Source organism: Pinus tabuliformis, chromosome 8 (assembly GCF_031772625.1).
Source record: "Pinus tabuliformis cultivar Carrire ecotype Pingquan chromosome 8, CPIR1, whole genome shotgun sequence".
NCBI classification, from domain to species: Eukaryota; Viridiplantae; Streptophyta; class Pinopsida; order Pinales; family Pinaceae; genus Pinus; species Pinus tabuliformis.
Genome location: NC_142294.1, coordinates 136716014 through 136860192, shown reverse-complemented (window position 1 = coordinate 136860192; position 144179 = coordinate 136716014).

The following is a 144179-nucleotide window of genomic DNA, read 5'->3' as shown; positions in this document are numbered from 1 at the left end:
TCACGATATTTTATCTTCACTCTATGCTAGTTTGCATATCACGATATTTGATCCCTCTCGGGGCTTAGTAGATCTAGAGTAAAGATGGATCTATGCTAGTTTCATTCCCCCCTCTTAGGGCTTAGTAGATCTAGAGTAAAGATGGATCTATGTTGGTTTAATTCCCCCCTTTAAATAGGCTACATTCCACGTGAATACCATGGGTCAATACCATGTGCCATTTTTATTTTTATTAATACTAATATTAGGGTTAATAATGTTTTTCTGCATGGTATTAATACTAATCTAGCCCATGGTATTTGTCCCATAGTATTTTGCCCATAGGTTTCACCTAAATATAACGCATTTTTTGAGTGTTCATAAATATAAAAAAATGTTTTATTTATTTACCATACATCTCGTTTATTTATATTTTTATTAATTTACCATACCTCCTTTACAAATATGGTATTTGGCCCATAGGATTCACTTAAATAAAACCTCTTTTTTGAGCCTTCATAAATAGAAAGAGGGTTATGGACTAAATATAAAAAGAGGTTTTATTTATTTACCATACCTCTAGTTTATTTATATTTTTATTTATTTACCATACCTTTTGAGTAAGTATAAAAAGAGGTTTTATTTATTTACCGTACCTCCACTTTATTTATATTTTTATTTGTTTACACCCTTGCATGTATATATAAGGTGACTTATGGAGTCAATATAAAAAATGTTTTATTTATTTACCATACCTCTCATTTATTTATATTTTTATTAATTTACCATAACTCTTTTATAAATATGGTATTTGGCCCATAGGATTCACTTATTCTTGAAAATTACAGCGAATGGAAGGTTGTAAGTCCTAATTTCAAGGGCTAAATTTACCTTTTTTATCCTCTCCCTTAATATAAGGTGGGCTAACCTCCTTACATAATGTTTTTATAAAATAAATTTGAGGTGATTTGTTAAAATGTACTATGATACAAAATATTTGCCCACTAAAAATTTAGAACCCTTTAATTTCGCTAAGGGTGAAAATTTGCCCCTAAAAGTTTCCATGAAAGTAAAGGAAATAAAGGATCAGGTAGCTTCAACAGGAATACTTCAGGAACAGATTTCATATATGGTTTCCTACCTAGTTTTGGCATGCATGGAATATGCATGTGTGTATTTTTGTTTCTTAGTTGTTGGTGGCATGTATATTTATGGGTTGTTTACAGTGGTTTCACCCTTACCTCGTCATTTCTAGATAACCATGGTGTGATGGGATTCTTTTCAGTTGACATATGGATTTCTGAAAGGTTTTGGATTCGAGTGAGGTGGTCTCAAGAAAATACCAAGGTTTGGGGGTGGATATGCTTTCTCTGGGAAGCCCTCAACAGGTGGGTGGGGACAGGAAAATTCCTCAAGGGACGGTGAAGGAATTATAAGGCATCCTAGCTCTATTTGATTTTGTGTTCCTGGGACCAATTTAGGTGAGATCATGGTATGGTGATGGTGGAGGTGGCTTAACCTCTGGATTCCCTTGGTTGTTTATCGATGGTTTCATCCCATGAGATCCAACATTCATGCTTGAAATATGGCATGGGGGTGATTGGCTAAAAGAAAGATTTGGTTCAGCCCAATCAATGGTCGAGTGGTACGTGGAAGTCCCTAACTTGGTTGGATTTTGCATATGGTTAATAAGAGCTAAGTTCGTCTTGCTTTTGATGATTAAATGTACACATTATTATGTGGCTTAATGGTTATTCTCTCATTGTTTTTTATCTAGTTATATGCTAGTTATAAGCATGGTTAATTGACAGATCTAAGTATGGCTCTTAACAAATTTCTATTAATGAATTTCTGGATAATGAATTCAAGACCTAATTGGTGTTATGATAACTATTGTGAGAAGGCATTGTTCCTTTGTGTTTATCCTCATATAAATTTTTAGATCATTATATTCATATTTGCATTCATGGTTTGTAGGTTGCATGGTCACCATGTGTTACAGAATGTCAATACCAATTGGGAGGGGTCAGATCAATTCATGGTTCAAGTTTTGGTTTATAGGCTTTTTTTCTATGTTATTTATCATTTATGGAAGTTTCACTAAGTTTTGGGTAGAGGCTTGAGTCCTGGCCTTGAAAACGTGGCTCAGAATTTGGGGTCGCTGGCATAGAACTGATTCAAAAATTCTATATTCGCATGGAGGCAGGCTTATCAGTGCGACTGGAGGGATACAGTCTCTTGCATGCCTTGGCAAGGAAGTGGCTAAGGCTCTAGCTCAGTGAAAACGAGGGTTATCTAAGGGGTTGAAAACCTAGAGGGGTTGGGTTGCCCCTGGAGGTATTGTAGCACCTGAGGGAAGTTAGGAAGGTCTTAAGTTGTCAACTCCATTTCCTTAAGGTCATATAGGAGGTTGAGTATTATCATAGTGACCCTTAGCTCATGTTTATCCCAGGAAAACTGATGAAAGTGGGTAAATGTGGGAGGAGGCAGTTAGAAGAGGTCAAAACCATTGCAGTGACATAGGTAAAAGGAAACAAGAGAGATTTCCTGCCATCATGATAGATGGAGACATCAAATGGATCGAGCTCTATAGGCCAAAGGGAGGGCTCGGGTGATGACATGCACTTCTCTTTGAGGAGGGTTTTTTTTTTTTTTTTTTTTTTCTGAAGATGATGCATCTCCTAAGAATAGTAACTTGTTTCCCAACAGTTCAAGCCCACATTTTAAGTAGCACTTCCCCCAATCTTTCCCTGGTACTTTATCAAAACCTTGTTCAATTTCTCTCTAAGCTAGTGAAAATTACAAAGGTTCACAATGTACATAATACCTATAAGACTGGTATCCATGTTGGTAGAAATAGTAGTTGTAATTTGGGTCTCCAAGCATCATTGCAACCCTATTCACAAGGGTTCTTACTTGTCTTGTCAGTTCAACCATGTATGGTTGGAAACACGGCGAGATATTTTACTTGGTATCTTGAGTTATCTAGGAAAGGAAATGAGGATGTCGAAAACCATTGGTAATTTTGTGAGGGTATCTAGAGGGCTCATCAAACTTTGCATGCCACTAAGCTAATTTAATTCCAGACCACTCCCCAAGAAAGAGTGATGAGTTGGTTCATCTAGTTCTTTTCCCTGTAGCATAATATGACAACAGATGAAGTTCGGAGGGAATTTGTAGAAGAATTCAAACTTCCACAGACTAAACAATAGGGGTTATCTGAACTATGGGAGATCAAGTAGCAAGAGGGATAAACCATGTGGGAAATAATGAAAAGGTTTAAGGATTCCATTGGAAAGTTGATTTACCCCATTAATCCTAATCACCAGCAGGATTGGTTCATCAAAGCATTGTTGCCACTCACCTGCATGTTGTTGACCCAACAAAATATTGAAACCCTACAAGATGCACTTAAACAAGAAACCAGGATCGAGGCTATGGCAGGATATCCACATGAACACCGATGAGGACCGGTGTCCAATGATCCTACTCTCATAGGATCACAACATCAAATCGTTGATCTGATAGAGAAGTTGAGGGACATGCACCCATCATTAGAGGAAATTTCAACCTAAAAGTGCCCATGAAATTTTCATGTAATTTCCATGTCATAATATGTTAACCAATCAATATCCTTTAAATTTAAAAAAGAGGTACATGCCCTAAATAATTTTAAATTGTTTAGTTTTTGTATCTCTGAAATATTTTATTATTAGTTTGGGTACCAGTGAAATATTTTATTATTAACTTAGGTATTCGTGAAATATTGTATTAATGTTATTTACTTGCCTTATCCATATGACTTAGAATATCGAAAAATTATTAATTCGATGTAAATCTTAATATTAGTGAAAAATATAAATTAAAAATGTGGGCCCATTTGACATTAATAACCATGCCCAAAAAAACACCAAAAGAAAAAGTCAAATATAAAATATATATAGACAGTTAAATATAAATATAAAATATAAAATATTTAAAAATAAAATATAGTTATAGGTAAATAGTTAAAAAACGTATTCCAGAAAGGACCAAAAACTAATAAAAAATAAAAAATATATAGTTAAATATAAAATAGTTAAAAAACATATTCAAAAAATGACAAATTATCGGATTCCGACCAAAAAAATTTAGAATATTTAGTTAAATATAAAATAGTTAGATATAAAATAATTAAATAGTTAAAAACATATTCCATAAATGAAAAATTACCGAATTCCAGCCAAAAATACATTTAAGGCGAAATTGTGGTTTTATTAGATAATGTTAAAAAACACCCCAAAAAAACTAGCTAAATATAAAAAATATATAGACAATTAAATATAAAATTTAAATATAAAATATATAGAGATTAATAAAAGTATCATATAATGAGGGATTTTGATAAAAGTAAAAAATTAAAAATAATATATTAAATAAGTGTATTAAATCTTCTCCTAATAAATATTGTGAAACGTAGGTAAAAGTAAAGTGATATTAAAAAATTGTCAACATGGCATTTTCTATTAATTTCTTGATTTTTCCTTAGGAGGCCACTTTTAGGCTGAAATTCCCTCTAATGTGTGACCTCACATGTGGTGTACCAAATGCCACATTGAAGGGCACCACACCACATAGTTCCCAAGATTGAGAGGTTCAAGCACTCCATTTCAGTGGGGCCCTCTACATCCTTACTCACCGTCGGAGTTGCACAGATTGGTACACAAGGTTTATACCCAAGTCACACACAATTCCATGCCTTTCCCAACCAGTAGGGTGCGTCTTCGAATGAATATTGTGAAACCTTCTAAACATATGGACATCTTCCATGCCTCTATCCAATCTTATATAAATATTTGAATGTCCCGAACAATGTTTTCTTTGAATTTTGCGGCTCATTGAATCACCACACTAATTAATGTAGGGAATTAGACTCTCTAATTGACCATTGGATAATTTTTCCTTTAGGATTAATGGAGCTCCTTGAGGGCAAGGAAGTGGAGGAACTAGGGGGGGTAGAGTAGGAGGCAGAGGTCCAATCTGTTGCTATAATTGTGATCAGGAGGGGCATGTTGCAAAAGACTTGCTGCTACTTAGAACACCCTGGTGCTCACAATGCAGAGTCAACACACACACAACAGAGGATTGTTCGGAACTAGTCGCTGGATGGAAAGAGTGCAACTAGCAGAGGGGAGAAATTTTGATTGATGCAGAACCACGGGAACCTAAACCAACTTTGATTTCAAACATTAACATAGTCATCTGAGGGGGAATGAAGACTTGAGCTTACTCTGGGGCTACTGAACACCAAGGATCATAAAGCCTGCCTCGCAAAAGCATTCTTATGATTCCAACCAATAAAAGCGGTAGTATAAAGATGCTATAAATCTTGAATCAAATAGTTTTGACTGATGGCACCCATGGAGAGCGACCATAATTTTTGAAGGCCAGAAGTCCAAAACTGCCACATAAAAATTACAAGCTATTGTAGAATGGTTCAAGTTGTTCTTGCAGATCATGAATGATGAACAAATGTGAGGGCAGTGGCAGAAGAAGCTTAAAGTTGATATCAAATATTGGGAGCTCTTGTAAGGGCTCATGTCTGCCAATTTTATCAAAAGGAATTCTATACGAGTGCGAAGGAACAAGAAAAGGATAGGGAGGGAATTTTGTGTTGATGCCTAGATGACGACGTTCCAGATTAAGGACACTATGCTAGGTTTGGGTTTAGATGTGAATGATTTACCAAGGAAGACCTGGGAAGCCCTACAAAGACTTAAGTTGTCATTCTCCCTGATTCAATTACGCACAGTGAATCAATACTATATCCTCCCAATTAGACATCTGGAAGATGTGGAAGTAGACATAGTAGGGGTAACGATGTATGCATACTTTGAGGTCATAGACATATTGGGATACAAAGACACCTCACCTCTTCGGCATTGCTGGGGATAGATTGGGCCTTCGAAAACAATGCAGTGATTGAACTAAAGAGAGAAACAATGAGTTTCAAGGTGGATAGAGTCAGGGTGATTTAGTCCTTCAATCCCTATCAAGGCCCTAGGTTCACTAAGCTAGTGGATGACAGGGAAAAACCTGAATTACTACATCAATTATACCAACTCATAGCACGAAAGATGAATCCGCTGTGTTCAGAGCTTCGAAGTCAGACTAGAAGTTGTGTGGGATGATTAGCAGCATCGAGGCCATAAGATCCACTCAAGGTGATGTACAACTATTCACCGTATCCAATGGGTTGGTACAAAGGTACGAAATATCCTTGTTTTTAATGGTATGGGTTATGTTATTGATTTTATCAATGAAGTTGATTTGAACATTTTGGAATCAAACAAGATACCCTTATTGGATGTCACCCTTCAAGAAACACCATTAAGGTGTTGGGTTTCCCATCACAACCATCTCAAGAGGTGGGAGACAGTCAAATCCACATTGATATGTAGATTCGGTATTGAGAAGATTGCTCCCCCAATCTCATTAAGTACTAAGGGTACATTGATCCTGACCAACATATACAGTGCTGTAAAGATAGGGGGAATAGGGAAGGCCTCCTTGAGAGTCTGTGGGAGCATAGCTTTGTCCACACTCTAGGAATGTTCCCCTAGATGTGGTACCTTAAGGAAGAAATAAGGAGGCAGACCAATGAGTGGGATTGCATGATAGCCCAATTCATCCATGATTTCTCCTTTCCCAACAATGAAGAAAGGATAGTAGTTTCCTTGAAATAAGCCAAGAGGGTCTTGTTCCTAATAGGAGAGCTTACTGAGGACTATTGCAACCTAGATGCCTTCAATCATACATATAAATACATATTTCATGAGGTTATGTCTTGTGGGAAGATAAATCTCTAACTCATGGGAGACGATTTAGAAGGGTTAAGGCATTTGACCTTTAATGAATCTGAAGGAGAACGAAATGTAGAATATGGGCCTGTAATGATCGATACACATCTAAAAACTTGTGAAAGCACAACATTGGGACATAAGAGAAACCAAAATTGGCCTCCATCAGGGATTATTGGGATGAACAAACCACCAAATAAATCTTAGAACTCCTGAAGGAGTATGATGATATTTTCCCTTCAACCATTGCAGAGCTCAAATGAATCAAAGGGGAGTACGGAGAAATGAATATTTTGTTGAAGCCGTATGTGAGACCAGTGAAACATCACCCATATTGATTAAATCCAAAGGTGAAGGAGAAGGTGAAGAGAGAGATTGATAATATGTTAGCAATGAGCCTCATTTTCCAGTTGATGAAGCTGAGTGGGTCAGTATGATTGTCATCTAGAACAAGAAATATTATGAAGAAATATGGGTTTGTGTAGATTACAATCTCTTGAACAATTCTTGCATCCATGACTCCTTTCCTAGCCCATTCAATAAAAAATTTCTTGATAATGTTGCAAGTAATGAAGCCTACTCCTTCACAGATGGGTTCTCTGGCTATCACCAAGTTCACATTGTAGAGGAAGATAAGAAGGCCATCCTCGACTATTTGTAAGACATCGTGTTATTTCTAACCACCAAAAAATGTTTAGAAGAGTACACAACAACCTAGAGAAGGCATATTGTGCTTCGAGCTGTGGATTACCAGCTAATTGCAGGTCAATTATATAGATGGGTCTTGACCAGATATTGCAACAAAGTATCCTTAACCATGAAAATAAAGCTGTGTTATCAAAATTCCATTTAGGCGTTGCAGCAAGACACGTAGGGCGAAAATCCACTACAAGAAAGGTACTAGAAGCTAGACTCTGGTGGCCCATGCTTTTTTGGGATCTGAAGGAGTATGTAAAGAAATGTGATTTTTCCCAACGAGTGCAAAAACCATCACACCAGGATGAAATTCCTCTACAACCTGTACGTGCACTTCAGGCATTCAAAAAGTGGGTTGTGGAATTTGTGGGGCCTATTAATATGTAGGGACATCACTCACATGTCAAGTACATTATTACTGTTACATACTATCTCACCCAATGGGATGAATCTGCACCAGTTAAATATTGCACTACTAACACTGTTTCTTGGTTCATCTTCAAGAATATAATCACTTGATTTAGGTGCCCTCAGTGTAGAAAATCATATAGATTCAAAAGCTAATGCAATTTACTAAAGCAAGAGATAAGAATCTACTTCTACTCTTACAACAGAAGCCCATAAACATTGACTAAACAATAATCAATAGAGGAATAGAATCAAAGGCACATAACACAATAAATATCCAGGGAAAGCCACAGCTCAAAACCCAACTATTTGTTTTGTATTAATCTAGAAAATCAATATGAAATTACAATGCTTGTTCTCTCTAGAACAATCCCAGCACTCAGCAAATTCAATCTCCAACTCATAAGCAAGCTCAAGGCCAAAGCTTAGCCAATTCACAACCTCTCCAAGTCTTTATTGAAATGTGTAATTCCTATTAAGGATAGCTTGTATTTAAAGGGAAATAAAGCCTCTAAAAATAGAATAATCCCTCAAGTATTAGTTCCTGAATGCATGCACTATCAGTGCAACTCAGAAAAATCTAAAAAAAATAGTACACTGTCCCTGCACTCTAGTCTCAACTAGGTCTTTCTCAGAATCAACATGCATGAGTTTTTGATGGTGGAATCTACAGTTAACTAGAGTATCACTAATTAGGTCACTAGTGTCCCAACTGACTATTTACTCACTATTAGTTCCTGAAACTATTGGAACTAATTTAACTTGACTTAACTCAATAAATTGAGTTAACTAATTAGAAGTCATTCATAACTCACCCTACATTCCTATAAGTTAGGGAGAACATATACATGTCTTCTAGAAGACTTCCAATTTGAATTTCCTAAATTAATTAATCCAATGTACCTCTCTGGTGACCTCCTCTATCTGCGCTGAGAAGAGGGTGCTCCCACATTCTCCCGTGCATCATCCAACAATTTTTCAGCCTATCCAGTGCACTTTCTTCCCTCTTTGGAAGACTTCGCCTGAGTGGATGTCTCCACTCCTGAAACGTTTGCATGTGGCTACTCCACGTCAATCTGAGGCTCCTCATCCTTAGGAACTAAAAGTTCCTCATCCATAGGAAGCTCAAGCTCCCTCTCAATGGATACTCGCATGACCTTCTCCTCATCAAACTTGACACCCCTACGAACCACTGTCACCCGACTGGTTTGCATGTACACCCGATAGTTGTGGGGAGTATCAGTGTACCCCACAAATATACCCAAGTTTGTTGTTAGCTCAAGCTTCTTCTGTGCATCTTTGGTCACATGGAAATAAACCGATAACCCAAAAATCTTGAAGTGACCAACATCTGGCCTCTTGCCAGAATAAGCTTCCTCTGGTGTTTTACTCTCAAGTATCCAATGTGGACTATGGTTTTGTACATAAACCGCTATGTTGCATGCCTCACTCCACAAGGGTAGTGGTAGGCCTTGAACATGCAACATCACCCTTTTTCCTCTACTATGCTCATTTTCTTCCTCTCGACAACTCCATTTTGTTGAGGGTTATGGGGTGTCGTCAACTCTCGTTTAATCCCTTCTGTTGAACAGAAGTTCTTACTCATTAGAGACATATTCTCCACCGTTATCACTCCATAGAGCTTTAACCTTCTTTCCTGACTCTTTCTCGACCAATTCTTTTAATTCAAAAAACTTTGTGAATGTCTAATCCTTTCTCTGCATGAAAAATATCCAACATTTATGAGAATATTCATATAGAAATATAACATAATAGTTGTGTTTTGTGGTGGATACTGTCGAGAATGGTCCACACACATTTGACTAGACTCTCTCTAGATAGACTCTACTTGACTGTCTCTATCTCCAAAGGAAGACTTGGTGTATTTTCCAAAATTACAACCCTTGCATGTATCAACTTGCTCAAGCATACCTTTTGGAAGATCTGTATATATTTTCTGCAATATCTTCAAAGCCCCATGATGCAAGTGGCCTAATCGCCTGTGCCACAACTCACAGACATCTCGCCCCAACAACTTTTCCTCTTTTGAACTCAATGCAGCACAATCCTCTACCTCTATCTTATATATATTCTAAACTCGAATCCCTATCTTCTTTACTTGACCTGTGGCTATTTGTCGAAGGAATGATTTTCCTTTCGAAAAGATCACATCATAGCCTCTATCCTCAAGAATGGCAACAGATACCAAGTTCTTCGTCAGTCCGGGTACATGCATAAAATTCTTGAAGGTGAGTGGAGCTGTATGCTCCCTCTCAAAAGTAATAGTGCCCACAACAGAAACACTATACTTACCCTCATCACCCATCTCGATATGCATCTTGATATCTTTCTCCTCCAATTCACTGAATAACTCTTTGTCACTAGTCATGTGGAAAGAAGCTCCACTGTCTAAGTACCAACACTTCCCATCATTGAATACACCATGCATGCAATGAGGGAAAAGTCCAATTCGAATTGGGAGGCCAAAGCCTCACCCACTTCTCCTCCTAAGGACTTCTCCTTAGACTTCTTCAATGGAAAATTTGTAGCAAAGTGACCCATCTTGTGACAATGAAATAATTTAACTTTCGCCAGGTCCTTCTTCTTACCTCCACGATAAGAATCTGATTTGGAATGAGAAATTTTACCTTTCCTATTCCTTGCCTTCATCACTAAGGCACAATTCTCTTCATCATCTGTCTTTGATGAAGAACCATCCCCAATTTTCCTCCTTGTCTCATCCTACATCAAATCCGACCATAGTCGTTCCTAATCTAGCAACTTCTCCTAACCATTGACAAAGTCTTGATAACTACGCCAACTCTTTGGGAGTCCAAGAAGAGCAAGGATCGTCATATCCTCCTTGGGAACTATGATTCCAACACTTTCAAGTTCATCCCGACATTGAGTGAACTTGTTCAAGTACTTTGGAATCGTCTCACCTTTCTCCATCTTGATTTTACGAAGTTTATCCTTCAGTGCCAACTTCCTTTGATCACTGCTATTCTGATACAAGTTTGTCAATGTTTTCCACATAGCAGGCGAAGTTTCCTTACCATGGAAACTCGAGAAAATGTGGTCTCAAACTCCCTCAAGGATTATCTACCTTGCCTTTACCACACACTTCTTCCATTTAGCCAAGTTCTGTGCATCCGTAGCTACTGGCTTGGGGTCTTCTTAATCAATGGATTCCTTCAAGCCATTATCTTCTAGCACATCCTCGATCTTGTCCCTCCAGGCTATAAAATTTGAGCTTCCTTCCAAGACATACTCAAGCCTCAACCCATGGAATGCCATCTTCCGATCCTAAAGTATGTATGCAAATTCGACTTTCAACTATAACCCAAAAATTCAAAACTTCGAAGTCTCCTCTAGAGCGTTGATTTTGAATCAGCGATATCTCCCTCATCTGAACTATGGTTCGGCCTTTTTTTTTTAATTTGGGTATAATTTCCCAAGGAATCCAAATCTTCAATTTGTTTCTAAAAATTTTGCACAAAAATTTTCAGAACTTCTCTGCAAACTCTTGGCCAAAAAAAAAATATTTCTCTGATACCATGTAGAAAAACCTGTAGATTCACAAGCTAATGCAATTTGCTAAAGCAAGAGACAAGAATCTACTTCTACTCTTTACAGCGGAAGCCCATAAAAATCGAGCAAACAATAATCAATAGAGGAAGAGAACCAAAGGTACATAAGAGAATAAATATATGGGGAAAGCCACAACTCAAAACCACACTATTTGTTTTAAAATTAATTTGGAAAATCAAGATGAAATTACAATGCTTGTTCTCTCTAGAACAATCCCAACACTCAACAAATTCAATATTCAACTCATAAGCAAGCTCAAGGCCAAATATTATCAAATTCACAAGCTCTCCAAGTCTCTATTCCAATGTATAATTCCTATGAAAGATAGCTTGTATTTAAAGGGAAATAAAACCTCTAAAAATAGTGCAATCCATCAAGGATTAGTTCCTGAATGCATGCACTATCAGTGCAACTCAAAAAAATCTAAAACAAATAGTACACTATATGTGCACTATAGTCTCAACTAGGTCTTTCTCATAATCAACATGCATGAGTTTCTGATGGTGGAATCTTCAGTTAACTAGAGTAGCACTAATTAGGTCATTAGTGTCCCAACTGACTGTTTACTCACTATTAGTTCCTGAAACTGATTGGAACTAATTTAACTGGACTTAACTCAATAAACTGAGTTAACTAATTACAAATCATTCATAAATCATCCTAAACTCCTATAAGTTAGGGAGAACATATATACATGTCTTCTAAAAGACTTCCAATTCGAATTTCCTAAATTAATTAATTAAACTTAATTAATTATTTTCAAATTGCTATGAGAAAAGTATTTTATTTTAATTCACAGTTTAATTCAAGGAAAAATTAAAATGGAATTTCTTGTTGCCATTTCTCAACACTCCCTATAAACAAGAAAGGGATTATCAATTACCCCGATCCTGTCTATGTGAAACTCGAATTTACGTCTTGACAATGCCTTTGCTAAGATGTCAGCATCTTGCTCCTCCATGGGAATGTAATCTAAAAACATGATTCGCCTCAATACACAATATATAAGATGATGATATTGGATATCTATATGCTTCGACCGATCATTGAAAACCGAATTTTCAGATAGTTTGATACAACTCTAATTATCACAATAAATCATTGTCGGATCCATTCGCTGACCAAAAAAACCAACCAGGATCTTCCTCATCCAGATAGCCTCACATGTTGCTTGACTTTAAGTCATGTACTCTTCCTCTGCCGAACTGAGTGCAACCAACCTCTCTTTCCTGTTGTACCAAGAAACTGCAGCTGACCCAATACTAAAGATCCTTCCTGATGTGTTCTTCTTGTCAGACAGTCTCCCCACCCAATCTGCATCTGTGAAGTCTTGAAGCTTCATTCCCTTTGTTTATATGTACCACAACCCAAACTGAGTAGTGCCTCTGAGGTATCTCAATACATGATTTGTCGCTTTCCAATACAACTTGGTAGGCCTAACCATTGCTTGACTAAGCTGGTTAACTTCATAACATATATATGGTTGTGTTCACCAAATACATGAGTGAACCGAAAACCTGCCTGTAAACAGTAGCTTCCACTACTTCTCCTAAAGTAGCATCCTCCTTCCTCTGGTTACTAGCTAGAGCAGTCTCCATGGGTTTAATGCTCTCCATGTGGAATCTCCTGAGTATCTCATTGGCATACTTTCCTTGAGAAGCAAACAACTCCCCATCACCCTGCCATACCTCCATGCCAAGAAAGTAATCCATGAGCCCCATGTTGTTCATGTTAAACTCTCTTGCAAGGTCCTCCTTGTAAGATTTGATGTGCTTCTCATCACCTGTCAGTATGAAATCATCTACATAAAGTACAATGATAAAAATATTACCTTCCACCAATATGTGATATAGGTTCGCATATGCTTCACTCTTTGTGAAGTCCAACCCAATGAAGTAGCTATCTATCTTGGTGTACCCAGTACAGGGTGCTTTCTTCAGCCCATACAATGCTCTCTTGAGTCGGAACACAAGTGACTCATGGTCCAAGGTTTCAAAACCTTAGGGCTACTCTATGTACACCTCTCCCTCAATCATGCTATTGAGGAAGGCAGTCTTCAAATACATCTGATGGATACTCCAACCCATCTGTGCAGATAGTGTCAAAATAAATCTGATAGATGAGTACCTTGCAACAAGAGCAAAGGTCTCATCATAGTTAATCCCCTCTACCTGTGAAATTCCATAGGCCACAAATATGGCCTTATGCTTCTCCACACTACCATCTCTAGCTTGCTTTACCTTGTAAAGCCAACGGGATGTCACAACTGACTTGTCCTACGGTCTTGAGACCACATCCCAAACGCTATTTTGAACTATGGAGTCATACTCCTGCACCATCACATCAACCCAAACTGGTTGCTGCACTGGTTCCTGAAAGGAAGATGGCTCTATCACAACAAATCTACCCATAATTTCCATGTATCTAGTGTACCTATCTAGTGACCTCCTCTAAATGTGCTAAGAAGAGGGTGCTCCAACATTTTCTCGTGCATCATCCAACAATCTGTCAGCCTCTCTTTTGCACTTTCTTCCCTCTTTGGAAGACTCTATCTGAGTGGATGTCTCCACTCCTGGAACCTATGTATGTGGCTACTACACATCAATCTGAGGCTCCTCAACCTTATGAACTAAAATTTCCTCCTCCACATGTTTCTCAATATCCCTCTCAAGGGATACTTGCATGGCCTTCTCCTCATCAGACTTGACATCCCTGCGAACCATTGTCATCCAACTCATTTGCATGTACACCCGATAGTTTTGGGGAGTATCAGTGTACCCACAAATATCCCGAACTATGTTTTTGGCTCAAGCTTCTTCTGTGCATATTTGGTCACATGGCAATAAACTGTTGACCCAAAAATCCTGAAGTGACCAACATCTAGCCTCTTACCGGAATAAGCTTCCTGTGGTGTTTTACTCTCAAGTATCTGATGTGGAATATGGTTCTCAACATAAACTATTTTGTTTCATGCCTCAGCACACAAGTGTAGTGGTAGGCCCTAATCATGCAACCTTGCCCTTGTTGCCCCTACTATGCTCTGGTTCTTCTTCTCAACAACCCCATTCTGTTAAGGGTTATGAAGTGCCATTAACTCTCGTTTAATCCATTCCACTGCACAGTGTTTCTTAAACTCATTGGAGACATATTCTCCATAGCTTTCACTCCGTAGAGCTTTAACATTCTTTCTTGACTCTTTCTCAGCCAATGATTTGAATTCACAAAACTTTGTGAATGTGTGATCCTTTCTTTGCATGAAAAATATCCAACATTTATGAGAATAGTGATCTACAAATATAACATAATACCTATGTTTGGTGGTGGATACTATCGAGAATGGTCCGCACAGATCTGAATGGACTCTCTCTAGAATAGACTCTGCTCGACTGTCTCTATCTCTAAAGGAAGACTTGGTGTATTTTCCTAAAGTACAACCCTTGCATGTATCAACTTGCTCAAGCGTACCTTTGGGAAGACCGGTAGATATTTTCTACAATATGATCAGAGCCCCATGATGCAAGTGGCCCAATTTCCTGTTCCACAGCTCGCTGATGTCTCGGATCAACATCTTTTCCAATTTTGAACTCAAAGCAACACAATCCTCTACCTCTATATTATAGAGATTCTAAACTCAAATCCCTATCTTCTTTACTTGACCCGTGGCTATGTGTCGAAGGAACTCCTTTCCTTTCGAAAAGATCACATCATAGCCTCTATCCTTAAGCATGACAATGGATACCAAGTTCTTTGTCAGTTTGGGTACATGGATAACATTCTTCAAGGTGAGTGGAGCCGCATGCTCCCTCTGAAAAGTAATAGTTCCCACACTAGTAATGCTATACTTACCATCATCACCCATCTCGATATGCATCTTGAGATCTTTCTCCTCCAGTTCTTTGAATAAATCTTCGTTGTTAGTCATGTGGAAAGAAGCTCCACTATCTAAGTACTAGACACTTCCCATCATTGAAGACACCATGCACGCAATGAGGGAAAATTCCAATTCGAATTGGGAGGCCAAAGCCTCACCCATCGCTCCTCATGAGGATTTCTCCTTAGACTTCTTAAATGGACAATTTGTAGCAAAGTGACCCATCTTATGACAATGAAAGCATTTAACTTTCATCATGTCCTTCTTCTTACCTCAATGATAAGACTCTGATTTGGAACGAGAAATTTTACCTTTCCCATTCCTTGCCTTAATCGCTAAGGAAAAGTTATCTTCATTATTAGTCTTTGATGAAGAGCCATCCCTGGTGTTCCTCCTAATATCATCCTGCATAAAATCCGACCATAGTCATTCCCAATCTAGTAGCTTCTCCCGATCATTGACAGAGTCCTGATAACTATGCCAACTCTTTGGGAGTCCAAGAAGAGAAAGGCTCACATATCCTCCTCGGAAACTGTGATTCCAACACTTCCAAGTTCATATTGACATTGAGTGAACTTGTTCAAGTACTTTGGAATCATCTCACCTTTCTCAATCTTGATTTTATGAAGTTTATCCTTCAGTGCCAACTTCCTTTGATCGCTGCAATTTTGATACAAGTCCGTCAATGTTTTCCACATAGCATGCAAAGTTTCCTTGCCATGAAGACTCGAGAAAATGTGGTCTCAAACTCGCTCAAGTATTATCTGCCTTGCCTTTGCCACACACATCTTCCATTTGGCCAAGTTTTGTGCATCCATAGCTACTGGCTTGGGGACTTCTTGATCAATTAATTCCTTCAAGACATTATCTTCTAGCACAAACTCCATCTTGTCCCTCCAATATATAAAATTTTAGCTTCCTTCCAAGGCATGTGCAAGCCTAAACCCATGGAATGCCATCTTCTGATCCTGAAGTACGTATGCAAATTCGAATTTCACCTGTAACCCAGAAATTCAAAACTTTAAATCTCTTCTAGAGATCTGATTTTAAATCAACGATATCTCCCTCATTCGAACTCCGATTCAGCCGATTTGTTTTTTGAATTTAGGTATGTTTTCCTAAGGAATCCAAATATGCAATTTGTTTCTGAAAATGTTCCACAAAAATTCTCATAACTTCTCTGCAAACTCTCTGCCCAAAAAACAATCTTTCTCTGATACCATGTAGAAAAACCTGTAGATTCACAAGCTAATGAAATTTGCTAAAGCAAGAGACAATAATCTACTTCTACTCGTTACAGCAGAAGTCCATAAACATCAAGCAAAAAATAATCAATATAGGAAAAGAATCAAAGGCACATAAGACAACAAATATCTGGGGAAAGCCACAACTCAAAACCCCACTATTTGTTTTGTATTAATCCAGAAAATTATGATGAAATTACAGTACGTGTTCTCTTTAGAACAATCCCAACACTCAACAAATTCATTCTCCAACTCATAAGCAAGCTCAAGGCAAAATCTTACCCAATTCACAAGCTCTCCAGGTGTCTATTCCAATGTGTAATTCCTATGAAAGATAACTTGTATTTAAAGGGAAATAAAGCCTCTAAAAATAGCGCAATCCCTCAAGGATCAGTTCCTGAAGCATGCATTATTAGTGCAACTCAAAAAAATCTAAAACAAATAGTACACTATCCCTACACTCTAGTCTCAACTGGGTCTTTCTTAGAATCAACATGCATGAGTTTCTGATGGTGGAGTCTTCAGTTAACTAGAGTAGCACTAATTAGGTCACTAGTGTCCCAACTGATTGTTTACTCACTATTAGTTCCTGAAACTGATTGGAACTAATTTAACTGGACTTAACTCAATAAATTGAGTTAACTAATTACAACTCATTCAAAACTCATCCTGAAATAACATATGTTAGGGAGAACATATACATGTCTTCTAAAAGACTTCCAATTCAAATTTCCTAAATTAATTAATTTAATTAAACTTAATTAATTATTTTCAAATTTCTATGAGAAAATATTTCTATTTTACTTCATAGTTTAATACAAGGACAAATTAAACTGGAATTTCTTGTTTCCATTTCTCAACACTCAGAGCCTGACTAGTGACAAGGGACCCACTTCATTAAAGAGACAGTTGACGCATTACTACGAAACTTCATGATAAAGCACCATAAAATAAACCCCTACCACCCGTAGGAAAATGACACTATCGAAGCTTTCAATAAGATCCTAGGGAAGGGCCTCACCAAGATCTGCTCTACCAACCGAAACAATTGAGAAGGTACCAAATACATTATGGGCCTATCATAACACCATCAAAAGATTGCATAAATCTACAGTGTTCCAACTTCTTTGTGGCTAAGAAGCTATAGTACATACTAATTTTATCATTTAGAACCTCTTTACTATGCATGCCACTCATATGTCAAAGGATAAGTCATTTGAAAAATGGTTGGATGAACTATGGAAGTTGGATGAAGCCACATTTCTAGCTAATTTTCACTAGACTATTGAGGAGGAGAGATAGAAAGCATGACATGAATGACACATCAAGAGGAATTCCTTCATATTTTGGGACGAGGTTCTCCTATATGACAGTAAGTTTTTGAAACATCCTGGGAAGCTCCAAATGCATTGGTTGGAACCATTCATTGTTGCAAAAGTGCAAGAGTCTGGAGTTGTTAAACTTACGTAGCTAGATGGTATCCTATTTCCTGGATGGGTGAATGACGCATGCCTGAAGCCATTCCATGGCGCACCCACTTCTTAATCAATTGATTTGATCTCCAAAATGGGATCTTAGCTAGGACTAGGATATAGTTAGTTAGTTATATTTGATGTTGATTAAGTTATGTCAGTTATGTCAGTGGAAAATAAATTTACTTGCGTGAAGTCTGTTAGTTAGTTGAATGCATCTCTCTGCAATAGATTGTGATCTAGGAAACACACGTGGCAGTCATCTTATCCATCATATTAGAAATCATTCCCAACATATTTTTGAATTTTGTTTAATGTCTCCCGTAATATCCCTAACACATTCAGGTTATTTGCTTTTTTTGTTTTCCCATCATCACGTAATTATTGACCATCACAATCACCTATTTTTTGATTCTTTTCATCATATATATCAGGTCCAAGCCATAGTCGTTGTGAATACCACAATTTGAATCAAGTATAGAAATTTATCATATTTATTAGTTAAACAGTCTAATCACAAGCATTGTGTCAAGTATTTATATATAGTTTGCATGGAAATGTTAAGTTCTCCATTGTACAATATTAGGTGGTCAAACTGTTCACTTTGGTTTTCGTGTCAAATCTCCCTAGTCCTCAATCCAAATTCAAGCCCCCTGTGTCTATTGTTGTTACAAGGAAAAGTGTCTATATAGAACTGCTTATCCCACTAAGGTGTGGTAGCTACCTTAGAAACAAACAACGTAAAGCTACTTTCATTTTTCCTTTATGAAATATAGATGAGAGAAGAACAAAGGAGACCAACTTTTGTCTTGCGCTTATCTCCTAGTTTGATTCCTCTCTCTCCTGATAGTCCTTCACTACTTGCTTCCTTGTACGCCCAGCTTCACAGAGTACCTGTAGGATCAAAGTAGCATAACACTATACAATAACATGGATCTATAATCATAAACAATCTAGGATCAGATGTAAATTGACCATACAAATGCATAAAACATAAATGAAACAAGAGTATGGAGGAAAACTTGAATAGCTTTTATTGATAATCAAGAAAGAGCCAAGGGATTTACAACCAGTTGTTCTGACCCAACATCATCCTCTCAGCAAGTAAGCCCCTCTTCACCTCATACAAAGCTTAGATCACCCAACACTATGATGTTGTCTCAAGAAACCAACAACAATTCCTTACAAGATGCAAAATTCCAGCCTCTGGATCTCTGGGATGAGGGATCCATATATAGATATCTGTAAGGGAGATGAGTCAGCTTGTGATTTGATTAGAGTCTTCCCTCTGATAGTTCTTGCTTCCACTTGGATATTCATGATCTCTTACTCATCCTTGGTCGAATTCAGAGAGGCAAGTGTCACAGGAGAAGTTTCTGGAAGATTCCATGCCTCTCCACCTCACGAATTGACACTGCCATTTGTCACTTCTCGCCCATCGCACCCCATAGAAGGGATTTTTGAAATGCAACGCACCCACAGAGTGTACTTAGGTGAGATGCAACGCACTTTGCCTATGGAGCAGCTGAAATGATCCTGTTTTAACCAGTTCTAAGCAGGTTTTCATGGAGAACTTCTGGGAGAAGCTGTAATCAGTTTACCTTGTTCCTTTAGGGGTTAGAACAACACTTTTAGGGACTTAGGAGCCCTTGGTTTATGGAAATTTTATGCTTGGGGTTGCAGTTCCCAAAAATGTCTATAACAGTTGCCCCCTAAAGCATGAGGTCTTTAATCTTTTGATGTCGGGTGAAATGCTTTATTATGAGGATCCGAAGTTCTTTCAAGCTGGGAGGAGACCTGTAATAAGATACAATACAATACATTATCTTCATAATATTTTCATGATCTAGCTGAGGCAGGTATTCCCATGCTCAGCTTTATAAATTCATTTTCATGTACATAGGACAGACAATCGTCTGAGTGTAGACTGATGATTCTGGTAGAGTCATCATCCCTTTGATTGGATGATTATTTGTGTAGCAATGATGTACATTTGATGTCTTTATTTCCCTGAATATATATCACAACCCGGATGGATGAAACTAGATCTGGGGTCTTCAATCTCGTTCGATCTTCACTCGAAGTACAAGTCTATCCATGTGAGAGATGTTCTGGAGTCGAACATGGAAAGACATTGCCTGATTACCAGCCAATGATGTAATATGTTAACAGGCGCGAGAGGAATCACCGATAATGATAATGACCCTCAAGGTACTACAGTACAATTCACGTGGTGTGAATAAAGGACTTGGTGTCGAACACCACGCAAAATCTTTCGGTCGAAGGTCATTGATGTAAACCTGTCGCCGGAAGTGAGAAACTTGCCATTGAGGCATGCAAGCTTCAAAGTACTGAACGGGGTGTTCCTAGATCGACTTCTTGGATAATGAGCTGATGTCGACAAGAAGCGATCCGTCATAGGAGGGCCTTAATGAATCTCACATCAATGACACGAAACGGAGCAAATGATTTTAATGGAGGTGAAAACGATTTGGTGATATAAGGTTCAGGGTGGCGGTCATGAAAGAATGGAGTGTAAATGTATTGTAGCGGGTGAGACACAGGTGAATTCTCTGAATGACTTCTCTTGAACATATTGGCGACACTGACGTGATGGATTGGTAGTATTAACCCCAAATGTGGATGGTGTGATGGGACCATGGTGATGTGACCGGTGAATGAAACAACCCAACCCGACTTGGATGTGGAGTGAAAGTGTCATGTTCAAGAGCGACTTGCTACCAACAAAGTTTCTTCAAGTTTTCTTCCTAATTTTTCCCCAGTCATTGCTGACTAGTACCTCTTTATTTTTGTCAAGCTTGAGGAGGATAACATATGCTTGTTCTATAATTTTCCCTTTGGGAAAACCCATCGCTATGTTTTAACGAGCCTAGCGATAGTGAAACTCGTTCTTGTCTGCTATGGACAAGTTTGTCGCTATTAAGTTTTAACGAGTTTAACGACAAAGATAACTCGGTCCTTTTAAATTTTGGAGAGTCTGAAAAGGGACATAAAGGAAACTCCAAAATTCCTTTTTCGTCATCTAATCCCTTAAGTCTGAAAAAGTATAAAACAATACATAAGGGATGAATTTTCGATACTTTTAACGAGCCGAACAAAACAAGCGCTCGATCTTTTTGTGTAATAATCCCTCAGGTCCAAAAAGATTAAAATCTAAGGGAGGGATAGCACTTCCGATCCCTTTAATGAGCTGGAGAGGCTAATGGCTCGGTAATCTTTCCATATTTTACAAGTTAGTTGAAAAGAGCTTAAAGGAGACTCGTCTTTTGAGGAACAAGTGATAAAATTGGGTAGCAGCTGATTCCAGGTATGGGTTGGAATTTTCCAATCACGGCAGTGTTACAAGGATGGCTAGTGGGATCACTCTTCGCAACTGTTCCTCAAAAGGGGTAAACAATCAAATGGAGGTGAATGATCGGCCAATACAGAGTGTAGGTGATGATGAAAACACAGCCAAGGCTTTAAAGGGTGAAGTACAAAATTCACGATGGTTATTTACTGGGAAATAGTTTATTTTTTAATGAGCTTAAACACGGGGAGAAACATTTGCTCATGACTTATGTTTATTTTTTAACGAGCTTGAACTATGTGCTAAAACTGCTCGATCCAGTCATATAATAGGGATGTCTCATCTAAGATGCAATTTTTCAGAAGCTTAAACCTCGCTCCTGATCCTTTCTTTGTGCAAGTTAGGAAACGACCAATCCTACGAGTTTAAAGGGTTAGAGGACCTACAAATTTAAAAAATAAATGGTCGCTCTTCTCTTGCACGCCAAAAGGTTTGCATGCCCCCAGGTATAAAATAAAGCTTCAAGGTCACCTTTCATTCTACCGACAAAACATTTGTTTTATCAGGAAAGGTCTACCTCTTTCAGGTTACCAAAGATTGTTCTATTCACATCGCAAAAAAACACTTCTTCGGCGATGTCTAGCAAAATAGACAAAGGTGAGACAATCCACTCACACAACTTTGACGAGGGAATCTTATTTCACTCTAACCCCCTTTTCCAATCATGGACGGGAGTACAGACTAGTCATATATCTCTCGCGGAAACCTACCCTATACCCTAAGTTTTCCTACCGAAGTAGACCAGGGTGCATGCCCCCTGGGTTTCAGTCATGTCCCCCGAATCACTCGCGCTCATCAGGTGGACGAATTGGAGATTGATGAGACATTCCTTGTGTGAAAAGACCATTTAGGGATGGCATATGACTATTTGCTATGCGTGATCCGGGAAATGAAAGCTGGTCTACGAGCTTGACTACTCTTCCTTCGTGCGGAAAACACATCACTCTAAAGAGTGATGAGACAATGGATCCCATGCAATAAATATAGTCTCGTCCAAGGAGTAGATTATAATCCAGGGGTCCTTGGACTACCATTACGTTCATATGAATGGTTTTCCCTCTCAATGTTATGGGCACATTGGGAAGGATCCCTAACAGTCGACTGGTTCCTTTGTCAAATCCTGTTAGACTTCTCATCTTAGGCAAAAGCGATGGCAAACCAAGCGCTTTCCAAGCAGTCGAGGAAAGGATACTCACAGAAGCCCCTTCATCTATGATGGTACCAGCCATAACCATTCTATATATTTGAGCAATAATTCGGAATGGTACACTAGCCGGTAGACAGGGTCTGCCTAGTTGATTCCAGTCGCAGGAAACAAATAGGTTGCTTGGAGGTGGGACCGAATAGACAACCGGGTACGAATCTGACGAACTTCCTTCCTGCGGTAAAGGAATGGGTAAATTGCCCCCATGTTCATCGGAGTCTGTGCTTACGAAAAGAATTTGGACGGTGTCATCCTTGTTCTCTTCGGTGATTGTATCATGTGAAGATGAAACCTCTGAAGGCAAGACCGGGTCAACTGCTACCTCGACCTTTTGACTTTCATCTGGTATGGGTTCATATGGTTCGTCTTCAATGATAGATGCTTCGGCCGACCACCTGGGCAGGTCAGCTGGATTTTCAACTAGTGACGGACTCGGCAAGAGTTTTTTATATCCAGGAGGAAGTCATAACGGTGAAACCGGATGATCGTCCAAAACTCTTTTAGCCTCGTCTAAGAAGGGACAATGGTGGACGACATGATCACCTTCGCACAGTTTACAAGGAAATCTATATTTTCCTTTTTGTCCTGGGGCTTCACTTTCACTAGTCGACGGTGTGTTTTCAACATGATCATCAGAGGTTGACGACACCGGGTTGTGCAAACGAGGAGACCAGTCCCTTAAGATCTGAGGGATGTAGGGACAATCTCTATGATAGTGATCCCCTTTGCAAATGACACATGGCGATTTAGGCCTAGTCGGTGCAGTGTGTGGATTTTCGCCAGACAATGCTTGGTTGCCCCCTTTTGCTTTTGGCTCCTTCTTCTTCTTCTCTTTCTTCTTCTTTTCTTTCTTCTTCTCAGGTACTTGATTTTTGGCTTTACCAGCCCCATCAAGTGAAGAGGAAGGAGGAGAGGAAGAATTGGAGGAAGTAGAAGGTTGGTGGGTAACTCTAGATTCGTCTAGTTGCTAACTCAATTGTTCAGGAATTGCGATGTTCTGAACGATGGAGGTTGAGAAGAGCCATACGGGCAAGCTGATCGTCAATCCTGGAAGCGACAATGTGGCCATATGGGGTGCACCAACATCTCCCCAAGAGGAGAAGGGACTAGGATTTCCTCCAAGGGGAATTCCTTGGCTGGTGGATTCCATTTTCTCAACCTAAGATCAACGTGGGAAAGGGTGATGATTATTCTATTTAAAATAAATTTTAGACACTTTAACACAACTTGTTTTTTCAATTTTAAAGAGTCGAGAAAAAACAAAAGATGACTCTAGTCACCTTCGATTTTTAATGAGCCTGAAGTGACAAGTGCTCAGATGGACCTTTTCCGTTAAGGAGTCTGAAAAGGAACGAAAGGGACTGCTCTAGAAATCTAGGCAGAGGGATTACCAAACCAATCACAAAACTGCAGAATACTTTTTACAGTACAGCAGTCAATCTTCCCGAATGCTATGTTCAGTGCATTGTGATCGATAGGGCGACAGACACGGCTTCCTATGGATAAAGGATTAAGCCTATTGTGGTCTCCCAAAATATACTCGACGGTACATGGGAGCACAAGTCCGTACTCTCACTTATTGTCTCAAAGTGGAGGAATCACCCAACCATCAGTGAGAACAACAGTTACCATGCTTTACGACGCTGGAATACGTCTCTAGCCTAGACTTCTAGATATTGTGTGTTAGGTTCCAAAGCATTGTTAGATTCATTAAATTTATTTTATAGCTGATCTTGCTTAAGAAATTTACCTTTCAGGTTCACCGCGAGATGTAGATGTACAATTCCTAAAATGAAATCTAAGATGATAAACAATCTTTTATCTTCTTTGTGCAATGAAAATCCTAGCTACTAAGGAAAGAGAGACAGTATTCTTTCACAAAGAGCAAAGAGCACACACTTAATGCATTGTCCTAAATCAAACCAATCAAACAGTCTAAATGCAAATGCACATGCATGTATTTGTTTTCGGCTTTCTTAGTATGTGAATGATAAAAAGAAAGCTAATGCGCAAATCTGAATTACTTTTCAAGTGACAGTTACTAACAAGTTTCTTTTCAAAATAAAAAATGAAGACAATCACAACACTTTACGATTCAGAAATGAATACTTGCTTTCGACACTAGAAAAACTACAAATTCAGACCAAATACAATAGTAATAGGGTAATCAACTATCAAGAGCAACCAAACTCTCTCCTATGATTGAAAACGACACTTGCGACACTTTCAAATCAAGAAATGACAGTACAATTACGTTACTTTTTGCAAAGGAGAACTGAAAATGACTCAACAAATACACAAAAACATTTACAGTTCTTTTGCATAATGGAGGCGGAATATCAGCAAGGAAAGGGGTTTCAAACAGGGATATACTGATTACAAACAGCAAAACTCATGAATAGAACTGAAAAGAATGAACACAGAAACCAAAAACTGGGGAACAATGCCTAGTCTGATTAGCGCACCTGTAACACAGTGAACTTGAAATGCAGCGCACCTACTACACTCGGGAAGTGCGCTGAATTTCAGATTCACAGAACAGAGCCTGCACTGGGCCAGAGATGAGACTTTGCTTGGGTTCCGGGTCACAATTTGCAGTTCAGTTCAGGGGTTTTGGCCGAGCAAATGGTAATCAGTAAATCAACAATCAGGGGTAGATCTAAGGAGGTTACTGGAGCTACCACAGGGGCAATTAGAGAGTTTGTAAATTAGTTGTTTAATTCATAAACAAATCCCGGAGATTGACTGAAGCCACATTTATCTACGCAAATGCAGTTCGAAATCTACCTGGCTCGACTTCAGGCTCTGTCTGTAAGTTTATAAAATAAACAACAAGGAAGATAAACAAACAACCTAGTCACTCCATAGTGGAGTCGCCATTTTGTTACAGGGAAAAGTGTCTACACAGAACTGCTTATCCCACTAAGCTATGGTAGCTACCTTAGAAACAAACAAAGTAAAGCTACTTCCGTTTTTCCTTTAGGAAATATAGATGAGAGAAGAACAAAGGAGACCAACCTCTGTCTTGCGCTTATCTCCTAGTTTGATTCCTCTCTCTCCTGATAGTCCTTCGCTACTTGCTTCCTTGTACGCCTAGCTTCACAGAGTACCTGTAGGATCAAAGTAGCATAACACTATACAAGAACATGGATCTATAATCATAAACAATCTAGGATCAGATGTAAATTGACCATACAAATGCATAAAACATAAATCACACAAGAGTATGGAGGAAAACTTGAATAGCTTTTATTGATAATCAAGAAAGAGCCAAGGGAGTTACAACCAGTTGTTCTGACCCAGCATCATCCTCTCAGCAAGTAAGCCCCTCTTCACCTCATACAAAGCTTAGATCACCCAGCACTATGATGTTGTCTCAAGAAACCAACAACAATTCCTTGCAAGATGCAAAATTCCAGCCTCTGGATCTCTGGGATGAGGGATGCATATATAGATATCTGTAAGGGAGATGAGTCAGCTTGTGATTTGATTAGTGTCTTCCCTCTGATAGTTCTTGCTTCAACTTGGAGATTGATGATCTCTTACTCATCCTTGGTCGAATTCAGAGAGGCAAGTGTCACAGGAGAAGTTTCTGGAAGATTCCATGCCTCTCCACCTCGCGGATTGACACTGCCATTTGTCTCTTCTCGCCCATCGCACCCCATAGAAGGGATTTTTGAAATTCAATGCACCCACTAAGTGTACTTAGGTGAGATGCAACGCACTTTGCCTATGGATTAGTTGAAATGATCCTGTTTTGACCAGTTTTGAGAAGTTTTTCATGGAGAACTTCTGGGAGAAGCTGTAATCAGTTGACCTTGTTCCTTTAGGGGTTAGAACAACACTTTTAGGGACTTAGGAGCCCTTGGTTTATGGACATTTTATGCTTGGGGTTGCAGTGCCCAAAAATGTCTATAACAATTGTGTACAGTCAATGAGTTACATTCGTGACTAAAGTATCCAAAATTGTTATTACTACCCCTCCGTCCAACCCTAGAGTGATAGAACCTGAAAGTATTTTTTGTAAATATGAGAAGGCCATGCTTGTCGACAATGATTTATTAGACTCCTTCCATTTCCCCATGCCCAAGCGTGAAGTATTCACAGAGACTTCAACCAGAAAACATGGTAGCTACTCTTCTAGGATAAAAGAGAAATTTTGAGGATTATAATGGTCCACATTGATGAATTTGAATAATTTACCAGTCTTTGGCACTTTAGGCGCAACCATGCCATGCATCTAGTTCCTTATCAAGTGGCTACATGGATTTTCCCCATTGCTCAACAAGAAATACCCAATACATGTCAATCACATCCAACGATTGACGGGGCTATCTTATGTGGGATATACAATGTCCTTTGTGTTCCAGAGCACTTATAAACAAGGGAATAAAATAGGTGACAACAACTACTATACTAAGTATGTTACTCAATGTAGTGGCAAAGGAAACACCATTGATTTGATTAACATTCCCTTAATAAAGTTCACCTATCACATAATTACCAGAAAAATCATGCACAATTATACAAAGGGAGAATGCACTCTCGATACCATCTTGATGGTAGAGGCCTGTGAAAAGGGGGAATAATTGCACTGGTGCAGCTATTTGTTAAATGAAACATTTGAATCCAGTGAGGATGTATACAAGTAGGTGATGTATCTCATTTATGGATATCTAGTCATTTATCTAGAAATGATGAAGTGGTCCATCCTGAAGGTATAGAGCTAGCCCCAGTCTCTAAATATCATCCTTTAGCACTCAAGTACTCCCCATGGTGGACATAAAGGGACCCAAACAAGACACCCGATGAAATTTAGAACTGATCATCCTCTCATTTATTTAATTTCATTCAACTGGTCAGTTTCCAAGAAGAGGCACCACACAATACCTTTAGTGTCGAACATGAGCAACAACAATAACAACTTCTCTCCATTTTGGTCGAGCACGATCAACTTCTCTAAGAAATGTAAGCGTTGTAAGAATAGGTCGATGGCATCAGTGCCAAATTCCTAGTTCTTTATCATACTATCATTGAGGTAGTACCAAACACACCAAAGGAATTCTAAGACTGCACCCTCTCAGATTGTTGTGACCACATTAGAACTACATGCGTTGACCTTATTTCAACAAACTAGGAGCTCCATAGGACTATTACATTCAACCAAAGAGCATTCTTTGATTTAGCCACCCAATATGTCAATGATATTAAGTAGAATATTACCTATGTGGCTTCTATGAAGGCCTTCATTCATCAAGCTATCAGAGAGGAAAAATAAATCTTCACTCAAGTTCATGATTGGTTGGGGTTCCTTACTAGGAAGAATTAGTCGGTCTATGCTTTGTGACAATAGGCTCACCAATTGTTCAACCAAGCCTTGAATACAACTGACCTCAACTAACAAAAGGATCTTTTTACAAAGACTGATATGCTCGAGAAGTAGATCAAATAGATTCAGGATGACTAACATACCACCAAGGCTCTGCTCCGTAACCTCAAATCACTAGCATAGGTCCATTTCCAAAAACAATATCAAATCAACATAGAAGAAGATACATAGTTGAATTTTCTCATGAATGAATGACTTGACCAACTGAAAATTGAAATTACTATATAATTTATTGAGAAAGTAGTCACTATGACGGATCCCTAGCAGTCGACCCTTGTTGAATATACCTAGTTCAAGATTCTAGCCATCCAATATATCCTGGAGTTGGGTCCATCATTTGAAGGAGAACCTGCAACACACGAAGGAATATTTCAAAAAGAAGAAACACAAATAGGAGCCCTACAACAGCAAGAAGAAAAAATAACATTAGCCAAGGATTCACTCGTGATGAGTCAATTAATTGTGGTCAGGGCCTGTTGGGTCATTCATTTTTGGGGGTGAGATATTTTGACACATTTTGACCAAGTCTGACCAATGGGAAGTTGCGGCAAAAAAAACCGAGGAAAAGAGAGAAAATCTACCAAAATCTGTCAAACACTTAAGTTGGCAAGAAGAAAATATGGGGACATGTAAGTGTAGCTAAGCTGCAAGTACCATCAATGAGAGATGGAGTAATCGCAGTCAAGCCAAAAAAGTAGCCAAGGAGGAAAGTGCATGGCACTTGAGGAAGATACTGGAAATTTAGGTGAGGAAGATATTGGAAAGACAACAAGAAGGAGGTGAAGCTCATATACCAAGATGTTGTCGTTGTGTCTATTGGACGTATCCTTGTTCTGTGTTTCTTTAATTATAAGCTACCTTTTAATTTTATTATTCTTCTCCTATCTAAAGGGCCATAGCGCCAGAATGTAATGATGCTTTAAGTTAATGGGAAGAGTTTCATGATTTATCTATGGTTTTGAATGTTTTTGTTTTGATGGGTCTCTTTAAAATTTTCTTATGAATGAATGTAGATGTCTTTTGTTTCTTTGGATTCTTTGCAAGTTATACTTTGCAATGGTTATACGTCATGTGCCATGATTTCTAGAGTAGATGTAAATGATAATATTCATGTAACTCTCCTTGAAGCGTAGTCCTAATCCCTATCCTAATAAGGTCACGACATGCCTCAGGGAAGATGCCTTACCTCTCTTGAGTAAGGTCAAAATGTCGTGTTATGCTAGACTATAGCAGATCCTTTGTTGGCCCTTGTGTTCCGAACCCAGGGTCTCTATCTATTGTAATTTTCCACCAACAATAGCTAAAGTGTTACATCCCTTACAGGTAAATATGCAACAAGATACTCTAAATTTGAATGGTGAGAAGCCTTTGGTGACATTTGTACCACACATCGAGGAGAGAAGTGATCTAGTGTCACCTTTATATGTGACTATGAACATACATGAATTTATGTTGCATAACTGTATGCTGGATTTTGGGGTGTCAGATAATTTGATGCCCAAAGTTGTAATGGAAGAGTTAGGCTTTTGGATCACTCGTCCTTATCAATACATATACTCATTTGATTCAAAATGAGTTAAATGCATCAATTTGATCAAGGATTTGGTAGTCTCTTTATCTTGGATTCTGGCCAAGAACATGGCGATGGATATTTTTGTTGTTGATATCCCACCTAAATTTAGCATGTTGTTATCAAGGTCATGGGGAATCAAGTTGGGAGGAACTATCGATATGTCCTATGCAACAATGTCTGTCTTTGGTGGAGAACCAAGGTGATTATATTCTGAAGTGGAGTACAACTGAGTTGTAAGTGAAATAATTATCCTAACAACTCACCCCTGTATAGTACAGACCAGGATATGGGTTGTTATACGTTGAATGTAAATGATGTAAATAATAGTGTAGAATAAAATAAAATATTTCAAAGATTTCCTCGTCATATTTGGGAAGATAAAGATCCAATTTTGACTATGTATTTTGATGAAGCATCCTCAACAGAAGGATTTGGTGCAAGCGTTATTATTATGACACTATATAACAAGATGATTCCATTAGTTTTTAAAATGGAATTTGATACTACAAACAATGTGGTGGTATACAAAGCCATAATTTTTGGTTTACAATAGCAAAAAATATGAACATTATTAATTTATCAGTAAAGGGAGATTCAAAGTTAGTTGTGAAGCAAATAATGAATCTACATCAACCAAGCACCCAGGGATTAGAGCTTATATAAATGAAGTATGGGACTTAAAGAGAATTTATTTAATTCTTTCAATATTGAATTCATCCCAAGGGAAAATAATAGGTTAGATGATTCTCTGACTATTTTTTGCAAGTATGTTTACTCCTCCTAAGCTTGCCCACATCATATATGAAATTTAAGTATACCACATGCCTTCTATTCTAGACAATGTCAAACACTGGAAAGTGTTTGAGGATGATCAACATATTAAACTATTTGTGGTAGAAATTGATGAATTCTCAGCAAGTCAAATTGATCAAATTCTAGAAGATGAAGGGGAAGTGGAAGAAAATGACTAGAAAGTAGAGTGGAAAGATGGCATTTCCAATCACAAAAATTTGCAATTAAAAAAAATACAATTCCAAAAAGATTATTTCCTTAGAAGAAAATATTTGATAGCAATGATGTACTTGTGAAGATAAGCATGCAGGTGAAGTCCGAGGAAGTGGAAGACTAAAACTAAGGAACCAAACTGGAACCCAAGATGGTCGAATTGTCGAAGGATGTTCCTAAGAAATATAAAAAGAAGTATGTAAATTTATTCGAGTATGCATAGGTTTTCACTTGGAAGTATGAAGACCTAAAGAACTATGATCCATCCATTATGTAGCATAGGATTATTCTTAAAATAATAGTGAAACCATTTAGTCAAAATCTCATGAAAATATAACCATTATCATTACCTATGGTTGAGAAAGAAGTTAAAATATATTTGACACAAAATTTATTGTGCCCTTAAGGTATTTAGAATGGGTGGAGAATGTAGTTTCGGTTTGAAAAAGGGATGGTTAAATGAGGATACTTATTGACTTTTGAAATCTCAACAAAGTTTCGCTTAAGGATAATTATCAATTGCCAAATATGGAACATATTTTGCGGAGGGTGATTGGTCTACTTGAATATTAATGATAGACATGTTCTCATGATATCATCAAGTTGTTGTTCACCCTAATGATCAATATAAAACATCCTTTACAAAACTATGGGGGACCTTCATGTATGCCAAGACACCACTTGGGTTAAGGAATGTTAGAGCCAAATTTTAGAGAGTGTTGGATATTGCATTTGTGGAGGGAAAAGGTAAGTTTGTCATTATATATTTAGATGATATAATTGTTTTTTCAAAATTGGATGAATAATATCTGAAGCATTTGAAGCATACCTTTGAGAAATATAGAAGGTACAGTCTGTGATTAAACCCAAAAATATCCATTTTTCCCTCAAAGAAGAAAAATTTTGGAGCATATTGTTTCAAATGATGGGGTAAAAATCGATCCTAAAAGAGTGAAAATTTTTAACAGTATTGGCTTACCCATAAATAAAGAGAACCAATCCTTTCTTGACAAGTTAAATTTACTGAGAAGATTTATTCCTATCTATGTTGAAATAGTTAAGGAAATCGTTGATATGATCAAGAAAATTATGGAAGTAAAATGGGTGCCTAAAGAAAACATTCATTCAAACAGAATAAGAAGGCCCTAGGAGAAGCATCAACATTGATAAACCCATATTATAACAAGCCTTTCTTCATATTTTTCTTTTCCTTAGAAAATACTATAGCAATAGTGCTTTTTCATAAGAACAAAGATGGTCAAGAGTAACCAATTGAATTTTTCAATAAGGTGTTGTGGGATGTTGAACTAAAGTATGATAAGTTGGAGAAACATGCATATGATTTAGTACAATCCTTGAAGCATTTCAAGATTTATGTAATGCATTCACATATTATCACTCATGTCTCAATTAATATCAAAACTATTTTGACAGAAGCTAAGAATGGTGGCTAAAGAGGTAGGTGGATAGAAAAATAAAGGAGTATGAGATTAAGCCTACCAAGCTAGTGAAAGGTTAAGGGTTAGCTAGTTATTAGCTAAATCAAGTTATTGAGAATTGGGTGTTAAGTTACTTTTAGCTATGGTTTATTTCAATCAAGTAGCAGAATAGGAAACATTGAATAGGGGAGAATACACACGAACCCTCCTTGGTTGTGAAATAATTTGTTTTTCTTTCTATATTATACAGGGATATATTTTTCCACATGCAAATTATGACTTGTCTATCTGAAGTAGAGAATTCTAAGCAAAGATTCATGAAGCTCCAAGCAATGATATTTTGTATAATGAATGAGAACCTTTATTGGAAATATGCACTTGGAATGTTCATGTTATGTTCAACAGAAGAAGAAATTGAAAGTGTTATTGATGAATTCCATCAAGGATTATGCGGAGGCCATTAGGCATGGAGATCTATTTCCTACAAAATTTTTAGGGTGGGATTTTATTGGCCCAAGTCGATTACAAAAGTGAATTTCGATGTAAGAGATTGCAGAAAGTGTCAGATGTTTGCTGGAATGAAGAATTTTCCCACACTTCCTCTTATCCTTACATTGATTGAGCCACCATTCATGTAATGGGGTTTAGATATTATTGGTGAGATACAACCACCATCTAGTAGGTATCATAGATGAATATTAACAACAACTGACTGTAACATGCTCCTCCTACATTTACCCAAGATAACCTATCCAAGAAGGTAAAAATTTGATGAAGAGTTACTATGATATGATTCAACTCCCTAAGTATACTTAAGGAAGTGGAATTGACAAACCAAAACCAAACTGACTTTCCTCAAGAGCTACAGGAACCTAAGAGGATAACCAACCACTCCAGGTTCCCAGCCCCTACGTTAACTATCTTTTTGACTGAACTGGACTCCTAGTCACTTCCAAGAAAATCCATCCATGTGACTAAAACCCCCCATTCTCTCCCACAACAAGGAATCCATGCGACTGCAACTATTTTCAGGCAATTTTGTGCCAGTGACCTCGAATTTTGAGCCTGTTTTTAAGAGCTAGGGCCGAGGTCTATACCTAGAACTTCATGAAACTTCCAAAAATGGTAATTAACAACGAAATAAGGCTAATAATGAAAACACTTGAACAATTAATTGACCTAACCCCTACCAACCATGACATGCATTATGTCAAACATATCATAAACATGTAATTTACAGGTTATAAACACATGACATCTGAACATAGGGGTCTCATACTTATCTGAGAGTCGCCAAGAAGGATTGATGACTTCTCATAATAGCTCCAAGATCATCTAGTATATCATGTATTCATTGACGTTTCATCTACTAATAAAAACATGATGAGAGCCATAACTCAAGTTTGTCATAAAACATGCTTATAACCAACAAATAACCAGAGAAATATCAATGATGAAACCTCCATCATAGCAACACAATGACAAGCACATTCACTCATGAAATACCAAAGGAATAGGAGATTGTATTAACATATGAAAATCCAACCAATTCAGGGAATTCCATGTACCACCCAACCATAGCTTGGTTTGAACCAAATCTCTCTTTCCGCCAATCACCCCTGCACCATATTCCAAGCATTAATGTGGGATCTCATGGAATAAACCAAGAAACCAAACAATTGCTTCCAGAGGCCAAACCACCTCAACCTTAAACTAGTGATTCCACCTAATATTTGAACATCACTAATTATCTCCAGATCAGTCTCCATGCAATTTTTCTAGGGCTCTAGAGTGTTTTTTCCAACCAAGGATTCCAGGACTAGTAACTCAACCCACGACAGATATCAGGCTGCAGAGCGTTTGTTCAACTAGGGCTTCCATGACTAGTAAATAAACACTCCAAGGGATTTAAATAGTTTTTCCAACCAAGGATTTGAGGACTAGTAACTCAACCCAAGCTATTACAGGGCTTCAAGAGTGTTTTTCCAACCAAGGCTTCCAGGAACTAGTAACTCAAACCATAGCCAAAGGAACATGAGAACCAACTAGAAAACAAAGATAAAACCCACAACACTGTGGCTATCCAGGAAATGGAAAGGCTAGGAAAAAAAACAGTGTTCGTCCATGCAATCCTCCATGCCAATGAAAAATCATAACCAATAAATCACATTCATGTGCCATGCATGACAAAAATAGCAAGGAAATCATACATGAAAATCAATATCTGTAAGAAAAACACGTTTTAATTGTTGATCCCACTGTCCTCTTGTGCTTTCCTACCTTTCCTTTTCCTCCTTGCTCCAAATCCCAACTATTCCACACTCCTTGAAGAGTGCTCTAAGAAAGATCTAAGTGTCCAAGAGTATGAGAGAGATAATAGAAGAGAGAGCTCCAAGATAAAAGTGATAAAAGGTTGTGAACTGATCCTCAGAAGCCTTTTTATCATCGAGGCCTACATTTTCTTCATTTACCATTATTTTCATTAATAAAATGCCAATTAATGCGTCATGCTTTTCCAAAGCCTTTGTCATTGCATTTGCCAATTTCCATAACCATTAATTAATCAAAAGTGATCCCCATCACTATGTTTGTGCCCAACATTCATCTTGGAATACATGTCCCATGTCCCGTGACCTTGGTTATTTTCTTTCCTTTATTAACTTTATTACATATATTTTTAACCAGGGGTTGTTACAACACCACACCCCCCTCCCCCCCAACTTAGAAGAACAATGACCTCAGTGTTCAATGGCACCTACAACCAGTAAGACCATTGAGAAATGAAACCATACTACCCATGGAGCTTTATAATCTTAGCTCGTTGCACTATTTACAATGAACAACCTACTGAAAAGAAAACCAACATTAAAAACATAACAACATGACACCCATACCACTTATTAGAGCTTTATAATAAAGATCATTATGGTATTTACAATGAAAACCATATATAAATATGTACATATACCAAAACTTCTTTTCCTCAACCAGCAAACAAGGAAGGATACATAGACCACATCTGATCAACCATCTCCAATGTTGCTTCATCGTGCCCAAATTTCTTCCACAACACTTTAACCTGCTTGATTGCTCGATTCTGGAGCATGAACATCTTTCTCTGCAAAATGAACGGAGGTTCCAACTAGAATTCTCCTTTTGGTTCCACTTGCAATATAGACCAATCAATAATAGGATCAACATCTTTCACATATCTTTTAAGCAACGAAACATAGAAAACATCATGGAATTTCATTGTCGGAGGTAGTGCATGTTGATACGCCACTGGTCTAATCCTCTCAAGGATCTCAAAAGGTCTGCAATACCAAGGTTCCAGTTTAACACATGACCCAATCCTCAAGGAGCTCTTCTTGGGCTTGATTTGCAAGTACACATATTTCCCAACATGAAACTCCTTAAATTCCTTGTGCTAATATACATAATTCTTCTGTTTTTCCTGTGTTACCTTTAAATTCTTTTTGATTACCTGCATTTCCTATTCCATCTCTGCCATGTCTGGTCCTATCAATAACCTATTCACTAGATCATGCCAACTTATGGGAGTATTACAACTCTTCCTATAGAGCGCCTCAAATTGTCTCATCCTCAATGACTCCTGATACCCATTGTGGTAATTAAGCTCAACCAATGGAAGTTACTCTTCCCACTTCCACTACTGATGCATAACATACATTATCAACTTGTCCTCCAAAATCGTGTTGATCCTCTCTATTTTTCCATATGTTTGCGGATGATAAGTTGTGCTAAATGCCAACTTTGTACCCAAACCTGCAAATAACTCTTTCCAGAACTTGGAAGTGAACTTAACATCCTTGTTTGAAACAATATTCTTTAGAACACCATGTAATCTTACTAAATCTCTGATGAAGACCTGTGCTACATCATTAGCTGAATAAATATACTTTATTGGAATAAAATGTTCTACCTTTGTCAACCTGTCAACCAAAACCATAATAGAATCATGATTTCTGGATGTCCTCTGAAAACCTATAATGAAATCCATGGAAATGACCTCCCATTTCCACTGTGGAACCAGAATCGATTGCAGTAATCCACCTAGATTCTTACACTCTGCTTTTACATGTTGCCAATCCAAGCACCTAGCCACACTCTGCCACTTCCATCTTCAAATTCGGCCAATAATAGAACTTCCTCACTGCTGTCAATGTAATTTGATATCCTGGGTGACTTGAATACAACTAAGCATGAAATTATCTCAAGATAATCTTCTTGAGCTCACTGTTGGCCAACACATAACTCTTGTCCCTAGATCTGACCAAACCATCCGCTATGATTCAATAGTCCACATCCTAATCACATGTATCCTTCTTTAACCTATGCCTAAGCTCCCTATAATTGTCATCTTGTTGAGATTCCTGTAAGAACTGATCCTGTAAATCTGCCCCATAAGAACTCATAGTGGCAATGTGATTTGCCTGTATCCGCCTGCTAAGAGCATCTTCAACCTTGTTCTCCTTTCCCTTAATATATCTGATCTCAAAGTCAAACCCACTGATCGTGGCCAACCATCTAGCTTTCTTGGAATTCAAATTTGGTTGGTCAAACAAGTATCTTAATCTACTATGACCACTCATCATTATAAACCTCATACCAAGAAGGTAGTGTCTTCTCATCCTCAATGCATGTATGATCACTACCAACTCAATATCATGTGTAACATAGTTATGCTTGTGCTCATTTAGTTTCCTTGATTCATAACACACTACTTGTCCTTCCTTCATAAGGACACCACCAAGCCCTCTCTTTCAAGCATCGGTGCACACCACAAACTCTTTATCTGTATCTGAAATGCTGAGAACTATAGAATTTGTCAACAACTGCTTCAACTGCTCAAAACTTGTTGCACATTACTCTATCCATTCAAATTTCTTACCTTCTTTTTCAATGATGTAATACGATAAGAAATTTGTGAAAATTTCTTGATGAACCTCCTGTAATAACCTGCTAACCCCATAAATGACCTTACCTCATCCACATTCCTAGGAGATTCCCATTCCATAATAGCTTTTACCTTTTCCAGATCAATTGTTATGCCTTCCTTGGAAACTCCTAAGAGTGTACCTACGACTAAAAGAAATTGCATTTTCTAAGCTTGGCATGCAACTAATGCTCTCTTAGAAATATCAACACTCTTGCTAAATGTTCTACATGCTCTTCCTCATTCTTAGCATATATATATAGATCGTCAATGAACACAATAACAAACTTGTCTAGATAAGGACGCAACACACTTATCAAGAACATAAAAGTAGTTGGAGCATTAATCAAACCAAAAGGAACTACAACAAATTCACAATGCCCATACCTGGTGCAGAAAGTAGTCTTTTAGATGTCATCTTCTTTAATGTGTACTTGATGGTATATTGATCTCAAATCAATCTTCAAGATGAAAATTGCTCCCTTCAACTAGTCAAACAAATCATCAATCCTCGTCAATAGATACCTGTTCTTGTTGGTTATCTTGTTCAATTGCCTATAGCCAATGCATAACCTGAGAGTACCATCCCTCTTCTTCACAAATGACATTGGTGCACCCCAAGGTGACACACTTGGCCTGATGTATTTTTTGTCGAGCATTTCCTTTAATTGCATCTTCAATTCCACTAACTATCGTGTGATCATCATGTATGGTTCCTTTGATGTTGGTGCTACCCTTGGTACCAACTCAATAGAAAATTCCACTTCCCTGTGAGGCGGTAACTTTAGAATATCTATGGGAAATACATCCTGAAACTGTTATAGAACTCGGTACCCCTTCAAAACTTTTTCATCCTCAATATCCTTACCTTTATCACTAGAAATATGTTTTTCAAATAACACACACCCTTTCCTACGACTGCACTTTTCCTGCATAGTTTTCACCATTATAACTGATGTTTCCTACTTACCCTGCAAGATCCTCTGTTATCCATTTTCATCCAAGTACTTAATAGCCTTGTCATAACAATCCACCTTGGTCCTATGAAGATACAACCAATCCATACCCAACAACATACTGTATGATCCCAATGGAAGCACATTAAAATGCACTAATGTAGGCATTCCATTCAACTCAAATGCACAAGCTCTTACCAAGTGATGAACTCTCTTCTTTCTACCTGTAGCCAACTGCACTAACCAAAATTCTGCATGTACTTCTTTATTCAAACCACACTTATCCACCAGGTCAGGATTAAATAACTATAATTAGATCCAAGGTCAATCAAAATGGAAAGAACTTGATCAAAAAGTTGTTAGATTATCCAAAATACATAAACTATAGTTTAGTTATTTAGAGTCGAATATTCCATTATCTAGAATTTTTAATTAGATATTGGAGACATTTTAGAATAGCTAATTGTTATAAAAGATATGACATCTGGAAAGGTGTCATTTCTTAGGAACCAATTTAGGAAAATAATTAGGAGTGTTGTTATGAGAGCATTAAATGTAAATTGACACTTGTAAATGAAATAAGTGATCCATAACAAAATTAGTTTAGGACATTAGCTTATTTAAAGCTTGTTTCTCTTCTTGCAAAAGTGTTGAGTGATTGTGTGTAAACTATTTTAGACTTTATGTTATTTTGTTTTCCTTATTAATAAAATTTATGTATTTGAGGACACTTCTGCTATAAAAAGCTTACCGTCCATCTCTGTAATAGATTCTTGGTGATCTTCCTATCTGTTATCCAACGTTGCATAAACCAGAGGAATAATCTATCCAACATATCACATTGTCTGTGCCTCTTAAGCACTGTACATCTGTGGTCTACCACCCTGATGCTATAGACAATCTCTCCTGTGATGATCTTTTCCCCAAGTCCAACACTGTAAAGGATTATTTCCATCACCCTTATTCTACTCCTCAAACTGAAATACAGTCCATTTTTCAAATGCATTGAACTTCTTAGGTAGTGTTGCATTCTCTTTGTTACCTATGCCTTGAAGTCTTGTTTTCTTCTTATCCCATTTTCCTTTATTCCTCTCATAACCTTTCCAATCCTCCTTAGTTTCATATCTGAACTTCGATTATTCATAACAATGCTTAAGCTTATGATGGCTTCCTCCAATGATCTAGGCTCATCAAACTCAATCATGTCTTTGAATGCTACTAGCAACCCCCTGATGAATCTGTAAATATTCACCTTCTCCTCCTTCAGATAAGGAATATACCTCAACAACTCCAAGAATCTACTAGTGTGATCTCCATTGGTCATGGATCCTAGCTTCAACTCATAGAATTATTTTTCCCAGTCATCATAGTATCTCTCAGATAGATACTTATTCCTGAAAAGTCTCTTGAGCTCACTCCAAGTCAACTCTTCTTCATGAATACCTCTAACATTCTTTACATCTTCCCACCAAATGTCTACTTTACCTTTAAGTTTGAATGTAGATATTATGGCCATAATATTATCTAAGTAGTCATGCAATATGAATAAATTATTCATCTCGAGCAACCATGCTTCTACATCTTGTGACTTCTTCATTTCTCCATTAAATCTAGGTGGCTTTTCTTTATTGAACTATTTGAGAAAATATCCCCAACCACTCCTCTTGTAAGGATGATGGCAATGATGACCATGATACCTGTTGTTATAGACATATTTGGGCACTTCAACCCCAATTTTGATATGTCAATAAACTAGGGCTCTTCTAACCCCTAAAAGAGTTGTTTCATACCCTAAAATATCATGGTCAATTGATTACATCATTCCCCAAAAGTTCCGCATGAAAAACCATCCAGAACTGGCCTAAATTGGACCATACTGAAAGCTCCACTGTCAGGGTGCGATGCATACTGAAGAGGCCTTTTGTGGGGTGCAATGAGCGAGAATGGACAAATGTCCGAGACAGTTTGCTAAGTGGATGCTCATGGAATCTTCTAGAAACTTCTCCTATGACACTTGCCTCTTTGAATTCGCCTAGGGATGAGTAGGAGATCCAAGAAATCTCCAAGTGGAACCAAAAACAACAAGTGGAATGACACTAATAAAAACCCCAGAAATGACTCACACCCTTGCATACATCTATAAATGTACCCCTCATCTGAGAGATCTGGGTGATGGAATATTGTGAATTGCAAGGAAGTGCTGATAGTTTGTATTTGAGAAAGAGCATTGTATTGTTGAGTGATCTTGCTATGAGGTGAAGAGGGCTTTGATGCTGGGAGGATGATGCTGGATCATACAACTGGGTTGTAATTCTCCCTTCTATTTAATAAAGTTCTTTGAGTTTTCTTCCATATAACTATGCAATCATGAATGTTATTATTTGTGAATGCCATTGTATGTTCATTATTTTCTGATTCTGTAATGATTATGATATAATAGATCAAGATGCTTCAACGGTTCTTTTTTACTGTGTTTCTACAGGTACTCTCCAAGCGGGATAAGTACGGAGAGAGTTGCAAGCTCTGTCAAGGGGGAGAGAGATCAAGCAAGGAGTTAAGTGGAAGATCCAAGTTGGTTCCTTTGCCTCTCTCTTATCTATCATACATAGAGGAAATCACAAATTGCTTTAAACTATTTGTTTCTAGGGTTGCTGCCAATCCAAGAAGGCTAGTTGATCGAAAAGACATTAGTTTTCGCAGAAACAAAATGGCGACTCCACTAGGGATTGAATAGATGTTTGTTTGTTATTGTTGTTTGTTTTATAAACTATAGATAGATCCTGAAGTTAGCCAGGTAGCCTTCAAACTGCTCTTGCTCTACAATTGCATAGTAGATGAATGTTGCTTCAGTCAATCTCTGGTTTAGTTTATGAATTGAACATTTGACTTACAAGCATTCTAGATGCCCTTTTGGTAGCTCAATAACCTCTCAAGATCATACCTCTGTACTTTGCTCTTTACTATTCATCATAGCTCAGCTTAACTCACTAAAATCATCTACAAATTTGAGCCAAAACCCATCTCATTTGCGCTCCTTGGCCCATCGCACTGTCTGTCACTGTCTACTAGTATGCATCACACCTCCTGAGTCTAAAAATTGTGATTCATCCCTATTTCTATGAAGCCCAGGTGTGTTGACTGACTGAGCCTATTTCTCTTCCTGAAATTTGGGGTTTTGTCCTTGTTTTCAGCTCTGTTTAGTTGTTTTGTTGCTTATGAACAGTACCTCATTACTGAATCCTCCTTGCATCAGATAGATCAGCCTCCATTGGTTAGGATTAGTAAATGTTTTTTTATGTATTTTTCCATCATTTACGATCCTTTGTCGAAAAGTTACTTAAATCAATATGTAATTTTGGTACAAAAAGTGTCGTAACTGTCATTTTGTGTAAAAAAGAGAAGTGTCATTGAATCTTCCTTCCCTGGATATTCGATTGAACTTTTTGTCATGTACTTGATTTGATTTGTTGATATTTGAAGTGTTGAAATCGTTTTCTATTCGAAATTGAAAAGTTTCATTTAGTCTTCCTTTCTATTTTGAAAAAGAAATTGTTGAAATGTCGCTTTGAGTAAAAATATTTCAGGTCTTTTCTCTACTTAGTTTTCCTTTTTGGCATTTTTCACATTAAGGGGATGAAAGAATCATAATCTTCTTTCCTTAGTAGCTAGGATTTTCATTGCTCAAAATAAACAACGATTGTTTATCATTATAGACTGCATATTTAGGAATTTTAAATCTACATCACGCGGTGAACCATTGAAAGGAAAAATTTTAAACAAGATCAACTCTAAAATAAATTTCAATGAACTTAACAATGCTTTGGAACTTAACACAACACATCTAGAGGTCTAGGCTAGAGACGTGTTTCGGCGTCGTAAAATCTAGTAACTATCGTTCTCATTGAAGGTTGGGCTATTCCTCCTCCTTGATATGACAAGGTCTAGCACAGACTTGTGCTCCCTGTACCGTCGCATATATACTGGGAGACCACAATAGGCTTATATCCTTTATCCATAGAAAGCCAAGTTTGCCACCCTATCGATCGCAATGCACTAAACACAACATTTGGGAAGATTGACTGCCGTACATAAGTCCTTGGTAATTTATATTTAATTTATCACCAAGGTGTATTTTGTAGTTTTGCAATTGGTTTGGTAATCCCTCTATCTAGATTTCCAGAGTAGTCACTTTCGTTCCTTTTCAACTCCTTAAAAGAAAAGGTCCATCTGAGCACTTTTCACTTCAACCTCATTAAAAATCGAAGGGGATTAGAGTCATCTTTAGCTTTTTCTCGACGCTTAAAAAATGAAAAAGCAAAGTTATGTCAAAATGTCACTAAAATTTATTAATTCGAAATAACATCCATGTTCCTTCGTTGATCTTAGGTTGAGATAATGGAGTCCACCAATCAAAGAATCCCTCTCAAGGGAAATCCTAGTCCTTTTACTTCTCAGGGAAATATTGGTGCTCCTCATATGGCCACATTTTCCCTTCTGGGACTTACCATTGGGCTGCCAGTATGGTTGTGCTCAACCTCTGTGGTTCAAAATAATGTGATTCCTCAGCAATCGAATCAGCACCCAGTTGATAGTAAATTTGACCCTTCACCTTCTTCTTTTTTTGTTTCTTCCTTCCCTTCTTCCTCTTCGCTTGGTGAAAGTAGTGATGCAAATAACCAGGTGGCTAAGAAGAAGAAGAAGGGTAAGGAGAAGAAGAAGAAGCCAATTTAGCAAGGGGGCAACAAAGCAACCATATATTTGGATGCATCAGCTGGTGAAAATCTGCACATTAAAGCTCCTGAACCCAGATTTCCTTGCCTAATTTGTAAAGGAGACCATTTTCATCGAGACTGTCCTTGCCTTCCTTGGATCTTGAGAGAATAGTCTCCCCGTTCACATCGTTAGGTGTCATCAACCTCTGGTGATCATGTTGATAGCACACCATCAACTAGTGATAATGAAGTTCATGGACAGAAAGGATAGGTCAAAGTTCTATGTAGGTTATGTGAAGGGGACCATACCCTTCCCCGTTGTCCTTTTTTGGATGAAGCCAAAAGAGTTTTGCATAATAGCCCTGCTTCACCGCAGTGACTTCCATCTGGATATAGGAAACTCTCCCCAAGTCTTTTACTAGTTGAAAATCCAACTGACTTAACTCAACCATCGGTCAAAACACCTATCGCTAAAAGTGAATCTTTTGAGTCCATACCAGACCAAAGTCAACAGGTTGAGATGGTAGTCGGCCCAGTTTTACCTTCAGAAGATCATATCCTTCTCGAAGAGAGAGAGAATGATACTGTTCAAATTCTCTTTCTTACTTCAGAGTCTGATGAACTTGGGGGAAATCCACCCGTTCCTTCACAATAGGAAGAGAATCCCCCAGTTCCCACTACTCAAGGGGTTAATTCAACCGTTTATTTGGTACCTGTTAGGCCCCTATACTACTAGTGTAACCCCTTATTGTTATTAGTACAACCCACTTATTATATTGTTGTACCCATGTAGTCCCCATATTGTTACTAATGTGCCCCATAGAAGCCCACTATTGTTATTATTGTGCCCTTACATTATTATTGTTATGTCGGCTCTTATTATATTATGACTCCTTAGACTCCCATATATAGAAAGGAGGTCTTGTCATTTGTAGCATCCAAGAATTGTTCATTTGTGTAATGTAAAGGAGGTTTCCCCCTCGAAGAGGCTTATTTCCAAGGCGTTCATCTATCTTTTCTATCTTTTTGTGAGGTGGTTTCATAACATTTAGTATCAAAGCTTTGGATTCTAGGGTTTCGTTGCTCCAAATATGTCATCGTGGCATTTCCACTATAACCCTTTTTCTGTGATGTTTCAGAAGAGAAAAAAAACCCATTTGAGACGAAATTGCATTGAACCTCGGGTCCAAATTTTAGAGCTTTGCACATTATATTTGCGGAGATATGATATGAGGAAGTTGGTCTTTTTGCAGACTCCTAAATTACATTCCAAACAGGTGACCTTGGGAAAATCGTCATAACTTTTGTTTTGAGCATCAGATTGCAATTTCGTAAGAAGCTACAAAAAGAGGACGGATTGTAGTTTCCTGTATATATTTTTAGACCCGAAGGTCAAAACAGTGACACGTGGCACCTCATACAAGTTCGCTCTTCTCAAAAGGTATATAATCAGGTCATCTTGGGAGATTTGGTATAAATCTTCCTTGGATAATCCAATTTGGATCAGACAGGTGGCATTAGAAAGAGGACATAGAGGGCTACTGCAGGTTGCAATTTCAGAACTGGAAGAAATGTAATTATAGAGTTATATTCATTTCAAGATAGAGCTCCTAAAATCAAGAAAAGGTGATATGAGGAAGTTTGATGGCAAGGATCTGGTAAATTGGATACTTCAGATGGAGCAATATTTTGATCTACATGGTGTACCACTGTTACAAAAGTTATGTATTGCATCTTCATATTTAGAACCAGATCATTTTTTATGGTATAAAGGGCTTTGTTCTCATAAAAAACTTGTTACGTGGTCAATTTTGACGAAGGAAATGATAGCACATTATGAGGATACAAAGAGCAACACCTTATTTAGAGCAACACCACAACAATTGGAAAGAGTAAAAGAGCTTTGTTACATAGTGGAAAGTAAAATTATGGCAACAATGAAGTCTACCCCTCACAACTATAATAATGGAAGTGTTGTTTCTCCTAGCCTTCCACAACCTACAAGGGTTACACCACAAAAAATGGAGGAGAAAAGAGAAAAAGGGCTTTGTTACAATTGTGATAGCAAATGCACTAAAGCTCATAAGTGTGATGAGAAGAAATTATTTTACATAGATTATGAAGAGGATGAAGAAAAGGATCAAGAAACATCAAAAGAAGAGTATATACACCAGGAACCAACCCCAGAGAAAGAAGAAATGAATCCGACCATTTCTTGTAAAGCATTGGCAAGAATTACCACTCATCAAACTCTCAAGATAGAAGGACATATCAAGAAGAAAAAGGTTCAAGAAATGAAAGATCACATCGAGAAATAAGAAATGAATCCAACCATATGTTGTAATGCATTGGCCAGAATTACCACTCCTCAAATTATCAAGATAGAAGGACATATCAAGAAGAAAAATGTTCAAGAAGTGAAAGATCACATTGAGCTTCAAGAAATGAATCCGACCATATCTTGTAAAGCATTGGAAGAATTACCACTCCTCAAACTCTCAAGATAGAAGGTCATATCAAGAAGAAAAAGGTTCAAGCAGTGAAATATCACATCAAGCATCAACAACAAGTTCTCCAACTTTTAAAGGATAACGCCACTTTGGTGCAAAATTGAATGAAACAACAAGTAGATCAACATTGTAGTGAAAAATGTTTTGATGTAGGTGATAGGGTATTTTTACTGCTACATCTCAAGCAAGCTATTTATGAGAAGGAAATGTTGGACATACTACATGCAGTTAAGAAATGGCGACCTTACCGAATGGGAAGACACTTCAAGGTAAAAATGGATCACGATAGTTTTAAATAATTTTTAGAACAAATATTATCTATAGAAGAACAGAAAAAATGGGTCAAAAATATATTAGGTTATGAGTTTGACATCATCTATAGAAAAGGGAAGAAAAATTTTGTTGCAGATGCACTCTCAAGAAAGGATGAGGATGTGGAAGCATTGTTTTGTGCTATTTCTATTATCCAACCAGATTGGATAAACGAAGCAAGGGATGAATGGAAGAAGGAAGAAGATGTGTGGCCACTCATTCAAAAGTTGCAGAAGATCCCAATTCAAACAATAATGCCAGAAATTGAAGAGGAAGGAAAAATCATATTGGAACCTGGAGTAGTCACAGAAATAAGAACCCGACAGCTAGAAAATCGATCAATTTCAGAGTATCTCATCAAGTGGAAGAACTTACCCACTCAAGATTCCACATGGGAGGACAAGAATATTCTACAGAAGCATCAAGAACTACTCAAGCATTGAGGAGAAAACTTTTTGAAGGAGAGGGGCATGTTAGGCCCCTATACTACTAGTGTAACCCCTTATTGTTATTAGTACAATCCCCTTATTATATTGTTGTACCCATGTAGTCCCCATATTGTTACTATTTTTCCCCATAGAAGCCCACTATTGTTATTATTGTGCCCTTACATTACTATTGTTATGTCAGCTCTGATTATATTATGACTCCTTAGACTCCTATATATAGAAAGGAGGTCTTGGCGTTTCTAGCATCCAAGAATTGTTCGTTTGTGTAATTTAAAGGAGGTTGCCCCCTCGAAGAGGCTTATTTCTAATGCGTTCATCTATCTTTTCTATCTTTTTGTGAGGTGGTTTCATAACAGTACCCCCTCCAAGCAGTCTAGTCACTTCATTTGATTGGAATCGACTAGCGAGATCTCGCCTTCCTTCTTATGTACCTTTTTGGATCATAGTACAAGTTTACAAAATGATCGTGTCAGGCACTATCATAGATGAGGGTGCATCAGTGAGTATCCTTTCCTCAATTTCTTGGAAAGCGCTTGGTTCGCCACTGCTTATGCCTATTACATAGAATTTGTCAAGCTTTAACAAAGGAACCAGTTTAGGGATCCCTCCTAAGTTATCGATAACTTTGGGAAGGAAAACCATTCACCTAAATGTGATGGTAGTCCTAGGACTGTTAGATTACAATCTACTCCTTGGACGTGACTATGTTTACAACATGGAGGCTATTGTTTCAACACTCTTTCGAGATGTGTTTCCCGCATGATGGCAAAATTGTCACCATTGACCAGCTTTCATTTCCCGGTTCAAGCATAGCTCCAAGTCAACCATCATCCCTAAATGGTCCTTTTATATCAACGTTGTATCTTCAACCTTCATTCCATGCACCTAATTACCACGAGTAGTATGGTGAATGTAATGAAGCTTAGGGGGCATGCACCCTTGTCTATTTGGCAGATGAACCCGACTGAAAAGATAAGTTTCCCTGTAGGTTATGTGAGTGGTCGAAACACCATTCACCTTTGTCTATTTGGTAGACAAAGCCAAGGAAGTGTTTTGTTTCACCGTTGATAAAAGCCATCCTGCTTAACCACAAGTGATTTCCATATGGTTACTGGAGATTCTCCTTTTCATCATGTTGGGGGCATGCAAACCTTTTTCAATTTCATTTTCTAGCCTTTTAGCTTTTTAGTTTTTTAACTCCTTAGGTTAGGTGATTGGTCCAACACACCATTCACCTTTGTCTGCACTGCAGACGAGGAAAAGGAAGTGTTTTTTCCAACCGATGACAAAAAAAAACTGTCCTACCTAACCTCAGTAGTTCCTTAGCTTTTTAGTTTTTTAGCTCTTTAGTTTTGCCTTTTTAGTTTTATCATTTCTAGTTCGCATAAAAATAAAAACTAAAAACTGAGCATATGTTGTCGCATGGTTCAATATCGCTAAAAAATAAACCTACCCCTGAGCATATGTTTCTGCAAGGTTCAAGCTCGTTAAAAAATGAACCTGCACCCATACTGAGCATAGTTTCCACAAGGTTCAAGCTCGTTAAAAAATGAACCCGCACCCACACTGAGCATAGTTTCCGCAAGGTTCAAGCTCCTTAAAAAATGAACTCGACTGTAACACTATGCATATGTTGTCGCATGGTTCAAGCTCATTAAAAAATAAACCTACCACTGAGCATAGTTTCCGCAAGGTTCAAGCTTGTTAAAAAGTGAACTCGCCTACTACTGAGCATAGTTTCCGCAAGGTTCAAGCTCATTAAAAAATGAACCTACCTTCGGTAATAACCTTTGTGATTGCCATGCCATCAGCCTTTTGAGCCTTGGTTGTGTTCTTGCCATCACCTCCATCCTTTTGGCCGATCATACGCTTCCACTTGATTGTTTACCATTTTGAGGAACAGCTACGATGAGTGGTCTTGTTAGCCAACCTCTTCACATCACCATGTTTTGAGAAGTTCCAAACCCACCCGGAACCAGTTGCTACCTTAGACACCATTCATTCCTAAAAAACAAGTCCTCTTTAAACCCTTTTCAGACTCGTTAAATATGAAAAGATTGTCGAGAAATTGGCCTTTCTAGCTCGTTAAAGTGATGGGAAATTCCATCCCTCCAGTATATTTTAATCTTTTTCGGGCCTGAGGGATTATCTCACGAAAAAGTTTGAGCACTTGTCTTTTTCAGCTCGCTAAAGTGATCGAAAAGTCATCCCTTTTATATTATTTTAATCTTTTTCGGACCTAAGGGATTATGCTACGAAAAAGAATTGGTGGAGCTTCCTTTTTATCCCTTTTCAAACTCTCTAAACATGAAAAGGACTTAGTTATCTTTGTCATTAAACTTATTAAAACAATAGCGACAAAGTTGTCCACCCAGACAAGAATGAGTTTCACTGTCGCTAGACTCGCTAAAACATAGCGACAGGTTTTCCCGAAGGGCAAATTATAGAACAAGCATATGTTATCCTCCTCAAGCTTGACAAAAATAAAGAGGTACTGGTCAGCAATGACTGGGGAAAAAGGGAAAAAAATTTGAAAATTTTATGGTAGCAGGTTGCTCTTGAACATGACACTTTCACTCCATCACCATGATTGAGTCGGGTTGGGTTATTTTGTTCACTGGTCATTTCACCATTGGTCTTTCACATCATCCATTTTTGGGGTTAACGCTACCAATCCATCTCAGTGTCACCGATATGTTCAAGAGAAGTCATTCAGTTGAGAATTCACCATCCAGTTAATGTCTCATCTGCTGCGATACCTTCAACCTCCATTTTTCATGACCGCCATTCCTGAACCTTGTGTCGTTGATTGTTTTCACCTCCAGAAAATCATTTGCTTCGTTTCATGTCGTAGATGTGGGATACATTAAGGCCCTCTTATGACGGGTGACTTCTTTTTGACTTCAATTCATTATCCAAGAAGTTGACTTAGAAACAACCATTTCAGTACTTTGAAGCTTGCATGCCTTAATGGCAAGTTTCTCAATTCGGGCGATAGGTTGACATCAATGGCCTTCGACTGAAAGATTTTACGTGGTGTTCAACAACGAATCAGATATTCACACCATGTGAATTGTACGATATTATCTTGAGGGTCATTATCATTATCGATGATTCCTCTCGCGTCTGTTAACATCTTACATTATTGGTTGGTAATCAGGCAATGTATTTCCATGTTTGACTTTTAGAAAATCTTTTCACATGGATCGACTTGTACATCGGGCAAAGATTGAACGAGTTTGAAGACCCCAGATCTAGTTTCATCCATCGGGGCTGTGATATATTCAGGGATATAAAGACATCAAATGTACATAGAAGCTACACAGATGGTCATCTAAGCCAGGGAGGATGACTCTACAGTCTGCAACTGTAGACGATTATCTATTCTATATACATGAAATCGATTTATAAAGATGAACATGGGAATTCCCGCCTCAACTAGACCATGAAAATTATATTTTGATGATGTATTGTAATGTATCTTATACAAGTCACCTTCTAGTTACGAAAACCTCGGATCCTCATGATAAAGCATTTCACCCGACATCAAAGATTTACGACTTCATGCTTTAGGGGGCAACAATTTTGTTTCTGGGAAAACTAGTGTCTTTTCAATCGACTAGCCCTCTAGGATTGGCAGCTACCCTAGAAACAAATAGTTTAAAGCAATTTATGATTTCCTCTATGTATGATAGATAAAAGAGAGGCAAAGGAACCAACCTGGATCTTCTGCTTAACTCCTTGCTTGATCTCTCCCCCCCTTGACAGAGCTTGCAACTCCTCTCCATACTTATCCCGCTTGGAGAGTACCTGTAGAAACACAGTAACAAAGAACCATCAAAGCATCTTGATCTATTATATCATAATCATTACAGAATCATAAATATAATGACCATACAATGGCATTCACAAATAATAACATTCACGATTGCACAGTTATATGGAAGAAAACTCAAAGAACTTTATTAAATAGAAGGGAGAATTACAACCCAGTTGTTTGATCCAGCATCATCCTCCCAACATCAAAGCCCTCTTCACCTCATGAAATAGCAATATCACCCAACAATACAATGCTTTTTCTCAAATACAAATTATTAGCACTCTATTGCAATTCACAATATTCGAGCCCTCAGATCTCTCAGATGAGGGATCCATTTATAGATGTATGCAAGGGTGTGAGTCATCTCTGGGTTTTTGATTAGTGTCATTCCACTTGTTTTTGGTTCCACTTGGAGATTTCTTGGATCTCTTACTCATCCTTGGGTGAATTCAGAGAGGCAAGTGTCATAGGAGAAGTTTCTAGAAGATTCCATGAGCATCCACTTAGCAAACTGTCTCAGACATTTGTCCATTCTCACTCATCGCACCCCATAGAAGGCCTCTTCAGTATGCATTGCACCTGGCTAGTGTAGAAGTCATTATGCATCACACCCTGACAGTGGAGCTTTCAGTATGGTCCAATTTAGGCCAGTTCTGGATGGTTTTTCAAGTGGAAATTTTGGGGAATGATGTAATCAGTTGACCATGATCTTTTAGGGTATGAAACAACTCTCAAAGGGGTTACAAGATCCCTATTTTATCGACATATAATATTGGAGTTGAAGTGCCCAAATATATCTATAACACCTATCGAAACTAGAACTAGAGTAATTCCCATGTCCACTGCCTCATCTATCAGGTGTATCCAAGAACTTTCCATCTCTAACTGTGCCATATTTATCCAACCTGTTCCCACCATGAGACCTACTACCATATGCACCATTAGTCCTGTCCTCCTATCCATGAATGATCCTAAGTGGTCCTTGTCTCTACAAGTTTAACAAGCTTTGAAGGATGATTGCATTAACCTCTACTTGTTTCTCCCGTGCCCTGGCAAGTCTCTCTTTTGATTAAATGATTTTATCATTATCTACTTTACAACTTGTTATTTCTTCCTTCAAAATTTTCAAAGTGTTGGCTATGTTAGGAGAGTACCCATCACCATACTACTCATCTAATCTATAGGTTGAGTCTCGTGAACTATAGTCTACCATTTTTCTAGTCATCTTTGATCTTCCTCCTACAAGTATACCATGTCAACTAAACCAAAATATAAACATAATTAACATATCTCAGTATAGTTCAGGGGAGGATATCTTGTCTGCAAGATCAACCAAATTAGCACAATACATGTATAAACATATAGCAGTATATAGACATCATCTCAATCATCATCCCAGTTACCATGCATGATGTCACAACTACAACAAGAACTATACACAATGCATGCAGAACAACATATAGACACTAACATGCATAATTAATGCATATACAATCGACATTCATTCCTGGAAAATGCATCCCAACAACAACGTCATTAAATTCTATATGATAAAAAAATTGCAATAATGACCAATTACATGCATACATAACAAACACATAGACCACAAGAATAATGGACACATATGTAACTAACATGTATGCATGACAAACACATTCTTCCCATCTAGTCCAAGGGTTGAACCATGCTTTCATACCTGTTATAGAAATTTTTGGGCACTACAACCCCAAGCATGAAATGTCCATAAACCAAGGGATCCTAAGTCCCTAAAAGTGTTGTTCTAACCCCTAAAGGAACAAGGTCAACTGAATACAGCTTCTCCCAGAAGTTCTCCATGAAAAACTGCTCAGAATTGGTCAAAACAGGATCATTTCAGCTGCTCCATAGGCAAAGTGCGTTGCATCTCACCTAAATACACTATGTGGGTGTGTTGAATTTCGAAAAGCCCTTCCATGGGGTGCGATGGGCGAGAAGTGAAAAATGGCAGTGTCATTCCACGAGGTGGAGAGGCATGGAATCTTCCAGAAACTTCTCCTGTGACACTTGCCTCTCTGAATTCGACCAAGGATGAGTAAGAGATCATCAATGTCCAAGTGGAAGCAAGGACTATCAGAGGGAAGACACTAATCAAATCACAAGCTGACTCATCTCCCTTACATATATCTATATATGGATCCCTCATCCCAGAGATCCAGAGGCTGGAATTTTGCATATTGTAAGGAATTGTTGTTGGTTTCTTGAGACAACATCAGATTGTTGGGTGATCTAAGATTTGTATGAGGTGAAGAGGGGCTTCCTTGCTAAGAGGATGATGCTGGGTCAGAACAACTGGTTGTAACTCCTTGGCTCTTTCTTGTTTATCAATAAACGCTATTCAATTTTTCCTCCATACACTTGTGTCATTTATATTTTATGCATTTGTATGGTCAATTTACATCTGATCCTAGATTGTTTATGATTATAGATCCATGTTCTTGTATAGTGCTATGCTACTGTGATCTCACAGGTACTCTGTGAAGCTGGGCGTACAAGGGAGCAAGTAGCGAAAGACTATCAAGAGAGAGAGGAATCAAACTAGGAGATTAGCGCAAGATAGAGGTTGGTCTTCTTTGTTCTTCTCTCATCTATATTTCATAAATGAAAAACAAAAGTAGTTTTACTCTGTTTGTTTCTAAGGTAGCTATCACACCTTAGTGGGATAAGCAGTTATGTGTAGACACTTTTCCCTGTAACAAAATGGTGACTCCGCTGGGGATGAAGTAGTTTGTTTGTTTATCTTCCTTGTTGTCTATTTTATAAAATTACACACGGAGCCTGAAGTCGAGCCACGTAGCTTTCGAACTGCATTTGCTATGCAAATGCAAAGTAGATAAATGCCGCTTTAGTCAATCTCTGGGATTTGTTTATGACTTAAACAACTGATTCACAAACTCTCTGATTGCCCCTTGTGGTAGCTCTTAAGACCTCCTTACATCTACCCCTGATTGTTGCATTAGTGATTACCATTTGCTCGGCCAAAACCCATGAACTGAACTGCAAACTATGACCTGGAACCCAAGCAAAGTCTCGTCTCTAGCCCAACGTAGGTACTGTTCTGTGAATCTGAAATTCAGCGCACTTCCCGAGTGTAGTAGGTGCGCTGCATTTCAAATTCCCTGTGTTACAGGTGCGCTGATCAGACTAGGCCTTGTTCAGTTTTGGTTTCTGTGATTCATTCTTTCCAGTCTTATTCATGAATTTTGCTGCCTATAATCAGTATATCTCTGTTTGAAACCCCTTTTCCTTGTTGTTATTCCGCCTCCGTTGTACAAAAGAACTGTAAATGTTTTTGTGTATTTGTTGAGTCATTTTCAGTTCTCCTTTGCAAAAAGTAACGTAGTCGTACTGTCGTCCTTTGATTTGAAAGTGTCGCAAGTGTCGTTTTCAGTCATAGGAAAGAGTTTGGTTGCTATTGATAGTTGATTATCCTGTTACTATTGTATTTAGTCTGAATTTGTAGTTTTTTTAGTGTCAAAAACAAGTATTCATTTCCAAATCGTAAAATGTTGTGATTGTCTCCATTTTTGATTTTGAAAAGAAGCTTGTCGATAATTGTCGCTTGAAAAGTAATTCTGATTTGTGCATTAGCTTTCTTTTTTCACATACTAAGAAAGCCAAAAACAAATACATGCATGTGCATTTGCATTTATACTGTTTGATTGGTTTGATTCAGGACAGTTCATTTAGAGTGTGCTCTTTGTTCTTTGTGAAAGAATACTGTCTCTCTTTCCTTAGTAGCTAGGATTTTCATTGCACAAAGAAGATAAAAGACTGTTTATCATCTTAGATTGCATTTTAGGAATTATACATCTACATCTCGCGGTGAACCTGAAAGGAAAATTTCTTAAACAAGATCAACTATAAAATAAATTCAATGAATCTAACAACGCTTTGGAACCTAACGCACAACATTTAGAAGTCTAGGCTAGAGACGTATTCCGGCGTCGTAAAGCCTGGTAACTGTTGTTCTCACTGATGGTTGGGTGATTCCTCCACTTTGAGACGATAAGTGCTAGTACGGACTTGTGCTCCCACGTACCGTCGTGTATATTTTGGGAGACCACAATAGGCTTAATCCTTTATCCATAGGAAGCCGTGTCTGCCGCCCTATCGATCGCAATGCACTGAACACAGCATTCGGGAAGATTGACTGCCGTACTGTAAAAAGTATTCTGTAGTTTTGCAATTGGTTTGGTAATCCCTCTACCTAGATTTCTAGAGCAGTCCCTTTCGTTCCTTTTCAGACTCCTTAACGGAAAAGGTCCATCTGAGCACTTGTCACTTCAGGCTCATTAAAAATCGAAGGCGAATAGAGTCATCTTTTTTTTTTTTCTCGACTCTTAAAAATTGAAAAAAAAAGTTGTGTCAAAGCGTCTAAAATTTATTTTAAACGGAATAATCATCACCCTTTCCTACGTTGATCTTAGGTTGAGAAAATGGAACCCACCAACCAAGGAATTCCCCTTGGAGGAAATCCTAGTCCCTTCTCCTCTTGGGGAGATGTTGGTGCACTCCATATGGTCACATTGTCACTTCTAAGATTGACAATCGGCTTGCCCGTATGGCTCTTCTCAATCTCTATCGTTCAGAACACCGCAATTCCTGAACAATCGAGTCAGCAACTAGACGAATCCAGAGTTACCCACCAACCTTCTACTTCCTCCAATTCTTCCTCTCCTTCTTCTTCGCTTGATGGGGTTGGTAAAGCCAAAAATCAAGTACCTGAGAAGAAGAAGGAAAAGAAGAAGAAAGAGAAGAAGAAGAAGGAGCCAAAAGCGAAAGGGGGCAACCAAGCGTCGTCTAGCGAAAATCCACACACTGCATCGACCAGGCCTAAATCGCCATGTGTCATTTGCAAAGGAGACCACTATCATAGAGATTGTCCTTTCATCCCTCGGATCTTAAGGGACTTGTCTCCTCATTTGCACAACCCGGTGTCGTCAACCTCTGATGATCATGTTGAAAGCACACCGTCGACTAGTGAAAGTGAAGCCCCAGGAAAAAAAAGAAAATATAGATTTCCTTGTAAACTGTGCGAAGGCGACCATGCCGTCCACCGTTGTCCCTTCTTAGACGAGGCTAAAAGAGTTTGGACGATCGTCTGGTCTCACCATTATGACCTCCTCCTGGATATAAAAAACTCTTGCCGAGTCTGTCACTAGTTGAAAAACCGGCTGACCCGCCCAGGTGGTCGGTCGAAGCATCTATCATTGAAGACAAACCATCTGAACCCATACCAGACGAAAGTCAAAAGGTCGAGGCGGCAGTTGACCCGGTCTTGCCTTCAGAGGTTCCATATTCAGATGATACAGTCACAGAAGAGAATAAGGATGACACCGTCCAAATTCTTTTTGTAAGCACAGACTTCGATGAACATGGGGGCAATTTACCCGTTCCTTTACCACAGGAAGGAATTTCGTCAGAGTCGTACCCGGCTGTCTATTCGGTCCCACCTCCAGGCAACCTAGTTGTTTCTTTTGACTGGAATCAACTAGGCAGACCCCGTTTACCAGCTGGTATACCATTCCGAATTATTGCTCAAATATATAGAATGGTTATGGCCGGTACCATCATAGATGAAGGGGCTTCTGTGAGTATCCTTTCCTCGACTGCTTGGAAATTGCTTGGTTTGCCATCACTTTTGCCTGAGATGAGAAATCTAACAGGCTTTGACAAAGGAACTAGTCGACCGTTAGGGATCCTTCCCAATGTGCCCATAACATTGAGAGGGAAAACCGTTCACATGAACGAAATGGTAGTTCAAGGACCCCTGGATTATAATCTACTCCTTGGACGAGACTATATTTATTGCATGGGAGCCATTGTCTCATCACTCTTTAGAGTAATGTGTTTTCCGCACGAAGGAAGAGTGGTCAAGCTCGTAGACTAGCTTTCATTTCCCGGATCACACAGAGCAAATAGTCATATACCATCCCTGAATGGTCTTTTCACACAAGGAATGTCTCATCAATCTCCAGTCCATCCACCTGATGAGCGCGAGTGATTCGGGGGACATGACTGAAACCCAGGGGGCATGCACCCTGGTCTGCTTCGGCAGGAAAACTTCGGGTATAGGGTAGGTTTCCGCGAGAGATATATGACTGGACTGTACCCCCGTCCGTGATTGGAAGAGGGGTTAGACTGGAATAAGATTCTCTTGTCAAAGTTATGTGAGTGGATTGTCTCACCTTTGTCTATTTTGGTAGACATCGCTGGAGAAGTGTTTTGTTTGCGCTGTGAATAAAACAATCTTTGGTAACCTGAAAGAGGTATACCTTTCCTGATAAAACAAATGTTTTGTCGGTAGAACAAAAGGTGACCTTGAAGCTTTATTTTATACCTGGGGGCATGCAAACCTTTTGGCATGCAAGCAAAGAGCGACTATTTATTTTTTAAATTTGTAGGTCCTGTAACCCTTTAAACTCGTAGGATTGGTCGTTTCCTAACTTGCATAAAGAAAGGATGTGGGGCAAAACTCTAAAAATTGCCATTTCTAAGTGGGACATTCTTATTATACGACTGGATTAATCAAGCAGTTTTAGCGCATAGTTCAAGCTCGTTAAAAAATAAACATAAGCCATGAGCAAATGTTTCTCCCCGCGTTTAAGCTCATTAAAAAATGAACTGTTTCCTGGTAAATAACCATCGTGAATGTAGTACTTCAGCCTTTAAAGCCTTGGTTGTGTTCTCATCATCACCTCCACTCTGTATTGGCTGATCATTCACCTCCATTTGATTGTTTACCCCTTTTGAGGAACAGCTGCGAAGAGTGATCTCACTAGCCATCCTTGTAACACTGCTGTGATTGGAAAATTCCAAACCTTACCTGGAATCAGCTGCTACCCAATTTTATCACTCGTTCCTCAAAAGACGAGTCTCCTTTAAGCTCTTTTCAATTGACTCGTAAAATATGAAAAGATTGCCGAGCCATTGGCCTCTCCATCTCGTTAAAAGGACCGGAAGTGCTATCCCTCCTCTAAATTTTAATCTTTTTGGACCTGAGGGATTATTACACAAAAAGATTGAGCGCTTGTTTTCTTCGGCTCATTAAAAGTATAAAAAATTCATCCCTTCTGTATTGTTTTATACTTTTTCGGACTTAAGGGATTAGACGACGAAAAAGTAATTTTGGAGTTTTCTTTACGTTCCTTTTCAGACTCTAAAATTGAAAAGGACCGAGTTATCTTTGTCGTTAAACTCGTTAAAACTTAATAGCGACATACTTGTCCATAGCAGACAAGAACGAGTTTCACTATCGCTAGGCTCGTTAAAAAATAGTGATGGGTTTGCCCGAAGGGAAAATTATAGAACAAGCATATGTTATCCTCCTCAAGCTTGACAAAAATAAAGAGGTACTGGCCAGCAATGACTGGGGAAAAATTGGGAAGAAAACTTGAAGAAACTTTGTTGGTAGCAAGTCGCTCTTGAACATGACACTTTCACTCCGCATCCAAGTCGGGTTGGGTTGTTTCATTCACCGGTCACATCACCATGGTCCCATCACACCATCCACATTTGGGGTTAATGCTACCAATCCATCACGTCAGTGTCACCAATATGTTCAAGAGAAGTCATTCAGAGAATTCACCTGTGTCTCACTCGCTACAATACATTTACACTCCATTCTTTCATGACCGCCACACTCAACCTTATGTCATCAGATTGTTTTCACCTCCATTAAAATCATTTGCTCCGTTCCATGTCATTGGTGTGGGATTCATTAAGGCCCTCCTGTGACGGATCGCTTCTTGTTGACATCAGCTCATTATCCAAGAAGTCGATCTAGGAACACCCCGTTTAGTACTTTGAAGCTTGCATTCCTCAATGGCAAGTTTCTCACTTCCGGCAACAGGTTTACATCAATGGCCTTCGACCAAAAGATTTTGCGTGGTGTTCGACGCCAAGTCCTTTATTCACACCACGTGAATTGTACTGCAGTACCTTGAGGGTCATTATCGTTATCGGTGATTCCTCTCGTGCCTGTTAACAGCTTACATCATTGGTTGTAATCAGGCAATGTCTTTCCATGTTCGACTCCAAAACATCTCTCAAATGGATAGACTTGTACTTTGAGTGAAGATCGAACGAGATTGAAGACCCCGGATCTAGTTTCATCCATCCGGGCTGCGATATATATTCAGGGAAATAAAGACATCAAATGTACATCATTGTTGTACAGATAATGATCCAATCAAAGGGATGATGGCTCTACCAAAATCATCAGTCTACACTTAGACGATTGTCTGTCCTATGTACATGAAAATGAATTTATAAAGCTGAGCATGGGAATGCCCGCCTCAGCTAGATCATGAAAATATTATGAAGATAATGTATTGTATTGTATCTTATTACAGGTCTCCTCTCAGCTTGAAAGAACTTCGGATCCTCATAATAAAGCATTTCACCCGACATCAAAAGATTAACGACCTCATGCTTTAGGGGGCAACTGTTATAGACATTTTTGGGCACTACAACCCCAAGCATGAAATGTCCATAAACCAAGGGCTCCTAAGTCCCTAAAAGTGTTGTTCTAACCCCTAAAGGAACAAGGTCAACTGATTACAGCTTCTCCCAGAAGTTCTCCATGAAAAACTGCTCAGAACTGGTCAAAACAGGATCATTTCAGCTGCTCCATAGGCAAAGTGCATTGCATCTCACCTAAATACATTGTGTGGGTGCGTTGCATTTCAAAAATCCCTTCTATGGGGTGCGATGGGCAAGAAGTGACAAATGGCAGTGTCATTCCGCGAGGTGGAGAGGCACGGAATCTTCCAGAAACTTCTCCTGTGACACTTGCCTCTCTGAATTTGACTAAGGATGAGTAAGAGATCATCAATGTCCAAGTGGAAGCAAGGACTATCAGAGGGAAGACACTAATCAAATCACAAGCTGACTCATCTCCCTTACATATATCTATATATGGATCCCTCATCCCAGAGATCCAGAGGCTGGAATTTTGCATATTGTAAGGAATTGTTGTTGGTTTCATGAGACAACATCAGACTGTTGGGTGATCTAAGCTTTTTATGAGGTGAAGAGGGGTTCCTTGCTGAGAGGATGATGCTGGGTCAGAACAACTGGTTGTAACTCCCTTGGCTCTTTCTTGTTTATCAATAAAAGATATTCAAGTTTTCCTCCATACTCTTGTGTCATTTATATTTTATGCATTTGTATGGTAAATTTACATCTGATCCTAGATTCTTTATGATTATAGATCCATGTTCTTGTATAGTGTTATGCTACTATGATCTCACAGGTACTTTGTGAAGCTGGGCGTACAAGTGAGCAAGTAGCGAAAGACTATCAAGAGAGAGAGGAATCAAACTAGGAGATTAGCACAAGACAGAGGTTGGTCTTCTTTGTTCTTCTCTCATTTATATTTAATAAAGGAAAAACGAAAGTAGTTTTACTCTATTTGTTTCTAAGATAGCTATCACACCTTAGTGGGATAAGCAATTTTGTGTAGACACTTTTCCCTGTAACAATACCACTCTGTAACACCCTCCTCCCACATTTACCCAAGCTAATTGGCCCACTGGGGTAAACATGTGACAAAGAGTTACTATGATATGATTCAACTCCCCAAGTATAGCTAAGAAAGTGGAATTGACAAACCAAAGCCAAACTGGCTTTCCTCAGGAGCTATAAGAACCCTAGAGGCTAACCAACCACTCTAGGTGCCCAACCCTTGAGTTAACTTGCCCTTTGACTAAAGTGGACCCCCAATCCCTCCCATGAAAAACTCTCCATGTGACTAAAACCCTCTAGCCTCTTTCGCAGCAAGGAATCCATGCGATTGCAGCCTTTTTCAAGTAGTTATATGTTAGAGACCCTGAATTCTGAGCCACTTTTTATGGGCTAGGACTCATGCCTCTGCCTAGAACTTCATGAAACTTCTAGAAAAGTAATTAATAATGAAATAAGGTTACTAATGAAAAACTTTAACAAGGACTTGTCCTGACCCCTACTAGCCATGATAGGAATTCTGTCAAACATATCATAAACATGTAGTGTATGGGTCATAAATACACATTTGAACATAGGGGTCTCATACTTATCTGAGAATCGTCCGGAAGGACTGATGCCTCCTCATAATAGCTGTAGGATCATATATTAGGTCATGAATTAATTAACATTTCATCTACTAATCAAAACATGATAAGATCCATGTCTCAAGTTTGTCATAAAACATGCTTATAACCAGAAAATAACTAGAGAAATATCAATGATGAAACCACCATCAAAGCCACATAATGATAAGAACATTTACTCATGAAATACTAAAGGAAAAGGAACTTATATTAACATATGCAAATCCAACCAAGTCAGGGACTTTCGCATACCACTTGACCATAGATTGGGGTGAACCAAATCTCTATTTCAACCAATCACCCCCACACCATATTCCAAGCATGAATGTGGGATCTCATGGAATAAACCAAGAAAACCAAACCAGGGCTTCTACAGGCTAAACCACCTCAACCCTCAACCAGTGATTCCACCTCATGGTAAGAAATCACTAACCATCACTAGATCGATCTGCACCCAAGCTATCGAGGGCTCTAGATCGTTTGTTCCAACCAAGGCTTCTAGGACTAGTAACTCAACCCACCGCTATTGTCAAGCTCCAGCGCATTTGTCCAACTAGGGATTCTAGGACTAGTAACTCAACTCACTAAGGGCCCTAGAGAATTTTTCTAACCAAGGTTTCTAGGACTAGTAACTCAACCCAAGTTGTCACAGGGCTTCTAGAGCGTTTGTTCAACCAAGGCTTCCAGGAACTAGTAACTCAACCCATAACTAAAGGAACATGAGCACCAACCATAAAAAAAAGATAAAACCCACAATTCCATGGATCTCTAGGAAATGGAAAGGCCAGGAAAAACCACTATCAATCTAGGAAATCCTCCATTCCAATGATAGATAATAACAAAGAAACCACATCAATGTGCCATGCATGCCAAAACTAGCAAGGAAATCATACATGAAAATTGGTACCTGCAAGAAAAACTAGTTGTAGCTATTGATCCAACTGTCCTCTAATGCTTTCCTACTTTTCCTTTTCCTCATTGCTTCAAATCCCAAGCATGCCACACTCCTCCAAGAGTTCTCCAAGAAAAATCTTTGTGTCCAAGAGTATGAGAGAGAGAATAGAAGAGAGAGCTACAAGATAAAACTGATGAAGGGCTGTGAACTGATCCTCATAGAGCTTTTTATCATTAAGGACTCAATTTTCTTCATTTTCCTTCATTTTCCTCTTCACATGAAGCATGTGACTTTTCGCCTTCCTTTTCTCTTATTTTCCATTATTTTCATAAATAAAATGCCAATTAATGCCTCATGCTTTTCCAAAGCCTTTTGAATTGCCTTTGCTAATTTCCATAGCCAATATTAATCACAAGTGATCCCCATCACTATCTTTTTGCCCAACATTCAACTTGGAATGTGTGTCCCGTGACCTTGGTTTTTGTTTTTCCTTTATTATCTTTATTACATGGATTTTTAACCTAGGTTTGTTATACTGACTACTTCACCAAGTGGGTGGAAGCAATCCAAACCAGAGCAACCACAAATGTTGTTCTAATAAAAATTGTTGATAAAACCATATTATCAAGTTTTGGTTGTCCGATAATGTATATCATTGATAATTCCGAAGCATTTAAATAATGAATATGATAAAGTTTTGTGAAAAGTATAGTATCATATTAAGCCATTCTACAACATGTTACCCCCTGGGGAATGGGCTTGTTGAATCTTTAAATAAAAGCCTAGTGAGGATTATTAAAAAGGTGCTTATAGAAATTGAAAGGAATTGGGATTCGTGGTTGAAGTATGCATTGTGGGCCAATATAATTTCTACCAAAAGGTCCACTAGGAAGTCTCCATTTGAATTAGTTTATGGCATTGAGGTTGTTTATTTGAGTGAGTTGGAATTTATTGTGGCTAAATTATTGCAAGATTCATATCATTAGCCTAATAATATGATTCTAAGAATTAATCATTTGGTAGAATTGCAAGAAGAAAGACAAACAGTCAAAGAAAAGTTACAAAAGTAATAAGAAAAAATGAAACACTTTTTTGAAAGAAGGGCCAAAGACGAATATTTATCCAAATGATTTAGTGCTAAGATTGGACAATAAATGAGTAGATAAAGGAAAACACGGAAAGTTTGATAACTTCTAGTTTGGGACATTCAATATTGTTGTAGTAAAAGGTTTCCTTTTGCAAAATTTGGAGGAAAATTTTTATAGTTGCATGTAAATGGGAAATATCTAAAACATTACATTCAATAGTGATGATCATAATCACTCCATTGTAAATGTTGGTAACATTTAATTTTTAAGTTGACAATTTTTTCTGATTTGCAAGTTTTTACAGAGACTTCATAGCCCAAGGAGAAGGAAAAGTCTTCAGTTCACAATGTTATGCAAGGAGACATTATCCCCAGTTGCAACCAATATTGTAATCTACAAATCATTTTGTTTTGTTTGGTTGTAAATATTAGTTTTGGGTTGAAGTGTGCCAATTTATTTATGGAAGTAATGAAAAAATAAGTTTATATGCATCTCAACTGCAGTTGTTGGAAATGAGGGTAAACAAGAAGACTATAAGCTAGAATCAAGATATTACATCGTCGATATCGAAGTAAGTGTTGCAGAGCTAGGTGAAAATTTTATAGATGGAATTAGTTAAGATAAGAGACAAACTAATAGTGATAAAATGTGTTCCTCACCTAAAAAAAATGAAAGTTCCGCAACTATTAAGAATGAACCATATTTCTTTGATGTTAGAAAAGCATCTTTTGGTAGGCTTAAAGATATTATTTATGAAAGGAATAAGAAGAAAAACATGTATGTTGGGATGTATGAGAGTATTGTTGAGGCTACTCATGCAAGAGACCAAAAGGCAATAGATTTAGGTGTCACTTCATTTCTTAACTTTCCAAAACTCCAAGAGAAAACAAACTAGTTTGCAATGTGAAACTAACCTGCTCGACTTTACCTCACTTCAAAATGAAACTTCTGCAATTATTAGGAATGAGTAATATTTATTTGATGTTAGATAGAAATATTTTGGTAGGTTTAAATGAATTATTTATAAAAGGAATAAGAAGAAAAAGGCTTATGTTGCGATATATGAGAGTATGATTGAGGCTACTCATGCAAGAGACCAAAAGGCATTAGATTTGGGTGTCAGTTCAGTTCTTAACTTTTAAAAACTCCAAGAGAACTAGTTTTCAACATGAAACTAACTTGCCTGACTTTACCTCACTTAAAAACCTATTTAAGGTGAAATTCACAATGCAACAACTCTCTATTAAAATAGAGACACATGATAATGTTACCCCACAAAAAGAGACGAGGAAGTCAATAAATCCCAGAAATTGCCTTCAACAAAAAGAAGTAAAGTAGTATAACATTCTATTGGAAACAATGATAAGGTTAATGGTTTGTATGATGCAAAGTTCACAAATTTTGAGGAACTTGTGATGATGTATTATAGACCAAGCTATAGGTGAAAGATGTTATATAGGATCTCCTGATTCTCCTACACATCATTATTTGGAGATCCAAAAGAATGGTCAGGGTAAATTGGATACTTGTACAAGCAGGGGAAGGAAAAGAAGATTTTTTTTTGATAACATGTTGAGATGTCTCATAGTGAAATAAGTAAAAAGCATCAAGGGCACACATTGTAGGAGTCGAAAATCACACTACATATATGCCAAAAAAAATTGTTTATGGATTTGATGGAGAGAAATACATTGACTCAGATTATTTCCGTTTATACTAAAAAAATCTAAATGGATGGCTATGCAAAGTAGGAGTGGTCATGTCCATATTGATTCTATGCATGGGGAAGAAAATTTGGGCATACATAATGGAAATTTTGAAGATATAGGTGGTCACAATTTTCTAAATGATAGGAATAATCTAGATAATAGTAATGCTATCATCTTTGGGAAAAATAAAAATGGAAAAGGCCAGTCATCACATTTGAATATCCATTCATTTGTTATTTATTACCAAAATGATGATAAGGTTTCTTATTGAAAATGCAGCCAAAAAATCTCAATTTGACATTGCCTTGGTCAAACTAGAGAAAATTCGAATTTCTATTTCAACAGAAATCTTGGAGGTAGTTAACTGAGGTGACATGGCACTTGTGACTCAGTTACCTCATTTAATTTGAGTTGGGAAAGCTTAAGTTCAGTTCAATATTACGGATTGATAATTTGTAGCAATATATTTCAGTTAAATTGATTTATTGTCAGTTAAACTAGTTCTAACGATCAAAAGAACTAGTGGAGGTCTAGTTGGGGAAGTGGAACTTCAACCACACTCAGTGGTCAACCAATTAACTAATCAATAAACCCAAAATAATTGTTGCATGTAGAGAATTTGAGTTACCCAGCTGAGATGGAGATTCCAAGGTAGTGCACTATCAGTTGTAGCATATTCCCATGTGTACAGGTGGTGTATGCAGTCAGAGGAATAACCTAGGGGAATTGCATAATTCAATAGAGGGGATTTCCTAAATAATAGGGGCTAATTTCCTCAAGGAACAACGTAAGGAAATAGGAACTTGGAGGGCTTAAAAAATTTCTACTTTTTGTCCAGAGACAACTAGCCATGCAGAGGGATAGACTATAGACTTTCAGGGTATGCTCAGGCTTGAGAAAGGATATGTATTTGATCTTTATTCTCTAATTAATGCAATACATATAAGAAGGGGTTTTGAGAAGTTCCTTTCCCCCAGATAATCTGTGCATGTATGATGTTTCCTTTTTCATGTCTAATATTTTTGTTCTAGATGGTCAATTAACTTCTAAAGATCAATAGAGTAGCTTTGAGTCTTGTGATTTAGCAAATTTCATGACCAATTTCAAATCTACATATTAATTTTTACATTGTATCAGAGAAAAATTCACTGTAGAGCAAAGATTTCGAAGTTACCATTGTAGGGGGATCAGATTTGCAGGATTAATTCTTCAGAGCTAGAAGGATGGATTTAGATGGACTAAGACTCAAGGATTCCCTTGAGGGAGCTTGAACTATGTTGCTTGGAAGGACCGCATGGAGGCAATGTTGGAAAATAATGGGTTGAAGGAATTCATTGATAATGATATCCTAAAACCAACAACATTTGATGCTCAAGATCTAGCAGAATGGAAGAAGTGTGTAGCCAAGGTGATGAGAATCATATTAAAGGGAGTACGAGACCATATTGTCTCAAATATCCACAGGAAATAGACTTTGTATGAAATGTGGAAAGCATTAAGAGATTTATTACAGAATAGTAGTGACCACAAGAAGCTGACACTCAAGGACAAATTTCGAAATATCAAGATGCAGAAGAATGAGACCATTCCAAAATACTTGAGTAGGTTCACACAATTTCGTGATGAAATTGGACAAGTTGGTATTACTATAGTAGAGGATTATTTGGTAAGCCTAGCCCTTCTAGGCCTTCTGAAGAGTTGACACAGCTACCAATATTCAGTAAATGGGATGGAGAAACTACCAAATTGGGAATGCATATGGTATGGTTTGGTACAAGAGGAAATAAGGCGGAATACTAGAGACATGACTTCATCCAAGGGTGAGGATGAGGAAAATTGTTCCTGTAGGAATTTACAGGGTAAGTTCCTCAGAAAGAATACCAAAAGGACACCGCTCACAACCAGATCATAGATCAATACACCAGTATTTTTGATGTGGTTAAAACCCTCAAAGAGGGAAACAGTCCATGGCCTATCCCAACGTGGGTACTACAGGCAATTTATTAATCAAAGAATGAAAATTTACATAAGCTTCTCTCATGCACGGATTACCCGAACAATGACCCTCCATGCGCTTTAAATAGAACTCATGGACCAATCGGGTGTCAAGCCACGGATCAAGTGTCGGTAATACCGAGGTGAGAGTGAACCGTCGGATCACTACATATCGTGACCGTCGGATTGTAAGTTACAAAATGTACAACGGTAAAGAAAGACACTTTACCTAACTCTATACTAGACCAAGTTGAACTTAACTATATCCTATGTGTCGGAATATCCTAACATCCCCCCTTAAGAACAACTTGGGATAGGATTGAAGGATTTACAAATATGACACAATAGGAGAAGGAAGGAGGCACTAGAGCCTATCCCCCCTTAGTGACAACTTCCTGAACTCCAAGCATATATCGAAGTTTAGTGAACTTCGCCTCTGTGAGAGCCTTTGTGAAGATGTCTGCAATCTGATCATCTGTTGAACAATATTGCATTTCAAGAACATGGTCATGAATGAGCTTTCTGATGAAGTGCATGTGTAGTTCAATGTGTTTGCTGCGCTGATGCTGGACTGGATCTTTGCATAGCTGAATGGCACTTTGATTATCACACCAAAGTGTGGTTGGATGCTGCTGCTCAAAGCCAAACTCTGATAGGATCTGACGAAGCCACAAGGCTTCCTTACTAGCTTCCACGGCACCACGATACTCTGCTTCTGCTGACGAAAGAGAAATGGCAGCCTGTTTCTTACAAGCCCATGTAATAGGTCCTGAACCAAGAGTGAAGACATAACCGGCAGTAGACTTCCGATCATCAGGGTCACCAGCCCAATCAGAATCAGTGAAACCAACTAATAGAGGAGCTGCGTTGGCACTGTAATGAATCCCAAATTGTACTGTACCTCGAACATAACGAAGTATTCTTTTGGCTGCTTTCCAATGACTTTCACGGGGGTTTTGCATAAAACGAGCAACAAGGCCAACAGCAAAGGAAAGATCAGGACGAGTGTGGGTTAAATACAAGAGTTTTCCTACAAGTTGACGGTATAAGGTAGCATCAACTTCAGGAGAAGTACAAGAGACTGAAAGTTTGACTCCAGACTGAAAGGGAGAAGGGGCTGGCTTACAGTCTTCCATGTGAAAATGACGAAGAATATCACAAGCATACTTGGACTGGGAAAGGGAAATACCCTCCTTGGATTGCAAGACTTGAAGACCGAGAAAATAGTGTAAGTGTCCTAAGTCTGTCATTTCAAATTTCCTTTTGAGGCTAGACTTCACATGGTTTATAAGGTTGGGATCACTACCAGTAAGGATAAGATCATCAACATAAAGAACAAGGATGATAAGAGAGTTGCCCGCTTTCTTGGTGTAGACAGTATTGTTAGAATGACTCCTAGAAAAGCCAGATTCTAAAAGAAAGCTATCCATTTTGGCATACCAAGCCCGAGGAGCTTGCTTGAGACCATAAAGGGATTTCTTAAGTCGACAGACAAGGCTGGAGTCTGTTTGTATGAAGCCAATGGGTTGTTCCATATAGATTTCTTCCTGTAAGTCCCCATGCAAGAAGGCAGATTTAACATCCATCTGATGGACTTCCCATTTTAAAGAGGCAGCAAGGGAAAGAACAAGGCGGATAGAGTTCATTTTGGCAACAGGGGAGAAGGTTTCAGTGTAGTCAATGCCTTCAACCTGTGAAAAACCCTTAGCAACAAGACGAGCTTTATGTTTATCAACTTTCCCATCTGGTCCATACTTGGTTCTGTAAACCCATTTACATCTAACAAGTTTGCGTCCCTTTGGTAGAGGAACAAGATCCCATGTATCATTTGTCATCAATGAATGATATTCTTCATTCATAGCTGCTTCCCAATGTGGATGGCCTGAAACTTCTGCAAAAGTGTCAGGATCATGATTTACTGGAGCTTGAGCCAGTAAAGAAGAGGCTCTTTCAAACTGAGAACGTGTACGTCGCTGATCTGTAGGATCACCGGCAAGATCACCTGCTGCATCCCGAGTAGCACGGACCCATCTTGGAAGTTGAGGATCCTGAGAAGGTGGGGGAGGAGTATCATCCTCACTTTCATCATCTGAAGAAGAAATGTTTTCAAAAGTAGAAGAGATAGGAAGAGGTGGCACATCCGCCGGACTAGGCTCGCAGGCCGATTTATTTTCATCAAATTTTACATCTCTTCTAATGATAACATTTTTGGACTTAAATGGAATAAGTCTATAACCTTTTACATCTTCAGAATATCCAACAAAAGTACATTTCTCACTCTTAGGTTCTAAAGCTTTATGCTTTTCATCTGGAATATGGGCCCATGCTTCACTTCCAAAAACACGAAAGTGACTTACATCTGGTTTAATGGAACTCCAAGCTTCTTCTGGAGTGATATTCTGTAGAACCTTAGTAGGAGTGCGATTGATTATATAATTTGCACAATTAATTGCTTTGGCCCAAAAACTAAGACTGAGTCCTTTAGATTGTAGCATACAATTAGCCATTTCCTTTAAGGTGCGATTTTTCCTTTCAGCTACACCATTTTGTTGTGGAGTGTATGGAACAGTATGTTGCATTTGAATTCCATTTTCGGTGCAAAAGTTGATGAATGTGTTTTTAACATATTCTCCACCATTATCAGTTCTTAGCTTAAGAATTTGATGTCCAGATTATTTTTCAACAAAGGCTTTGAAGGCCAAAAATGTGTTAAATACTTCGCTCTTGAGTTTTAAGAAGTATACCCAAGTGCGTCTGGAGAAATCATCAATGAAAGTTAAGAAATACTTGCAGCCAGAGAATGAAGCAACAGGAAGTGGACCACATAAATCACTGTGCACAAGCTGTAAAGGGACTGAGGCGTGCCAAGAGGCACGTTTGTCAAAACTGTCCCGATGATGTTTTCCGAGTACACATCCGGAACAAACACCATCTCTGCAATATACCATAGGAAGACCTGTCACCATATTTTCTTTACATAGATGCTGAAGGGAGCGATAGTTTAAGTGACCAAATCGCTCATGCCAAAGTTTGCTCACTTCATCATTATGAGCAACAAATACTGAGGGAAGATTTGATGACCCAAAGTTGTGAAACTTATACAACCTTGTGGAATCATCAGCAATACCAGTAGCTAGAATCTATTTAGGATCTCTTAGATCCTTGATTACAACATCATGAGGTGAAAATTCAACAATTTTACCTTCACCTGAATGAGTTATCTGATATACAGATAGAAGGTTGCAGGATAAGGTTAGAACACATAATACATCATTAAACTGACCATTGTCTAGATGAACAGTTCCAGTCCCTACAACATTGAGAGATCTATCATCACCAACATATATATTTTTGGTGTTACAATCATTTAAAGAAGAAAACATGGCTTGGTTTTTGGCCATGTGATAAGAGGCTCCAGAATCAATGAGCCACTCATGAGAAGGAGAAGAAGAAGATACATTTAATGCATAACCAGACTGAGATGATTGACAACGACATGCAGAAAGTGCCATTCCAGAAGTTGAAGTTGAAGTATGCTCCACATGGATGTTATGTTTCTTCATTGCGGCTTCCAAGGCTTCCATCTTCTTAAAGCATTTAGATTCTAAGTGGCCATCTCGATTACAAAAGTTACAATGTCTATCAGTCTTCTTCCATTTGTTTTTATTGGTCTTATCATTTTGCTGAAATGATCTTTCATTTTGAGGCTGAGGACCATTCTTTTTAGGATATGACTTCTTAGGATTCTTTGAATTTGGTTGCTGCTGGGCGGCTAACGCTTTCGTGGAAGAGTTTCCAAGATTAAGAAGACCAAGGTGTAAGAGTTTTTCTTGTTCTCTTATTAAGGAATCACAAAAGGAGTCAAAGGAAGGGGCCTTGTAGTCTTTTCCTTGACAAATGAAAGCTTCCCTTGTAGAATGGAAAGTGGAAACAAATACAGAGTAGGCTGGTCCCAACTTAGTAAGGATGGAATAAATAAGGTTACCATCTTCTTTCTTAACTTTAACACCTTCCAAGAGATATCTAAGGGTCTTGAATTTGGACAAGAAATCTTCAATGCAAGAAAAATTATTAGGATCCAAAGTAAGCAACTCATTTTCAAGTTGATGGGCTCTAATTTCATTTTTAATCCCAAAAACTTTAGCGAGTTTTTCCAAAGCTTCATGAGGAGTCTCAAGTTCTGCAATATGGAATCTAAGATCAGGAGAAATAGACATCCCTATCAAACCACATGCTTGATCTTCTCTATTTTCCCATTTTGCAGCCTTGTCTTCATCTTTTGGTTTCTTCTCTTGGTCTGTGGCTATTCTGAAGAGACCTTTACTTCTAAGTAAATCTTTCATGTAGGCTACCCATTGGAAGTAGTTAGTGCTGTCAAGAATGACTTGGCATGGACTTTCCATTTTTAAAAAAAACTGAAGCTGAAGATGCTGAAAGTAAGTGTTCCAATGGATAGATCTCGAAAAAAATAGGCGGTTTTAAAAAAAACGGCTCTGAAAAAGGCTTCCGGATGAAGAAGTTATGGCTTTTTGAAAAAAATTTGTTGAAGTTGCCGGCAAAGTGCGCGAATGTGCGGGAATGAAAAAATCCGCCCCCACAAAATGGAGACTTGAACCCAAGACCTCTACTCTCTTAAAATAGCTTTGAACCAATTGATCTATACAAAAAATTTGAGAGAGAGAGAGAGAGAGAGAGAGAGGGGGGGGGGGGGGCTTGGTTTGCGTGCTTGCCTTGAGAAAGCTCTTTTTCCCTACAAAACACAAAACACAAAACCCAACACGAATATGCAAAGAAAAACGAACCTTGCGGCTCGAAGTTAGCTTTAGCCGAAAAACTAGATATTTTAAAAAAAAATCTCAAAGTTAGCTTTAGCCGAAAAACTAAATATTTTTCTCAATGTTTTTGATTTTCCGAGATCACACTAAGGTGCAGGGAAAAGAGCATACGCATGAGAAAAATCCTTCCTTTCTGTTTCTGATTTGCCCAGATCGCACAGAGTCGCAGGGCAAAGAGCATACGCAGAAGTGAAAGGTATAGATCCGGTTAAAAAAAAGGCTAAATAAACTGAAACCGAAATAAGCAGAGAGAAAATAACAGTAAACTGCAAAAACACTGTATACCTCCCGATCTGAAAAATGACGCAGCTAGGGCTACCGGAAACCTTTTCGCGTGAAACGAAAGGGGTTCCTCACTGGAACAGATGTTCCAAACGCAACAGAGCAGTCCTCTCGGCCCGAAAGTAGTCAGAAACAACAGATCTAGGAAACGACAGCCGCATGCAGTTCTACCGGCTTCAGATTTGGATCACCAACGGACGCAGCCCTCAAATAGCTCTGATACCATGTAGGAATTTACAGGGTAAGTTCCTCAGAAAGAATACCAAAAGGACACCGCTCACAACCAGATCACAAATCAATACACCAGTATTTTTGACGTGGTTAAAACCCTCAAAGAGGGAAACAGTCCACGGCCTGTCCCAACGTGGATACTACAGGCAATTTATTAATCAAAGAATGAAAATTTACATAAGCTTATCTCATGCACGGATTACCCGAACAATGACCCTCCATGCGCTTTAAATAGAACTCATGGACCAATCGGGTGTCAAGCCATGGATCAAGTGTCGGTAATACCGAGGTGAGAGTGAACCGTCGGATCACTACATATCGTGACCGTCAGATTGTAAGTTACAAAATGTACAACGGTAAAGAAAGACACTTTACCTAACTCTATACCTAACTCTATACTAGACCAAGTTGAACTTAACTATATCCTATGTGTCGGAATATCCTAACAGTTCCTTGGTTGGAAAGGCAAAGAAAGGGAAAGCGAAAAAAATCTCAACCCAAAGCAAAATCTAGTCAAGGGGGCAAGAAGAAATACTTTTCCAGAATCAAATGCTTTCACTATCTTGAATCAACGCACTATGCCATGAATTGTCCACACAAGAGTACAAGAAATAAGACCTGAGGAGGAGTAGCAGGTGAATCTCTAGCTTCATAGTTCCAGCTTGACTTTACTCTGGTTGCATGTAGGGCTAGAAGAATGATGGGGAATGTGTGGTACTTAAACATCAGTGTCTCATTCCATATGACAAGGAATAGAGATTTTTTTAGTGATTTGGAGGAGAAGTATCTCCAGATGCACATTGAGATGGGGGATGATGGTAGGTACAATGCAACCTTGATTGGTATAGTAAGCTTTCAGAGGGAGTTGGGCTCCCCTCTCAATCAAGGATGCGATGTTTGTTCTGGGTCTAAAGAAGAATATTGTCTCTGTTGCAATTTTGGAAGACCGTGGTTATGATGTGATATTCAACAATGGAAATTTTTTACTAAGACACATAACCATGGAATAGGTGAAGTAGATTGGGGTTCGTGTGAAGAACCTGTAAAATCTGGATGTGGAGGATTGTGTTGTATTGATCATAAAGGTGGAGAAGGTGTAGAGCTATGATGTTGGCTAACTTTGGCATAGAGGACTTTGCCATTTTCATCATGTCACTTTGAAGATCATACAACAAATAACCACAGGCCTCCCCAAAGGAGCACTAGAGCAGTAAGATACATGCAAAGGGTGTACCTTAGGGAAGTACACAAAATCCACTTTCCATGATCGAGATAACATAACACATGCAGTCCTTGAAAGGATCCCCTTTGATGTCTATGGAACTTTCTCGATAACTTCCACTTCCAGGCATAAATATTTTTTCATTTTTATTGATAACTTCTCATAGAAGTGTTGGATTTCCTTCATGTGGAAGACGGATGAGTCTTTCTCCAAGTTTGTAGAACTCAAATTACTGGTTGAAAAATAAATAGGCAAGAAGTGAGGACTCTTAGGAGCGATAATAGAGGTGACTACATGTCGAATGAGTTTAAAAAATTATGTGCAAAAGAAGGCATTCGACAAGAGTTGACAACACCCAACAACCCACAGAAGAATGGGGTGGATGAGAGGAAGAACCATAGCATTATGGGAGCAGTGAGGGCGATGTCGCATGACCAAAGCCTACCTCTACACTTATGGGAAGCATGCAACATAACAGTCTATTTGCAGAATAGGAGTCCTCATCAGATTTTGGACATGATTACACTAGAGGAGGCGTTCTCAAGGAGGAAGTCATATGTGTTGCACTTCTATATTTTTGGAGCCTTTGTTTATTTCCATGTATACAAAGAATCAAGGAAGAAGCTAGAGCCAATAATAGAATTGGGGGTATTTGTGGGTTACACTAAAACCCCCCACAACTATTGCGTGTACTTTTCATCCTTTAGAATGACAGTTGTGTGAAGAGATGTAAAATTTGATGAAGACAAATCCATGCATTACAGTCTTGAGAGGGAGTGATCCGGATTTAAACAGGAACGCAACAAATTACAGAGATAACCATATACACAAAGATGCAGTGGAAATAATACTTCATTTCATTAATGGAAAATACTGAAATATGCTTACAGACAGAAATGGAAATAAACTAGCTAGGGCGATGGTAGCTTATCTCTGAGAAGAGATGTGATGGCTACATGCCTCTGAACTCTGTTACAATGAGGCTCGAAGGCCTATTTATTGTTGAGAAACAATGGAAAAACCCTTAACATTCCAAAACCTAACCCTAGGAGATGAAACGCCAAACTGTGGGCCCCGTTTGGGGGTAAGTTGGTACATCAACTTCCCGGGGTCGTAACTTTGGCATATGATCTCTGTTTGACGCGTACAATAGCTCATTAGAAACATCTATCCGAGCACTATCATTGTTGGAACGGGCAACACCAGTCCATTCCATGGACTCGTGTTGCCCCCGGATTCCCCAAAAAACGTCGTTTAGGGCCTCAAAACGGCTCCGGAAGTTCAGGACCCGAAAAACTGCTAAAAATAGTAAGTTGTGAAGGAAACTGAAAATGCTGAGAAAGACAATGGTGGGGGTCCAGGTGGACTTGGCAGGTGGCCACCAATATCCACCTGGATCATTCCTCCCCCCTTAGGAAGCAATGGTCCCCATTGCGTTGAGCTCCTCCATGAGATGAGGAAACTTCTGCTGAACTTGTTCCCTGGTGAGCCACTTGCCCTGCTGAAGGAGTTGGCCCGCTTTGACAACTCGATACAGTTGGATATTCTGTTGGCGAGTGTTCTTGATCTGTGTGTCCATGATCCGATCAGTTGCAGCTTGTTCCATGCAATCTGGATTTAATTCTGTGGGTTTGAGCTGTTCTGCAATGTCGGATGTGTCTAGCAATGGTGGAAAGTATGGCCGAAGGCGGTCCACATTGAATACTGGGTGCAGGCCAAGGAATGGGGGAATGCTGAGCTCAAATGCATTGTCTCCCATAGCCTTAGTAATGGTGTAAGGACCATATCGAAGTGGTCTCAATTTCCGATAGGCTCCAGTAAGGCGTTCCTTTTGCAAATGCAACCAGACTTTGTCGCCCACCTGAAACTTGTGTGGCACCCGATGTTGATCATGTCGCTGCTTGTACTTGGCATTTGATTTCTCAAGAATGTCATGGACCTGCTGGCGAATATGTTGGATGCGCTCAATGAAGCTGGTGGCCTTATCTGTTTCGGACTGGACATGAGCTGAATTCATGTGAGTAGCTGCAAGTGGCATGGCCACATCAATGGGGCATAGTGGCTGGAATCCCAAACCCACCTGAAAAGGGCTATGGCCAGTGGAGCTGTGAAGAGCTCGGTTGTAGCTGTGCTGAACGTAGGGGAGGCTCTCGTCCCATGTGGGTGGATGCTTTGAGTTATACATGCGCAGAATGTGCACAATCATCCTATTGACAACCTCTGTCTGGCCATCAGTTTGAGGATGGAAGGCTGTGGACTTCGTGAGTTTGGTGTCCAGCATTGACCAGAGACTGGACCAAAAGGTGCTGAGAAACCGACTGTCCCGATCTGAGATGATAGACTGTGGGATCCCAAAGTGCACCCACACTCGTTCAAAGAAGAGTTTAGCAGTGGCTTCTGCTGTGATATTCTTCTTGCAGGCCATCATAATGGCCATCTTTGAGAACCTGTCCACGACCACAAAAACACAGTCATTTCCATGCTTAGTGGAAGGAAGGCCTGAAATGTAATCCATGGAGATGGATTCCCAAGGTCGACTAGGGGTAGGCAACGGGGTATAGAGGCCTTGCTTCTTAATGGTCGGTTTGGCAATGGCACAGGCAGTACATGATCGGATGTACTTCCCAACATCCTGTCGAAGATTCGGCCAATAGAAATAGTTTTGCAGTACTGCCACTGTTTTCTCGACCCCGAAATGCCCAGCAGCCCGACTGTAGTGTGCTTCCCAAATCATCTTGGCACGCTCGCTTGAAGGAACACAAAGGTGACCAAGGTGGCATAATAGGGCATCTTGGAGGTGAAAATCTGCAACCTGCCGACCCTCCAAGAGTGTCTGGTATGTGTGGCCGAATTCTGGGTCGCTTTTGTAGAGAAGTGGCCAATCAGAAGTCTCGTGCCCGCAAGAGTTGAGCACGGTGGTTAGCGCCATGATCGGTGGTCGACTGAGGCAATCTGCAACATTATTGGTGCTGCCCTTTTTATACTTGATATTCAAGTGAAACTGTTGCAGGTATGTAGACCACTTCTGATGGCGATCATTCTGCAATTTCCCTTGGGTCTGTATGAACTGCAAAGGTCGGTGGTCTGTGTGGATGACCGTTTCCTTCCCCAAAATGTAATGCTTCCATTGTCGGCAGGCCTGTACAATGGAATACATCTCTTTATCATAAGTGGGGTACTTCCGGACTGTGTCTGAAAGTGTTTCACTGTGATATGCCACTGGATGTCCATGTTGAGTAAGGACTGCCCCAATAGCATAGTCAGAGGCATCTGTCTCGACCTCAAATGGTTGTTGTAAATCTGGTAACGCGAGCACTGGTGCCGTGCAGAGGCGATCCTTCAACTCCCTGAATGCCTTCTGTTGAGATTCAGACCAAAAGAATTTTGCTTTCGCCCCGCCCTTGGTGACTTGACTCAAGGGCCAAGAAATATGAGAAAATCCCAACACAAACCTGCGGTAGAAGTTGGCAAGACCTAGAAAGCTGCGGAGCTCTGTTAGAGTGGTTGGAGAGGGCCAATCCCGAATGACTTGGACCTTGGCTGGATCGACATGCACCCCCTGTTCATCAATGATGTATCCCAGATACTGAACCTCGGTCATGCCAAAAGTGCATTTCTCCAAATTGGCACATAGCTTGTGTTGCCGCAGTGTTTGGAGAACCTGTCGGATGTGTTGGAGGTGCTCTTCCCAACTCTGGCTGAAGATCAGAATGTCATCCAAGTATACTACTAAAAAGGAGTTGGTGAATGGCCGCAAGATGTCATCCATTAGCCTCATAAAGGTTGCAGGAGCATTCGTCAATCCGAAAGGCATGACCAACCATTCGAAGAGGCCCTCCTTGGATTTGAAGGCAGTCTTCCACACATCTGAGGGTTCAATTGGTACCTGGTGATATCCTGACTTAAGATCGATCTTGCTGAAATATTTCGCCCCCTTTAGTTGGTCTAGGAGGTCATCAATCCGCGGGATCGGGTACCTATTACGGACAGTGATCTTGTTCAGCGCCCGATAGTCAATACAGAGTCTCCACGTCCCATCCTTCTTTTGTACCAACACTATCGGGCTCCCACAGGGCGAAGAACTCGGACGAATGTGACCTTTCTGCAGGAGCTCCTGAATCTGCCTCTTGATTTCATTATTCTCCAGAACGGAGCGCCGATAAATTGGTCCATTGGGTAGCGGCGCACCTGGGGTCAGATCGATGGAGTGCTTGACTTGACAGTGCAGAGGAACCCCTGCCGGGGAGGTGAAGATGTCTTCGTACTCCTCCACAATCTTGTCCATCTGTAGCTGCCGTGCAGAGGGACCCCGTTTGGAGGCCGCGGCCACTGTCTTCTTCTTCCCTTGAGGGCGTATCATCAGGAAAACAAATTTCCTGGTTTTGGAAATGATCTTACTGCATTGTTTTGCAGTAATCAAAGAGATGGCGGCAGGTGGTGCTACCTCTGGTATCCTGAACAACTTATTTCCCAATGTAATAATAACAGCACGGGGCCTTGATTCATACACAGCATGTCGCTTCCACAAGTATGGTTGTCCTAGTAATACATCACAAACTTCAAGGGGAGCAATGTCACACAATACCTCATCCGTGAAGGGCTTGATGTTGTATGGAAGGCGACACTGCTGGCTCACGCGAAGATCTCGCCCTTGGTGAAGCCACCCAATGGTGTATGGTTGTGGATGTGCTGTGGTCGGTAAGCCCAACTGCTTCACGACCTCTGCCGAAATGAGGTTCTTTTGACTCCCGCTATCAACAATGAACTGTATCGGGGAGCCCTTTACCCACATCTGGGAGTGGAAGAGACGCTCCTCCTCCTCTGGATCTTCGGGTTCATTTTTCTGGATCTTTGCGGTAGCAACAGTGGCGCTGGGATCCGCATCAATGATCTGCTTCCCTTTTTCATACCCCTTATCGGGTTCTGACTCAGAGTCGGAACATGCATCTGATTCTAAAACCTTTAGCTCAGCCACCAGTGACTGCTTGGCCTGACACTCACTTGCGTTGTGAGTGGAGCTCTTATGGAACTCGCACCATTTTCCAGTGTCCTTTCTCGGCTTCGCGGTGTTGCTCTTTGCTTGCAGCTTCGGCTGGTTGTCTTGGGCTGTCTCGCCTTGGCTTTGTCCTTTGTTCTGTGGTTTAGGGGCACCTTTCCCCTGCTTTGGATTCGCAGATCCAAAGTCTCGCTTCTTTTGTTTAAACTTCTGCTCGACCTTGACGGCATACCGGTATGCTGCGCTGAGCGAGGGGATGTTTAGGAACTGTATTTCTTCCTGGATGTACTTGTGCAGGCAGCCACGGTATTTGAGTATCAAATGTTGCTCTGAATCCTTGATACCCAACTTTGTGCGAAGGGTATGGAAAAGATTGGTGAACTCCGACACGTCTTGGTCCCTTCCCTGCCGCAGCGTGGTCCACTTTATGTATTCATCCTCATAGCTTCCGACAGGGTAGTACTGCTCCTTGATGGCATCCCGGAACGAATCCCAGGTGGGTGCGGCTAAAAATAGTGAGCCAGTACTTTCATCCTTTTGCTCGCAGTAGGTTTCCCACCAGTCCTTGACGTGGGGGGTTGCTTTGAGAAGAGCAAAAACAATCTTTTCCCGACTCGAAAATTCATGAACAGAAAAATAACCCTCTAGCAGATTTAACCATTTATCTACGGCATCGGCGTCTATCTGACCCTCGAATATGGGGATTTCAAAATTAACTTGTACCTTAAAGGGTGTGGCGTTTCCAGAGGAGCTGCTGGAAGCCGATGCGCCGCTTCTGGGTAGCCGCTGAAGGATCTGCGCAAAGCTGTCCATCATCGCATTCCGTTGTCGCTCGAGCGCTTCTTCGAGCAAGATTTTGATGGGATCTCCTGCCCCCTCGTCTTTCTTCTCGTCCGCCATGGGAGGCCGTCGGGATTTGCGAGGCTGGTCTTGCAAAGGTTCAACCAGTTCAAGCCCTAACTCCTTATATCCCGACCTTGTTGGGGACATGCAAAGAAAAACAGAGAAAAAGCAGACCGCTCTGATACCACTGATCCGGATTTAAACAGGAACGCAACAAATTACAGAGATAACCATATACACAAAGATGCAGCGGAAATAATACTTCATTTCATTAATGGAAAATACTGAAATATGCTTACAGACAGAAATGGAAATAAACTAGCTAGGGCGATGGTAGCTTATCTCTGAGAAGAGATGTGATGGCTACATGCCTCTGAACTCTGTTACAATGAGGCTCGAAGGCCTATTTATTGTTGAGAAACAATGGAAAAACCCTTAACATTCCAAAACCTAACCCTAGGAGATGAAACGCCAAACTGTGGGCCCCGTTTGGGGGTAAGTTGGTACATCAACTTCCCGGGGTCGTAACTTTGGCATATGATCTCCGTTTGACGCGTACAATAGCTCATTAGAAACATCTATCCGAGCACTATCATTGTTGGAACGGGCAACACCAGTCCATTCCATGGACTCGTGTTGCCCCCGGATTCCCCAAAAAACGTCGTTTAGGGCCTCAAAACAGCTCCGGAAGTTCAGGACCCGAAAAACTGCTAAAAATAGTAAGTTGTGCTACAATTAAGGAAACTGAAAATGCTGAGAAAGACAATGGTGGGGGTCCAGGTGGACTTGGCAGGTGGCCACCAATATCCACCTGGATCAGGGAGCTTCAAATGCCACCAGAGGAGGAGATTTTAGCTCCAAAGGAGGAGCCTTAGGATGTTGTGGAGCAACCACAAGTTAAGGAGCAGAGAGTGGAGACAACCACTCAAGTAGAACCATCCATAGAAGGTAGGAAAATGATCAGGGAAGCTAAGAGACTTGTGTAGGATGCGAGGGAGAATATGGATGCTACTTCAAATCAGCGTAGGAGGAGAAGGTCACTAGATTGGTACACTAGCTACATGGCTCTAATGCCTGAGATAGTAAATACTAAGCCATCCTCTTTTGAGAAATCATTAGAGAAACCAGTATAGGTTGATACAATGGTGAGGAGTATGAATCCATTATAAACAATAGTGTTTGGGAAGTGGTCCCAATACCAACAAACAAATCAATTGTGGGTTTGAGATGGATCTTCAACGTGAAGCATGCACGGAACGAAAGCATAGAAAAGTACATGGATATATTTGAGGCCAAGGGGCACTCTCAAGTTAAGGGGATTGAATATGAGGAGACCTTTTCTCCCCTATCAAGGTACTCATCCATTAGATAAATCTTGCTCTAACTGCACAAATGGGGTGGAAGATCCACCAGATGGATGTGAAAATAACATTCCTCAATGGAGTTATTGAGGAGGAGGTGTATATCGAGAAATCATAAGGCTTAGATACTTTTGTTTTAGATTCTCACATGTGCAGACTCAAGCGAGAATTGTATGGTCTCAAGAGAGCACCTCGTGCTTTGTACACTAGGATTGATATCTATCTCACCTATTTGGGATTCACCAAAAGTGAAGTGAATGCAAACCTCTATCATTTTTTGGTAGAAGGTAAATTGTTGATTATTGTCTTACATGTTTATGAATTTATTTTTATTGGTGATGATAAGATGATCAGATATTGCAAGGAGGACCTTGCAAGAGAGTTTGAGATGAAGGATATGGATATCATGCACTATGTTGTAGCATTCCTTTGGTTTTTGTAAGTTAGTATCAATTAGTCAAAAAATGAAAATATATCTAAAAAAAATGTTAAGTTAGGATATGGACAAAAAGAAATATTAAATAAAAAATGTTAGGGATATTTTATGAATAAGTCCATATCACATAAAATGTTAGAATAGATGCCCTAAAAAATGAATGCAAAAATAAAATGTTAGGTTAGAAAGAAAAGAAAAAAAACAATAAACTCTCAAAGTGCTGCAATTCTAAATGCCACTACTCTTAGTCAATTTTATTTTTGCAAATAAAGGTTGTGTGCAGATTGTTTAAATGCCACACCTAGTTCATCTAATCCAATTGTACAGTTTAATCATGATTGGATTTGATTTAAAATTTTGTCAATAGGTAGCAAATAAAATTGGCTCAACAGTTTAATCTGAGCCAATGGAGGAAATAAGGGATAGAGGTAGATTAGTCATTAATATAAAAAATTGAGTTGCTAGCCTAAATGCACTAGGATGAATAAATTCAAATATTAGGAGTATAAAGGGTAGCTAGACATAAGAGAAATAATTGGAGCATGCAAGGATTTTATCCTAAGTTGTAACATTAGATAATTTTTACATGCGATGTTTCATTTTGAATTAACTATGGGTTCTAAGTACCAATGTATTTTGCAATACCATAACACCAAACTGTCACATCCGTCGAAATCATGACCCCACCATCACTTCCACCTCACATGTTAAATAGGTTGCTAAATGAAATGAGGTTTTGTCTCAGTTTCACTTGGTTTTATGACCCAATGGGAGTGATTTCTAAACTCAGGGTGGAAAACAAGTTTACATCATATCACAACACAACTGGGCTAGAAACAGAATTATACAAAAATCAGTTGGAGTGGACAGAGAACACCCTCCAAGAAGCTGAAGAGCAGGTAGTTTCCACTTAAAATGTGCAAACTCCACTTGTACAGGAAAAGACAACTAAAAGAGCAAGGGAAGAATAGTCATCCCCTACAACTGAAGCATCAAGCCAAGGCTTTAGGATTGTGCATAGGAAAAATAGACCTAGGATCTCTATGACTTTTGGTGCAACACATGAGTCTCAGAAAACCACATTTGATGGACTTGGAGAGACTATGTTCTATACACAATCTGGTGGACAGTCTACCCAATCCCCAACTCATTCCACTACTTCTCATGAACAACAGGTAATTCAGACCAGTGGAATCATTCAGAAGGACAAGGAGGAGGAAATCTTTCATGTTTTTAGTGAGATCAAAAAGAAGAATGAAGAGTTGAAGTTGAACACCTACACAAAGTTCTGGAAACGTTCCTCCAGCAGTCAGGCCAAAATTCTTTCAGTATTTGACTATGAGAAGGGTAAAATGTAGATGGCTTTTCTGCAAGCATAGATTCCACAGCCTAGGACTGTTGCACATTATCAGAAGCAGACCTATTTTGAATTTAATGTAAATGATGTGCATCCAATTGATCAAATTGAGATGCACAAATAAATTGGGCAAATTATTTCTTCTACTTTAACTCATACTGCTATGAGTTTGTCAAAATTGCACATTATCTTAGCAAACACACAGCCATAGCTCAAGTTGGAGAAAGTCTCCTCATTGGAAAAGGACACAAATATCAAATATTTAGAAGATTTGTTGCTGAAGATGGGATATGATCCCTCTAACATAAATGCTGCAGAAGAACTTGTGAAGTAGAAAAACACTGAGCTTTCAGCATTAAGGAAACAACTAAAATTGCTAGCTTCTGAGGACCCAATGGCTAAAGAGATTGAAGAAACTGAAACTCAAAAGCCTGACATGATGAATCTCACCATGGAACAAAATCTACAGATAAAACAGATGAAAGAGCATATGGATAAATTGGTCAAGGAGAAAGGTGAAGATTTCAAAATAGCTCAAATTCCAATGGATATAGTACCCCTTACAACAATCCCTGTAACTAGGGTTTCTACTTCAGCCATGACATCAACTACAGGTGCAACAGAAGGAGCTGAACAACTTGCTGAAGCTGTTGAAAACCTGTCTATACAAACAGGAGAAATCAAGAAGTTGCAGAATGAACTCAAGGAGTTACAACATATGAAAACAGTTGCAGACACTTCACATGTAGCTAAGTTACAGAGAGAAAAAGCTCAGATTGAAACATTGTAGAGGGAACTTAAAGAATCCTACATTGGAAACAAACTGGGTTTGGCAAGAGACATTCTGTGGGAAGAAATTATTGAAGCAATTAAGGATATTTGGCCCTATATCAAGATAGTGCTTGATCAAAAATACCTCTTAGATAAATCTCAGGAACTATTGAAACTATTTCTAAATATCTTGAGGATATTCCAGAAATTGCTTCTGATATAATCAAGTTCCTCAATTCTAAAGATAGCTATGAGCTTGAAGAATTAGGGATAAATGACAGGACAAAAACTATTATGGAAGTAAATAAGATCATCACCAAGAAGAACCTCATCCTTTAGCTAGAAGAAAGGTGCAGCAATGTGAATAAAATAGTTCAATGATTTTTCAATTGGATTGAACCCTTGGCCAACAAGGGTTTGCCCTCTATGCTTGTAATTAACGACAAATTAATGCCTATTGAGGATTATGTTCGAAAGCTTATAGAGTTAGGCACCAATGCAGCTTTAGTTTCAAACATAAGAGGTGTAGCAACACCAAGAGTGGTGCTAAATGCACTTAGGGACACCTTCATTTTAGATGAGATTAGGCATATATTTCTAGTCAAACCCACTTTCACGAAGTATACAGAGATGGATGAAATTTACAGAAGGGTAACAAAAATATCTATCCCAGATAAGAAGCTCTCGGAAGTATTAACTAATTTACTATACTAGAGGGTGATCAAACAACATTCAGCCTTTACAGGAACAATCATCACAAGTTCAACAATTTTCAATTTTTTCAGCAATAGTCATCAAACAACTCTGCGCCAAAATAGTGCTAGATTGGCTAGCAATTTATATTCCTGATTTTGTAATTGTCTATTTTTGTAAAATAGTTTAAGATATTTTCTCAATTCTTAGATTCTATAAATAACTCTCTTTCACGAGTTATTAAGGGTTGCACCCTTGAAGAAGCATTTCTAAGCATTGAATGTACTTGAATTTTCTGAATCGTTAATAGAAAGGAAAATGGACTCTGAATTCTGATTCATACAGTTTCGTTTTTCTGTAAGTTTTTCCAGTTTTATTTCACAATTTTTTCTTCATGTTCTTATGTTTTACAAAGATAAATAGGTAGGAGTAATTGTATCTCAATTATTATTATAAGCTTATGAAGTGATCACCTATAAATAGAATGAATTATATAAACTGTTTGTTTTATTAATTCCCTCTAAATCATAATATCATCAGCAATTGTTGTAAGCTTAAGAATATTTTGTAAACCTTTTGAACATAGTTTAAAGGTTTTCTTACTTATGATTATTCAATCTTCAATTTGGAGACTATGATAATTATACCACCTCTCTATTTCTGCTAACCACCATGCAAGCTATATCATTGTGTGAATTTTAATAGCAGCCCTTTATTTAGATATTAATATTATTCAAAAGGTTAGGCATCATTGTTTTAAATCTATTCCCTACATTGGTCCTCCAAATTAAAACGAAACCCTCAAAAGAATTATCTTAGATGCCCTGGCATGATAGCTGACCATTGTCATGTTAGAGATACAACACCAATCTGGCGTCGTTGTTGGGGATATGAATTTCATTAAGTTTTCCTAGGTCAACAATATTATTCCTATTCCTTTAAGGTAATTAAAGGTCTAGATAGGTCAAAATATTTCACCTGGCGACTCCACTGTATCAAACTGGCACCTTCTAAGCACACTAGATCTCGTTCTGAATCTGACACAGTTAGTCCTCTGTCAGATCCAGAAAAAATTGTGAGAAAGGCCAGTTCTAGAAGAAGACATAAACCATATTCTTCTACTTCTGCCTTGTAGTCTAAAGATATATTACAATTTTATCCCTATAGTAACATTCCATCCAATCTAGAATACACTCACCTATCACCTAGGGTTGTTGAATTCCTAGACAGGGGAGTTGATTTCAAATCAACTTTCCTTATTCATTCACTTGAATCTCATCCAGAACCCTCACTTCCACCAGGATCACCTAAATTTGAGTCTAACCTGGGTGTTCATCTACCTGAATACAAACCTACAGACTTCATTTCCACCACCACTTATTCATTTCATTCCACCTAGGAACCACCAGAATATTCTACTTGTAAACAACCTGAAGAGTCCTTTGCTATATATTCCAATCCACTTTTTGAAACTGAGGAGGATATTCATTCTTAGGTCCACAAGTTGGTGATTAAAACTCATTTAAAATCATTCAAGAAGTATCTACCTTCTTTATCTCCTCCTTCTTCACCCCCCTGATCCAAAATGGATTTTGGATAGACTCCTAAGTCTAAGTGTTCCTCACAGAGGAAAATGAAAGTCCAAGGAAGTTCCTATAAATAGATCCATGGCAGAGATCTTTTCATTCTAAATCTACTGCAAGTTGAATGGGCTAAAATGGACTTAGGGTGCAGAAATTATCGCAGAAAGAAGATGCCTTGTTTCTTTGGAAAAAGAGGTAAAATCCCCTAAAAATGGCAAAAAAAAACCTTATAAAGGGAAATCGCATCGAGAAAAAGGCAAAGGCCGGACTTAATCAGAGGCGGGAGAAACCCCGATCCGTCGATCCGACGCATTGGATCGGAGGCATACATACATGTGATATCGGGACCATGGACTTGGTGATTGTGATCATGCAATCCGCCGATCGCCAATGATCGGATCGACAAATCGATATTAGTGATGGACAAAAACCCTCGGCCACGTGTGACACGATATGTGATAAGCGATCACAACATGAAATCTCAGCCGTCAGATCACGAGAGAAATGGATGGCTAGGATTAAATCAACGATTGACGATTGCCAGACCCGACGGATTTCATAAGCACAATTCATAAAATTTGAAATCCGGTAAAAGGGAAAATTCTGTGTATTAATGTTTTTCGGTGTAAAAACCAAAATACAAAGGAATGATGCCTGAAGCGGTAAAATAGACCTGAAGGGGAATTATAAGCCCGATTGCATAGAAATTGAGTTTCATAAAGGTGGATTTCAGGCAAGCCTTAAGCGGTAAACGGTTTTGGGCTGGCTCCGCCCGATCCCACAGACTAGTCGACACATGGCTGGCGGAGGAGAGAGGAAAAATTCCTTTTCGGGTAGGTAACCTCTGTACTCCTAATCCGCCCAAAATTTCATGATGACCGTTGGATCGGAGATCACCCAGATCGACGGTGGAGAGTGCGATAGCAACCAAAGGCAGACCCGATATGATGATAGGGTGGATGCGATAAGTTTTCAAGTCCGATAAAAGGATTTTGTCAGGTTTTTGAATGTTTTCCCGTGTATTTGGGATTTTTCCCAATACACTTCTGCGATGCGATATAACACCTAATGGTAGACCTGATAGGTATTTTAGGGGTGATTGAAGGGAGTTTCACATCTGAAAATCGCACCCGATAGTGTATTTTACTAGAAATCTCTGTGTAGTGGAATTTTCTCTATTTTAGGCTTATTGCTTGGAAAATGGCCCCGATCCCTTGTAACAACTCCTAATCATCATTCCATGCTACAAGGAGGCGTTTTTGGTAAATGATGAGGTGTTTGAAAGCCACAGAGCTATAGAGCCAGATGGCCAGTCAAACAGACAGCGTAGAGAAGCCACAGAGCCGAAGGGGAATGATTGAATGTAGGGAAATGGCTGGGAAGTCGAAAAGCCAGGAAAATGCCTCAAGGGAGCCCAGAGAGCTCAATTGAGCGGGGAAAGGTGAGCAAAAGCAGAAGGGGAGAGCAGGTGAGAAAAAAGCTACTGCATAGAGCAGTTGAGGGAGCCTTTGGGGTCACTTGGAGATCAAGTGAAAAGACAGAGAGCTGAAGGTTGCAAAAAGCGAAAGAAGCCAGAACTGAAGAGCCAGAGCCAAGAGCTAGAGTGGGAGCTAAGAGCCAGAGCCGAGAGCCAGCAGCTGAGAGCTTCAAGAGCCAGGGATAAAAGGGTGTCTAAACCCATTATTTCTGTGTAAAAAAATGGAGTTGAGCCAAGATCTTGTAAAAAGGACTTTGCCATAATCCTAGAGAGCCTAGTTGAGTTGACTAGAGCTCAAGGAGATGTAGCCCAAGAGTTTTGGGTGAACTCCATATTAAATTGTTGTCTTATGTGTTTGTTATTTGCTACACTGTTACATGTATTTACATATCAGCACAAACAATAGATGTTAAAGAACATAAATAGTTAAAATAACCATACTTGGGAACATTTAAGCTTTGGAAGTGGGAGAGTTTCTTATAAGTTAGACATGAAGCCTAAGTGCCCATTTTTAGATTAGGTGGTATCAGAGCCTGAGATTGATTAAACACACCTTCAAATAAGGTTATATCAGCATGCTTGATTGATAGAGCAAAGATTGCTTGTATAAAAGGTGTTAAATAGTCAGAGGTTGATTGCATGCTTTTTTTGTAGATTGACTATTGTTTGAGTTTGTAGAGGTGAAGGGAAATTTATTGATAGCTCAGTCCAGGAAGGAAAAAAATGAAAAAGGGCTAAAGGCATTCTTCTATCCCAAAGGACTTCAAGGCAATCCTTGAAGCCCAAGAAGTTTGTTGCCAAAGGTTGCTTGTTATGAAACCAGCTCAAGAAAAGATAGAAAAGATAGATCAACGCCTTATAATTCAGCCTCTTCGAGGGGGCAACCTCCTTTACATTACATAAATGAACAATTCTTGGATGATACAAATGAAAAGACCTCCTTTCTATATATAGGAGTCTAAGGGGTCATAACATAATCAGAGCCGACATAACAATAAGAATGTAAGGGCACAATAATAACAATAGTGGGCTTCTATGTGGCACAATAGTAACAATATGGGCACTACATGGGTACATCAATATAATAAGTGGGTTGTAATAATAACAATAAGGGGTTACACTAGTAGTATAGGGGCCTAACATGCCCCTCTCCTTCAAAAAGTGTTGTCCTCAATGCTTGAGTAGTTCTTGATGCTTCTGTATAAAATTCTTGTCCTCCCATGCGGAATCTTCAGCGGGTAAGTTCTTCCACTTGATGAGATACTCTGAAATTGATCTATTTCATAATTGTCGGGTTCTTGTCTCTTTGACTACTCCAGGTTCCAATATGATTTTTCCTTCCTCTTCAATTTCTCGCAATATTGTTTGAATTGGGATCTTTTGCAACTTTTGAATAAGTGGCCATACTTCTTCATCCTTCTTCCATTCATCCCTTGCTTCGTTTATCCAATCTGGTTGGATAATAGAAATAGCACAAAACAATGCTTCCACATCCTCATCCTTGAAGAGTCTTCCCATTCGGTGAGGTTTCCATTTTTTAAGTGCATGTAGTGTTACACAGTAATTTGTCACTGCCTTCATCCCAGTCTTCCTACTATGTCATGAGTCCAAAACCATTCATGCTCGTGCTCTCTGATGTTGCCAAATGACCCACTTTTCCAAATTTTTTGCCTCATAGCATCTGTTGGCCAAATAAACGTGCTGAAGGGCACTCCAAAACAGTCCGGAAGCGCTGCCATCGCGGAAGTACATGTGATTCCCCTGATGGTTGAATTTCATGTGCTAGCACTACTATTGCTTGTAATATTCTGTGATGACCTGACTAGCTCCATTATGTAATAGCGATGTCAACGCGACATACCAGTTATGTTCCCACGATGATCCAGTTTGGGCAAATTTGTTCCAACAGTCGGCCTTCCAGATGACTCCAGACCTGGTTGTTGGCCTAGTTGATGTTGCCCTCCTTTCTCTAGCATGGTTGTTCTGTGATTTGTGCTACCTTCCTTGGAGATAATCTCATCCTCCCACCTTTCATGGAGACTCCTTCTCCTATTTAAACTCTCACCATTGATATGTGTCGCTAGTTTGGAATTCTTAGTCTTTGGAGTGTTGCTGATAGTACTATGAGTTTGATAGATAGCTGGTGTGAGTGTGACAAGTGTGGGATTGTTGATAGCTTGAGGAAGGTTGTGAAGTGCCTTTGATCTTGTGTAAAACTTGTGAGTGAGAGAGACTTGTATGTTGGGAGATCCATCTTCATAGAGTGAATGCTTGAGGAACATGTTGGTTGGATCCCTCTGAGAAGGCTTATGACGTCAAGACTTTGGTTGTAAGCTTACTCTATTTCATAATTAATTCAATCAATGATGTTTTCCTATGTCTTGTATGTAATGTACTAGATATCTCATGACTTCTTAACTTTGTGGGTAAATAGATCATTGTTGTTCTGGTTACGTGCTTTGTTGTATTTCCTTTGCATTGTTTCAGGTTGATTACTCATTAGAAGAAGGAAGCGGAAGCTGGAGCAGCGCAACAGAACTCCATCGACCACCGGTTGAGGTAGGCCTCCAACTTGAACTATTTAAGGAAAGCTATTGTTGATTTGTCCTTGTTGGTGACTAGACCCACTCTAGGACTAGAGGGGTTGCCTCTGTCTGCAGAGGGAACACTTTCCTGTATCACAAATTGGAGACTCCACTGGGGAGCTAGACTTTGTTCTTTTCTTGTTTACTCTTGTCCTGGTTTTTGTTTTGGTCCCTTTTGAAAATTTGGGGATTAGTTACCTGTTTTCTGAGTTTCCTGGCCTGATCTGGGAAATGTCTTTATCTGCTTAAAGATTGATTGTTGTTTATTTGGGAGTTTTTGGTTCGCCTGTTGCTGTTTTGAACATCATTGCGGTTTTTATTTAACAGTCGCACTCTCATCGTGTCACCTATTTTGTAGTATCCTGTTCATCGCGTAATTATTCTTAACAGTTGCGACGGTTCTGTAAATCGGACCATCGCAGAAAAGTCGTGTACTTCCGTGCTGAAATCGATTTGTTGCTGCATATTGTTCCTTATCAGCGCTTTATTGCTAGTATATTACCCATGCTGATTGCTGTAGAATTGAATTTTTCAATTTTGCCTCCTGAATCCGTCAGTCTTGCTAGTCCTTGGTTGTTCTCACTTGTTTGATGACTTGTTTTTCGCTGTTTAGAGGTTGAGGCATTCTCTTGTGAGCTTTGTTGAATGAATCTTGTCTTTTTGCTTTGTGACCTAGTTTTATTGTTTCAAGTCCTTTGGATCAGTTTTGCTCGGTTTCTTGTTTGCAAGGTTTCGTTTACTGCTTGTTGTTCGTTTGATTGAGCCTTCCCCTTTGCTTACTTTCGGTTGATTGTTTAGTGATTGTTATTGGACCAATCTTGGCATTGATTCAATTTCTCTTCACTACCCGGACATAGATTACAATTGTTTGGATCAATTGTTTTTCCACATTTTTTTGTTGCTTATTGGTTTCTTTTAAATTAAAGGCATCAAAATCAAAAAGATTGCATTTCATTTAGCATGTGAAAGTGAAAGTGAATTTGCATTTCAAGTTGCATATTGAAAAGCGAATGATTAAATCTCTCATTAGTAGTATCTGTGCACTTTAGGAATTGATGTCTGCTTGCATTGAGTGACTGTTTCGTTACCTTGGTTTTCTTGGTTTGGGAATGATCTCTCTACCCTCCCATAGGTAGGTGTTCATCGAAGAAAAAGGATATTTCATTCATTCTAACTGCATCCTAGGTTCTGTTATATACATACGGTAAGGCCTGAAAACTGAAACATAATCCAAGATCAACTTTAAAATGAACTGAATAAATCTAACAACACATTGGAACATAACGCACACATTTAGAGGTCTAGGCTAGAGACGTGCTCTGGCGTCATTAAACCTAGTCACTTTTGTTTCCACTCAAGGTTGGGTGACTCCTCCTTCTATGACTCAATAGTGGTCTAGTATGGAATTGTGCTCCCACGTACCATCGAGTATATAAGGAGATCCCACTAGGTTATCATCCTTTATCCATAGGAAGCTATGTCTGCCACCTTACAAGCCGTAACGCACCGAACACATCATTCGGGAAGATTGACTGCCGTACGAAAATTCCTCGGTTTGCATATGACTGCCAAGGTGTATATGCAGTTTTACGGATTTGTCTGGTAAACCTTTTGCCTAGTTCTCCAGAGTAGTCACTTTTGTTCCTTTTCAGACTCCCTAAAAGAAAAGGTCCATCTGAGCACTTGTCCTTTCAGGCTCATTAAACCTCGAAAGAGATAGAGTCACCTTTTCATCCTTTTCTCGACTCTTGAAACATGAAAAGGTCAAGTTTTGTTCTTGTGTCATAAAATTTATTTTCCCATGAAATATTCCTGGTAATAGTTTGAGTTCTTGGTTGTGAGAAGAGTGTCTTTCAGGCTTGTTCTCAATGGAAACATTCCCTGAGTTTACCGGCCAAGGTCTTCCCCCGGATGGAAATCCTGGTCCATTTCCTCCATTTAGAAATGTCGGTGCTTCGTATATGGCGACATTGTCGTTGCCTGGGATAACCATCGGTTTTCCCGTATGGTTGTTTTCAACCTCGGTGGTCCTGAGTGTCATGACTCCTGTTCCACCGTCTCCTTCGTCTGAACCAAGACATGTTCATTCCAAAGTTGAGCCTTCGCCTTCCTCCCCTATTTCTTCCTCCTCCTCTCCTCCTTCCCCTGGTGAAAGTATCACACCTAGTAACCAGGAGACTAAGAAGAAGAAGAAGACGGAAAAGAAGAAGAAGAAGTCTGATAAATGCAATGCCACCTATGTAGTTACTACTCCGAGTACATCTCAGTTCGAACCACCTTCTGCTACTCGGCAGAAGGTTAAGTTTCCTTGTATGTTATGCAAGGGTGACCATCTTCTTCGTGATTATCCTGACATTCCAAGGATCCTAGAAGTATGGTCTCACGATTCGGTTCATCCCTCATCATCCTCTGAAGTTCACGGCGATGCTATCCTAGTAACTGGCAACAGTAAGAAGGATGGGAAGATTCGTTTCCCCTGTAGGCTATGTGAAGGCACCCATCCCCTTCACCTTTCTCCGCTCATGGATAAAGCTTCCGCCGTTTTGGAAAGTCTTACAGCTTCTTCACCCCAATTGCCCATTGGTTATCAGCGGCCTTCTTCAGACTCTCCCTCCATTGACAAAGAGATTGACTCAGATTCTTCTCTTGTCTGTCCTCCTTCTTCTGAGCCTGGCTGTGCTCAGCCTGTTCGGAAAGAGTGTCGACTTAGGTTCACCACCTGTTGATCACTCTGTCTTGGAAGAGCATCATGCTCATGTTCTTCTTGTCTCATCAGATTCTCCAGAGTCTGGAAATGACTCTCCTATCCCAGCTGATCTGGGGAGTCCTTCTCCGGTTCCTAGGGGGCATGGGGGCAATCATACGATTCCCCCACCAAGTAGTTTGGCTGTCACTTTCGATTGGAGTCACTTGACTACTTTCTGCCTTCCATCCTATGTGCCTTTTGAGATTACAGTACACGCCTATGATAAGGCAGTACCTGGCACTGTCCTGGATGAGGGTGCATCTATCAGTCTTATGCCTTCCACTACTTGGCAAGCTTTGGGTTCCCCACAGCTTGTGCTAGTCACACAAAATCTGTTGGCATTCGACGGAGAACCCTGTCAACCTGTGGGAATCCTCCCAAAGTTGCCTGTTACTTTGGGGGGTAAAACTGTCTATATAGACGTCATGGTTGTCCAAGGTGCGAATTTCAGTCTTCTCCTTGGCCATGATTACGTTTATGCCATGGGGGCCCTCGTCTCTTCACTTTTCTGTGTGGCTTGTTTTCCACACGAAGGAAGAATAGTGACTATAGATCAATTATTGCTTTTCGTCCCCCAGTGCCTCCTGCGTAGCAGTAATCCCCTCTCGGTTCCTGCTCGCAAGCGGTGCCTTCCTTGCCACAGGTCAATTATGTGGCTACCCGTTCCATCTCCGCCTCTGCTGATGACCATGCGGCTAGTCTAGTACAAGATGTACTGGGGGCATTGGAACCTGATTTTTCATTGGTCTAACCTACCATGGGTTCCTCCCAGAGTGCGTTTCTTCCATCCTGTGAAGACCTCTTGGGAGCCACGTTCTTGGATGGCCCATGAACAAGGTACGAGATTAGTTCCTAATCTTGTGTCAAGCTCATTAACAAATGAAACAAGGAGTCTCGAGGAGAGTTTTGATCTTGTGTCAACCTCGTTAAAAAATGAAACAAGGTGTCACGAGCATAGTTCCTTGTCTTGTGTCAAGCTCGTTAAAAAAAGAAACAAGGAGTCTTGAGGAAAGTTCTTGATCTTATGTCAACCTCATTAAAAAATGAAACAACTCCCTTTCTAAATTGAGTCTTTGATTAAGATCTTGTAAAATCCAAGTCGAGTCTTTCCAAGATCTCGAAAGTGAACCTTCATTCCATCCACCTCGTTGAATGCAATGAAGCTTGGGGGGCATGTACCTTGATTTGCGTCATTATGCCTGGGGGCATGCGAACTTATAACAAGCATGGTTTTTCATTTCAAGCTTGTGTAAACATGAAACCGAATCCAAGCAGAGTTCTCCATGGTTCAAGCTTGTGTAAAAATGAACCCATACTTGATTTACATCTCGTGATTGCCTTTTATCTGCTAAATTTGCTAGATGAGCCTTGGTTGTTTCATTCCATTGCTACCATCTCTTTGGCCGATCATATGCTCTCACTTAGTTGTTTTTCCTTTCCTGAGGAAGCGCAGCGATGAGTGGTTTTATTAGCCAGCCTCTTGACCATTACATGTTTTGAGCAGTTCCACCATTGCTGAAACCAGTTGCTACCCTTTATACCACTCGTTCCTCTAGGACGAGTCTCCTTTAAGCTCTTTTTGACTCGTAAAAGATGAAAAGATTGCTGAGTATTTTTCCCTTTTTGACTCGTTAAAAAAATAAAAATGGACGTTTACTTTCCGCTCTTTTCTGACCGTTTAAAGACGAAAAGATTTCCGAGTTTTCCCTCTTGGCTCGTTAAAAAGAAACGAGAGGCAGTCATCTTTAAGCTCTTTTTTTGACCATTTAAACGCAAAATGATTGCCAGGTTTTTGTTGTTTCAAGCTCATTACTGGTTACGAAATGATGTGTTTCCGACCACTTTTCTACTTTTTCGAGTTGAAGTCACTAGTTACGAAAAGTAATCCTCGATCATAATGGTCGGGCAGTTCTTTCGAGTATTGTTTTATACTTTTTCAAGCTCGAGAGACACAACTCTAAGAAAAAGGACCCCCCTGGAGTTTTCTTTTCCGTGTCTTTTTCAAACTCTCTAAAGATGAAAAAGACTCCGAGTTTTACCTATGTCGGACTCGTTAAACCCTGATGATATTGAACTCGTCACCATGACGAGACTCAAGATTCTCCTTCCTAGGGCTCGTTAAACTATTACTAGGTTGGACTCAACAACAGGTTTACCATTGATTGTCTATGGCAGCTAGTCACTCTTGAACATCGCCACTTTGCTTTTTGTCGGGTTGGGACATCCGTACATCGGCATTTGGACTTCCGTGGGTTTGGTTCATCATTCTAGCCTCATCCCATCTGATTCATGCCATTTCCATCAAGCCTCTGATCCTTTGATGCCTGAATGTTGCCACCCCCCCACCCCGAAGTCGTGTCGCCGACATGTTCAAGAGTATAATCATTCTGCAGTTTACACCCTCGTCTTCTCCTCTGATACTCTATTTCGTCATCTGCCTCTTGTTCCTTATCTCGTGTTCGACTTCAGCTCCTTTTTCACGCTTCGTGGATTGTGTTGGACAGTACCTTGAGAACCATTGGCATTATTGGTGGTTTCTCTCGCGCTTTTTAATGGTTTTCATCGTTGATCGGTAATCAAGCGATGTTCTATCATGCTCGACCTCAGCACATCTATTCGCATGTTAGAATTTTTACTATGATCGGATGGGTTCAAGACCCCGAACTCAGATTACACATGTTCGGGCTGCGTGGATTGGCTTTATGATTACATGACTCATTTATGGATGGCTGCGACCATGCCTGAGTCTTTATGGATGGCTGCGACCATACCTTTATCATTGTCATGGTCTCATTAGTTGGATGGCTGTGTCCATACCACAGACCTAGTTCGTACGTATTTTGGATGGTTGCGCCCATGCCTAGACTACATGTACTTCATCATCAGAGATATCAATTGTACCTGCGTGTAGGTTCTTCCAGATGGTGTTCCAGTTCAGTCAGTTTCGTAAAGCATTTCACCCCTCCCTCTCTCGTGGGATTCATACTTTAGGGGGCATCTGTTACACAGTAATTTGTCACTGCTTTCATCCCAGTCTTCCTACTGTGTCATGAGTCCAAAATCATTCATGCTCGTGCTCTCTGATGTTGCCAAATGACCCACTTTACCAAAGTTTCTACCTCATCGCGTCTGTTGGCCAAATAAACAAACTGAAGGGCGCTCCAAAACAGTTCAGAAGCACTGCCATCACGGAAGTACATGTGATTCCCGCGATGGTCGAATTTCATGTGCCAGTGCTACTGTCACTTGTAATATTCCGTAATGACCTGACTAGCTCCATTATGTAAAAGCGATGTCAGCGCGGCTGACCAGTTATGTTCCTGCGATGATCTAGTTTGGGTGAATTTGTTCCAACTTTTGGCCTTCCAGATGACTCCAGACCTGGTTGTTGGCCTAGTTTATGTCACCCTCCTTTCTCTGGCATGGCTGTTCCATCATTTGTGCTACCTTCCTTGGAGATAAGCTCATCCTACCACCTTTCATGGAGACTCCTTCTCCTATTTAAACTCTCACCATTGCTATGTGCTGCTAGTTTGGAATTCTTAGCCTTTGGAGTGTTGCTGATAGTACTGTGAGTTTGTTAGATAGCTGGTGTGAGTGTGACAAGTGTGGGATTGTTGATAGCTTGAGGAAGGTTGTGAAGTGCCTTTGATCTTGTGTAAAACTTGTGAGTGAGAGAGACTTGTATGTTGGGAGATCCATCTTCATAGAGTGAATGCTTGAGGAACATGCTGGTTGGATCCCTCTGATAAGGCTTGTGATGTCAAGACTTTGGTTGTAAGCTTACTCTATTTCATAATTAATGCAATCAATGATGTTTTCCTATGTCTTGTATGTAATGTACTAGATAGCTCATGACTTCTTAACTTTGTGGGTAAATAGATCATTGTTGTTTCGGTTACGTGCTTTGTTGTATTTCCTTTGCATTGTTTCAGGTTGATTACTCATTAGAAGAAGGAAGCAGAAGCTGGAGCAGCGCAACGGAACTCCATCGACCACCGGTTGAGGTAGGCCTCCAACTTGAAATATTTAAGGAAAGTGATTGTTGATTTGTCCTTATTGGTGACTAGACCCACTCTAGGGCTAGAGGGGTTGCCTCTGTCGGCAGAGGGAACACTTTCTTGCATCACATGCAGTATTGCCAACATTTCCTTCTCATAAATAGCTTTCTTGAGATGTAGCAGTAAAAATACCCAATCACCTACATCAAAACATTTTTCACTATGATGTTGATCTACTTGTTGTTTCGTTTTATTTTGCGCCGAAGTGGCATTATCCTTTAAAAGTTGGAGAGCTTGTTGTTGATGCTCAATGTGATCTTTCTCTGCTTGAACCTTTTTCTTCTTGATATGTCCTTCTATCTCTAGAGTTTGAGGAGTGGTAATTTCTTCCAATCCTTTACAAGACATGGTCGGATTCATTTCTTGGTGCTTGATGTGATCTTTCACTTCTTGAACATTTTTCTTCTTGATATGTCCTTCTATCTTGAGAGTTTTAGGAGTGGTAATTCTTGCCAATGCTTTACAAGATATGGTCTGATTCATTTCTTCTTTCTCTGGGGTGGGGTCCTGGTGTATATCCTCTTCTTTTGATGTTTCTTGATCCTTTTCTTCCTCCTCTTCATATTTTATGTAAAATAATTTCTTCTCAGCACACTTATGACCTTTCGTGAATTTGTTATCACAATTGTAACAAAGCCCTTTTTCTCCTTTTTTTTCCAATTGTTGTGGTGTAACCCTTGTAGGTTGTGGAAGGCTGGGAGAAACAACACTTCCATCTTTATAGTTGTGAGGGGTATGCTTCCTGGTTTCCATAATTTTGCTTTCCACTATGTCACAAAGCCGTTTTACTCTTTCCAATTGTTGTGGTGTTGCTCTAAATAAGGTGTTGCTCTTTGTATCCTTATAATGTGCTATCATTTCCTCCGTTAAAATTGACCACGTAGCAAGTTGTTTACAAGAACAAAGCCCTTCATACCATAAAAATTGATCCGGTTCTAAATATGAAGATGCAATAAATACCTTTTGTAACAGTGGTACACCATGTAGATCAAAATATTTCTCCATCTGAAGTATCCAATTTATCGGATCCTTGCCATCAAACTTCCTCATCTTCCTTTTTCTTGATTTTAAGAGCTCAATCTTGAAAAGACTATAACTCTGTACTTTCGGATCTTTAAGTTCTGAAATTGCGACCTGTAGTATCCCTCTACGTCCTCTTTCCAATGCCACCAGTATGATCTAAATTGGATTCTCCAAGGACGAGTTATGTCAAATCTCCCACAATGACCTGATTATAGACTAGTTCAGTAGAGTGAACTTGTACGACGTGCCACGAGTCACTGTTTCGACCTTTGGCTCTAAAAAATATATACAAGAAACTACAGTCTGTCCTCTTTCTATAACTTCTTATGAAATTTCAATCTGATGCTCAGAGAGAAAGTTATGACGATTTTCCCCAGGTCACCTGTTTTGAATGTAATTCATGAGTTTGCAAAAAGACCAATTTCCTCAGATCATATCACCTCAAAAATAGTGCAAAAAGCTCTAAAATTCGGAGCCGAGGTTCAAAGTGATGTCTTCTCAAATGGTTTTTTTTTTTTTAGCTTCTGAAATGTTGCACAAAAAAAGTTATAGCAAAAATGCCACGATGACCTATTTGGAGCAATGAAACCCTAGAATCCAAGGCTCTGATACCAAATGTTATGAAACTAGCTCAAGAAAAGATAGAAAATATAGATCAATGCCTTAGAATTCAGCCTCTTCGAGGGGGCAACCTCCTTTACATTACATAAATGAACAATTCTTGGATGATACAAATGAAAAGACCTCCTTTCTATATATAGGAGTCTAAGGGGTCATAATATAATTAGAGCCAACATAACAATAATAATGTAAGGGCACAATAATAACAATAGTGGGCTTCTATGTGGCACAATAGTAACAATATGGGCACTACATGGGTACATCAATATAATAAGTGGGTTGTACTAATAACAACAAGGGGTTACACTAGTAGTATAGGGGCCTAACATTGCTTGAATAAGCTCTTTGTTAATCTTGTTTGAAGTTGTTTTGTTCATTGGTATAATGACTACTTCTACAAGTGAGTCCTCAAATCCTTCTTTCTTCATCACAAGACTCTTTGATGAAGACATGAAGCAAGACTTGTCCACCATGATGGATATGGTGAGATAAATATATGAGGATGGAAGGAAGAGTAGCATACTTAGAGAGCATTTGAATTCCATGAAGGAAGAGAAGCAGTTGCTTTTGAAAAATTGAAGGAAATGGAGAGGCAACTTCATATTGCAAATATGAACCTGAAAAGGATGCATGAGTTGGAGACACAGCTCTTTGTTACCCAAGAAGCCTTAGTCAAGTATCAGCCTGAAGAAGAGGTAAACCATTCCAGTTTGTCTTCAAATTCCTCTAAGAATGCTTATATTGGTTCTTTTGAAAAGCATACCAAAGGCATAGGTTCCAAGCTAGTGTCCAATATGGGCTATAAAGGAATAGGCTTGGGCAAACATGGACAAGGTATTGTTGAACCAATAATGGTTGAGGAAAGGACTAAGTATTTGGGTCTTGGCGATGGACAGTCTTATGGGAAATGTTCCAAAACTACCATGAAGGCCATTGAGACAGCTCCAAGAAGGAGTTGCATTGCAGAGTGTGAAGATTGTATTCAGGAGGAATGCAATGGCTTGAAACATTATTTGCAGGATGCAGGTGTTCAGAAGCATGCACTTGAACAAGAGAGTTGTGGAGACTCTGAAAGCCTTGAAGAGATTGATGGTGTTCCCAAGGGAGCCACTTCTTCATTTGCTTCACCTCCTCATGAAGGCGATAAAGGTGAAAGAGACAGGTATAAATTTGGTTCTAAACATCTTCCTCTTGATTTTGCAAAGCATGATAAGTTTCCACATAGATATGAGAAAAGAATTACATGTTCCTTTTTTGGTTTGGATAACCATAGTGTTTCTAGATGTTGGAAGAGAATGGCCACGCACAGGAAACTTTTGAAGGAAAAGAAGCAAGAAGCCAAAGGTCCATTGGACAAGGCAAACCATGCTATCAAGAGGATGCACATGCAGTGCACTTACTGCCATAAGCAAGGGCATCTTACTGAAAAGTGTTGGACTTTGAATCCATCAATGCTTCCACAAAAGCTGAAGAAAGTGGAAAGAGAAAATGGTAGAAATGGGAGTGAAGATTCCATGAATGATGTGTCTCGGGATGATTCACATGATGATGTTGATGTGAAGACAAAGGTAGTACCTTCTAAAGGGATTGGTAAGCAACGGTTAGAGTTCTTATCTAATTAATATTTCATGTCTATTGGTGCATCTACATTATATTTCATTTCAGCTTCGAAAGTATAGTGTGCTTAAGTGAAAGTTGAATGATGAAATTCATGCATGAGCATGAGATGCATGAACATAGGGATGTTGATGATTTCCTTGTTTGTGAACATGTATGTGTAATTAACTTGCAGGGTTGATTGCTTTGACATGCATGTGATGCCATGTTGACTTGGGAGAAGTTAACTTGGTCTCCAAATGGAGATAATGATGAAGTGTTTCATCTTTTGGAAAAAGAGTCCTAATGGTATTTTTGTACATGCTTGACTTGAAGGGTCATTTGTTTAAAGGCATATTTTGTGGGCTTGGTATCTAGTCCATCATTTGTATGCAGATGTAAGACATGGCAGTGTTCACAAGATGTGAAATCTGTTTCTTTTGTTGAAGCAGGAGTTTAAGCCATCTAGTTGTTGTCTGTGTTTTTATTGTTGTTAACAGTTGTTGTTGATAGCCTTTCAAACAGGTACAAATGAAAGTTTTGTGGAGTAGATGTACTTCACATTTTTTTGAGCCACCTTGGATCAATGGTCAAGGCAGACAAGTTCAAACTACCTTCTATGACCATTTCAACAGAAGTTCTGCATGAATGCAAGAAGGAAGATAGTTCTTCCCAGGAGAACCAAAAAATCCAGAAAGGAAAGTGGTCAAATACTTTGGTTCAGAGGCACTATGCAAGGCAAGTGTATGGAGGCTGAAAGAAGAGGGTGTTATTGCTCTCATTTACTGTTCAGATTAGTATATCATTCTTTTGGAGACCAAAATTTCTTTAGTGGGAAGGCGTGATCCAAAATAGATTTTGGATAGACTCCTAAGTCTAAGTGTTCCTCATAGAGGAAAATGAAAGTCTAAGGAATTTCTTGGAAATAGCCCGATGGCAAATATCTTTTCATTCTGAATCTATTGCAAGTTGAATGGGCTAAAATGGACTTAGGGTGCAGAAGTTATTGCAGAAAGAAGATGCCCTATTTCTTTGGAAAAAGAGGCAAAATCCCCTAAAAAATGGCAAAAAAACCCTTATAAATGGAAATCACATCGGGAAAAAGGCAAAGGCCGGACTTAAGTGGAGGTAGGAGAAACCCCGATCTGCTGATCCGATGTATCGGATTAGAGGCATACATACATGCAATTTCGGGACCATGGACCTGGCGATTGTGATCATTCGATTCGCCAATCACTGATGATCGAATCGACGAATCAGTATCAGTGATGGACAAAACCCCTGGGCCATGTGCGATGCAATATGTGATAAGTGATTGCGACGTGCAATCTCAGCCGTCGGATTGCAAGAGGAATGGATGGCTAGGATTAAATCGGCGATCAAAAATTGCCGGACCCGACGAATTTCATAAGCGCAATTCATAAAATTTGAAATCCGGTAAAAGGGAAAATTCTGTGTATTAATGTTTTTCGGTGTAAAAAGTGAAATACAAAGGAACAATGCCCGAAGCGGTACAGACCCGAAGGGGAATCATAAGCCCGATTGCATAGAAATTGAGTTCCGTAAAGGCGGATTTCGGGCGGGCCTCAAGTGGTAAACAGTTTTGGGTTAGCTCTGCCCAATCCCATAGACTGGTTGACACGTGGCTGGGGGAGGAGAGAGGAAAACTGCCTTTTCAAGTGGTAACCTCCATACTCCTAAGCCGCCTAAAATTGTATGATGACAATTGGCTCGGAGATCACCTAGATTGACAGTGGAGAGTGTGATAGCAGCCAAAGGTGGACCCAATACGATTATAGGGTGGATGCGATAAGTTTCATGTCTGATAAAAGGATTTTGTCAGCTTTCTAAATGTTTTCCCGTGTGTTGGTTCCCTATAATACTAGTGATTACCCCATTACTATTGTAGTTGTATCCCTTATTAATATTGTTGTACCCCTATTGTCCCCATATTGTTATTACTGTGCCCCATAGAATCCCCCTATTGTTATTTTTGTGGCTTTATATTATTATTGTTAGGTCGGCTGGGTTATATTGTGACTCCTTAGACTCCTATATATAGAAAGGAGGTTTTGTCATTTGAATCATCCAAGAATTGTTCATTTGTGTAATGTAAAGGAGGTTGCCCCCTCGAAGAGGCTGAATTTTAAGGCGTTGATCTATCTTTTCTATCTTTTTGTGAGCTGGTTTCATAACATTTGGTATCAGAGCTTCGGATTCTAGGGTTTCGCTGCTCCAAATAGGTGATCGTGGAGTTTTTGCTATAACTTTTTTTCTTCGATGTTTCAAAAGCTAAAAAAATAACCCATTTGAGAAGAAATCGCACTGAACCTCGGGTCCAAATTTCAGATCTTTTTGTGCTATATTTGCAGAGATATGATCTGAGGAAGTTGGTCTTTTTGCAGACTCCTGAATTACATTCCAAACAGGTGACCTGGGGAAAATCGTCATAACTTTCTCTTTGAGCATCAAATTGAAATTCCATGAGAAGGTATAGAAACAGGACATAATGTAGTTTCTTGTATATATTTTTCAAAGAAAAAGGTCGAAACAGTGACTCGTGGAACGTCATACAAGTTTGCTCTACTGAACTAGTCTATTATTAGGTCACTGTGGGAGATTTGGCATAACTCTTCCTTGGAGAATCCAATTTGGATCAGACTAGTGGCATTGGAAAAAGGACACATAGGACTACTGCAGGTCGCAATTTGAGAACTGGATGATCCAAAATTATAGAGATACATTAGAGGCAATGTCGAGCTCCTACAAAGTGAAAAAAGGTGTATAGATTTTTTTAAATTTTTTCTTAAGCTTGGTTTGAAAAATTATTTTGAAGAATTCAAAGGGCATAGTAGAGCATTATTATCGCTAACTGATGCCCCGAGGAAAGAAAATGCAAACACCTAGTAAGAAACCTAAAAGCCCTAGCATGACTCATGAAGAAGAGGAGGAAATGCTACATGATATATCAAAATTACAAGACCAAGTGCAACAAATGTCACTCTCACAAAAGCTAACAGAAGCTAAGATAAATGGTGTGGAATCTAAGATAAATGGTGTGGAATCTAAGATAAAGGGCGTGGAAGCTAAGATGAATGGCATGGAAGCTAAGATGGATGATTTGAAGATAGATTTGAAGACAGGCATGGAAGATTTGAAGACAGATTTGACAAAGTTTCTACAAGAAATGCTTACTAATGGTGAAAGGGTAGTAAAGGAAACTTATGATGAGAACAAAAGAAATGTTAATCATGATTTCATAGAATCTAATGTTGGACCAAAGACCCACCATATTCCAAAAATCGATATGAGGAAGTTTGATGGCAAGGATCCCGCAACATGGATATTACAAATGGAGAAATTTTTTGATCTCAATAATGTGAAAAACACACAAAAGGTACGTATTGCAACTTTATATTTGGAACCAAATCAGTTTGTATGGTATCAATGGCTTTGCTCTTGTAAAAAAATTATCACTTGGGCAATTCTTACAGAATAATTGATAGCACATTATGAGGATACAAAAAGCAACACTTTTTTTAGCCAATTGATAAGTCTCAAACAAAAGGGTTCAATAATGGAGCACATTGAGGAGTTCCAAAAATTGAACATAAGGGTAAAAAATATTCCAGAGGAGCATAGGATTGATGTGTTCATAGGGACTTTAAAGGATAATATCCAACATGATGTTCGCCTTTGGGAACCTGATTCATTAGAGAAGGCATTCAGGTTAGCAAGAAAAATGGAAAGAAAAATTATGGCAACCAGGAAGCATACCACTCACAACTATAAAGATGGAAGTGTTGTTGCCCCTAGTCTTCCACAACCTATAAGGTTGACACCACAACAGTTGGAAGAAAAAAGATCAGAAGGGCTTTGTTACAGTTGTGATAGCAAATACACTAAAGGTCATAAGTGTGTTGAGAAGAAATTATTCTACATTGATTGTGAAGAGGAAGAAGAAAAGGAGCAAGAAAGGTCAAAAGAAGAGGATATACTCCAGGAACAAAGCCTAGATAAAGAAGAAATGAATATGACCATATCTTGTAATGCATTGGCTAGAATTACCACTCCTCAAACCATCAAGATAGAAGTACAAATCAAGAAGAAAAAGGTAATAGTGTTGATTGATTCAGGAAGTACCCACAATTTTATTCATTGTAAGATAGCAAAAGAATTGAATTGCTTCCTATATCCAGCACCAGAGTGTCAAGTGATGGTTGCAAATGGAGGAATGATAAATTGCTCTAGAAAGTGCCATAATATCAAGCTATCTATGGGAGAATATGTATTGAATAGCCCAATGCTTTCCATTCCAATGGGAGGTGCTGATGTTGTATTAGGAGTCCAATGGCTACAATCCTTGGGTATAATAGCTTTAAATTTTCAAGAAATTTTCTGTGGAAGGAAAGGAATTTGAATTAAGGGGTATTGAAGGGAAACCGGGAAAGATAATCAGCTCTAACAGTATCACAAAGCTTCTAAAAAAGGAACAAAGAGGTGTAATTGCACAATTATGTTCACTAGATGTTTCCACATTGGAATCATCTATTTCTCTAGATCTCCAAAAAGTCTTGGACAATCATTCCTAGGTATTTGAGACTCCCATAGGTCTCCCACCTATTCATGATCATGATCATGCCATTCATCTGATTCCATGAAGTGTTCCTCCAAACATCATGGCGTACAGATATCCCTATGCCCAAAAGAGTGAAATTGAACGTATGGTTGCAGAAATGCTAGAGGCGGGTATAATTCAACCTAGTCAAAGTTCTTTCTCTACTCCAGTAGTATTGGTGCAGAAGAAGGATGGATCATGGCGCATGTGTCGAGATTATAGGGAGCTCAACAAGCTCACTATTAAAGATAAGTTTCCCATTGCTGTCATTGACGAATTACTGGATGAATTGCATGGATCGATTTACTTCACCAAGTTGGATCTTTGTTTAGGATATCATCAAATGGGAATGAAGACTGAAGACATTCTGAAAACAACATTTATAACTCGTAAGGGTCATTATGAATTTTTGGTCATGCCTTTTGGCCTTACCAATGCACCTTCTACATTTCAAGGTTTGATGAATTCCATTTTTAAACCCTTCCTTAGAAAATTTGTGTTAGTATTTTTTTTATGATATACTAATCTACAACAAGTCTTGGAAGGATCATGTTGAACATGTTGACAGGGTGCTACAACTATTGGAGGAGAAACAATTATATGCAAAAAGATCCAAATGCTTTTTTGGAGTACAAGAGGTGGAATATCTAGGTCATATTGTATCTCATGAAGGAGTTAAGGTAGACCCTAGCAAAATTAAAGCCATTAAGGAATGGAAAATCCCCACATCCATAAAGCATCTGTGAGGATTTCTTGGGTTGACAAGGTATTATCGGAAGTTTGTTAAGAATTATGGGAGAATAGCAGCACCTCTAACATCATTATTGAAGAAAGATGCAATGTGCCAAGCACCGGTCTTAGCTACAGCGGCCTTCACAAAAACCTTTATTGTGGAATGTGACACTTCAGGAAATGGAATTGGTGCTGTTTTAATGCAAGATGAAAGACTCATTTCTTTTGAAAGTCGTCCAATCAAGGGAAATTTTTTACACAAAGCTATTTATGAGAAGGAAATGCTAACAATACTCCATGCACTTAAGAAATGGCGACCCTACATAATGGGAAGACACTTCAATGTAAAAACGGATCATGATAGCCTTAAACACTTTTTAGAACAAAGATTATCCTCTGAAGAGAAACAAAAGTGGGTCACAAAGATGTTGGGTTATGACTTTGAAATCATTTACAAAAAAGGGAAGAAAAATGTGGTGGCAGATGCACTCTCAAGAATGGATGAGGATGTGGAAGCATTGTTGTGCGCCATTTCTATTATCCAACCAGATTGGATAAACGAAGCAAGGGAGGAATGGAAGAATGATGAAGAAGTGTGAGCACTTATTCAAAAGTTACAACAAGATTCCAGTACATCTGATACATTTAGCTAGCAAAATGATTCGTTATGGTACAAAGATCGCTTATACCTCTATAAGAATTCCCAACTAAAACAAAAGTTTCTTATGGAATTGCACACTTCTCCCTTAGGAGGGCACTCAGGATTTTTTAAAAATTACCACAGGGTTAAGAAGGAATTTTTTTGGGATGGCCTTAAATCGGATATTCAAAAGTTTGTGGTGGAATGTTTGGTTTGCCAACAAAATAAAGTTGAAACAATTAAGACAATAGGTCTATTAAAACCTTTATCCATTCCAAACCAATGTTGGGAGGAGGTTTCAATGGATTTTATCACTGGTTTACCCAAGTCTGAGGGAAAGAGTGTCATCATGGTGGTAGTTGACAGACTTACCAAGTATGCACACTTTTGTGCATTATCACATCCATTTAAAGCTAGTACAGTTTCTACTGCATTTAAGGAAACAATTCAAAAGCTACATGGAAACCCAAAGATTATTGTAAGTGACAGAGATCCCATTTTCACTGGAAATTTTTGGACAGAATTATTTTCTTATCTTGGTACTCAGTTAGCTCATAGCTCATCTTATCTTCCTCAATCTGATGGGAAAACCGAGATAGTAAACAAATGTTTGGAAGGATATCTTCGCTGTGTTGTATCTGATAAACAGACACAATGGGTCAAATGATTGCCTCTGGTTAAATGGTGGTATAACACTTCCTTCCATACAGCAAAAAAAATGACCCCATTTATGGCACTTTATGGATATCAGCCACCATCCATCACATCATATTTAACAGAAAATTGTAAGGTTCAAGCAGTGGAACATCACATCGAACATCAACAACAAGTCCTCCAACTCTTAAAGGATAGCCTCGTGTTGGCACATAATAGAATGAAAAAACAAGTAGATCAACATCACAGCGAAAGAAGTTTTGATGTAGGTGATTGGGTATTCCTACGGCTACAACCATATAAGCAAATGTCCCTCAAGAAAGCTAAGAAGGATAATAAATTATCACCAAAGTATTATGGTCCGTCCAAGGTGTTGCAAAAGATTGGTACTATGGCTTACAAATTGGAGCTTCCTGCAACTTCTCAATTGCACCCAGTTTTCCATGTTTCATGTTTAAAGAAGGTTATAGGCGACAAGCTCCCAGTTTGAACAATATTTCCAGAACTTGACGAGGAAGGGAAAATTATATTGGAACTGGAAGCAGTCACAGAAACAAGAACTCGACAACTACGAAATCGATCAATTTTGGAGTATCTTATCAAGTGGAAGAACTTATCTGCTGAAGATTCCACATGGGAGGATGAAAATTTTATACAGAAGCATCCAGAACTACTCAAGCGTTGAGGACAACACTTTTTTGAAGGAGAGGGGCATGTTAGGTCCCTATAATACTAGTGATTACCCCATTACTATTGCAGTTGTACCCCTTATTAATATTGTTGTGCCCCTATTGTCCCCATATTGTTATTACTGTGCCCCATAGAATCCCCCTATTGTTATTTTTGTGGCTTTACATTATTATTGTTAGGTCGGCTGGGTTATATTGTGACTCCTTAGACTCCTATATATAGAAAGGAGGTCTTTTCATTTGAATCATCCAATAATTATTCATTTGTGTAATGTAAAGGAGGTTGCCCCCTCGAAGAGGCTAAATTCTAAGGCATTTATCTATCTTTTCTATCATTTTGTGAGCTGGTTTCATAACATTGTGTAGTTGGGATTTTGCCCAATACACTTATACGATGCAATATAACTCCTAATGGTGGACCCGAGAGGGATTTTAGGGGCGATTGAAGGGAGTTTCATGTCTGAAAATCATGCCCGATAGTGTCTTTTACCAGAAATCTCTGTGTAGTGGAATTTTCTCTATTTTTGGCTTATTTCCTAGAAAATAGCCCCGATCCCTTGTAATAGCTCCTAACCATCATTCCACACTACAAGTGGGTGTTTTTGGTAGATGATGAGGCGTTTGAAAGCCATGGAGCCACAGAGCCAGATGGTCAGTCGAACAGACAACGCAAAGAAGCCACAGAGCCACAGGGGAATGATTTAATGCAAGGAAATGATTGAGGAAGCTGAAAAGCTGGGAAAATGCCTCAAAGCAGCCCAGAGAGCTCAACTGAGTGGGGGAAGGTGAGAAAAAGTAGAAGGGGAAAGCAATTGAGCAAAAAGATACTGCGTAGAGCAGCTGAGGGAGCCTTTGGGGTCACTTGGAGATCAAGTGAAAAGCTAGAGAGCTGAAGGTTGTAGGAAGCCAAAGAAGCTAGAGCTGGAGAGCTAGAGACAAGAGCCAGAGTGAGAGCCGAGAGTCAGCAGCCGAGAGCTTCAAGGGCCAGGGATAAAATGGTGTCTAAACCCATTGTTTTTGTGTAAAATAGTGGAGTTGAGCCAAGATCTTGTAAAAAGGACTTTGCCATAATCCTAGAGACCCTAGTTGAGTTGACTAGAGCTCAAGGAGATGTAGCCCAAGAGTTTTGGGTGAAATCCATATTAAATTGTTGTCTTATGTGTTGGTTATTTGCTGCACTGTTTGTATTGTTACATGTATTTACATATCAGCACAAACAACTGATGTTAAAGCACATAAACAGTTAAAAGAACCATAAGCATACACCTTATTTTCAAGCACATATGTAATTCCGCATTGGTTAATCATAAGGACTTGGGAACATTTAAGCTTTGGAAGTGGGAGAGGTTCTTGTAAGTTAGACAAGAAGTGTAAGTGCCCATTTTCAAATCACCCCCACATACTAATTCTCCCCCTCTTTCATCATCTCCCTCTTCCTTATCATCGTCTTCACAAACATCTCATTCATCATCCTCTACTATGACATTCCAACCCATTGTATAGGCAAGATATGCAGCTTTAGTTTTACCTCCAACCCTTGATGCTTTCCCTAATGGATATTTAAAGCACCTTCCAATATATAATGGAGAAATAGGTCGCTCAGCTGAGGATCACCTTCAGGCCTTTCTAGTCTTTGCAAATAACATGAACATAGAACCAGAAAATGTTTACATGAGGTTGTTTGTTCAGTCCCTTGAGGGAAATGTGAGGACTTGGTTTAGGCAGTTACCTGCAAGTTCCATTAGAAATTGGGAAGAATTAACAAATATATTCAAAAATCAATGGGGAGTGAAGAAAGATGCTCTTTACTTTTTAACCGAGTTTGAAGAACTTAAATGAAACTTTGGTGAACCTGTCTTTGATTTTATCAAAAGGTTCACCAAACTTTATCCTAAGATGCCCCATGATTGCAAACCACTTGTAGCAGCAGTGAAATCTAGGTTTTCAAAATCTTTTGTAGATGATTTTTCTGTGATGTTAAGAGAAAGAACTTCAAGGACTCTTGAAGACATGCAAACTAATGCTATAGAGGTGGAAACAAATAGGTCTGCCTTGGCCACTTTAAAAGCTAAAGAGGAAAAATCCCAAAGAAAACTTAAATCAAGTCAAGAGGCCTCAACTTCCTCTAAGTCTAAAACTAAAGACTCTAAAATAGATGAAATAACTTCACTTCTTAGAAATATATCCAATAGGATTTCGAAGATTAAAACTCAACCTAGAACAGTTCAAAAAATGGTCACTCGACTCCAAAATAAAAATCAAGGTCAATACAAAAGAAATCCACCATTACAAATTCTTCAAAGGCCTAGTAAGGATCAACAGGTTCCAACTCCTTTACTGATAGATGATCAACAACCTGATGACAATACTATGAATATAACTGAAGATATAAATAATATGGATACCTCTTTTGGTCAGATTACTATTATTCCTCTCTCACAAGAAAATCATGTTCAACAAGATCAATACTCCTCATAGGCTTCCAAATACCATGCCTTTTCGGAATTCCTAATTGCAGAACTAAACAAAAGATATGATCTTAGGCCCAGACCTTGTCCTGGAAGACCCCCTAAGGAACCTCCAACAATTGAACCTTGTATAAAATCTACTGAAACTCAAAGAAATATTATTCGGCCATTAAATCAGTGAACTGATACTACTCAAATTGAAAAAATTGTTTTAACTCCATTTAATGTTGAAAAGGAGTCAGAAAGAGTTAAAATCCCAATACCACTTTCAGAACTTTCCAAAAACCCTGGATATAAAAATAAAGTCTCCAAATGGATACAAAACACCTCAGTTGATGCTGAAAGTGACATCATCAGTCTTCAAGATGAAAAGCCAACAATTTTTTTGGTCCTAGCTCAGATATGGTAGATGAAATAGTACCCCCTTTCTATGTGACTCTTAAAATAAATGATTCTATGTTATACAATTGTATGCTTGATTCTGGAGCATCACATAACCTTATGCCAAAAACTATCATGGATCATTTAAATCTTGACATAACTAGATCCTATCATGATTTGTACACCTTTGATTCCAAAAGGGTGCCTTATCTAGGATTAATTAAGGATTTAGTAGTCACTCTCACCCAAATCTTAACAAAGAGTGTAGTGTTAGATATAGTTGTCACATCCACCCCCCCCCGCCAAATTTGGAATGCTCCTTTCAAGGTCTTGTCGTGCCAAACTAGGGGGAACTCTCCAGATGGACATGTATTATGCCATTATTCTAGTTTATGGTGGGGAGAAACTAAGGTTGTATAGAGAGGTTGGATTTGTGCACACTGTTTGCAAAACAGATCAACCAAGAAACCATCCCATATATGCAATTGATCAAGATTTTGGTTGTTTCCAACTTCTTCAAACCAAACACATGAAACTCAAGAAAAAATTGAAGATGTAATTGAAATACCTATACCAAATTAGACTAATGTATGGAAGCTATTCTTTGATGGTTCTTGTACAAAAGATGGAGCAGGAGCTGGGGTAGTTTAATCTCACCGAAAAAACAAAATATTACACAATCATGCAAACTTGATTTTGAAGTTACAAATAACGTGGCTGAACATGAAGCTTTCCTTTTAGGACTACAATTAGCCAAGAGCTTAAAGGTTCAAAATTTGAGTATTTTTACTATCTCATAGCTCATTGTTAAACAAATTAGAAATCTTTGCCAAACAAAACATCCTAGGCTTAGATCTTACATAAATGAGGTTTGGGATTCAGTTCAAAATTTCTTCAATGATTTTAATTTGACTTATATCCCAAGGGATCAGAATATTCATGCAGATTCCCTAATTGTTTCTACTAGTTCATTTAAAATCCCTGATCAAACTAATGTGCTCTATCAAATACAAGTCAAATACAGGCCATCCATCCTAGATAACCTAAAACTAGAGAATTTTTGAAGATGATGAGCAGTTAAAATATTTTATGCAAGTTATAGATGAATTTTCAGTTCTACAAATCGATGAAAATACAACATAAACAATTGACAATTCAAATGAAAATCATAATTCATATTTCAACTCAAAAATTTCCAGTCATGATATCAATCAATCATCTAATAACTTTATTAAAAAATGACTCATCCCTTTAGAAAAATTGTTTGATCAAAATGATGTCCACAGAAACCCACAATCATTTTATCCATAAGATGACATAGAGGAAGTAAATATTGGAACAATTGATGACATTAGGAGTCTCAAAATTTGTGCATCCTTAGATCCTGAAATTAAAGCACAATACCTTAAGTTATTTGAAAAATAAAAGGATGTTTTTGCATGGAACTATGCTGACCTAAAAACTTATGATACATCATTAATTTAGTATAAAATTCCTTTAAAACCAAAAGCAAAACCTTATCAATAGAAACTTAGAAGGATTAATCCAACACTTCTACCAACTGTAGAAAAGGAAATTAAGAAAATACTAGATTCCCAAATTATCCTCCCTCTTAGATATTCTAATTGGGTTTCTAATTTAGTTCCTATTGGAAAGAAGAATGGAGAAATCATACTTTGTGTGGACTTTAGAAATTTGAACAAAGCATCATTAAAGGATAATTACCCTTTACCCAAAGTGGATCATTTACTTCGAATGGTTTCAAGTGCACAAAGACTTTCTATGCTTGATGGTTTTTCAGGTTACAATCAGATAAATGTTCATCTAGCAGATAGAGAGAAGACAAATTTTACTACACCATCGGGTACATTTATGTACTCTAGAATGTCCTTTGGATTGTCCAATGCTGGAGAAACTTTTCAAAGAGCTATGGACATAGCTTGTGTGGGATAGGCAAACAAATTTTTAGTCATTTATCTTGATGACTTAATTGTTTTTTTTTTTTTTAATTCTGATCAGAAACATCTAAAGCACTTGATGAAGGTCTTTGACAGGTGTAGGAAATTTGGAATATGCCTCAATACTAAAAAGTCTCTTTTTGCTATCAAAGAGGGAAAGCTTCTAGCTCATACAATCTCAAAGGAAGGAGTGGTGATTGATCCCAAACGTGTTTATGCAATAAAAACATTGTCATTACCTAGAAATAAGAAGGAGATCCAAGCTTTTCTGGGAAAGATTAATTTTTTAAGTAGGTTCACCCCAAATTAAGCTGAAATTGTGAAAGACATAACTGATATGCTCCAAAAGGATCATGAAGTTAAATGGATTGTCTCTTCCAGGTATGCATTTGACCAAATCAAGAAGGCTATCTCTAAAGCTCCAACCTTGGCCAGCCATGATTATACCAAACCATTTAGTATCTTTTCCTTTGCCTTTGAAACAACCCTTGCTGTTGTTTTATTACAAAAGAATGAAGATTCCCATGACCAACCTATAGCATTTTCAGTAAGGTTATGAGAGATGTCGAGCTTAAGTATCACATAATTGAAAAGTAAGCCTATGCCCTAATATAAGCCCTAAAATCATTCAAGATGTATGTCCTACATTCACCTATTACTGCTTATGTTCCTAACAGTGCTGCCAAGATTGTTTTAACCCAACCTGACACTGATGGGAAGAGAGGTAGATGGATCACTCAAATATTAGAGTTTGATCTAACTATCAAAACTACAAATCTATTCAAGGGTCAAGGATTAGCTAAGATTCTAGTTGAATCAAACTGTAAAGTGCTTGGCATCAACTCTGTTTTGGAAATACAAGTTGGGAATCCACAAGAACCTTCCCAAAATTTGAATGAAGAGAATTCACAAGAACCTCCTCACCATCTTGAAGAAAAGAATCCACAAGAACCTTTACCTTTAGATCAGGCCATATCTCTACACATTGAAGACACATTTCTTTCTTCAAATTGGTATCAAGATATTGTATTTTTCTTGATTCATTTTGAATGTCCAACATCATTTTCCAAAAGTCAATGTAAAGTTCTCAAATTGAAGGTAGTCAAATACTGTATCATAAATGAAAATCTTTAGTGGAAGGACCCACTAAATATCTTGTTATTATGTTTGACAGAATCAGAAACTGGAGGAATTATTGATCAATTTTACACAGGATTTGTGGAGGACATTATGCTTGGAGAGCAACAGGCTATAAGATATTGAGGGCATGATTTTATTGGCCCACATTGTTCTTACAAGTAGGAGAAAATGTCAAAAATTGTGTCCCTTGTCAGATGTTTGTTGGTAAGCAAAAACTAGTAGCTCTTCCACTAATCCCAACAATAGTCTCAGCACCTTTTCTCTAATGGGGACTAGATTTTATTGGAGAAATTCATCCTACCTCAAGCAATCAACATAGATGGATTCTCACTGCAACATACTACTTTACCAAATGGGTGGAAGAAATTCTAGTAAGAAATGCTACTGATTCAGTAGTAATTAAATTCATTGAAGAAAATATCTTATCTAGGTTTGGTTTCCCAACACAAATTGTTACTGATAATGCAACAACAATTTCCAGTGTTCAAATTTTTGAATTTTTCTAGAAATATCATATTCTATTACATCATTCAACTCCTTATTACCCTCAAGGTGATGGTCTTGCAGAATATTCAAATAAAAGTTTGGTAAAGGTGATCAAAAAGACTTTAGCAGACCATAAAAAGGGATGGGATTCTCATCTAATTTATGCAATCTGGGCAAACATGATTACTCCAAAGAGGTCTACTAGAAAGTCTCATTTTTAGCTAGTCTATGGGAAAGATGCAATCTTCCCTACCAACTTGGCCTTCCCTATTTTAAAATTCCTATAGGATTCAACTCATGAACCTGATGATTTTTCAAGGAGAATATATTGAACTAAATGAAAACAAAGATGAAGTTCATTATAAATTGAAAACGTATCAGAATAAGATGAAGAACCTGTTTTATAGAAGAGCCAAGGAAAGGAACTTCAAGGAGGGTGATCTAGTTCTAAGATGGGATTCCAAAAGAGAAGATAAAGGAAAACATGGCAAGTTTGATAACCCGTGGTTTGGACCATTAGCTATTGCTGAAGTAAAGGGAAACAAAACTTTTGTGCTTCAAAATCTTGAGGGAATATATTCAACTTACCTGGTTAATAGAAAGTTTCTCAAACATTACATTCAGTATTGAGAAGTTGAAGTATATTTCATTACTATCATTGTAACAACTCCAGTTTATTTTACTTTTCAAGCTGTCAGTGTGATTTTTTTTTACAACAAAGACCCCATAGCCTAAGGAGAAGGCACATGGATCCATAGGTTCTCTGCATTCTACAGTAGAAAGAAGTCCCTAGTTGGAGTTGATGTTGTAGCATTTTTTTGGTTTTGGTAAGTTAGTATCAATTAGTCAAAAAATGAAAATATATTTCAAAAAAAGTTAAATTAGGATATGGACAAAAAGAAATATTAAATAAAAAATGTTAGGGATATTTTATGAATAATTCCATATCAAATAAAATGTTAGAATAAATTCCCTAAAAAATGAAGGCAAAAATAAAATGTTATGTTAGAAAGAAAAGCAAAAAAACAATAAACTCTGAAAGTGTTGCAAATCCAAATTCCACTACTCTTAGTCAATTTTATTTTTACAAACAAAGGTTGTGTGAAGATTGTTTAAATGCCACACCTAGTTCATCTAATCCAATTGTACAGTTTAATCATGATTGGATTTTATTTAAATTTTTGTCAATAGGTAACAATAGGTAGCAAATAAAATTGGCTCAACAGTTTAACCTGAGCCAATGGAGGAAATAAGGGATAGAGTTAGATTAGTCATTAAAAGGAAATATTGAGTTGCTAGACTAAATGCACTTAGATGAATAAATGAAAATATTAGGAGTATAAAGGGTAGCTAGACATATGAGAAATAATTGGAGCATGCAAGGATTTTATCCTAAGTTGTAATATTGGATAATTTTTACATGCGATGTTACAATTTGAATTAATTATGGATTCTAAGTACCAATGTATTTTGTAATACCATAACAGCAAACTGTCACATCTGTCAAAATCGTGACCCCACCATCACTTCTACCTCACATGTTAAATTCCCTCCACCTTACCTTTCATCCCGCATGTTCCCCCAACATTCGATTGCCCACATCCCTCCTCGGCCCTCATTTGTCGTCTGAACTTTTTTGGTTCGGGTGGGGGGGGGAAGTGGGCAGTTTCCACCTCAAGCTACTCCCGAACGTGGTTTACAATATGACCATTTACCATTGCTCCATGTCGCCATTCACGTCTGCTCCACATCATTTCTTCCATCTAATCAACTATCACCTATCCGTTGTACATTTAATTCACCATATCCTGTGAATTTATGTCCCAAAGACCCGTCAATTAATCTCGTTGGATAAATAATGAAGATTTAACCATTCATTCAATAGCTTCGCTCCAATTTTTCCATTAAAAGCCCTGTTCCCCCATGAAAACGGTTACACAGTACATTTTTGTAACCAAATTTATCACTCACAGTTTTCCCCCTTATAGCTCAAATATGATCTGACACTTAAGCAACTATTTTGTCCTATTCAGAAGAAAGCTAACATCGAGGTCCACTTGTCTCTTTCTCAACCATACTGTTTCTACTGTAAGCACCCTGTTTCATACTAGTTTTCTATTTCCATCATTTTTAGTCTACAAATTCATTTGATAAAATGCCTCTTAAGGGAAAAGAAGTTGTAGAAATCCCAAATTCTCTTGTAAATCCATAAGTTGACTTCCACCATGCCCCCTGGTCGATAAGGACAGTAAAATCATTGAGTCTTCTTTTCAATTTGATTTATATGAAATTTACTACTAGATGGAAGATCAATTAATTGATCAGACTGATGAAATAGGAATCTGGGACTCCCTCCTTCCCCACTACATTTTCTCTCAGATACACAGAGCACTTGAATTTTTCAGGAAATGCCATGAATCCTATGATCCCAGCCAAAGAGAAATCACTTCAACCATAAGAGAAATCCTCTGTTTAATAAATGCTGAGTGCATTGAAAAGATGTTGCAGGCCCCTACTATTGCACCAACCCATACTTTTTCCCATGTAAGCCTAATAGTAGCCTATTAGAAACTAGATTTTACTAAAAGATCCCAGACTCTTGAACTTTTCCTAGTCATTGATAGTCCTCTGTGTTTTGGATAATTTTGTATCTATGGATAAATATTAATTCCCTAGATAAGTAGTTGTATCTAGAACAATAGTTTAAAGTGTTTTAGACTTTTCCTATAAGCAATAGATAAGTTGAGAAGATAGAAGGCCTACCTGTAGTTCCGGTTTCCTCTCATCTCCCTTGTATCAATTCTGTCGCTCCTTCCCGTACTTAATGCGCTTGAGAAGTACCCTGTAAACACAACAAAAGACAAAAACTGATCAAATCATATGAACTACTGAATATAAGTGAAAGGAACCAGATACAATTCACACACATAAGAACTATAAAACAATACAAACATATGGGAAAAACGTTCAAACATTTTATTAGATAGAATAAGGAATTACAACCATTGGTGTTTGATTCAAATCCATTCCTCTAGCTTGGATCCCATCCACATCACATCAAAAGCATGACAAACTTGTAGCATCACAATACTTGCTTCAAATCCAAATCTCATAACAGTATTATCTCCTTACAATTCAGCATAATCCAGCCCCTGATCACTTAGATGAGTGGTCAATTTATAGTAATATGAAGGAGGTTTTGTCATTAATGGTGGCATTGAATGGCCTTCCATACTTAGAATTAGTTCCATGGAGGAACAGATGAGAGGATAGGATGCACCTTAACTCATTCCTCATCCATTTTCGAGCTCATAGGAGTTGATAAGTGAGGGGAACTTCTAGATGACTCCAAAAGATAAGAATATTCCCCAAACCCTATGTGAATTTCGCTCATTCTCACCCAGCACAAGTGAAAGGAAGCCTAAGTGCTTTGTAGAGCACCCTAGCAGTGGACTTAACTTCTCTGTAGTGCACCTTCATAAGGGCTTACCTGTGCTGGTACCTCTAGAGGCTATTTCTGGGTGTCTTCAAGTCATGAAACTGTCTAGGAAGGAGGCATTCAAAGGGTGACTTGTTTAGGCGTGAAACAACTAAAATTAGGGTTTGATGAACCTTAAACATTGATCTGGATGTTGAGATTTGTTGTGCCCAAATGGATCTGTAACAGCTGCCCCCTAAAACATGAAGTCAGAAAAATGCCAATGTCGAATGAAATGCTTTACGATGTGATGAGGAGGTATCAAAGTGGAAGGTGACCTGCATCAATTATAATACATATATCATGATATTTGATTTTTCATGAATTGCTGAGGAAAGGCATACCCATACTCAATTTATAAACTCTTATTACATGTACATAAATATTTGTCTACAGATATAGACCCATGATCAGAATGACCATCAATGTAAAGCCATTGTACATATGATTTAGTACTCCTGAAATCACAACCTGGATGGATGAAACTAGATCTGGGGTCTTCAATATCGTTCAACCGTTCGCTCAAGTACGAGTCTATGCATGTGAATATGTGATCTGAAGTCGAACATGGGAAGACACCATCTGATTACCAGCCAATGATGTAAGATGTTAACAGATGCAAGAGAAATCACTGATAATGATAATGATCCTCAAGGTACTGCAGTACATTCTGCATGGTGTGAATGGATGATTTGATGTCGAACACCATACAAAGTCTTTCAGTTAAAGGCCATTGATGTGTGCCTATCGCTGGAAGCGAGCAACCTGTCATTGATGCATGCAAGCTTAAAGGTACTAAATGGGTGTTTCTAAGTCAACTTCTTGGATAATGTGTTGATGTCGACAAGAAGCGACTCGTCATAGGAGGGCCTTAATGTATCCCACATCAACAACATGAAACGAGTGTAGTGATTTTAGAGATGGAATTTGATTAACGACACAAGATTCAGGAATGGCGATCATGAAAATGAAGGTTTATGGTATTGCAAAAGATGAATTTTGACTGAAAGTCTTCTCTTGAACATGTCGACGACATTAAAGTGAATTGATAGCATTGAACCAAAACAAAGTGATGGATGGTATGATAGACAAATGGTGTGATAACCATCAAGCTAATAACCCAACCTAGATAGTCACGGTGATGGAGTGAAAGTGTCATGTTCAAGAGCAACTTGCTACCATAAAGTGGTTTTCCCATTTTCCCATTTTCCCCAGTCATTGCTAACCAGTAGCTCTTTAGTTTTATCAAGCTTAAGGAGGATAACATATGTTTTTTTGTATAATTTCACCCTTCGGGCGAATCCATCTCTATTTGATGTTTTAACGAGTCCAGCGAAGGTGAAACTCGGTCTTGTCTATATGGACAAGTTTGTCACTCTTTGATGTTTAAACAATTTTAACGACAAAGATAACTTGGTCCTTTTCATGTTTAGAGAGTTTGAAAAGGGACAAAAAGAAAACTCCAATAGTTCTTTTTCGTTGATTTGTCTCTCAAGCCCGAAAAAGCATAAAACAATACGAGAGAGAACCTATTGACCATGTTCGATCAATGTATTCCTTTTTCGTAAATAATCTATCTCAACCCCAAAAAGGGTTAAACTTATACTGATTATATGTCATTTCCAATCTGTTAGCGAGATGAAAAGGACAAGAGCTCGAAAATCTTTTCATATTTAGAGAGTCTAAAAAGAGCTTAAAGAGGACTCCACTTTGAGGAAAGAGTGGTGTCTAGGATAACAACTGGTTCCGGTGATGTTCGAACTTCTCAAAACATGTTGATTTATGTGAAGAGGCTGGCTAATAAGACCACTCATTGCAATTGTTCCCCAAAAAGGGTAAAATGACCAAGTGAAAGTGTATGATCAGCCAAAGGGATGGTGGCGATGGGATGAAAACAACCAAGGCTCATCTGACGAAAGAGGTTGATAGAATGGCAATCACAAGGGCTTAAAAAATGGGTTCATTTTTACACAAGCTTGAACCATAGGGAACTATGCTTGGGTTCATTTTCATGTTTACACAAGCTTGAAATGAAAAACTATGCTTGGATTCAATTTCATTTTTACACAAGCTTGAAACAAAGAACTATGATTGAGATTGGTTTACATGCCCCCAGCATGATGAAAAGGAGAGTCTCTTGTAACCAGATGGAAACCGTTGCAGTGAATTAGGAAGGTTATCCAACACCTTTTTGGCTTCATCCAGATAGGGACAAAGGTGAATGGGGTGATTCCATTCACATAACCTACAGGGAAACTTAACTTTACCACTAGGTGCATGCCCCCCAAGCTTCATTACATTCACCTAAGTAGGCTACTCGTGGCTATCAAGTGGATGGAATGAAGGCTCTTTTACGAGATCAAGTGAGAGACTCGACTGGGATTTTACGAGATCTAATCAAAGACTCGACTTGGAACTTGGGACCTTGTTTCATTTTTTAATGAGCTTGACACAAGACAAGGAACTCTGCTCAGATTCCTTGTTTCATTTTTTTAAGAGGTTAACACAAGACCAGGAAGTATCCTCATATTCCTTGTTTCATTTTTTAACGAGGTTAACACAAGACCAGGAACTATCCTCATATCCTTGGTTTCATTTTTTAATGAGGTTGACATAAGACCAGGAACTATCCTCATGTTCCTTGTTTCATTTTTTGATGAGGTTGACAAAAGACAAGGAACTATCCTCATGGACCTGATTCATTTTTTAATGAGGTTGAAATAGTAAAAGAACTATCCTCATATTCTTTGGTTCTCACAACCTATGATAGGTGGTCATGACTTCCAAGAGGTTTTCATATGATGGGAAAACAATGCTTTGTGTTATAGGGAAAAGTGTCTGTATAGAACTGCTCTATCCCACTAAGGTGTGACAGTTGCCTTAGAAACAAACAGAGAAAAGCTACTTTCGTTTTTCCTTTATGAATTATAGATAGAGAGGAATAGAAAGACCAACCTCTGTCTTGAGCTAATCTCCCGTTTTGATCCCTCTCTTCTTTGATAGTCCTCAGCTACCTGCTCCCTTGCACGCCCAGCTCCACAAAGCACCTGTAAGATCACAGAAGCATAACACTATACAAAGACATGGATCTATAATCATAAACAATCTAGGATCAGATGTAAATTGACCATACAAATGTAGCAATCATCAATGACACAAAAGCATGGAGGAAAACTCAAATAGCTTTTATTGATAAACAAGAAAAGAGCCAAGAGGAGTTACAACCAGTTGTTCTGACCCAGCATCAACCTCCCAGCAAAGAAGCGCCTCTTCACCTCAAACAAAGCTTAGATCACCCAAAAATCTGATGTTTGTCTCAAGAAACCAACAGCAATTCCTTACAATATGCAAAATTCCAGCCTCTGGATCTCTGGGATGAGGGATCCATATATAGATATCTGTAAGGGGGATGAGTCAGCTTGTGATTTGATTAGTGTCTTCTCTCTGATAGTTCTTGCTTCCACTTGGAGACTGATGGCCTCTTACTCATCCTTGGCCGAATTCAGTGAGGCAAGTGTCACAGGAGAAGATTCTGGAAGCTTCCATTGTCGCTCCACCTCGCGGAATGACACTGCCATTTGTCATTTCTCGCCCATTGCACCCCACAGAAGGGACTTTTGAAATGCAACACACCCTCACAGTGTATTTGGGTGAGATGCAACGCACTTAGCCAGTGGAGCAGCTACAATGATCCTGTTTTGACCAATTCTTAGCAGTTTCTCATGGAGAACTTCTGGGAGAAGCTGTAATCTGTTGACCTTGTTCCTTTAGGGGTTAGAACAACACTTTTAGGGACTTAGGAGCCCTTGGTTTATGGACATTTCATGCTTGGGGTTGTAGGGCCCAAAAATCTCTATAACATTTGCCCCCTAAAGCATGAGGCCGTTAATCTTTTGATGTCGGGTGAAATGCTTTATTATGAGGATCCGAAGTTCTTTCAATGTTGAGAGGAGACCTGTAATAAGATATAATACAATACATTATCTTCATACTATTTTCATGATCTAGCTGAGGCAGGCATTCCCATGCTCAACTTTATAAATTCATTTTCATGTACATAGGACAGACAATCGTCTGAGTGTAGACTAATGATTCTGATAGAGCCATCATCCTTTTGAGTGGATGATTATCTATTCAGCAATGATGTACATTTAATGTCTTTATTTCCCTAAATATATATCGTAGCCCGGATAGATGAAACTAGATCCGGGGTCTTCAATCTCATCCGATCTTCACTCAAAGTACAAGTCGATCCATGTGAGAAATGTTCTGAAGTCGAACATGGAAAGACATCGCTTGATTACCAGTCAATGATGTAAACTGTTAACAAGTGCGAGAGGAATCACTGATAATGATAATGACCCTCAAGGTACTGCAGTACAATTCACGTGGTGTGAATAAAGGACTTGGCGTCGAACACCACGCAAAATCTTTCGGTCGAAGGCCATTGATGTAAACCTATCGCCGGAAGTGAGAAACTTGCCATTGAGGCATGCAAGCTTCAAAGTACTGAATGGGGTGTTCCTAGATCAACTTCTTGGATAATGAGCTGATGTCGACAAGAAGTGATCCGTCATAGGAGGGCCTTAATGAATCCCACATCAATGACACGAGACAGAGAAAAAGATTTTAATGGAGGTGAAAACGATTTGGTGATAAAAGGTTCAGGGTGGCAGTCATGAAAGAATGGAATATAATGTATGGTAGTGGGTGAGACATAGGTGAATTCTCTGAATGACTTCTCTTGAACATATCGACGACACTGATGTGATGGATTGGTAGCATTAACCCCAAACGTGGATGGTATGGCGTGACCATGGTGATGTGACCGGTGAATGAAACAACCCAACCCGACTCGGACACGGAGTGGAAGTGTCATGTTCAAGAGCGACTTGCTACCAACAAAGTTTCTTTAAGTTTTCTTCCCAATTTTCCCTAGTCATTGTTGACCAGTACCTCTTTATTTTTGTCAAGCTTGAGGAGGATAACATATGCTTGTTCTATAATTTTCCCTTCGGGCAAACCCATCGCTATGTTTTAACGAGCCTAGCAATAGTGAAACTCGTTCTCGTCTATAGACAAGTTTGTCGTTGTTATACTTTTAACGAGTTTAACGACAAAGATAACTCGGTCCTTTTCAATTTTAGAGAGTCTGAAAAGGAACGTAAAGGTAACTCCAAAATTCCTTTTTCATCATCTAATCCCTTAAGTCCGAAAAAGTATAAAACAATACAAAAGGGATGAATTTTCGATACTTTTAATGAGCCGAACAAAACAAGCGCTCGATCTTTTTGTGTAATAATCCCTCAGGTCTAAAAAGATTAAAATCTAGAGGAGGGATAGCACTTCCTGTCCTTTTAACGAGCTGGAGAGGCCAATGGCTCGGCAATCTTTTCATATTTTACGAGTCAGTTGAAAAGAGCTTAAAAGAGACTAGTCTTTTGAGGAACGAGTGATAAAATGGGTAGCAGCTAATTCCAGGTAAGGTTTGGAATTTTCCAATCACAACAGTGTCACAAGGATGGCTAGTGAAATCACTCTTCACAGCTGTTCCTCAAAATGGGTAAACAATCAAATGGAGGTGAATGATCGGCCAATTGAAAAAGTGGAGGTGACGGTGCAAACACGACCAAGGCTTTAATGGCTGAAGTACTACATTCACGATGGTTATTTACCGGGGAATAGTTCATTTTTTAACGAGCTTAAACGCGGGGGGAAACATTTGCTCATGGCTTATGTTTATTTTTTAACGAGCTTGAACTATGTGCTAAAACTGCTCGATTAATCTAGTCGTGTGATAAGAATGTCTCATAAAAATGGCAATTTTTAGAGTTTTTCCCCACATCCTTTCTTTATGTAAGTTAGGAAACGACCAATCCAAAAAACAGATAAATGATCGCTCTTTGCTTGCACTCCAAAAGGTTTGCATGCCCCCAGGTATAAAATAGAGTTTCAAGGTTACCCCTTCTTTAGTCCGTTAAAACATTTGTTTTACCGAGAGAGGCCTACCTCTTACAGGTTACCCAAAGATTGTTCTATTCACAGCATAAAAAAAACACTTCTTCGATGATGTCTATCGAAATAGCCAAAGGTGAGTGGAGGAAGTTACTCCGCTCACGTAACTTTGACAAGAGAAGCTTGTTCTAGAATAACCCCCTCTTCCAATCACGGACGGGAGTACAGACTAGTCATATTTTCTTGCGGAAACCTACCCTATACCCGAAGTTCTCCTGCCTAAGCAGACCAGGGTGCATGCCCCCTGGGATTCAGTCATGTCCCCCCGAATCACTCGCGCTCATCGGGTCGATGGACTGGAGATTGAGACATTTCTTGCGTGAAAAGTCCATTCAGGGATGGTATATGACTATTTTCTCTGTATGATCCGGGAAATGAAAGATGGTCTACGAGCTTGACCACTCTTCCTTCGTGCGGAAAACACATTACTCTAAAGAGTGAGGAGACAATTGCTCCCATGCAATAAATATAGTCTCGTCCAAGGAGTAGATTGTAATCTAGGGGTCCTTGAACTACCATCACGTTCATGTGAACGGTTTTCCCTCTCAATGTTATGGGAACATTGGGAAGGATCCCTAACGGTTGACTGGTTCCTTTATCAAAACCTGTTAGATTTCTCATCTCAGGAAAAAGCGATGGGGAACCAAGCGCTTTCCAAGAAGTTGAGGAAAGGATACTCATAGAAGCCCCCTCATCTATGATGGTACCAGCCATAACCATTCTATATATTTGAACAATGATTCGGAATGGTATACTAGCTGATAAACGAGGTCTGCCTAGTTGATTCCAGTCGAAGGAGACAACTAGGTTGCTTGGAGGTGGGACCGAATAGACGGTCGGGTATGACTCTGACGAACTTCCTTCCTGCGGTAAAGGAACGGGTAAATTGCCCCCATGTTCATTGGAGTATGTGCTTATGAAAAGAATTTGGACGGTGTCATCCTTGTTCTCTTCCGTGACTGTATCATCTGAAGATGAAACCTCTGAAGGCAAGACCGGGTCAACTGCCACCTCGACCTTTTGACTTTCGTCTGGTATGGGTTCAGATGGTTTATCTTCAATGATAGATGCTTCGACTGACCACCTGAGTGGGTTAGCCGGATTTTCAACTAGTGACGGACTTGGCAAGAGTTTTTTATATCCAGGAGGAAATCGTAACGGTGAAACCGGACGATCGTCCAAAACTCTTTTAGCTTCGTCTAAGAAGGGACAATGATGGACGACATGATCGCCTTCGCACAGTTTACAAGGAAATCTATATTTTCCTTTTTGTCCTGGGGCTTCACTTTCACTAGTTGACGGTGTGTTTTCAACATGATCATCAGAGGTTGACGACACCGCATTGTGCAAACGAGGAGACCAGTCCCTTAAGATCTGAGGGATGCAAGGACAATCTCTGTGATAGTGGTCTCCTTTGCAAATGACACATGGTGATTTAGGCCTGGTCGGTACAGTGTGTGGATTTTCGCTAGACGACACTCGTTTGCCCCCATTCGCTTTTGGCTTCTTCTTCTTCTTCTCTTTCTTCTTCTTTTCCTTCTTCTCCTTAGGTACTTGACTTTTGGCTTTACCAGCCCCATCAAGCGAAGAGGAAGGAGGAGAGGAAGAGTTAGAGGAAGTAGAAAGTTAGTGGGTAACTCTGGACTCGTCTAGTTGCTGATTCGATTGTTCAGGAATAGTAGTGTTTTGAACGACAGAGGTCAAGAAGACCCATACAGGCAAACCAATCGTCAGTCCTGGAAGCGACAATGTGGCCATATGGGGTGAACCAACATCTCCCCAAGAGGAGAAGGGACTAGGATTTCCTCCAAGGGGAATTCCTTGGTTGGTGGATTCCATTTTCTCAACCCAAGATCAACGTAGGAAAGGGTAATGAATATTCCGTTTAAAATAAATTTTAGACGCTTTGACACAACTTTGTTTTTTCAATTTTAAAGAGTCGAGAAAAAACAAAAGATGACTCTAGTCTCCTTCGATTTTTAATGAGCCTGAAGTGACAAGTGCTTAGATGGACCTTTTTTGTTAAGGAGTCTGAAAAGGAACGAAAGAGATTGCTCTGGAAATCTAGGTAGAGGGATTACCAAACCAATCGCAAAACTGCAGAATACTTTTTACGGTACGACAGTCAATCTTCCCGAATGTTGTGTTCAGTGCATTGCGATCGATAGGGCGGTAGACACGGCTTCCTATGGATCAAGGATTAAGCCTATTGGGGTCTCCCAAAATATACTCAACGGTACATGGGAGCACAAGTCCATACTGGCACTTATCGTCTCAAAGTGGAGGAATCACCCAACCATCAGTGAGAACAACAGTTACCAGGCTTTACGACGCCAGAATACGTCTCTAGCCTAGACTTCTAAATGTTGTGCGTTAAGTTCCAAAGCGTTGTTAGATTCATTGAATTTATTTTAAGTTGATATTGTTTATGAAGTTTGCCTTTCGGGTTCACTACGAGATGTAGATGTAATTCCTAGAATGCAATCTAAGATGATAAACTAACTTTTTATCTCCTTTATGCAATGAAAATCCTAGCTACTAGGGAAAAGAAAGACAGAATCTTTTCACAAAGAGCAAAGAGCACACTCTAAATGCACTTTCCTAAATCAAGCCAATCAGACTGTCTATATGCAAATGCACATGCATGTATTTGTGTTTGACTTTCTTAGTGTATGAATGCTAAAAAGAAAGTTGATGCACAAATCTGAATTTCTTTTCAAGCGACAAATATCAACAAGTTTCTTTTCGAAATCAAAAATGGAGACAATCACAACACTTTACGATTTTGAAATGAATACTTGTTCTTGACACTAGAAAATTACAAATTTAGACCAAAAGCAATAGTAACAGGGTAATCGACCATCAACAACAATCAAGCTCTTTCCTACGATTGAAATCGACACTTGCGACAAATTCAAATCAAAGGACGACAGTATGATTACGCTACTTTTGCAAAGGAGAACTGTAAATGGCTCAACAAAAACACAAAAACATTTACAGTTCTTTTGTACAAAGGAGGCGGAATAACAGCAAGGAAAAGGAGTTTCAAACAGACATATACTGATCACAGGCATCAAAATTCAGGAATAGAACTGGAAAGAATGAACCATAGAAGCCACAACTGCACAGAGCTAGTCTGATCAGCGCACCTGTAACACAGAGAATCTGAAATGCAGCGCAGGTTGTCCACTCGAGAAGTGCGCTAAAATTCAGAATCTCTGAACAGTACCTGTGCTGGGCAAGAAACGAGACTCTTTTCGGGTTCCGGGTCACAGTTTGCAGTTCAGTTCTTGGGTTTTGGCCGAGCAAAAAGCAATCAGTAATGCAACAATCAGGGGTAGATCTAAGGAGGATCTAAGAGCTATCACAAGGGAAATCAGATAGTTTGTGAATCAGTTGTTTAAATCATAAACAGATCCAGTGGATGGATTGAAGCAGTAGTTATCTACTTTGAATTTGTTATGGCAAATGCAGTTCGAATGCTACTTGTAAATTTATGAAACAAATAACAAAGAATGATAAACAAACAAACTAATTATCTCCCCAGCGGAGTCGCCATTTTGTTACAGGGAAAAGTGTCTATATAGAACTGCTCTATCCCACTAAGGTGTGACAACTGCCTTAGAAACAAACAGAGAAAATCTACTTTCGTTTTTCCTTTATGAATTATAGATAGAGAGGAACAGAAAGACCAACCTCTGTCTTGCGCTAATCTCCCGATTTGATCCCTCTCTTCTTTGATAGTCCTCAGCTACCTGCTCCCTTGCACGCCCAGCTCCACAAAGCACCTGTAAGATCACAGAAGCATAACACTATACAAAGACATGGATCTATAATCATAAACAATCTAGGATCAGATGTAAATTGACCATACAAATGTAGCAAGCATCAATGACACAAAAGCATGGAGGAAAACTCAAATAGCTTTTATTGATAAACAAGAAAAGAGCCAAGAGGAGTTACAACCAGTTGTTCTGACCCAGCATCAACCTCCCAGCAAAGAAGCCCCTCTTCACCTCAAACAAAGCTTAGATCACCCAACAATCTGATGTTTGTCTCAAGAAACCAACAACAATTCCTTACAATATGCAAAATTCCAGCCTCTGGATCTCTGGGATGAGGGATCCATATATAGATATCTGTAAGGCAGATGAGTCAGCTTGTGATTTGATTAGTGTCTTCTCTCTGATAGTTCTTTCTTCCGCTTGGAGACTGATGGCCTCTTACTCATCCTTGGCCGAATTCAGTGAGGCAAGTGTCACAGGAGAAGATTCTGGAAGCTTCCATTGCCTCTCCACCTCACGGAATGACACTGCCATTTGTCATTTCTCGCCCATTGCACCCCACAGAAGGGACTTTTGAAATGCAACGCACCCTCACAGTGTGTTTGGGTGAGATGCAACGCACTTAGCCAGTGGAGCAGCTGCAATGATCCTGTTTTGACCAATTCTGAGCAGTTTCTCATGGAGAACTTCTGGGAGAAGCTGTAATCTATTGACCTTGTTCCTTTAGGGGTTAGAACAACACTTTTAGGGACTTAGGAGCCCTTGGTTTATGGACATTTCATTCTTGGGGTTGTAGGGCCCAAAAATGTCTATAACACTTTGGAAGGAGAGATATGGTTCCAATGCCCCCAGTACATATTGTACAACATCATGGAATTGATCATCCATTGATGTAGGCATGGAACTAGTTGCCACATAATTAAATCGTGGCGGGGATGATATCATTGGTACAAAAGGACCATTTAGGGAAGATGGTTGACTGGAAGCCATATTTGGACCAAGAAATGAAAGTTGTTTCAACGGTGACAATTCTGCCTTCATGAGAGAAAAACATCACTTGAAAGAGTGTTGAAACAATAGCTCCCATGCCATAAACATAGTCACGCCCAAGAAGTAAATTGTAATCTAAAGGGCCTGGGACTAACATCACATTTAGATAAAAGATTTTTCCTCCCAAAGTAATCAACAACTAAGGAAGGATCCGTAATGGTTGACTGGTTCCTCTGTTAAAAGCTAACAAATTCTGGGTAACTGGCACAAGCGGCGGCGAACCGAGCGCTTGCAAAGTAGTGGAGGAAAGGATACTCACAAATGCACCTTCATCTATAATAGTGCCAGATACAATCATATTACAAACCTGTACTATGATCTAGAAAGGCACATAAGAAGGAAGACGAAATCCTGCTAGTTGATTCCAATCAAAGGAAGTGACTAGACTACTTGGAGGGGGTACTGTAGAAATGGGAGAATTAACCCCTTGAGTTACAAGAGCAAGAGGATTTTCCTCTTGTCTTGATGGAATAGGAGGATTTCCCGCAAGCTCATTTGAATTTAAAGAAACAAAAAGAACCTGAGTGGTATCATATTCACTCTCTTCGGGAAAGGTACGATTAACTAAAGGTGAAATCGGGTCAACTATTACCTCGACCTGTTGATTTGGGTCAAGTATAGACTGATAGGATTCACTTTCAGAGAGAGTGGGTTTGATGGATGGTTGATTTTGGTCAGTCAATTCATCATCTAGTGAAGGATTTAGGGAGAGTTTCCTGTAACCAAATGGAAGTCATTGCGGTGAAGCAGGATGGTTATCCAACACTCTTTTGGCTTCATCCAGATAGGGACAAAGGTGAATGGGGTGATTCCCTTCACATAACCTACAGGGAAATTTAATTCTACCCTTCTTTCCATGAACTTTACTACCACTAGTTGATGGTGTGTCACCAACATGATCTCTAGAAGTTGATGACACAGGATGATGTGAACAAGAAGACCTTTCTTCTAAGGTCTGAGGAATATCAAGGCAATTTCGAAGAAGATGGTCTCTTGCACAAATTTTGCATGGATATCGAACTTTGTGAGGCTTGATGGATGATTTATCATCAGATGTTGCATTCAAAGCAATGGTTTCTTGGTTGCCCCTCTGCTGAATTTTCTTCTTCTTCTTCTTCTTCCCTTTCTTCTTCTTCTTAGCCACCTAGTTACTAGTTCCAATACTTTCACCAGGCGAAGAGGAAGAAGGGGAGGAATAAACAACTGAGGAAGAAGGCAAGGGGTCAACTTTAGGATCAACTGGAGGTTGATTTTGTCCAGTTGGAGGTGTACTTGATTGCAGAAAAATCACAACATTTTGAACCAAGGAGGTTGAAAAATACCATACTGGCAAGTCAATGGTAAATCCCGGAAGGGACAATGTAGCCATATAAGGAGCACCAATATTTCTGAAAGGAGGAAAAGGACTAGGATTCCCATCAAAAGGCATTCCTTGATCAATGGACTCTGGATTTGTCGCCATATGTTTCAACCGAAGATCAACTAAGAAGCGAGCATGGAGGATGTTATTTGCGGTAAATTAATTTTATTTTAATCAAAGTAACATAACAAAACAAAAGAGGGATAATCTAGGCAAAAGGTTTACCAAGCAACTGTGAACTACAGAATAGCTCCTGGTGAACTAGGAAGTACGGGCAGGCAATCTCCCCGAATGCTATGTTCGGTGTATCACAGTGTACAAGGCGGGTGACTCGGTTACCTAAGGATGGATAGCAACCTAGTGTTGTCCTCCCAAATATACGTGAAAATATGTGGACGCCCAATCCGTATAAGCGCTGTCTAATGCAAAACCACACAGTGAGAGAATTCCCATATAATTTACATACTGTAACACTGCCCTATATACCTGAAGGTACGTGGATGAACTATGATATACTCAGTATGTGGAATGAGGTATCACACTCGGGATGTATTGCAGACAAGTTAGTGACAATTTCTTTGTTTTATGACACTGGAACACGTCTCTAGCCTAGACCTCTAAATTTTGTTCGTTAGGCGACAATGCTCCATTAGGTAAATTCAAATAGATTTTAAGTTGATCTTCTTTAGAATTTTCCTTTCAAGGTTTACCACGTGATGTATGTTTGCAATTCCTAAAATGCAACCAATATGATAAGCATTCTTTCCATTCAATTTAACAATGAAAATCCTTAACTAGTAGGGATAGAGCAATCAGATCTTTGACAAAGAGAAAAGAGCACAACTAATGCAATTTCCCTAGCTATTCATTTCAAGCATTCACAAACTACAATATGAATGATGCAAGTTTTTATTTTTGAATCCCTTAATGTTATGAAGAACAAAAAGGAAACTAATTCACATACAATCAATCAGTCTAACAAGAACAAAGACTTTGACGACAGTTTATATTCTAACTTCAACTAGAGACTAATAATGACAAAGAAAACATTAAAGAAACATTAATCAATCAAATCAAAGTAGGGATGGAAAAGGAGATAAAAACTTTTTCTCTGAGATATGACATTCATTGATCAATCAGAAAGAAATCAAATAGAGAAAAGTTGGAAAAAACACATTCCAAAGGTTAAAATTTTCCCTAAGGTGGATCAGCACAGGTCAAAGAGGGCCTAACTGTGTTGTAGAGCACTGTCTCTCACTCAAGGGTGCTCTGCAAAGCACTGTCCCCTAACCAAGCCTGCGCTGATTTCTGAGAGATCACTCAAGAGTCATCTAACCTCAATTTTTGACCAAAATTCAATGTAAAAGAGCTGAAATACAGTAAATGAACACAAGTAGAGTCTACAAGAATGTCTTAGGAGGTGAATAAGCTACTAGGAAATGTGATAGTATCCCCAACAGAGTCACCAAGTTGTTTTGGAGAATTTGGTATCTACAGATAAATACTAATTCCCTAGATAAGTAGTTGTATCTAGAACAAAAATTTAAACTGTTTTAGACTTTTCCTATGAACAATAGATAAGATGAGAAGATAGAAGGCCTACTTGTAATTCTGCTTTCCTCTCGTCTCCCTTGTATCGATTCCGTTGCTCCTTCCCATACTTAATCTGCTTGAGAAGCACCCTATAAACAGAACAGAAGACAAAAACTGATCAAAGCATACGATCTATTGAATATAAGTGAAAGGAATCAGATACAATTCACGCACATTAGAATTGTAAAACAATACAAACATATGGGAAAAAGGTTCAAACACTTTATTAGATAGAAGAAGGAATTACAACCATTGGTGTTTGGTTCAAAGCCATTCCTCCAGCTTGGATCCCATCCACATCACATCAAAAGCATGACAAAATTGTAGCATCACAATACTTGCTTCAAAGCCAAATCTCATAGCAGAATTATCTCCTTATAATTTAGCATAATCCAGCCCCTGATCACTTAGATGAGTGGTCAATTTGTAGGAAGATGAAGGAGGTTTTGTCATTAATTGTGGCATTGAATGGCCTTCCATACTTAGAATTAGTTCCATGGAGGAAGGGATGAGAGGATAGGATGCACCTTAACTCATTCCTCATCCATTTTTTAGCTCATAGGTGTTGATAAGTGAGGGTAATTTCTAGATGACTCCAAAAGATAAGAATATTCCCCAAACCCTATGTGAATTTCTCTCATTCTCACCTAGTGCAGGTGCAAGGAAGCCTAAGTACTTTGCAAAGCACCCTGATAGTGGACTTAACTACTCTGCAGCGCACGTTCATAAGGTCTTACCTACACTGGTCCCTTTAGAGGCTATTTTTGGATGTCTTCAAGTCGTGAAACTATCTGGGAAGGAGGAATTCAAAGGTGTGACTTGTTTAGGGCATTAAACAACTGAAATTAGGGTTTGATGAGCCCTAAAACAATGATTGGATGTTGGGATTTGATGTGCCCAAATGGATCTGTAACACTCTGCCTAAAAGAAACCCTCCTTATGACTCATCCATGTACCCTGATAGAACCAAGCAAATCACCACTATTTTGTCCCATCTACTTGGTTATAACTCTGATCAATATGTTAATGATGCCATCCTAGGTTTCTTATCTCTCTTTTCTGTCGATTCCAAACCCACTATTATTTATAATTTCAGCCAATTCCTAGCTAAAGCCATACATGAGCAATTTGCCCACTTTAACACTGAAGAAGCATTCAAGTATGCTTTAGTACTTGTGTACCTTTTCATATATTTTTAGGGAGAAAATTTTCCATTTACCCTACAGAAGCTAGATGAGGAAGGAAACCAACAACCAATTATATTTTGGACTAGACTGAAGGAGAAATAAGAGTTTACCTATAAACAATTCATAGAATTATTTATTCATCCAGATATCAATCTTATGAGCAGTACTGCAGTACCAAGAATCAGTGATGAGATTGTCAAAGTATGGTAGCTGGTCGACCAAGCCACAATAGGAGATTGGTATCTTTACCAAAACTACACAGAATTTAGGGTTTATGGTTGTGAGCTTCCACCGTACAAACCTCTCAAGTACCTCCCCATCAAAATATTTGCACTCAAATATATTAGACAAATGTTAAATGAAGATGAAGTACATTTTGTGGCAGCAAACAAGAAATCTCAATTCAAGCTCAAAGCTCAGGTTGTTCCATTCATCTACAATACCAGAGAAGCAGGAGAAGAAGCAGATAGATTGCTAAAGGAAATGAAGTTTGGTCTTAGTTTCACTTGGCCTTATGACCCAATGGGAGTGATTTATAAAATCAGGGTGGAAAACAAGGTTTACATCATAACACCACACAGCCAGGCCAGAAATAGAACTACACAAAAATCAGTTGGAGTGGAGAGAGAACTCCCTCCAAGAAGCTGAAGAGTAGGCAGTTTCCACTTCAAATGTGAAAACTCCACTTGCACAGGAAAAGACAGCCAAAAGAGCAAGGGAAGAATAGTAATCCCCTATAACTGAAGCATCAAGCCAGATTATGCATAGGAAAAAGAGACCTAGGATCTCTGTGATTGTTGGTGCAACACACGAGTCTCAGAAAACCACATTTGATGGAATTGGAGAGACTATGCTCTATACATAGTCTGCTGGATAGTTTACCCAGTCCCCAACTCATTCCACTACTTCTCATGAATAACAGGTAATTTAGACTAGTGGAAGCATTCAAAAGGACAAGGAGGAGGACATCTTTCATGTTTTTAGTGAGATCAAAAAGAAGAATGAAGAGTTGAATTTGAACATCTACACACAGTTTTGGAAACATTCCTCTACCTCAGGCCAGACTTGTTTCATTCTTTGACTCTGAGAAGGGTCAAATGTAGATGACTTTTCTGTAGGCTCAAATTCCATAGCCTAGGACTACTGCACATTATCAGAAGCAGACCTCTTTTGAATTTAATGTAAAGGATGTTCATCCAATTGATCAAATTGAGATGCATAAAAAAGCTGACAGATGATTTATTCTACTTTAACTCATAATGCTATGAGTTTGTCCAAATTGCAGGTTACCTTAGCAAACACACAGTCACAGCTCAAGTTGGAGAAAGTCTCCTCATTGGCAAAGGACACAAAGATCAAATATTTAGAAGATCTGGTGCTGAAGATGGGATATGATACCTCCAACATAAATGCTATAGAAGAACTTATGAAGAATAAAGATGTTGAGCTTTCACATTAAGGAAACAACTCAAATTGCTAGCTTCTAAGGACCCAATGGCTAAAGAGATTGAAGAAACTGGAACTTAGAAGTCTGACATGATGAAGCTCATCATGGAACAAAATCTGCAGATAAAACAGATGGAAGAGCAGATGGATAAATTAGTCAAGGAGAAATAGGAAGCTGTCAAAAGAGCTAAACTCCAATGGATATAGTACCCCTTGCAGCAATCCCTATAACCAGGTTTTCTACTTCAGCCACAACATCAACTATAGGTGCAGCAGAAGGAGTTGAATAGCTTGTTGAAGCTATTTAGAACCTATCTATACAGATAGGAGAAGTCAAGAAGTTGCATAATGAACTCGATGAGTTATAGCATATGAAAAAAGGTGCAGAAACTTCACATGCACCTGAGTTGCAGAGAGCAAAAGCTCATATTGAAACATTACAAAGGGAACTTAAAGAATCTTACATTGGAAACAAATTGGGTTTGGCAAGAGAAATTCTGTAGGAAGAAAATACTGAAGAAATTAAGGATATATGGCCCTATATCAACATAGTGTTTGATCAAAAAGACCTCTTAGAGAAAGCTCAAGAAGTTGTTGAAAATATTTCTAAACAACTTGAGGATATGTTAGAATTTTCTTATGATATAATCAAATTCCTTAATTCTAAAGATAGCTATGAGCTTCAAGGATTAGGGATAAATGACAGGACAACAACTATTCTATAAGTAAAGATGATCATCACCAAGAAGAACCTCATCCTTCAGCAGGAAGAAAAGTGCAGTAGTGTGAATACAATAGTTCAGCAATTTTTCAGTATGATTGAACCCTTTACCAGCAAGGGCTTGCCCTCTATTCTTGTAATTAAAGAAAAATTAATGCCTATTGAGGATTATGTTCAAAAGCTTATAGAGGTAGGCACCAATGCAGCTTCAGTGTCAAACATAAGAGGTGCAGCAACACCAAGAGTGGTGCTAAATGCACTCAAGGACACCTTCTTCATTTTAGATGAGATTAGGCATATATTTCCAATCAAACACACTTTCACGAAGTATACAGAGATGGATGAAATTTACAAAGGGTAACCAAAATATCTATCCCTGATAAGAAGCATTGGGAAGTATTAACTGATTTACTAGACTAGAGGGTGATCAAACAAAATTCAACCTTTACAGGAATAGTCATCACAAGTTCAATAGTTTTTCAGCAATAGTCATCAAACAACTCAGCACCAAAATAGTGCCAGATCGGCTAGTAGTTTATATTCTTGATTTTGTAATTTTCTATTTTTGTAAAATAGTTTAAGATATTTTATCAGTTCTCAGATTGTATAAATAACTCTCTTTCACGAGTTACTAAGGGTTTCACCCTTGAAGAAGCATTTCTAAGCATTGAAAGTACTTGACTTTTCAGAATCATTAATGCAAAATCAAATGGATTCTAAATTTGAATCATACAGTTTCATTTTTCTATAAGTTTTTCCAGTTTTATTTCACAGTTTTTTCTTCATGTTCTTATGTTTTACAAAGATAACGAGGTAGAAGTAATTGTATCTCAATTATTCTTATAAGATTCTGAAGTGATCATCTATAAAGAGAATGAATTATATAAACTAATTGTTTTATTAATTCCCTCTAAATCATAATAATCAGCATCTATTGTAAGCTTAAGCATATTTTGTTAAACCTTCTAAACATAGTTTAAAGGTTTTCTTACTTATGATTATTCAATCTTCAATTTGGAGACTGTGATAGTTATAGCTCCTCTCTATTTCTGCTCACCACCATGCAAGCTATACCATTGTATGAATTTTAATATAAGTCCTCTGTTTAGACATTAATGTTATTCAAAAGGTTAGGCATCACTATTTTAAATTTGTTTCCTACATTGGTCCTCCAAATTAAAACAAAACCCTGAAAACAATTATCTTAGATGCCCTGGCATGATAGCTAACCATTATCATCTCAGAGATACAACATACTACTTCCATAGATTGGAAGTATGGAAAAGTGATGGGAAATTATTTTTCTCTCAAGGAAATTATGCCATCAAGATACTTCAGAGGTTTCGCATGGACAGGTGCAAACCCATGGAGACTCCTCTAGCAACCAACTAGAGGAAGGAGGATGCCACTTCAAGTGAGGAAGTGAATGCTACTATTTAATGATATTTGTTACACTTCATTTTGTCACCATGACAACTGATCATTGAATTGGATCTGTCGCTATCCATCCATGTTATATACCTAGGGGGGGGGGGTAATATGGGGTACCAAGGGAGGTACCCAAGGTAATAATGTAATAATGGGATGGGCTATAGTAATAAATAAGGTGGTTAACCCATGTGATGTAAGGGACCACAAGTAGTAAATAATAATGTAATGGGCCCATGGTATTAGTTGATGGTATGAGGAAACCATGGTAATGATGCATGGTATTGTATGTACGAGGCCTATATAGAGGCTAGAGACTCCACATGGAGAGATATGAAGATGAAGAGAAGTATTATTGTATGAACAGGCATATGGCTTGTGGAGTGTTCTCTTCCTTAAGGAGTGAATGTATGGTGTTGCCCTACCTTAAGGGTTTGATATCAATAAAGAAGCATTTCTATCTATTTCAATCTTATTGTTCTTGGGTTATTTCTGTTCTCGTATATTTTTGGATTAGATATACAACAATTGGTATCAGAGCACTTTCTTGGGCAAACCGTGGAATTTTTTTTTTTGCAGGGTTTTTTGGGTGGCGAATTTGCAGATCAGATCTATGCGATCTGCAAAATCTAATTGCAGATCTGGATTCTTTGAGAAAAAATACCCAAATTCAAAAAAAAAATCAGTTGAATCGGAGTCCGGATGAAGGAGATATCGCTGATCTAAAAATCAGTGGGGTTGCAGACAATTTTCAGAGCAGCGAGTTTGCGGCGCAGATCTAAAAGCCCTGGTGCAAGATCTGCAAAATCTAATTGTGGATCTGTATTCTTTGGGAAAAAACACCCGATTTCAAAAAAAACATCAGTCGAATCGGAGTCCGGATGAGGGAGATATCGCTAATTTAAAATCAGCTCTTTTTGCAGACATTTTGGATGACGGCGGGAGAGTAGCAGAGCAGATCTGGAATTCTAGTGCCTGGATCAGAATTTTTATCACATGGGCAGATGCAGAATGATTGTTCCATTTCTAAAAACAGGTTATAATAGGGATTCTGAGCAATATTGACGGATCTGTGACCATTTCAATTTTTCGCCAATATTTTTGTGATGGCGGGCCTAGATCGCTTTGAACAGGAAGAATCTTTTTTGGGTCGTCTCACTAAGCTCCGACATACTGGTACAGTGGAGGAATATATTACCGCTTTTGAAGCCTTAGCCTTCCGTACTAGGGGTCTCACAGATACATTCTACAAGGACTGTTTTATCATCGGTCTTAAAGAAGCCATCAAAGCTCAAGTTCTACTTCACCACCCTTCCACGTGGACGGAGGCTTGCGAGTTAGCTCGTCAGGTCACATTGCCTAGCAAAGATTTTATTTTTACAGAAAAGAAGGAAACTATGAAACCTAAAGGGTTACTTCCTACTGGTATATCCTTATTGCAGATTCATGGATTGATTTAGAAAGAGAAGATCATTGTTTCTATCAATCCTAGTTGTAAATATAATTTTATTAGTGTTAATTTGGCAAAAAAATTGCAAGTCCTAGCAAAAAAAATTGAACATACACAGGTTGATGATAAGGATGTTCAAATCTATAAGGATTTGAAGTTTTCTATGGATAAGTATGTGTTTCATGGTGATTTTTATGCTTCAGATATGAATAACATGGATGTTGTTTTGGGATACCCTTGGATGGAATTAGTGGGTACTACCAATATTAATGTGCAGAAGAAATTCCTGAAGCTCTGGTATAAAAAGAAGAAAATTACATTACAGGATATTTCCATTAATAAGCAGGTAGAGTCTAAGGAGGCTGAAGCAGAAGATGTTCACGGGACTGACACATCAGATGATGAGCCTTTGATGATCAACAATCAAACACAAACAGAGGCTGCAGAAGAAAAGGTTACAGGGGATGATACATCAGAGGAGGGCTCAGTAGTTGAAGTCATATTGAAAAAGAAGACACCACAACAGGCACCACAGCAAGGTGAAATAAATAAAAAGCCATCGTGGGTTAAAACTTCAACATATCATCACCCACATCACCCAGCAAGACAACCATCAAGATGGAAACCAAGTATTCACATGAAGGATAGCGAGGAGAGAAGATCCACCTACTACACACAGAAGAGCTGCCACGGTCAACTTCAATCTCAAGCGAGCGAGGCACCAGCGAGATCGAGGGTTCACCTTTCTCTTGGATGGCTAGATGCACGTGCATGGTATCAGTGGACTACTCTTTTGAGTAGATCTTATTATTTATGTTCTTCCCATGTTTTGGGGACGAAACATGCTTAGGGGGGTGGAATGTTATATACCTAGGGGGGGTTAATATGGGGTACCAAGGGAGGTACCCAAGGTAATAATGTAAAAATGGGATGGGCCATAGTAATAAATAAGGTGGTTAACCCATGTGATGTAAGGGACCACAAGTAGTTAATAATAATGTAATGGGCCCATGGTATTGGTTGATGGTATGAGGAAACCATGGTAATGATGCATGGTATTGTATGTACGAGGCCTATATAGAGGCTAGAGACTCCACATGGAGAGATATGAAGATGAAGAGAAGTATTATTGTATGAACAGGCATATGGCTTGTGGAGTGTTCTCCTTCCTTAAGGAGTGAATGTATGGTGTTGCCCTACCTTAAGGGTTTGATATCAATAAAGAAGCATTTCTATCTATTTCAATCTTATTGTTCTTGGGTTATTTCTGTTCTCGTATATTTTTGGATCAGATATACAACAATCCAAGTGTCATGAAGCACTCCCTTGCAACTCAACAACTTATATACCTTGAAAAAATTGTAAATTCTGGGAAACATGGTCCATAAAACCACTTTTAGTCTTGTGAATAGTTTCCTAGTCAATTTTTGTGCATACGTAGTTATTGACATTGATCCTTGCATGGATGTGCACTCTGTGTGCCACTAAAAAGTGAGCACATGACTCAATAAAAAGTAAAAATAAAAATTGAGATCTAGAAGCATTGTTGGGAAAATAATTCCCAACAAAAAGCCTCGAACTCATATTTATTTGAGCCTAACCTCATTTTTTATGGAGCTAATCCCCATTCTTCAAGGAGCCCTCATACCTCTTTTAGTGGATCTCATCCTTGGACCAAGCATCTCAAACTACTTCCTTTTGTCATATTAATCAAGACATAGGTGTGGGAGTTGAAAAGAGGTTGCTGAGAGAAAGTTTACGCTGGATAAATTAGGTTGGAGAGCTTATAATTCTTGGAGAGGATTGAGATCAATGGGAGGAGCTTCACAACATCAAGGCATATGTTTTGTAGCTCTTTTATGTTTATGAAATTAATGCAAAAAAGTGTTTCTTCTCACTGCATTGTATAATAGATTAATTGATGAATTTCATCAATGGTTTATGTTATTTATATTTGTCCATTGGAATGATTGTTGGGCATGGAATCCCCCCGTAGCATGGTTTGGGGCTCAAAGCCCAAGTTTTGAGTAATATTGCTGTAAAGACTCCATGAATTGTGGGCACGGAATGAAAATTGTATGTTAGAGTCATAGGGCTATCCGCCCTAAGTTTTGAATGTAGTGTCAGCCTACCCATGGTACGTGAACCATGGGATTGTATAAATAAAGAGAAGCTCTAAGTTGTAAAGTAACAAATGAAGGGATGGAATCTAATAGATAGAATAAGATAGCGAGCATAGAGCGAGAGTCTAAGTATCTTGGGTCATAGTAGTAGGAAGAGGCTCTGCAACTGAGTGCGCAAAGGCCTAGTAGAGTCCGCAGTTGAGTGTGCGAACCCCTGCAGCTGAGTGTGTAGGGTGAAGTGAAGTCTGTAACCAAGGAGGAAGAATGATAAAGAGAAGTTTTATCTGAATTTCGTGTATGTGTTCTTATGTTATTACATGTTCGATAACAATCACAATTATACTATTTATTTACTGCACACCTTTGTATGAATGGTGAATATTGTTAAGTATAACTGAAAGCATATAGATAAGCTAAGTTAATCAACTAATATTGGGTTACTAATAAGGCCTTGGTAATAAAACTGTTCGGCCCTGAAGTAGGATTGCGCGAAGACAACATCATAGGCTACGACATACTGATAAGTGTGCGTAGCGACGTGCGCGCAAGGTCAAACTGCGGACCACTCGGAACCCATCAGACATCCCCAAGGTGCAGAAACCTAGATCTAGCACCCTCCCATACTACTTCAGGTGAGACCTCAGTCCATGCTCCACAGACTGTTGCCAAAAGGGCCAGTAGTATCGGGATTTGTTTGGCTAAATCATCTTTGAACTTGGGTCAGGCCCCAACAAGCCAATAAATGGTTCCATTGCCAAGACCAGGATCTGCATAAGGGATGTCTGATGTCATGTCATTAGAATGCAATGAAGAAAGAAATTGAAGGGTGGTTAGATAGAAAGATTCACGAGTTTGCGGCACAGGAAAGCAGCAATTTGCAAGTACCAAAGGAACATTGGTTGGAGTGCTACTTATAGACGGAAAAATCCATGAAATTTTCTTTGCATCCTTTCCCTCTGAGTTGTATGAGTGGATCGCGAAGCTAGTAGGCAGTCAATGAAGGTGTAGGTTTGACAAACCAATTGTGTTGACTCCAGAATTAGTGCGCATACTAGAAGCATCAGAAAATAAGATCATGTGCGCCATGGACCATTGGCTTGATTGAATTATAGGGGGTTTATCACCGATTTTGCGGTAGACACGACAGTCAGTTACAGCTAGGCGGAACAATGCTTCCTCAAAGGACTATGAGGCAAGTATATTAAATATTTGAACACTTGGATTAAGATGTTATTGTGTGAAAAGTAGGTTATTGTTACACAGTAATTTGTCACCATTGGTCACCGTCCCTATTACCCCTGTTTCCGTACTTTGGAGGACTCATTCCGGGACCTGTGAGCAGTGACATAAACTAAAAACACTTGCATTATGTTCCCCTAAGTATGTACTTCATGTTCCCTGAAGACACCTTCTGCAAAATATCCCTGAAAAGTGCCCTTTTTCCATTAGCGCGGGTCCACAATGTACTACCCGCGCCAATCAATGAGATCCTCAAAAGAGGGTGCGACCATTGGCGCTCTGTCTTAAGAACAACACCTGCGCCAACCAAGTTTGGTAAAGATTTTTGACAAAACGCGCGCCTAGATGTTTTTTCCCTTCAAGTCATGAAGTCTTTTGAGGATAAATCTCATCTTCTAGATGTCGAGAGTCATCATCTATCCTTGACATCTATCCACAGCGACTTTTTGGAGATAATGCCAATCCATAATGGGTGTCCTGATGCATTGTATCTTCCTCCCCTCTTCCATCTATAAAAGTCTGTCCTCATGCATTTGACAAGCTAGTTTTGGAGTAATGCTAGTTGTGATAACGCTTGTCTTGAGTGATAGTAAGAGTCTTGAAGCATAGGGAGGTTATGCTACCGGAAGTCTGAGAGAGAGAAGGTCTATTGCAAGACATACATAGCTGCTCGCCCAGCCAGAGGAGAGGTTCAACGTCAGAACCTTGGTTGTATCTTTCTCTGTGGATTATTCATTAATGAACGACTATCATTATGGTTCTGATCTTACTGTTTATGATGATAATGTTTGATCTATTTCCTTTCTGACTGAAATATAGTTGTGTTTTAGTGGATTTTATGCTTGTATTCGCTTCATTCTTTGCATGTGCAGGTATCCGTTCGCGGAGATCGTGAGGATTGTGACCTGCCGAAGCAAGGGAACAAGAGTATCAACTCTTCTTCGAAATTAGCGTTGGACTCCAGGTTGGTTCTCATAATCCACTTTCAGTTTGCAACTAGGAACTTTCTTGGTAGCGTGAATTGATTGTTGCTAGACCCATTTTGGGCTAGTGGGATTGCCTCTGTCCGCAGAGGGGATTTACCTCTCCAACAATTTGGTGACTCCACTGGGGAGGAGCTATTTGTTTTTTGATTCATAAACCTTAGACGGAGCCTGAAGCACGGCCAGGCAGCCTTCGAAACGTTATTGCTTTGCATTAGCGGAGTAGATCAACGCCACTTCAGTCAATCTCCGGTTTGGTTTATGAACTGAACAACTTGGAGTTTGTCTTTCATGTTAGTTTTCTCTTGCTTGTTTGCGTAAATTAGCTTTCTAGGTCAGTTTTAAAGTTCTTTCTTGCTGTTGGATCTGTCTGAATACTGTCGACCAGACCCTGGATTGCTTTATTTTTTTTTTTTTGGGCCAGCAAACTGTGTTGGCGCGTTTTTCTGCCTGACAGTCGCGCCAGTTGACGCATGTTGCACAAAAGCAACTCGCGCTAATTCTTGAATAGCGCCAGTTGCAGGCTGACAGTCGCGCCAGTCCTGTGAACTTTGCCAGTGTGTTTGTTGGAAGCTTTTTAAACTCAGATTTCTGTCTTTTTACATCCTTTTCAGCTGCTGGAGTGTATCAGAACTCTGTTTGACTGGTTTTTTTTACCGTTATCCTTCGGGTGTTTGCCTATTTCTATCGATTTTATATCCCAGCCCTAGAGCATCTAGTGGCTTTGTATATCGAGCCTTCCGTGGGAGCTTTCGGTTCTTTGATTGTCCGGTCAACTTTTTGGTTGTTTTCTGCACTTGTCTAGTGGTTGTTAAAGCTTATTATTCTGTGCTTCGAACAATTCACCTCTAGCTCGTTTGGATTTTGCTTGACTTCATTTGAACTTAGATCACATGGTTCATTGAAGGTCTTTGCGTTTTTCTTTGTTTTGACAGTTCATCTTGGTGTTTCAGACTTGGTTCTATTTGCATTGAGTGAAATTTGTCTATTTATGCTTGTTAATATCTCTCGAGGTTTGTTTAAGTGCATTATGCCATTTTGAAAGAGAAAAAACAAATGATTTTTTTGCATTATATTAGTTAGCATTTATTGTTATTGGCAATTAGTCACTTTTAAAAGAAAAAGAAAAAGTTTCATTTCTTGTTATTAGCTGCATTAGGATCTTTGTTGATTGTTTCATGTTCATTTTGTTTGTTTGAAAATCTCAACTCTCCTATAGTTAGCATTCATTGAACGAAATGATATAATTTTGGCATATAGTTTGCATTTAGGAAGTTTTGAGAGATCACACACGGTAGGACCTAAAAGCTGAAACTTAGGCGATGCCTACATTAACTGAAGACGGTCACACAGCGGCGCAATTTTTATTCAACCATGTTATCTCGCGGTTCGGCGTCCCTCAAGCCATCGTTACTGATCACAGGAAGCATTTCCGTAATCACATGATGTCGGAATTAACAACCCAGCTAGGCTTGCAGCACGATAGTTCAACTCCATACTACCCTCAGTCCAATGGCCAAGTTGAAGCTATCAATAAGATTTTGGTTACAATGCTTCAACGTACCGTTGGCATGCATAAGTCTAACTGGCATTTGATGTTGTTCCCTGCCTTGTGGGCCTACCGAACCTCTGTGAAGGATGCCACTGGTTTCACTCCATTTCAACTAGTTTATGGACTAGAGGCTACCCTTCCAATAGAATGTGAAATCCCTTCATTGAAATTGGCTGTCGAGCTACTTCCCAACACCACTCCGTTAGAAGAACGCCTTCTTTACTTGGAACGGCTAGATGAGACCTGTCGCCTGGCCTCTTTGGCCATCGAAACACAAAAGAAGCGAGTCAAGACTCACTTCGATCAGACCGTACGTCCACGTTCTTTTGTTGAGGGAGATTTAGTCCTGCTCTACGATCAGGCAAAAGATAAGCTAGGAGCAGGAAAGCTCGAGTCTATGTGGCTAGGCCCTTACATTGTCAAGAAAGTTTTACAGAAAGGGGCCTACGAGCTAATTGATTATGAAGGGAACCCTCTTGGGAAGCCCCGAAACGGGCTGTATTTGAAAAAGTACTATGCATGATGCTGGTACATTTTATTTTGTACATACATGTACTCTAGCAAGTGTGTTGTGTGTGTGTGTGTCGGTTTTAAAGGCATAACTGCCACTTATTGTGTCTTTCACTTCTTGTGCAGATGTCTGATGCACCTTATGTTGGTTTCGCTGATGGTGCCTGCCGCAGTACTCGCAACTTGTCCTCTGCGGCGTGGGTGATCTATGATCCTCATGGCGAGTTGATAGATTTTCAGGGTGTGTGTTTGGGTCGTACCACTAACAATGTTGCCGAATATTGTGCTTTAATCGAGCTACTTGCTGAAGCAATTAGTCTCAGCATTTGTGCATTGGTAGTGAATCTGGACTCTCAACTTGTCGTCCACCAGCTCAACGGGCAATATTCCATCAGAGACCATCGCATTCTAAGGTTGTATTTACGTGTGAGATTGTTAGAAAGGAACTTTAATTTTATCACATATCAACATATTCCATGACAATTAAACACATTATCTCATGCATTGGCTAATTATGTATTAGATAGACATTTGCGTAATTTGTAATCAAAACATTATACAAGCAAGCACATGAAAACACAATAATAAACCATAGGCATATGTATATATATACGTGTGTATCATAATGTTTGCGCCACGCGCATTACATAATCCAAAAAATAATACATGTCCGAATCTCATATGGCCGCAGACAACATGTCTCTCAAAAATATGCAAAAATGAAACCTAGGCGTCTAATCACGGTGATGCTCATGATAGCATGTCACCGCTCACACCAAACGTCTCAGCAGACGATGGACGCGAGTAGGTACTCCCACTGTGTGCCTCTGGTACGCGAAGGGCACATCTGCCAATCTGGCATAGTCTGGAATCCCTCGAGTGAGTGCCTCAAGGTTCTGTACTAGCTCGTCACCCGCACCACCCTCTACCTGAGGGTCGGTTCCAGGTTGTGCCCTCTGTGCTATGTGAGACAAATCAGCTGGTCGCTCTGCACCAACATCTGCATACATATATATAGCTGTTGTCAGAGATAGGCATGTATTACAAAAAAACTTAAATACATAAAAACATCAAAAACACAAAGAGTTCTTACCAAGCTCCTCATCCCAGTCTTCTCCCGCAGGCAATGGGAGATTTGGATCTCCAGTAAAATCAGTGCCCGCATAGGGCCAGTCCTCTATGATGATCATCTGGTGACAGAGCCAAATGAAGAACTCGGGCCTCCAGGCCATCTGCTGGCCCCCTCCTCCTCTGGGCATGAGTGCTGCCCATCGAGTCAACCTCGGCTCCCGTGGCACTGGATCTGCCACCATACCTCCCTGAATCCAGAATATCGGCAGTCGCTCCAGGAAGAAAGATACCACGATAGATCCATACCCGAACTGTTTGTTGCCATCACGCTTACACTTGGTAAGCTACCTCTTGATGTTTGTAGTCACTGCCGTGACCCAGTCAAATAGTGTAGGTTGGAGACACTCGATTACCAGCAGTAAATGATTCTTGCTGGCCTCATGGGGCGCCTATACCCCAGCCGTCTGTGTGATAGTGAATAATATCACCCGTAGCACCAGGTCGGGAACTGTGATAATATTTACTTTGGCACTGTTTGATCCAAACTGTGCCCCAGGACAAACCCGTTCCATCACCTCCCCCATCTTTTCCCCAGAAGGCCTACTACCAGTCAAGATGGGTCGTGCACCTCTCCTCGATAGTCCAGTGATAAAATAGACATCAGAAACATCCAGCTCCAATGTTTGATCTTTCAGGCGGAATACCTGATCCTTTGTGTCCCAAGCATCCACGATGAATCGTAGTAGCTCAGGTTGTGCACACAAATAGGAGGTGAGGAAGAATTTCTTCAAGCCGCAGTCCCTCAAAGCATCCATGTAGGCATCATCCTCCGATGCCATGGCATCATGCTCTCTTTCTCTCCATTCTACTGCCATTTTGACGAATCCCTGCAACCATAAAGTCGAAAATTTCATCATTAGATCACTGGTGAAACCAAAATTGAAAGAAATTTGCAAAATCAACGGTTAAATTCATGGGAAATAAAGGTCGCGCGGTTGGCGCGATTATTTTCAAAACAGTCGCGCCAAGGTCATGCCCCCTTTGGGTAAAAAATCCCATTGGCGCGATCCCGAGCGGGAAACTCGCGCCA